Consider the following 143,332-nt stretch of genomic DNA (forward strand, 5'->3'; position numbering starts at 1 on the left):
CCACTCAACCCCTTCCATGCCTATCTTTACAAGTGCACTCTTTGACACGGCATTTATATTCATTTCCACACCCCAGGTCAAAGTCCGCTCTATCACAAATTCTGCCACAGTTTGGGCTCCTGCTGATTGTCTACTGGAATCAAGCCCTATAGGAGTGGCTATTTACCTACAGCGCTTTGCTGGTCTATTCTTGGAGTATTTGGAAGGATGTAGTCAGTCATGCAATCGGGCTGAAATTTCGCACCAACGGAAAGGTGGAGAATGTGTTTTCTCCCGACCATCAATTGTTCTCTCGGCACCATTCGTCTAGTAAAAGTGTTGGACGAAAGGTTAAGGTGAGGACATGACGAGGGAATAGGATTCACACCTAGGGATAACTCTCTGCCGTTCTGGCGAGATGCGGGGGGTTGAGGAGACAAAGAGTTGAAATCACACACACACATACTCATGGTTATCACACCATCGTCCCTGTCATCGCCACAACCATCATTGTTTTCGACAATGCTTTCATCATCGTAAACATCGTTGCCACTGACAGCCTCAGTCACGTACATCGTCATCATAAACGTCACTGTTACAGTCATTATTTTGAGGGGAAGTAGATGTAAAGGATGTACCCGTACCCAAATGGCAGTTTCAAACGATAGCATCAGATTAATCTCCGACAGCAACGATGACATGAGTAAAAGAAAGCACACCAGTCCATTACACCGGGTCCAAAATCACATACTAACATCGCGTGAACATTGGTCGGCAATGGCAAACTATCTATCAAGCTTGTTTTCGCCCCCTGCCCAAAGGTTGGGTGAAGTGCACGATTCTGTTGTTATCGAGGTCACTTACGATTCCTTGCACTAATAGGTCAGGAATTTCATGAAAAATAAAATCTATATAAATTGTCCTAAATATAATGAAAAAAAAAAGAAGAAAAAACGAAGACAAGCTGTCAGAAATAAATATGTAGAACACTTTTTTCCTGACTTGTGTGTTACAAAGACTGCATGTCTGACTTAACATTGTTCTTGGCCTGTGTGTTACAAAGACTTCGTGTGTCTGACACACAGTGTTTTGCTCTTGGCAGACAGCAACATTTACCGACAAAAAGCATGAATCCTCACAATGACATGGTGGTAAAACAAACAAACAAACAAACAAACAAGTGCAAATATGTGGATGTGGGCGTGAGAATAAGAGAACAAAAGAAAGTTTTCAGACATTCTTATTGCGACACACCGATGGAAGGAGAACGCAGGTGACATTCGGTTAAAATTCTAGTAGGAGTATTTTTTTTTAATGACCAGCTAAAGGTCAGAGCAAGATATTTCCTAACATGTGGGTGAATCTCCCACGCATCCACCCCCACACCACTATATACATGCCCACACTCATCACGATGACCAGATAGGTCAACGACACAACCGTCAGGATAGGTTGAGGCTGAAAGGTTGTATTAATGAGGCGCATGTCTGTGGACAACCGTGGGCGTCACGAGCTTGTCTTTCTGTGTCTGGTGTTTGTAGGTATCTCCAAAATGTATTTTTGATTTCCGGTTAATAGTATCTTGTTCCGAGCTTTACTCACTATTATAAAAATAAAATTGCTCACCGGTAGATTTTTATTATAACCACACATAACAACTATAAACAATGAAAAGAAAATTAAAAAAAAAATTAGCAGCATGATGGAAACATTCCTGTCAACTTACTAAAAATGTCCCTTGTGCTGGTCGAACTCCACGTGTGACAGTTTTATTAAGCACAAGGTATATTTCCTCATTTAGCAAATCCTGCAATAAGTTAGGTCTTTTTGAAATTATTGATTCAAATATGTTTCTTTGATACTTCCCAAAAGCACACTTTTTAAAGGATTAACAGCATAAATCATTCTTCACCTGTACGTTTCTAAAGATACGCTTGCTTAGAACTGAATTAGTCTGTAGTTATATCCAAAATGAGCTCCAGTGTGTGCGCACATATTCGTACAGCTACATGCTTTTACACATAAAACCCCCAGAACATAACCCCAAACATCTTATAATTACAGCAGATTATGGCGATGTTTGTGTGTGTTGTTCTTGCTGAAAATTATGCAAAAATCACACCGTTACTCCAATCATGACAAATGTGACAGGAATACTCCTTTCGTTATGTCGAGGGCCATGTTTATGTTAGGTTGCCAATAGAAAAAAATCGACTATGAGGAGCAAAATTTTGACACAACCCTGGCACACAAAGTATAAGGTCAGCTTTTAGATTGAAGACTCTGTACATGAATGTGTTACAGAAAGATGACGGGGTGGGGTGAAGGTGCGTGGAGCAAGCGCGTATGGCGGTTGGCACCATTGCGATTTTATCTTCTAATTCACGGAACACCGGCGTCTCTCTTCAAGTCCTTTGATCTGCTCCTCAAATGCACTACTCGCTAACAGCCAGTTGGGACATCACCCCTGCAATGATGGCATCACACACACACACAAATGACAAAAGCAGAGCAAACTTTCGACATCAATTTCAATTCAGACTGTCCCTTTTTAGCGGAAAATGGTCGTCGATATATTGCACCATGCCGTTTGATCTGGTCTGTCCGCGTACGATCACTGAGCGCTGACAGCCTGCCAGGGAACGGGACGTCACCCAACTACAGCACTGCAATGTTTATCTACCCTTTCACTCAAAAAGTCATGCCTTTATTGCAGAAAATGGACTGTTCACCTCAACATGGCAGGGATGGGGACATAAAGAACATAGCAATAAGCGCAAGAGTACTATTTTGTTACACTGACGCCGTGCATATTAAGTACTCAATAGAATAAACTTGGTTTAAATAAAGTAGTATATTAAAAGTTGACAATAAATCACAGTTGAGAGATTTTTGCTATAACTGGCCCAGGGCACCCTAGCTTGGTTCAGATCAAATTTTCTGTGAATTTTTGGTTAGCTGCATTTCTTCTTTTAGCTTAAGCTATTAGAAGATATGCAAAGTAAAACTTAGCCCCATTCTGACAGGATGACTTCATCTTACAACACTGTATTGTTGACCTTTCACAAGAACTAGACATATATGATAAGACCATTGAAAGACATGTAAGAAAATCACAACTTTTGGTGGCTTGCTTTGATCCCTATTAAGCTAGTGAGTGCAATAACACTACAGACAGAACAGCAAATGTTCACAGATATAGACATGGTGTGATCAGGAAGTTATTGATAGAGTAGTTTCAAATGTAAGCATTAGGAAAATATTAAAAATCCATCAGGAACAGGAAGACCATGTGATATGAGTGAACATAAATTACACAATGAAAACTGCGGACAATGATATTTCTCAGTAAGTCATCTTAAGCACAAGCAGCTGTACACATACCTTGATGGCCTTTCCTAAGACAAAAAATAGGACTCACATTTATATACTGCCCTGTCTTGTGGGCACATCCTGTTACTTCAGAACAGGAAGGAGGGAAAAGACAAAGAAAAATATGTATATATAATAAAAGACAAGGCCTGAGACTATGTAGACTCATTTTAGGCAGTTTGGCTAAAGACAAAGCTAACATAAGAAAATAATCAGTTGCACAATGCCCTAGTACTTCTATTGTTTCATGTTAATTGTATTTCAACAGTGCATATTTACAAGCAAGTCTTAAGCCACATCAATCCCTTATCTCTCTGATAAACATTCATAAAGTGCAAAGTATTTCACTCACTTGCTTTACAACAGACTAGCACACCATGTATCCATGTTATTTAGCAAAAATACAGTTTTCTATAAAATAAGGAAACATATCAAGCCATCCTTTGTAAAACTATGCAAAAAAATGTCATAGTTTCAATACATTAACTGGATGATTACAGGATGTAATCATATATGTTTATGGTAAAATATTAACCACAATGAAATACTAAAAGATCTTGTAAATTTTTATGATAGCACATTTTTACTGAGTGAGGCTAGAAAAAAGTATACAAGCTTTTACATCTTGCACAATCTTTGACAGTCTCATCCTCTGACATTGAGAGTTTATGAAGTTTACAAATAATCAGACTCTAAGGCAAGGATTGACAATGTACGGCTTTCTGTTAAACAAAAAGTTCACAACATTTCGCCATTTTTCATATGCTGTAAGCACATCACCGTGATGCTCTGGCACAAAGTAAGACTTGTAGCCATTTGATACAACAGAATACTGATACATTAACAAGCTGACACCCCAAGGGAACCCAGCACAGTTCATCAGCAGCAGGCTGAATACCCACCCATCCCTGGTCACCAGTGCTTGCAAAGCTTGGCCCCATCCATGGCCCACATACACCTGAACACAGTAGACATACACTCCCAAAACAAAGAGGCCCATGCACAGCATGCAAGTCAGGATGAACCAGACAAAAAGGGTATGGTTGCCATGTGCAATACAGTTGAGAAGGAAGAGACAGTGGTGATCCATCCCTACCATGCAGTGATCACACAGCTTGCAGTGTTTTGTCAGCTCAGGCTGTACAATCTATTGACAGAATAGCAAAGGATGAATACAGATGTTTCCATAAACCCAAAATCTATAAGAATGAATCATGGGGATCTCTCTTTCATATTAACTTTCAACATAAACTCACTTTAGTAAATGATAAGTAACGAAGTTGTCCACACTTTTACCAACAGGATTAATGAGCTAGCCCTAGATGTCTAGTTGAAAGATGAAAATAAAATCATGAAAGTTGAAAATAAAATCATGGTAGGAAACATGACACAAGGAACAAATTTAAGTTAAAATTGTTGTGATATTATGCATCTCACCTCACAATGAACACAAAAAGTTTCCCATTTTCCTGCTGGCTTGCAGATGTCAATGATTGTCAAAGGCTTACCAGATGTTGGATCTTTAGCTGAACTGTTAACAATGCCTTGAGAGAAAATAACAGAACACATGTCTAATGAAATTTAACCATTAGTGAGAAGAAGACTTTAAAAATAAACAAACAAATAGGTCACCATAAAATACCAATTATAACAATTTTATGTAAACACTGTACAATTAGTACAAAATTCAAATATGGACATGACATACACATTTCAAATAGCATTTGAAACAAATTTTAGAAACTGTTGGGGCCCATCTACAGTGCATCAAACATGATGACACAAATTAGAGACAAAAACAAACATGCATACACCCAAAAAAGAAGTGCAAATAAGCTTTTTACCAGGATCAGCAGTGATGAGTCTGATGTACATAGAGACAACAACCATTGTCAAAAGAGCTGATAGCAAAACAAGGTGCACAGAGTCAAGCAAATCTTGGATTTGTTAAGAATACACTTTCAAAGCTGTTTCCACACTAAATGCTGAAAATAGCAAGAAATGCAACATAACACTTCAAAATTCAGAAATAACTCATGATAAATGCAATATCATGTTAATCTCAGCTCTTGTTCTTGTTTTTGGTTCCTCTTTGTGTTTCTGTACTTGATTTTATTCTTCATTTAGTATGGTTGCTGATTCTTTTATAGTTCATCTGCTATTTGTTTGATTTCCTGTCCCTCGTATGCTGTCCATGTTTTGTTCTTGTTCTTAAGCGCTAAGAGCATACTCCTTAGGAGTGTAAGTATGCATGTTACAAATTTTGAATTATTATTATTATGAGAGTTTCTAAATTGTTAAGCACTTACCTTCAACTGCTATTTCTAATGATTCTTTAGAACCAAACTGGACTTTCACTTGACACAATGTTAAAATAGTTATAAAAACGTGAGACAAAACTCTTCTCACAGAAAAAAAGTATGTATATATTTATGCATGCACCCCTCAAGACACCCATACCCAAACACTTTACTGGGAATCACAAAAGGATACACGGCATGATCACAATGTAATATACAGCTATTGTGTGAGCCAATCCTGCAGCAAAAACTCCAGCATAGAAGGGGTTGGGCCACCTGCCAATAAATCCATAACCATAATTCTTTTGTACACATTTTCAAAAAAATAAAAATCAGGCATTTTTAAGTGTATATGCATAGGTGTATTACCCCAACCACCACCACCATCACCATCAGTGAGGTTATATAGCGATATACACTAGTAAAGTCTATGTTCACCATCTTTACAAAGGCTTTAACCTTAACCCTGACAAATTTGTAAAAAAAACCCAAAACAAACCAAAACCAAAACCAAAAAAAAATTTGTTACCATAACATTTAGAAATCATTATTGGCTATACCTTGAAACATGATCTAGACGATGGAAGCTTTTCTGTAATAGCCATATAGTTGGCACAACAGCAGCAAGAAAAAATACTCCATCGTAGGATGGCACCATCTTTGTCAGTATGACTGCTGATGTGTATAAGAGCATTGGCAGCACAAGGAAGAAGGACCAGAGGAGACTGGCTTTCTGAGTGACACTTGAACCAAAAGGCCTGCGCCTCAGCCATTCAAGTTCTGTTATCAGTTCTTTATGGCTGTTAAAAAAAGTACAAGTAAAAGCTATTACATATAAAAAAATAAACAAGGAAAAAAAATGTCATCATAGAAATGAACAAATTGACTAAAAAGAAAGAAAAAAAATAGCTAGGAGAAGCAGAAATAGGATGGATGACATTTCTACTTTAAACAAACGAGATTAGTACAATAATTTCTCCATTAAGTCTTTTGTCAGATTTCAAGTATTCAATGTAAAGCACAAGTTTCTATATATATATATTAAACAGTTGAAAGAGTAAAAAATATATATCAAACAGATGTTTAACTAAGAGGCAAAATCTCCCCCTATTGTGGATCTAAAATTTGTGGTATAGATTTAGTGAAACAATGATTTTGAGTAGAAGCTGTTCTTATAAATTCAAACAGTTCTTCTATTTACTGTTAACATTTAAGTGGAGTAAACATACCCTTGAGTGTCACACATAATTGCTAGTTCATAAGGAGAGCAGCCATGTCTGTTTCTTAAGTGAATTGCCTGTGCACCTAGCAGGCACAGTAGTGACCAAGCCATATGGCCGTATCCCTCTTGCGCAGCAATATGAAGTGCCCAGTTTCCATCACTGTCTGCTTTCTTCAAGTCACTTCTCTGATAAACATAACATTGTTATTTATCACAAAAAAAAGATGACGCACATGACTATAAATTGAAATCAAATCTAATTTCGAAAGGTGTTTGTTTATATCACATGGAGTTCCTTTCATTATTTACAGCCAAAAAATAAAATAGTATCTATATTTTATCTCACCCCTTTTCTAATAAGGTACTTAAAGGCATCTAACTGTGCAGACTTGCATGCAACATGAAGTGGAGTCTGGAGGTTATTATCCTGGCAAGTAAGCTGCAGTTCTGGAAACTTGCTGCAGAGCAGATGCAGCACAGGTCTGCAAATGATTGGATACTGCATTACACTTACATGCTGCATTATGCTTCGTCATGCACTGTATTATGTCACAATGTCACATGCTAAATTACACTCAGTCACACACCGCAGTACACTCACATGCAGCAAAGTACTCCCATGCTATTTCATGTGTGAACCACATTTCAATCACACACTGCATTATGCTCACACTCACATACTGCATTATACTAATTGCATGGTAGTCTGATATGGAATTCAACACAAAAAAGCTGCATGAAACTTATACACTACTTCACGGTCACAGAATCATATTCAAGTGCTGCTCACACACTGTATTACACTATGTCACATACAGCATTACTTTCATACACTGCATCATAGTATACTTACACACTGCCTGCTTCTGCTGCATGGTGCAGCACACCCTTGCCCTGTTTGTCAACAAGTGTGACATCAGCACCCTGCTCCACCAGCAACAGCACAACAGTTGGAACACCACGCTTACATGCATAATGCAATGGTGTCTCATCAAAGTTATTTCTGGCATTCGGATCTGCATTCCTCTCTAGCAAAATCTGCACAATGCCAATGCTGCCAGACAGGCATGCTCGATGCAAAGCAGTTTGTCGATGCCAACCTGGAAATGTAAAAATAACAACAAACATGTATAGATGGACTTTGTGTAAAAAACCTCTTCAGCTAAAATTATGACAGAATGTAATGAGTTTGGATGAAAATTATAAGAACTTTGAGCTGATCTTAAATTCCGAAGTTACTGAGACCAAAGAACAAAGATGCAATGTGCATGTCTATAACAGTAATTTTTATTATCCTTTAACTGAAGTACTAAATGTGTCACTGTTCATTGCACGTGCAGATTATAATTATGGTCCTCACAGTCAGTAAGAGCGAGCATATTACAATGAGTATAGTACTCGTTCTGCAGTCACATATCATGGTTTGCTGTCATACCATGTGCTCACTACATATTTTTCATTATGGGTAATAATGAAAAATTATTTGCACAATAAATTATTCTGCAGTAAAATTGTGAAGCAAAACAGTATGCAAGGTTATCTCATTTACATCGTCCAAAACCTACCCAAATATTCTCTCTCTCTCTCGCACACACACTGAATATAATATATTCTTTCTTCTTAATTTGTGCATGTGAGTGTTCGCGTACATTTATCTAACAATATGCGGTGCTTATTCTTAGTTTTACTTTCAAATTTCATACCGAAAGTATGTGCAAGTTGTGGTTCCTGGTCGAGGAGAGCGCGAACGCTGTCTGCTGCACAGCTCGAGATGGCGTTCATCACTTGATTAAAGGACACGGAAGGTGCAGATGGAGCCGTGCCATCGCTCTGACAAAGAGTCTGCGCCATAGTTCCAAGAAGTCTATATTTTGTCTTTGTTTATAACACACTGGTGCCTGCCGATCTAGCAGTCGCCGCGTTTCTTCAGGTGGTAGTAGTATCCAGGCATTGTTATGCCGATGTTAAAGTCAGAGCCAATCGTCTGCGCCGCAGTTTCGAGAATCTACTTCCGGTGCAGGAAACGCGTGCATTACGTTTTCCTAAGATGCGAGTCACAGACGCACAAGATTCGAGTTATCATTTACGATGACTAGTAGACGTCTGACGAAGGCTTATGTTTTTCAAGTTGGTCCGTGTTAATGCAAGAGAGTAAATTTGTGCAGCATCGAATTTTGTAAATAACTTTTGATATTGAACTTGAAAGTGTTGATGTCGGAGAAACTACTAAGACATGGAGAGCACTGAGCAACTACCAATGGATGATGACAATAAAACTGGATGTGGCAATGACACAGGGGAATTTGAGAAAAAGAAACATAGACATAGAATGAAGGGACTGCTGAGGAGTATCAGAAACCAGGTCAGTATCATAAGCAGGGCTTCTGCTAAGGCTAAATTCTTTGGGGTCCCAGGGACCCCTTCTTCAGATTTTTAAGGGGTCCCTGTTCTTTGCCCAAATTTGAAGGGGACCCCATTGACGGAAATTGAAGGGGTCCTCCGAACTTTTAACGCGTACTGTACGCAATTTTTTGCGTAAGCAGAAGCCCTGATCATAAGTAGAATATTGATCTTCAACTCTACGATCACTAAATATTTCCAAACTATTAAATGTATAAAGCCACCACCAATTGGTGCAAATAGCTTACCTGGCTTGCGAGTCTTGTCGATCTACAGAGCTATGTCGGCAGGAGCTTTGTGCCCCTGGCAGGTCTAACCAAGTCAAACAGTTCTGTCAGTGAAGAGGCCAGACTAAAATCTAAACTATATATGTTGCACCTTGACCCTCCAGATTAGAAGTTTTTCTTTGGGCTAACAGCCCACTCATGTCAAAAAAGGCTGTTACAGAAACTGCAACAGTACCACAACAAGGGCGCACCTCAAGGAGTAACAAGGAATAAACAAAACATAAACTAGTGAATAAATTATAATAGTACAATAATTGTATTATAATATAGCAATGTGAGCAATGACAGCATGCATTACCATTTCATGATGATGTAGCATGCATCACCATTTCATAATGATTTATAATTTGGATGTCATCAATGTAGCATATAATTGCTAATGTAGCATCACTCCAACCCCCCTCACCTTGATATAGACTCAGTTGCTGGCATGGTGTAAGCCTCAAACAGCCAACCACCCACCTCCCATCTCGTTTAAAATCACTGTAAGTGGAATTAGTTGTTTCTTCTGACATGGCTGATGTAATAAAAACATGTTTAATAATCTTAGACTTTTATAATTACAGATGGAGTTTTATTTTGGGGATGCCAATATCAACAAAGACCGGTTTATGAAACAGCATCTTGATAATGCACCAGATGGCTGTAAACTCATTTTATTTTTACCCAGTCTAGTTCTTCTGTTGCTCTCTTTATCCTTTCTTCTTCGATCTTCTCACTTCCTCCCCTTTCTTTCACATACCCCCTCCCCATGATATCTCTCTCTCATAAAGTTCCAAAGACAGTAGATGAGACAAAGGAATAACACACAATAATGCATGACTACTCCTCCCCATCTTTTTCTCTGTGGCTGGCTTATGGTCAGATTTGATTTATGTAGTCCAACTTTTGCTTCAGCCTTTTTCTAATATTGATGTCCAATATCTTTTAGGTTTATTAAGTACACTTTGCTGTGCACCTAATTTGGAAAGCATTATTTCATTGATATGAAGTATTATCCTTTTTAATTTAAAAAAGTAACAGCATTGTATCTGAGGAAGTATATTCGTAACAAAATTTTAAGCTGCTTTATCACTTTTTTTTTTTATCTGCAAATAATACAAATTGTTTGTTTCAGATCTTCCCCTTTCTCTGTTTCTAAAATTTGCCAAAATACTCAAGTTAACAAGCTCTGTGGAAATCATGGCAAAGGCACTGAGAAAATCGGATCTGCTGGAAGTATGACTGTTTAGTTACATTAAAATGTTATCTTGTAAATGTAATTTGAAATGCTCTCTTCTTGGAATCAGCAGTCTAAATTGATTATAATGACAGATATATTAAATTTTATTCTAATACTGTGGAGATGATCATGTACATTTTACAATAATTTTTTTGCATTTTCTTGTAGTACCATATTTCTCTATCTGTCCACCTGAATGTGAATGTGTGTGTACATGGGTTTTAGCAGCAAATATTCAAAAGTACTGAAAATAAAATTTGTATGTATTGTTTGACATGCCGTAACTGTTAAGTCGATGTAATCAGGTCAGTGAAGACAAAACCAAAGTCCGAAGAACTCGGCCGGTTCATTACATGACTGAGAAAGAGGTTGATGAAAGGACTGTATATGTGGTAAGTGACCACCCATATAAATATTTGTGGATTGTATTATTTTGTATCACAAAAGTCTTCCAAGATCTCTGGCTGTAAGAGATCTTAATCCTCTTCCAAACTGAGTGAAACTTTAAAATGTTATAAACTTCAAACAGAATGTATTCACCAGAGGACATTAACAAAATAAAAAGCCTTAGCTGATAAAGACCCAGTTGTATGCCTTTTGTTTTTTGTAATTACTAGATTTAACTTATATGGCATATTATGTGTCTGCAGGAAGGATTACCACCTTCTACAGACCATGATTGGGTTTCTCAGTGCTTCTCTTCTTGTGGCAAAGTTGCGTATGTCAGCCTACCTCGGTACAGAACTACTGGAGATATAAAAGGCTTTGCCTTTGTTGAATTCGAGACGCCAGCGGAGGCTGCCAAGGCTATTGAAGTAAGGATGAAAATGTTGAAAGCTTTTAATCTTAATTGTTGAAATATTTTGTAAAATGTATTAATTTTCTTGTATGTTTAAAGTTTAAAGACATTTGACAGACCAAGTGTTGTAGGAGGGGGATTGAGGCACAAAATATGGCTGTTATTTTACTTTATATCAGTGCAATAAGAATAAAAATGTCTAAGATAGATAGCAGACATTTGTCACATAGCAACAGCAAAAATTATACCATTAATGTGAAGAGAGCCAGGTAACAGTATTTTTTAAGCTTTAAATGAATTACTAAATAAAAAGGTCATTGTGGTCATTCTTGTGTTATTAAAATTTTTTTATGAAAGAGTACTTTTGGGTACATAGAAAAGTCAAGATTTTTTTTAGTAAATGCCTTTAACAGACTTGCAACCTTGAAAATGCCGAGTAATTAAACCCAAAAGATTTTAGACAAGTGTATAAGCAGATAAAGACTTGTCAGGTGCAGAAGATCAGCCCATACTTCTGATGATTCCATGCTTTTTATTCCACATGGTAGAAAATGAATTATACCCCAGAGAGAGAAGAGGAACTTCACAAGGTGGCAAACATCAAGCCAAGTAAAAACCTTAAGTACTGGAAGAAGCGAGCTCTAAAGGAAGGTATTGGTAAGTTTCACATTTTTCATGCTTAAGTGATAAACTTCATTTTCGTGCACAAACCAAAAATGGTTGGGGTGCAAGAATTGCCTGTAACATGTATGAACTGTGAAGTAAAACATTTTCATTGTTTAGGCAAGATGCTGCACATAAATTTGTCATATCATTAAAAACAAAAATTCATTTGATTTGATGGAAACCTTGCCAGAATTGCCCATTGTCACCAAACGATTACTCAGTTGATGATTACACCCCTTCTCCAAGTTAAATATTTCCATTTTCCACCAGAACAAATGCTTATTGAAAATATGATTCTGTGTAAAAATGTATTCAAAACCAAAAACCTTACGGTGTAACAGATCCAGAGAAGGAGCAAGGTGATAACAGCATGCATGCAACAAATTACAAAGACAGCAAAACAAATGCAGAAAAAGAACAGCAAAGCAAAAAGAAGAAGCGAAAACGACGGACAAATGATTCAGGAACAGAAGAAAGTGAGCAGCCCATGAAAAGAGCTAAAAGATGTGATGGGGAGAATTCAGAAAATTCTGAAAACGTGTCAGGACTGCCTTGTGATGAGAGACAGGAAGTTGGTGCTTCAGGGAGTACAACGGAACACAAAAGCTGTGAGGATGATACAGTTATTGTAAAGGATGTTACACAAGAGGCTCAGGACGAATCCAAACATGAATCAAAGGGATCTAGTGGCAGAAGCACAGAGTCATTGTCAGAGCAGTCACCTCGGAAACGGAAACGTAAGAGGGAATCACCTGCAGCAGAACTTGGATTAGAGTGTGAAACTGATTTGGTGAAGAAGACAAAGGTGATAGAAGAGACTGAGGAAAATATATTGCAAGACACAAAAAAAGGAAAAAAATCTGACGAAGAAACAGAAAAAGAGCAGAATGCAAAGAAGAAAAAGCTAAAAATAAAACAAACCACCAAGAAGTTGTCTGAGCAACCTGCATTCAAAGAAGTTGATAGCAGGAAAGGCAAACGGAAGAGTACAGACAAAAGTGAGGCAGATTGTGCTAAGAAAAGCAAAAGTGATCCATCAGACAAAATGGAAGAAATGAATGCTAAAGATGGGGAGATAAATAAACAAAAACGAAGGAAAAGGAAGAAACTGAAGAAAGAGCCACCCAGGTTGAGAGTTATATCAAAGTAAGCACACTTTAAACATTTTAAATATTTTTTTTTTATGGTATGATTGAATGCGGTTTTGTATTTACCAAAATAATTATTCTTTTTGTTTCATTTTCCTGTCCAAAATATTGTGCCCCTTACGGCACCCTGTCATTTGAAGGCATATGAGTTCCTGCTGAACTGTATATATAATCAAATTTAGCAAAGCTTATCATGTGTTGTACAACATCCATAGCTGATGTCTTTCTTTTTTGCCAGACATCACACTTAGTTACACCATTGTAACTGTTGCACCACTCTGATGTGTAACTGTAAATACACTTATTAACTTTAGTGAACCAATTAGTAGTCACGTCAACTACCATTTTACAGGAATGAATGGTCTAGACTTAAACGCCAGTATCTGGATCAGCAGCGAGCCAGTATGGCAAGTCTCAAGCAGCAGCTGCACAGCATATGCAGCAGTATTGCACAGGGTACAGAACATCAGGTGATGCGTGCAGATGCTGGTGAGTATTGTAGAAATGCTTTTAAACTGGATATTTTTCTTGATATGTTAGATCAATCTTGCGTACAGGTACATTTTTAGTTTGTACAAATAATGGCTAGTAAAGCTTTATGGGAGATGCAGGCATAAGATCACTTACCTTTAAAGGTGTCTGTTCACTCAACATTTGTTCATTCCCGGTGACACAGCATGAGGTTAAGCACATTCAGATGGATGCTTGAAACATGTAACACATATCTCAGCAGGTTTTGTGATAAATAACGACATTGCTAAATATTACTTAGCCTTTTTTAAATTGTCATGGAGTGACAGATATGGTTGATTGGTATATAAATTCACACACACAAACTTTGAGATATGCATGAGCCCTTTATTTCAAAAACAGGGGATCAAAAGTCAGGTCCAAGTCTTCGTTCAGCACCTGAGTTTCAGCCCAATGTTATTGTTGAAGTCAAGAGTGAAGACCCCATGTCACACAAACAGCTAAAGGTGAGGTTAATTTATCTGCTGGTCATGCAGTGTGTGTTTCATTCTGTAAGAGTGCTCTTTCTGCGTGTGGCACTACATCTTCTTTCCATGGGTGCTACCTTTCTAATTTATGCTGGTAATCTAGTTTTAGGGTTTAATTGATATCAGAAATGCTAAATTTTATAAACCCTGTTCAGTTACCCTAAAAAGTACAGAAGAACCACATATCGTTAGGTTTTCTTATCCATGTTTAGCTTTGGATGATTCAGCTTTGGTCTAATCCGCATTTTCCTGTTTCTATCACAGACATCATTGTCTATTTGGTGTTAAGAGGATAATTTATCGAGCCTTTTCATTTGTGTGGCCTTTTGGTTGCAATAAATTAATCTGGTGCTCTGTTTGACTGTACTATCCATTAAAGTAAAGGGTTAAATCTATGTTTGTGTTCTTTGATGCAGCAACGAATTCAGTCTGACATTAAAGTTGCATACATTGATGTAAAAGACAACATGCTTCATGGGTACATACGCTGCAAAGATGCTGAAAGTGCTCAGAAGCTTGTAGCTTCCAATCTCACTGGCTGTACGCTGCATCTTGTGCAAGGTAAGCTATTTGGTGCTTCATGTCCTAAAACTTGAGTCAGTGTTTGAATCAGAACATTTAGTTGTATTCCATCTTTGCAAGTTGTTTTAAATGTAGTCTATTTACTAAAATGTGTTTCTTTTAGTCTAAGGCTTTTTAAATTTTGCTAACTTAGAAAACATGTCAGAAAACTGATGTTTGGCACATATGCATGAATGGAAAGGAGGGTGGTTATACAGAATTGTACAAGTGCCATGTCTTTTTTGACTAGGTGAAGAAGAAATAAGATTACCGATTATTTGGCAGAGGATGTTTTCTCTATCTCTTGTAAAGTGAAGCTAATGTGAAATTGTTAACACACAAATGTATTACTTTTCACACTATCAAGGTGAAGATGGAAAGAAAGTACTGGAATCAAATGCAACTAGACAGAGAAACCAAGCGGGCCAACACCAAAAGGCCGAAGAAAAAAGGATCTGTAAAAGTAGGTAGTTTTTTTTTTCTGTTTGTTACAACTTCTTCCTATTATATAAATGGATCCTCTGACAAGCACTAGATTTTCATGCAAACTGCGATTTAGGTTTATCATACAAATCTTTGAGTGAAAAGATCATACCTTTATGATGTGCATGTTTGGTTTTTTTTTCTTCTTTATTAGTCACTGCTTTCCTTTCTAGTTATCACTATAAACAATATTACACTTACTTTTTCAGCTTTTAGAAAAAGCACAGAATGTTATGTTGGAATCCATGAAGAAGAGCCACATCTTATTTGAAGAGGACTGGTCAGAACGACAAGCCGAAAGACATGACGAGGAAAATGGTTTCAAAGCTCAGGCTTCAATTTTGTGACTGAAAAATTCGTGACAGCACAAGAAGTTTCTTTGCTTTATCGTTGCCTTCTAGAGTATTGTCAAACTTGATTGATAAGTGATTTAAGTATGAACATCTGTTGCTGCTTTTTTTTTTAACATTAGTCAGTTGAAAATAATGTTTTCACTTTATGTTGGTTTGACTTGATGTCACCAGAAAATCAACTTGCTTTTTCAATAAGGTATTTTAAAATTACCTTGAAGTTGAATTGTTACAAATTTTTGGAAAAAAAGTTACAAATATTGTTGTGGTTGTGTGAGGGAAGGAGATAAAAAAAAAAAAAGAGAGAGAGTGTGTGGACTGTTTTTAAGCCCTATATTGCAGCTAACTTCAAGCCAAGCCTACAATACTACAGAAAGCAAGTCTTGATATGATATCAACAGCACTTTATTCATTTTGGTATGCTGTAACGAGCACTCATTTAGATAGAGAACTGCATGAAATTCACAAGTACTCAGACTAACTTGTGGGTGGGAGGGGGAGGAAGCAGATATATTTAGGCAGAAACATAACAGAAAAGTGTGTCACCATACAGCACACCCACATGAAACTTTAAGTGCATAGTAAAACACAATCCACAGTGCAAACTACATCACAAGAGAGCACTTTGTATCTAGTTGTGCATATATTCTATACATTCTTAGGAGGCATTATTAAGTGCAAGTTGATATATTATACAGGGCATAATTTTTATCACTCAGTAACAGGTCTCTGGCAATTAAATAATGTATTATGGTGACTTTTAATATAATCCACATTATACAATTCTTTCCCTTTGAAATGGGGATACAAAAAGTGACCTTCATTTTCATTGTCTCCTATCTTAGCCTCAGTATGACAAATAAACCATCACCTGCTTGTAAACTGGGATATACTGACACTGATAAGTTGGCATCTTTATCAGTATAACTGAACATGTACACACATTTGCAGAAATTCTATGTATTCTTCACAGAAGGCACCACAAGTACAGCACTTGATATGTTAAGCTGATTTTAAGAGAGCAATGCAAATAAAACTCAATGATATTTTAGCATAAAATGTAGTTGTAGCGCATGCACAATTCGTGTTCATTATTTGTGCACATGCATGATCATCTACACATAGCAATTTAAGACTCTAGTGATAAACGAGAACTCCGCCTGGAAACCCCTGGGTAACCTGCTGGCCCCAAGCCCACATGAAGGAGGAGGGATAGGCATGGGGCTCGCAACCCCATCCTGTACAAAAAAAATGCTACAGAAACTGCAAATACATCAAAAGCACAAGAGCCTGGACAGGAAGACCCCTCCTATGACATGCTGTCGAAAGCCCTCGGGAAGTCAGCTAGCTGACCCATCTTCAGTGATAAATGAGAGGTTGTCTAAGACGTTTCAGCAATTAAATATTTTTGCAGTCCTTCATACCATTAGCAAAGAAATCGGGGAAAAACTACACATTTCATATTGTTTTAAAGTTCTGGATAATGGCCAACATCATTCTGTGATAATCTTGGAACACTCTGTAACTTTCAGAAGTGTACACATGGTTTTCTACACCATTTTTTTAAATCAACAAAAAAAAACTGCAAAGTTTCTTGAAAGTATAGAAATGGCTTTTGCAAAAAACAAAAGGCTGGTGTACCCTAAGTAGTTCTGGGAATGTCAGTAATTATTGTCCATTTTTCCTTTTTAAACAAACCAAACTGGTTCAGCAACTTTGTAAGACTTTATAAGGTGAATTTCACAAGTTCTCAAGAAATCACAACATATCCACATCCACCAAACGTACATATTCATGGTTCTTCTTGTTCCTATTCGTCCCCAGTGAAGCATATGATTACATATTATTATATAAGTATACGTTCATGGTAACACGCATGGCTGGTAATCGTGAGTGGCTCGCCGAGTCTATACATTGTTATGTCCATGTCGACGTTAAAATAAGAACCAATCGTCTGGTTACCAGGTCAAAGAATTCCCTTCCGGTGCACGAAACGCGTGCATTACGCTTTCCGAAGTTGCGAGTTACCTGCTAGATGTCTACTACACGGCCGATGAAGGCCCATGATTTTCAAGTTGGTCCATGTTAATGCAAGAGAGTAAATTTACTCAGAATCGAATGTTCTGAAACGGAAAGAAAACTTTAGAGACTGAATTATAAGAGTTGATGTCGGAGAAACTACTAAGAAAGTTATGGAGAACACCGAGCAGCTGCCAATGGATGGTGTCAATAAAACTGGATGGGTCAATGGGACAGGGAAATTGGAGAAAAAGAAACAGAGAAATAACACGAAGGGACTGCAGAGAAAAATAAAAAAACAGGTCAGTATCACACGTAGGGTATAGATCTTCAACCTTGTGAAACACTGCGTTAAGATTGAAGAGACTGAATGACTAAATGTTTTCAGAATATTTTTTATAAATAATAATCGTACAATAATTGTAATACACTGTATAATATAGCAATATGAGCCATGGCAGCAGTTTTATAATGATGTAGTAATTGGATCTCATCAATGTAGCATGTAAAGCAATTGCTACCACGGGCTTGTATTACAGTGCTCCAACCCCTCACAGTGGTATAGCTTTAGTTAGTGGCACTTCATAAAACTCAACCAACCAACCATCCCTACCCCTATTTAAAATCACAGCAAGTGGCTTTAGTTGTTTTTTCACACATTACTGATATATAATAAAAACATGTAAAATAATCTCAGACTTTTACATTTGCAGATGGAGTTCTATTTTCCCAAGCTCAACCAGTACAAGTTTATGAAACAGCATCTTGATAATGCACCAGATGGCTGTAAAGTCATTTTTTAAATGCAGTCTAATTATTTCTTGCATTCTTTCTTTCTCTCCCTCTATCTTAACTCTCTCCCCTTTCTTTCCTCTACCCCTTCCCTCATCCTCTTTCATAAAGTTCCAAAGACATTAGATTTGTCAGTTAAAGAAATATGCTTTTTTTCTCATCAGAATATCTTTTAATACATATCATTTAATACAGTGGTTCTTAAAGTATTTCAAACCAAGCAGCACTTTACTTAAGTTTATAAAAAAAATAAAAAGACGGACCACCAAGACCTGAAATCATTCTGTACCATGAATTTCAATTTTAAAGTTGCCATATTTGCTTCATTATAAATTCAAAGCTAATTGTAGTTTTGTGACAGTAGTATAGCAATAAGTGTACATAAAATTACATACTTTGCTAAGTACTTATTAAAAATTAAAAATAAGGAAGTGCACTGCGTTACTAAGGGATAACAGGGGTGATGCGGTTAAATAACACAATGCTCATGTTTGACATAAAGACTTAGTAAGCGAGCATTTTATGCCAGTGAGCAGTTGGGCATGGATAAAATTAAAACTCACGTGAAATCAATACTGGACTAATTAGCCTGTCTGGTGATTTAAACATCACTTTGCTGACTTATGATGACTGTCAGTTGCTGACTACCTGACTTATGCATTCGCCCACACTTTAAGAACCACTGACAATACACAATTATGCATGGACTATTCCTCCCCACCTTTTCCTCTGTTGGTGGCTTATGGTGAGATTTGATTTAAATTGTCCAGCTTTTGCTTTCAACCTTTTTCAAATATTGGTGTCCAATTTATTTTAGGTTTATTAAATACATTTTACTGTGCTTCAGATTTGGAAAGCATTATTACATTGGCATTTAGTATTATCCTTTTTAGTTTAAAATAGTAAGTATGTCAAAAAATATACTCATACAATTTTTTTTTAGCTGCTTTATGACTTTCTTTATCTGCAAATGATTAATATTTTTGTTTCAGATGTTCCCCTTTTTCCTTTTTTAAAGTTTGCCAGTATACTAAAGTTAACAAGCTCAACAGAGGCTATTGCAAAGGCACTGGAAACATCTAGTCTTCTGGAAGTATGATTGTTTATTTCATTGAAAGTGTTGTCTTAGGAATTTAATTTAAAATGCTTTTATTTCTTGGAATCAGTAGTCTGAATAAGTCATAATGGCAGGCATATTAAACATTATTCCAGTACTATGAAGATGATTATATACATTTTACATAATATTTTTTGTAACTTACAGTACCACATTTTGTGTCTGTCTACCTAAATGTATATATGTGTGCAGCATGTTCAAAAAGTATTTGAAATAAAATCAGCATGCATCATTTGACCTGTTATGAAGTAAGAATTTTACTTCACTATAATCAGATCAGCAAAGACAAAACTAAAGTCCGAAGAACTCAGCCAGTTCATCATATGGCTGAGGAAGAGGCTGATGAAAAGACTGTATACGTGGTAAGTGGCCAGTCTCATAAATCTTTGTGAATTGCATTATTTTATATCACAAAGGACTTCCAAGGTCTTTGACTGTAATAGATTCTACCTCTGTTCCCAACTGACTGAAACTGCTGGAATCTTTTATAAACTTTATATAAAATGTATTTGCTATACAGCCTTAACAGTATATAAGAAAAACCACGATTGTAAAAATCCCAGTATGTTCTTTCTGTTTTGTGACTGCTAAACGGAACTTACATGGCAATTATGTCACTGTAGGAAGGGTTACCGCCTACTGCAGACCACAATTGGATTGCTCAGTGCTTCTCATCTTGTGGCAAGGTTACATTTGTCAGTCTACCCCGTTACAAAACTACTGGAGTTATAAAGGGCTTTGCCTTTGTTGAATTTGCGACACCAGTGGAGGCAGCCAATGCTATTAAAGTAAAGAGAAAAATTTTGAAAAGCTTTTTCTTTTTAACTGTTGAATTTTTTTGTAAAATTAAGTAAATTTCCTGTATAGTTAAAGGGATTTGACAGATCAAGTCTTAAGTAAGGGGGATTAAGACACAAAATATGGCTGTTATTGTTTTTATATCAATTCAATGAGAACAAAAATGTCTAAGATAACAGCCATTTGTCACACAGCAGAAAATATAGTAAAAACCTGCAACAGCAAAATTGGTAGCATTTCTGTGAAAAGAGACAGTGAACAGTATTGTGTAAGCTTTTTAAGTGAATTACAGAAATAACAGGCATAAGAAAAGGTTATTGTGGACTTTTCGTTTTATTACATTACTTGAAGTATATTCCTACATTTTCTGTGAAAGAATGATTTTGGGTACAAATATCTTTGACAGACTTGCAGCTTAGAAACTGCCAAAGCCTAAAGATTTTAGACATATGTAGAACCAGATAAAGACTGTTGTCAGGTGCGGAATATCAGGTCATACTTGTTATCCTATGCTTTTGATTTTGCATGATAGGAAATGAATGTGTCAGGACTTCCATCGGACAAAATGAAAGAAATGAACACCAAAGATGAGGAGATGAATGAACAAAAACAAGGGAAAGGGAAGAAACTGATGAAAGAGCCACCCAGGTTGAGAGTGATGTCAAAGTAAGAACATTTTAAACACTTTAAATATTACTTGTTTATAGTATGATTGAATGTGCTTTTATGTATTTACAAAAACAATTATTCTTTTTGTTTTATTTTCCTGTCCAAAATATTGTTCCCCTTATGGCACTCTGTCACTGGAAGGCATATGAGTTCCTGCTGAACTGTATATATATCATCAAAATTAATAAAGCTCATCGTGTGTTATACAACATCCATAGCTGATGTCTTTTTTTTTTTTTTCTTATCCCAGACATCACATTTACAGTTACACCACTCTGATGTGTAACTGTAAATAGACTTATTAGCTTTAATGTACCGATTAGTATTCACGTCACTTGCCATTTTACAGGAATGAATGGTCTAGACTTAGAAGCCAGTATCTGGATCAGCAGCGAGCCAGCATGGCAAGTCACAAGCAGCTGCAGCATAGCACAGGTATTATTGATATATTTAGACTTTATGCAATTAATGATTTTTAAAGTTTTATGGGAGATGTAGGAATAAGAATACCACTCTCCTTAAAAGGTGTCTGTTCACTTAATAATGCATACCATGCAGAAAGATACTTGGAACATGTAACAGTTATATCTCAGGGAGTTTTTTTAAAAATAGAAATAAATAGCTATGAATATGATCTCTACACACCAAGATCCGCATCTTCAATGCAAACGTACAGTCAGTCCTTCTTTATGGATCTGAGACATGATGTGTAACAAACACCATCACCAACAAGATTCAGACATAGGTCACCAGATGTTTGCGTAACATCCTCAATATTAAATGGCCCGAGAAGATCTCCAGTACAGACCTGTGGGAGAGAACCAACCAAACACCTGCCAGCCAAGATATCAAGAAGCAGAAGTGGGGCTGGATCAGTCTCTCCTGTGAAGCCGGCCCACAATTTAACGAGACAAACTCTGGGCTGAAACCCACAGGGGTTGGGTGCAGGGTAAGGAGACCACAGGACAAACATGGAGGAGCGAGGCGGAGGCAGCTAGTACGACTTGGACCCAACTGGAAATGGAACCCCCACAACTGGATCCAATGGCGTGGTGTATTTGTGGCCCTACGCTCCACTGGGGGCATAAAAGAATAAGAATTTTTATAATAAATAGCTAGATAGCTTTGAATATTAGTCTGTTTTAATTGTCATGAAGTGGTATATAATGTACTTGATTGGTATATAAACACGCACATTCATAAACTTTAAAATATGAAAGTATCATTTATTTCAAAAACAGGGCATCGAAAGTCAGGTCCAAGTCTTCATTCAGCACCTAAGTTTCAGCCTAGTGTTATTGTTGAAATCAAGAGTGAGGACCCAATGTCACACAAACAGCTAAAGGTGAGGTTTATTAGTCTGGCTGGCAATGCACAGTGTGTTTCATGCTATAAGAGTTTGCTCTTCTGTTTGTGGTTCTACATCTTCTTTCCTTGGGTGTTGCCTTTCTAATTTATGCTGGAAATCTAATTTTAGGACCTAATCGAGCCAAGAAATGCTAAATTTTATAAATCATGTTCAGTTACCTTTATAGTACACTAGCATTGCAGATAATTGGTTTTCTTATTCACAGTTTCCTTTGGAGGATTCAGGTTTGGTCCACTCTGCACATTCATGTTTCTGTTACTGACATGTTTTTCTGTTTTGTGAGACAGAAGAATTCTCCGTTTATCATCAAGCTTTCGCAGTTGTGTAGCCTTTGGTTGGACGTTGCAATAAATTAGCCTAGACAGTGTTGTTTCATTCTGTAGGATTGTATAATCCATTTAGGTCTTAAAAGTTTAAAGCTATGTTTGTGTATTTTGATGCAGCAACAAATTCAGTCTGACATTAAAGTTGCGTACATTGATGTAAAAGACAACATGCTTCATGGGTACATTCGCTGCAAAGATGCTGAAAGTGCCCAGACGCTTGTAGCTTCCAATCTCACTGGCTGTACGCTGCATCTTGTGCAAGGTAAGTCATTTTACTATTTGGTGCTTCATGTCCTAAAACTTGAGTCAGCTTTGAATCAGAACTTTTTAGTTATATTTAGCTTGTTTTAAATGTCGTCTGTTTAATGAAATATTGATTCTCATTTTGCTTTCGTGGGCTTTTTAAATTGTGCAAACTTACCATGGATGTCAGGAAACTGATAAAATATTTTGCACATGTACAGGAATTGAAGAAATGGGATTATACAGTGTTGTACAGGTGCCATGTCTTTTTTAAAGTGAAGAAGAAATTTAAAAAGTTGATCATTGTGCAGAGGATTTTTTTTCTTTTACTCTTTTAAAGTGAAGCTATTGTGAAAATGTTCACACATAAATCTATCATGTTTCATGCTTATCAAGGTAAAAAGGAAAGTAAATACTGGAATAAAATACAAATGGACAGAATGAGCAAGTGGGCAAACAGCAAAAGGCCAAAGAAAAAGGGATCTTCAAAAGTAAGTGGGTTTTTTCTCTGTGACTTCTGCCTCATATATGAATGCTTTATGTCAGATTCTCTGAGGTTCTCTTGAAATGTGATTTATGTGCCTGTTCCTCAGGGATTTTTTTTTTTCTTTAAATTTACCAGATGACCTGACCATACGAGTTAAAGGGCTACAGCTGCTCTTAACCAAACAAATTCTTTGCTCCTAGCTGATAAGGGACAGCAGTCCTGATAGGTAGAGTGTTCTCCTTCTTAAGCCCAGTGCTGCCCTCAGACTACTATAAAAAGCCCATGTGGGTTAAGCAGACTTTTTATTTCGTTTTTGAGGCTACGTGTACATGATCGGCAACATCACACTCTTACCACTCACTTCAAGGACTGCAGTTTGCGGACTTCTTTTGTCAGATGATCTAATAATCAAGAAAATGGAAAGAGAAAGAAGTGAACAGGTAGAATGAAATCAGACTTACATCACCAGAGATGTCGTTTGTGCAGGTTGGACAATGTCTCAATGGGAGTAGGTGTGAAGGGATGAACTATCGGGTGGGCCACACTCGCTTTTGAATTCAAAATTAAGCTAAGTTTTACTGTCTCTACTTCACATTCCACTTGGACCTCTGCTGTGTTATACACCTTTTATCCTTTTTACTGGTGACAGCCGTTGTCACACCCTTTGTTTTTCCTCTTCCCTTGTGACTTCCCAGACTGGAGCTTGTGGTCCTTTGCCTCGGTCATTTGTCTGAGTGAGGCAGTGGAAAGAATAGTGGCTGCTAGACGGCCCTCCACTTTAATGATGTATGTGGAGAGTTTTTAACTGCTGGTGTTGGCTTCAAAATCTTGCTCTAATAGAACTCTCACCTTCCAAGATGGCTGACAATTTTCTCTCTCTCTTTTTTTTCTTATTATGAGTGGCTCTGTCCTTCAGTGTCCCACAAGGTTGAAACAGCAGGAGCATGCAGGCTATTGCCTTTTAACGGAATGCTGCTCTTGCTGATATTATAATACCTTTGAGGCATCATATCTCCGTTTCCTGTTTGCTCATCCCACCATTCTGTGCCTTGTCAGCCTGATTTTGGCTTCTCAACATGTTATGGCCTAATTCTGCAGGTTGCGGGGGATCAGTGAGGATAGTTTGCACAGCAGACCTGATTGTTATTCTCCTATGGTCAGATCATCTAGTAAAGTTAAAGAAAAAAAAACTTTTATTATAAATTGACATTCTTTTATACTTTACCAGACTACCTGACGGTAATGCCCTCCCAGCCTTCCCCACTTCTGCCTTGGAAAGACTGCTGAACCCAAGTAGAAAGTTTTTTTTTAATAGTAGTTTAAGGGCAGCACTAGGCTTAAAGGGGAGAGCTACTGTCAGGACTGCTGTTTCCCTACTGCTCAGGGACAAAGAATTTTATGGTACAGAGCAGTTGTGGCCCTTTTTGCTCCTATTGTCAGGTCATCTGGTAAGTATTCAAGGAAAAAAATCTACTATTAAAAATTTTACTGTTACATCTTCAGCTACCTTTCTTACTTAAATACTTTTCTTTCTATTTATCATTCTGAAACAATGTTATACACTTTCAAGTTATTCTAAACATTGTCACACTTCCTAGTTATTGGTAAACACAATATTATACTTTGTAGTTAGCGCTTTAAACAATACTGCACTTACCATTCCAGATTTTAGAAAAAGTAAAGAGTTTTATGCTGCAATCGATGGAGAAAAGCCACATCTTGATTGACGGGAACTTGTCAGAGCGACACGATAAAGAAAATGGCATCAAAGCTAAAGCTTCAACATTGCCTTCTAGTGTATTGTCCATCTTTTTTTCATAAATAATTTAAGTATTAACATCTGTTTTGCTTTGCTATTGTTAACATTAGTCTGTTGAAAATAATTTTTAAGCCCTATATTAGTTGCAGCTGATTTTCAGGCCAAGTCTATAGCACTACAGAAAGCAAGTCTTGATGTGATATAACAACACTTTATTCATTTTGATATGCTGTAACCAGCCAGTGCTCATTTAGAAATTCCGATATAGAACTGCATGTAATTCACAACTGCACAGACTGTCCTGTTGGTGGGATGGGGAGAAATCTGATATATTCAGGCAGAAACAAACAGAAAAAGTGTGTCACTATACAGCACACCCACATGTAAAACATTAAATGCATAGAAAAAAAAATTAACTGTCGCCAGTACAAACTACATTACTGAAAGAGCATTTCATATCTAGTCATGCACATATTCCATATATTCTCGAAGGAAGACATCACAAATATAATAATACAGGGCATAATTATATCAGTGCAATGAGAGCAAAAGTTGTCTGATATTAAGATAGCAGCCAAATATGCTAAAGATTTAGCAACAGCAAAAATGGTAGCGTTTCTTTGAAGAGAGCTAGGGAACAGTGTTGTGTAAGCTTTTTAAGTGAATTACAGAAATAGTGGTAATCATGCTTTTGATTTGGTAGAAAATGAATCATGCTCCTAAGAGTGAAGGGGATCTTCATAAGGTGGCAAATATCAAGCCAAGTAAGAAGCAAGCTCTTAAGGAGGGTATTGGTAAGTTTCACATGTTTCATGCTCAGGTGATAAGCTGCTTCATTTTCATGCACACAAAGAATGATTGGGTTGCAAGAATTAACCTGAAACTTTTGTAGACTGTAATGTCAAGCATTTCTGTTGCTCAGACAAGATGGTGCATATAAGTTTATCATACCATTTAAAAGATAAAATAATTGGAGACAGGAAATCTTCCTAGAATTGACCATTGCCAACAAATGAATGCTCAGTTGATTGTAACACCCCTTTTCCAAGTTGTAAATGTTTTCATTTTCCACTAGAGTAAATGCTTAATAAAAATGTGCTTTGGGTAAAAAATATATTCAAAACCAGAAAACGTATGTTGTAATAGATCCAGAGAAGAAGATCAAGATAATAACAGCATGCATGCAACAAATTACAAAAGCAGCAAAACAAATGCAGAAAAAGAGCATCAAAACCATTGGACAAAGAGTGAAAAGATGTGATGGGAAGAATTCAGAAAATTCTGTATGTTGGTACCAGAAACTTCTTTGAATGTTTCAGGACTGCCTTGTAATGAGAGACAGGAAGTTGGCAAATCAAGAAGCACAACGAAACAGAAAAAATCTGACAAAGAAATGATAGAGCAGAATGCTGAGAAGAAAAAGCTAGAGGTAAAAGAAGCCACCAAGAAATCATCTGAGCAGCCTGAATTGAAGGAAGCTGATATCAGAAAAGGGAAACAGAAGAGTACTGACAGAACTGAAGCAGATTGTGCCAAGAAAAGCAAAGGTGAGGCATCAGACAAAATGGAAGAAATGAACACCAAAGATGGAAAGATAAGGAAAAAACTGAAGAATGACTAACCCTAACCCTCCCACACACACACACACGTTAAGATTTATGTCAAATTAATAAAGATAATAAAGATGAAGATGTCCTAAAACTTGTCAGAGTCTGAATCAAAATGTTTAATTCTGTTCTGTTTTAGCAGGTTACTGTAAATGCCGTCTATTAGCTGAAATGTGTTTGTAGTTTGTATTTGTAAGGCTTTTTAAATTTTGTGAACATAGCAAACATAAATGTCAGAAAACTAATAAAATGTTTTGCATGTGTGCAGTAATTGAAGAAAAGGGTTGTACAGTGTTGTACAGGAGCCATGTTTTTAAGAAATTTAAAAACCTGATATTTGTGAAAAGATGTGATCGGAGGAATTCATAAAATTTTTTGAATGTTTCAGGACTGCCTTGTAATGAGAGACAGGAAGTTGGCAAATCAAGGAGCACAACGAAACAGAAAAAATCTGACAAAGAAATGAAAGAGAAAAATGCTGAGAAGAAAAAGCTAGAGGTAAAAGAAGCCACCAAGAAGTCATCTGAGCAGCCTGAATTGAAGGAAGATGATGGCAGAAACGCAAAAGGAAGAGTACAGACAGAACTGAAGCAGATTGTGCCAAGAAAAGCAAAGGTGAGGCATCAGACAAAATGGAAGAAATGACTGCCGAAGATGGGAAGATAAGGAAAAAACTAAAGAATGACTATCCCCCGCACGTTGAGAGTTATGTCAAATTAATAAAGATTTTGTGGAAGATGTCCTAAAACTTGTCAGAATCAAAGCTTTTAATTCTGTTCTGTTTTAGCAGGTTACTTTAAATGCTGTCTATTAAATGTGTTTATTAAATATTATTAAATATTAAACACATTAAATGTGTTTGTAGTTTGTATTTGTAAGGCTTTTTAATTTTGTGAACATAGCAAACATAAATGTCAGAAAACTAATAAAATGTTTTGCATGTGTGCAGTAATTGAAGAAAAGCGGGTTATACAGTGTTGTACAGGGGCTATGTCTTTTTTAAATTAAAGAAGAAATTAAAAAACCTGGTTATTGTGAAAAGATGTGATGGGAAGAATTCATAAAATTTTTTGAATGTTTCAGGAATGCCATTGTAATGAGAGACAGGAAGTTGGCAAATCAAAGATCACAACGAAACAGAAAAAATCTGACAAAGAAATGAAAGAGAAAAATGCTGAGAAGAAAAAGCTAGAGGTAAAAGAAGCCACCAAGAAATCATCTGAGCAACCTGAATTGAAGGAAGCTGATATCAGAAAAGGGAAACAGAAGAGTACTGACAGAACTGAAGCAGATTGTGCCAAGAAAAGCAAAAGTGAGGCATCAGACAAAATGGAAGAAATGACTGCCAAAGATGGAAAGACAAGAAAGAAACTGAAGAATGACCCCCACATGTTGAAGGTTATGTCAGAGTAAGCACACTTTAAATATTCCCATTTTGTAGTATGATAACTGCCCTTGTATATTTACAAAAACAATTATTCCTTTTATTTTACTTTTTGGTCTGATAGCCCCCGTGGTCCTGTCTTCTGGTGCTGGGGATGGACACCCAACTTTTCTCTGGAGTGGCCTGCCTCTTTCCTTCTCACTGTACATATTTCTGTCTCACAGGTCCTTTCACCTTTATTCATTAAATTTCTTATCTTTCCATTTTTCCTATCCTATCCTCTGCCTATCCCATTCCCTGGTCCTTCACTTTTTAAAAATTTCTCACAAATCTCAAACCTGTGTCGGGGGAAAATGGGATCCTAGAGGCTGAGATCATTGATGGGTTGTGGCCCATGATACCAACACTCCTCTTTGGCCTAAACTTTTTCTAGACAGGAGGTTGATGTCCACGCCAATCAGTCAGCTGATAATGCAATGCCCTAGCGCTGCTAGAAGGCTTGGGGATGGGTCAATCTGATCAATTTGTACTCTTTTGGGTCAGAGTAGATTTCTCATGTAGCCCTGGTGTAGCCCTGCTGGATATACCCACGAAGTGCCATTCGGCTGCATTCCATAGACGGGCTCTGTGTTGGGTGGGGAGCAGGAGAAATGAATGTTTCTTTTTCTTCATGGCAAAAAACTCTCAGACTCTGGAAAACGTTCTAGACCTTTCAATAATATTTTCTCAGACAGTGAGGAGGAACGTGATTCAACTGCTAAGCTTTTAGATGGGACATGGCCATGTTTCTTGATTGTGGAAAGTGGGGATCCTGAAAGATCCATCATGGGACTGTCCCCTTTTGCCATCCAAAAAGGATTTCAAAATATCTCTGCAAACTCTACTTCAATCGAGCATCTCAGATCTGGGCAATTTCTGATACAGTGTAAATATCAAAAAGCTTCTGAAGCACTAAGACAATGGGATGGAAAATATTTTGTAGACCGTCCCATTAAAATTTTTTAATACTCAAAACTCGAAGGTCTTCTAGAAGAGTCATCAGATATAGTGACTTGGCTACACCGTCAGAAGCAGATACACGCTCTGAACTCGATGCAAGGTGCATCCCATGTAAACAGGATCACCCTAAAAGGAGATGAAAAACCATTCTAACAAATGCATACTTTCTAACCTTCTCACTTCTGAACCCCCCAAGTTTATCCCAATTGGATATCTTTAGGTAAAAGTGGCACTTTTCATCCTCGCACCATTACTTTGTTTCCATTTGCAAAGGTGTGGACATGGGTCGGCTGCATGCCGATCAGCAGCACACTTTGTAAAGTGCAGTTTATCCAACTGTTTCACCTAATATAAAAAGACCCATTCAATTAGAAAGTTTCTTATTGTATATAACTAAGAAAAAAATAATGTATATCTTCTTCAAATAGCTGTATGTCAACCTTTAAATGTTCCTGTACTTTGCTTTCGCCATGAGATAGCCTCAGTTGCTGATATGGCTTAAAACTCCAACTAACTTTTCTGTCTGAAATGTATAAATATTGTGGCACTTATGGTATCCTGTCATTTGAAGGCATACGAGTTCCTTTCCTGCTCAACTGTATATATCATCAAATTTAACGCAGCTCATCATGTGTATTATACAACATCCATAGCTTATGTCTTTTTTCCGCCAGACATCACACTTACAGTTACACTACTCTGATGTGTAACTGTAATAAAGACTTATTATTTTGTGTACCAATTAGTAGACATTTCACCTACCATTTTACAGGCATGAATGTTCTAGACCTAAAAGCGAGTCTCTGGATCAGCAGCAAGCCAGCATGGCAAGTCATAAGCAACCACTACACAGCATATGCAATAATGTTGTACAGGGTACAAAACATGGGATGGTGTCTTCATATGCTGGTGAGTACTGTAGAAATGCACTCAACTGCTTGGGTTTTTTTTCTCTTGATATGTTGTGTCCAGCTTGTCAACAGGTACATTTGAAACATTTTCACTTTATACAAATAATGACTACTAAAGCTTTATTGAAGATGTAGGCACAAGAATATCACTCCCCTTAAAAGGTGTCTGTGCATTTAATAATGCATACCATGCAGAAGATGCTTGGAAATATAACAGTTATATCTCAGTGAGTTTCTTTTTTATATAAATACCTGGATAGCTTAAAATATTAGTCTGTTTTAATTGTCACGGAGTGACAGATGATATAGTTGATTGGTATATAAATACACGCATACATAAACTTTGAGATATGTGAGTGTTGTTTATTTCAAAAACAGGGGATCAAAAGTCGGCTCCAGGTCTTTGTTCAGCATTTAAGTTTCAGTCCAATGTTATTGTTGAAATCAAGAGTGAAGGCCCAATGTCACAGGAACAGCTAAAGGTGAGGTTATTTGTCTGGCAATGTACCAAGTGTTTCATGCGGTAAGAGCTTGCACTTCCTCTTTCTCTGAGTGTTGCCTTTTTATATTTATGCTGGAAATCTAATTTTAGAGTCTAATTGAGTCCAGAAATGCTGAATTTTATAAATCATGTTCAGTTACCTAAATAGTAGACCAGCATTTCATGTAATTGATTTTTTTTTTATCCTCATTTTCCTTTTGCATGATTCATGTTTGGTCCAATCTGTAGTTTCATGTTTCCATTACTATTTTTTGTTTTGTGATACAGGAGAATTCTCTGTTTATCATTTAGTTTTGTTTTTAATTGTATAGCCTTTGTTTTTTTTTGGTCATTTCAGTAAATTAGCCTAGACAATGTTTCATTCTGTATGATTGTACAATCCATTAATAATAAAGTCTTAACTATTACACTTTGTAGTAATCACTATAAACAATGCTGCACTTACTATTCCAGATTTTAGAACAAGTAAAGAGTTTGATGCTGCAATCCATGAAGAAAAGCCACATCTTGATTAAAGAAGACTTGTCAGAGCGACATGATGAAAAATGGCATCAAAGCTCCGGGTTCAACATTGCCTCTAGTGTATTGTCCATCTTGTTCATAAATAATTTAAGCACATGTATTAACATCTGTTTTGCTTTGCTATTGTTAACATTAGTCTGTTGAAAATATGTTTTTAAGCCCTATATTAGTTGCAGCTGATTTTCAGGCCAAGTCTATAACACTACAGAAAGCAAGTCTTGATGTGATATAACAACACTTTATTCATTTTGATATGCTGTAACCAGCGTTCATTTAGAAATTCTGATATAGAACTGCATGCAATTCACAACTGCACAGACTGTCCTGTTGGTGGGATGGGGAAAAAGCAGATATATTCAGGCAGAAACATCCAGAAAAGTGTGTCACCATACAGCACACCCATATGTCAAACATCAAATGCACAGAAAAGAAAATTGACTGTCGCCAGTACAAACTACATTACCGAAAGAGCACTTCATATCTAGCCATGCCATATTCCATATATTTTCGAAGGAAGACATCACAAAAAGTTGATGCATTGAACATAATGCAGGGCATAATTATATCAGAGCAATAAGAACAAAAATGTAAATTTAGCAACAGCAAAAATGGTAGCATTTCTTTGAAGAGAGCTAGGGAGCAGTACTGTGTAAATTTTGTAAGTGAATTACAGAAATAACAGGCATAAGAAAAGGTTCTTGTGAACATTCTTGTGTTATTTCAGTACTTGAAGTAACTGTCTCAATTTTTGTGAAAGAGTGGTTTTGGATACATGAAAAGGTCCGGATTAATTTAAATATCTTTAACAGACACTTTAAAAATTAAAAACCAAAAGATTTTAGACAAACTGTTGTCAGATGCAGAATATCAGGCCATGCTTGTGGTAATCCTATGCTTTTGATTTGGTAGAAAATGAATCATGCTCCTAAGAGTGAAGGGGAACTTCATAAGGTGGCAAACATCAAGCCAAGTAAGAAGCAAGCTCTTCAGGAGGTATTGGTAAGTTTCACATGTCATGCTTCAGTTTATCATATCATTTAAAAAAAAATAAAATAATTGGAGACAGGATATCTTCCTAGAATTGGCCTTTGCCAACAAATGAATGTTTAGTTGATTGTAACACCCCTTTTCCAAGTTGTAAATGTTTTCATTTTCTACTAGAGTAAACGCTTAATGAAAATGTGCTTTGGGTAAAAAATATATTCAAAACCAGAAAATGTATGTTGTAATAGATCCAGAGAAGAAAGATCAAGATAATAACAGCATGCATGCAACAAATTACAAAAGCAGCAAAACAAATGCAGAGAAAGAGCAACAAAACCATTGGACAAATGATTCGGAAACTGAAAAAAGTGAACAGCCCATAGAAAGAGTGAAAAGATTTGATGGGAAGAATTCAGAAAACGCTGTATATTGGTACCAGAAAATTCTTTGACTGTTTCAGGAATGCCTTGTAATGAGAGACAGGAAGTTGGCAAATCAAGGAGTAAAACGAAACACAAAAAATGTGACAAAGAAATGAAAGAGAAAAATGCTGAGAAGAAAAAGCTAGAGGTAAAAGAAGCCACCAATAAAAAGTTTATTTTTGTATTTCAGCCACCAATCTCACTTAGCAACTGTTCTTTCTAGTTATCAGCATAAAACAACATTACACTTTGTAGTTATGACTATAAACAATACTTCACTTACCTTTCCAGACGTTAGAAAAAGTAAAGAATTGTATGCTGCAATCCACGAAGAAAAGACACATCATCTTTGAAGAGGACTAGTCAGAACAACAAGCAGAAAGACATGATGAAGGAAATGGCATCAAAGCTTAGGCTTCAATATTGTGACTGAAAAATTCTGTACTTTTGTGACTGCAGAAATTTCACTGCCTTGTATCAGACTTGGTTTATAAATGATGTAAGTATGAACATCTGTTGCTGTTTTTAACATTTGTTGAAAATTTTTTAAGCCCTTTATTAGTTGCAGTTGATTTTCAGGCCAAGTCTATAACACTACAGAAAGCAAGTCTTGATGAGATATAACAGCACTTTATTCATTTTGATATGCTGTAACCAGCGCTCATTTAGAAATTCCGATATAGAACTGCATGAAATTCACAGCTGCACAGACTGTCCTGTTGGTGGATGGGGAGAAAGCTGATATATTCAGGCAGAAACATACAGAAAAGTGTGTCACCATACAGCACACCCACATGTAAAACATTAAATGCATAGTATTTCGAAATTAACTGTCCACAGCACAAACTACATTACCAAAAGAGCACTTCATATCTAATCATGTGCATATGCACATCCATATATTCTTAAAGGAAGTCATCACAAGAAAGTGCAAGTTAATGCATAATACAGGCATAATGTTCATCACCTAGTAACAGTTCTGGCAACTAACTTTAAAAAACCCCAACCAAACTATGGAATTCGTGCCCATAGGGTTACAAAAAGTGACCGGTTTTCTTGTCTACCAGTTTAAGCCTTAGTATGAAGAAGAAGCTCTATGCTGTACACTGGGATAGACTGACACATTGGTATTCTTATCAGTATAACTGAAAATACACATTTGGTGAAAAGTTTTTTGCAGAAATTGTACATCATTTTCTACATATTCTTCAGATTCTTCACAGGCAGCTCAAGTATACACACCAACAAAATACAGCACTTGCAGGGCTTCTGCTTACGCAAAAAATTGCGTACAATACGCATTAAAAGTTCAGAGGACCCCTTCAGATTTTCGTCAATGGGTCCCATTCAATTTGGGAAGAACAGGGACCCCTTAAAAACCTGAAGAAGGGGTCCCTGGGACCCCAAAGAATTTAGCCTTAGCAGAAGCCCTGCTTGATATGTAAAGCTGAGTTTAAGAGAGTAATGCCAATGAAACTCAATGATATTTCTAGCATAAAATGTTTCAGCACATGTTTACATGTATTATCTGTGCATATGCATGACGCACACACATCCATAACAGCAAATTAAGAAGACGACTACTGAGAAATAATAGGTTGTCTCCTCTGCTGCACTTAGCAAGCCCGGATGTTGGATCAAGAGTTCATTTTGACATGCCAGTGCCTATTTAATCTAAGACCTTTCAGCAATTAAGTATTTTTGCAGTCCTTCATACCATCAACCAAAAAAACCTGGGAAAGCCTACGTGTTGTTGCCATATCTACTCAAGTTTCTTAAGCTAACAGCTAGGAAAATGTATAAATGGGCTTTTGCAAGTTACAAAAGGCACGATTTGTAGAAAGCTGGTATAGCCCAAGTGGCTTTGGGAAGGTCAGTAATTTTCTTCCATTTTGAATTCCATTATGTATGAACGTACCAAACTTCATAAGACTTTATAAGGGGAATTTAACCAGTTTCCACAAGAGCCTTAGTGATGCTTATTTCTACTTATGTAATATGTGAAATAATGCTGTTCAGCTGCCCCAATTTTCAAGCAGTTTTATTGGTTGTGTGTAAGTGTATCACACCTGGGTTTGCTTAAGAATCCATGCTTGCATATAAATTACCCGTATGACACTGCATTCAATAAAGGCAAGAATATTTTGAGGTGCAAGCCTAGACATAAAACTGTACTGATAATCCTGCTTCATCCATCCCCTTTACCAGCATATTATCTTGAACTTCCTGTGTAATTTCCTTTAGGTACTGCTGAACTCAAGATTATTTTCCTTATCAAACTGAGATATTCCAGTAAAAATTCTTATCCTCAGAACAATATCCTTATCAATGTCATGCAATCATTTCTTTCTGCTTCTGATAGTCATAACAGTCCTTGAGACAGTTGTCCATTTCACTTTGCTGCAACCTTCTCAAAGTAAAAGCAAAACGATGTAGGCATATAAAAACATCTGAATATAAAAATCCATATAATTTACTCAGAACTGTCTTTCCTCACGCACTCTTTTATAAATTCATATTTTCAAGCCTTGCAATTAAGAGACATTACCTACACTTCAGTTCCGTATACTGTGTTCACATTCACATCTTTTGGTTTGATGAAGGTATACTTAGCTGCCAAGTTGATAGTTTTCTCTGCACCACTTGAAAGTCTGTTCAGGTTTTGCTTGGACACAGAACTAGCCAGAGATGTCACAGACACCCCCAGTGAGGGTCTGGACAATGCAAGGTTGTTTCTTTTGGCTGGTGCAGTTGCAAGTGTAAGCTTCTTTCGCCTACGTTTTCTAACACACAATATGCTGATGATCACAGTAGATATTAATAACAGGAAAAACGTGGCTGGAAGGATGGCAAGTAAAGGGCTGACTGATGAAGTCCGTGGAGATTCTTCATTCAAAATAATACGCTGTATGTTGGTACCATTACGCTTCATGTCATATGCCACATTAGGGTGTGGCTCCTGGTAAGAGGTAAAACCAACAGTTGTTATGCTTGTGACTGCAGCACGGCGGAATCGGAGGTAAGGAGTATCTGGTGTTATGAAGTAGACTACCTGAAGATACCACTGATGGCCTGAATCCACCTAAGAAATAAAGAACCAAATGTTCGGTATCATCCAATCAACCTTTTCTTTCAGTTGTGATGTAGTCGGGATGTGAAGTGCTCAGTGACAAGATACTGACAAAGTTTAGTTGTAATAAAGGTTAAGAGCAGGCAGATGTATGCAATGCAAACTCATCTTGGAACCAATATCTAGCCTTGGAATAAGGACATCACACCGATCATAATATTGGTTATAGTTTACATAAAAAAATTACCTTATAAAGGGGATCCACATTGAAGACAAAACCATCAACACCTGGCATGTCAAGTAAGGGAGACAATTCCTGGGATCCACTTGCAAACTGTGCAAGGAAAGGAATATCTTGAAAATCACCTTGAGCTATGTCTGGATTTTCTCGATCCTGAAAAAAAGAGAGAGATCTGATATCAGCATGTGACACAATTCCAGGCAAAATAGAGATGGTGGCACTGAGTAATTAAAGAAAACAAAACCCAACTGATTGTTGTTTTCTTATGTGCTTTGTTTTTTTAACATGCTGTTACCAGCATAAAGTTCTTTGTGCTTGTTTGGTGACTGTTGTATATATAAAATAATTGGTAGTGAGCTAAATGGGATCAAAAGAATTTTATTATGTTGAAAACTGCTGATGAAATAAAGTACAAATAGTGTTCTGCATACCAAAATTAGGAATCTGTAGAGCAATTTAGAGGATGGCTGCAGACATCCATATTGTGGGCCCTCTCTGTAGACCTCTCCAGAAGGATCATAGGTTGGAACATGCCCATTGCTTCCTGCACAAGAAATTCTTCACAATGAATGCTATTTCTAGCTATCTAGAAATAGCTATTTATACTCATTAATACACTATCAACAAAAAGTTCCAATGAACTGCTCTATTTTTATGATGTTCTTGTGGGTTTTTAATTTGAAATGGAGAAGATCTTTATTATATTAAGGTTTGCTCATCATCATGGCTGTCACTTGTCAACATAATTTTTGTGTATGATTTTGAGCAATCCTGGAGCAACACAAAAGGATGTCTGATGTGAGTGACATCTTTTTGTCATACAAGATCCATGGTCCACACCTCACCTGTGCAAAGATATACTTTTTCCACACTCAGTCTGTAAGCTGACCTGAGATCCTGGCTGGGGTTCCACAATACTCGCCCATAAAGATTTTGGCCTGGAGCACAAAATGAGATTATCCTGACAAACCCTATGAATTAATATATCTTAGGCACACTAGCACACGCTAACAATCTTTATGGTGTTTTATTGTCCTTTATTGAGTGAGCTGATTCGTACCCCTGGAAAAGGCACCATTGAAATCCCAGTCCTCAGGCAATGTTGTATCTGTGCTGGGATCCTGGAGCATCATTTCAAGGTTATTGGTCAGCTGAAGCTGCGTGTCTAAGGAATATACAACTGGAACAGGTCGGTTTGTTTGCTGGAAGGACAGCGGGACCTCAAACCTAAGACAGGTAAAATGATATTTAATAAAGTTAGATTATACAAAACCAGTCCAAACTTGGCTACTTCTCTTATGAGACACCATAATAGTGTGGATCAAATCTAAGAAACTTTAAATGGCATAAGATCGCTAGGTCAACACTATGTAACATTTGAAACAGCAGCATGCATTTTTCTTTTGATGGTGAGAAGATTTCAACAGAAGACTGGCAAAACAGTTTTTAAAATTCATTTAACAGTGGAGATGCTTCTGGCTTATTGCTTCTGTAACTAAAATGTCAGCATAAAAACAATCCCAGAATGTAATTTTTCAAGTACATCAGAAAAGAAATTAATAGCATAACAAAACGCTTGCCTCTGAGGTTGCTGTGCTGTGCAAGGCAAAGGGTAAGTGTTGACGTAGGCTTGTGTTGGAGTAACAGAACAGGGAATCATCTCTATCACATACATTCCTGTGTAATCCTATGACATGATACAGTTGACACATAATTGTTGGTATTGTTATCATACAGAGAGATTGCACAATATGCAGTAAGTTCACAAAGTCTGTAACTATCCTGTTGTCTTTCCTGTTCTTGTCCTGAGATCATATTTCCACTGAACACATTCGTTGATATTACTGATTTAATGGAGTTAAGAATCTTTACCTCTTTCATTTTTTTAATTTTTACAAAGTATGATTAGATTCATAAATAAAAATTTACACTAAAATAATCACAGATGAATCTTCAGAAAGGGAAAGTAGAAAAAGGCTATCCTAAAACATTGAAATCCTCTCTTGTCTTACTGTCAGCCAACTTATACTTACATCTCTTTCCTTTCTTTATAAAATGGCCATTCATGTTATGCTATGAGTGTTGTACATCATACTTGACGTTTTTCACAAGTAAAATGGATTTTGACGTAATTATTCTTGAGAATACACTACTGTACATTGATTGATTCCTGGGAATACCTTATTATTACAGCAGACTTATGCAGTGGCAAGAGGTAATGGTTTGTAAAACTTTTGTTCTTATATAAGATCACACTTAAAAAGATGCAGAAAAAAAGAGTGGAAAAGCCAGGCTTTGTTACATTTGATCCTAATCATTGGGTTCGACAGTTCTAGACTGGTCTTTCTTTTGACTACTTTGTATTCTGTCCTCCCTCCACCTCATCAACATCCTGACTGCTACTCCCTTCAATGCTCATGCCCTTCCCCCTTTCAAGATGGCATCTATTTGCTTTCCCTTGGCAAAATACCATTATATCAAACAGATCGTATACCACAGCCGGCACTCCGTGAGTTTCACTTGGCTAGCAGTTATGTCTGCACATAGCTAGCCGCCTATACAATATGTGGCCAACCTCAAAGTGTCTAAGTTTACGAGTGTACCTGGTACTTCTGCTGCCTGGCTACAACAGTTATAAAGTAATATGTAAGTAACATGTTAACCTTAAGATTAAAGCGACTAGTGGCCTGCCACATCTGGTGTGGGCTGTCAAATGTAGGCTGGCTCCAAATCAGCTGCAGGTCAAATGATATTGCCAATGATTTGGGGGCAATAACCCGGCTTTCATAACCTGGCATGGTCTGGTGAGAAAGCACAAACTGCCCTGCAAAAGAAAGGGAAAACAAAATAAAAAATAAGATACAACTAATTTTTTTTTTATAACTTGAGAAGATTGACATTGCAAATGGTAGGTCTGTGAGTTTTAAAGTTTACATATTTGCACAGAGCTATATGGATATAAATGTGGCAACTACATGTTCCAAACAAATAACTCAAAAAATAAAACTTCAAATCTCTTTATCAGCTAGATAGATTAAGTGGAAAATTGAGTCTTTTTTACCTCTAAATTTTGCTTGAGTGCGAAATTCAAGAACCAGTTTTCCATCCTGTCCTATCAAAACACGCCGGATTTGAAGTTTTCCTCCATGTCGTCCTTCAGTCTCTAAACCTGCTTTCCAAAGGACTGCATCATAATAGAATGCAAATTCCATATCTGTGTAATGCTCCAGGGAGCTCCAACCAATGGGCACCATAGCAAACAGATAGGAGACATGAAGAGGAACACGAACTGTCAAGTGTGTCTTTTTCTGATCCTGTTTAAAAAAAAACAACCAAAAACCATTTTTTTAAAAAGACAACTTCCCAGGTTTTTCAAGCTGTAACAGCAAGTCTTGCTTAGGTTTAGATGGCTTGAATACAATACTAAACTAAAACAATGTCTTCCAAGAATTGATAACTTTGCTTGTCACAGTAATACTTTTACATAAATGTACTTATTCAGCTAGAAATATTGATACCAAAGCACTTACTTTGAGCTTGAAATCAGATAAGACATGACCGCCACATATGTCAACCAACTCCGTCATGTGGTACCATGCATCAAATATCCAAATGCATTGCTTTAAGTTAAGATGACGATATAACAGTAGAGTTTTATCTTCTCGTAGTTCATTGTCAAACTGGTATGGAAAGTCATATCCAGGACCAAAAGGAAGTTGTTCGTCATCTGAAGCAAACTCACCTGGTTTTAAAAACAGATTAAAAATTTTACTTTATACTTAACTGCTTCTGAACTTAAAATAAAACCAAAAGCTACCAGTGAAAAATTTCAATTTTGTGCAAGTATAGATGATGGAAATGTATGCGTCTTTAAGCATCCCAAGGTAGGAAGGAAACGATCTACTCCATGTCAGAAGTATTCAAGTTGCAATACGTTGTATCACAACAAAGTTCTACATAATGCTGAACACTGTGATAACTTTTCACCACCAGATTCTCACCGAGAAACCCCTGTCCAATGATGGAGGCATGCTCTGCTGTTGTGAGGAGGTTTGAGCATACATGTTGCTGGCGATACACAGGTTCTAACAGAAGAAAACGGACATTGTGCAGAGGAAATGTGGACACTAGTGGCAGCATACCATCTTGATGGGGAATTTCAACCCTAAAATAGAGAAGTCAAATGATGTTAGAGCAGAAAAACGTGAATCATTCCATCATTTTATCAAAAGTAACATAAGTGATTTATACAATGGGCTTGATATGGTCTGCTATCTAGCACAACGTGTTAGTGTGTGACAGGTGATATTTATCAAAACCAATTAAATTTCTGATACATAGAGATCACAAACCTGATATGAATAGTGTTGGCATGTCTAGCAGCATCAGGTGGCATGTAGCTTAGAGAGGCCAGGAAGGACTGAGCATGATATCCTTGGACTTCCTCCCCAAATGATGGGGACTTGCATATAGCATTTGTGTGCTAATGACCCTAGGCTGGCTCCTCAAGGGAATGCCTGGACTGCCATTGGCATGCAGTGGTTGAGCTAAACAGCGAATCTGGAACAAAGTCATAGCAATATTATTCAGCCAAAATAACAAAACAATATGAGCAAACATCGATGATAGGACCTAGTGTCTAGAAGTGAGAAGTGAGTCAAAACTTTATCGCTTGAGGGGAAGTATGGCTAAAAGCTTTATGGATAGATATTTAACTCTCAAGTTCTTGTGCATCGATCTTATTTGAAGGCACAAAATGTCTCCTGTATGAAGAATGTCCTGATAATAATGCTGAGATTGTTTGATATATGGAGAGTTATTGACCCCATCCAGGTAATAGAGCTCATTCACTGTCTGGGATGTCTGTGTTAACTTTACCTTAGAAATCTAGGCATAAGTATCTGCCATAAAAATTTTAAAACCTCAGTGATGTTCTCAGTATTTTACACTATTTCATGAAGAATGTTGACTGCTTTAATTGGCAAACATCTTGGCTGTAAATTAGTTCCCTGCCAAAGATAAAGACAAAATTAATCTTACTCTGAAATGTGGTCGGAAGTGGATGCTGTCTAGCACCATATGTGTTGTAGAAGTGAAGAGAGTTGAGTCTGACAGAAGGACAAATGGAGATGTGGTGCCATCAGTCTCTTGTGGTGCAGCCACTTCCCACTGATAAGCAATGGCTGAGGAGTTAATCCCAGAGTCCTCACACAGGGTGTGTGTTATAGAGTAATTAGGATGGTGTACGTCACATGGCTGGCAGAATATAAAATGAAAGCAGCAATTCAAAGCAGAGCCAGAAGCTCCTCTTATAGGTTAGAAATAGGTTAATATTAAGAGTTATGACTTTTAATAAAGGATTTAGGGAAAGCAAATATTGTCTCGACCTATATGATGGAAATTAACTTAAGTGTCTTCATAAATAATTTTTGTAGTTAAATTCCATTTTATAAACCTTCTGAATACTTGAAAAAATTTGAGACATCTCACATTTATGCAGACTATTGGGTAGCCAGCAGAAAGCTCAATCTTGGTTCCTTGTTCAGCATCATCATAGTGTAGTAAAGACACAACCTGATGATGTACAAAATAATTTGTTTTTGTTATTATGGCTACAAATTAATTTTAATATAACTTTAAACACAAGTAAAATTAGATGAGAGAAAGTGAGATTAGAGAGAGATAATTTAGCAGCACCCATATGTCTAGGAGTTACTATATATTTCGGTGTGTATGAACCTATGTACTTGCACTTCATGGTATCTGAGCATTTAGTGTCCATGTAAACTGTTTGAGTTATGAAAATTTTAGTCTTACCACTGGTGGTGCTGGTAGCACTAAACTACCAGATACTTCATTGTCAAGAATGGTAATGGTTGCCATGGTGATTGAACCAAACATGGCACCTTGTGGTTTCTCTGGTCCCAACAACACAGTAAAAGTCTCATGCCATTCAACATCAGAGTTGTACAGGATGTCTACTGGAAACTCAACCTCATGAATACCTGAAAAAAATAAAGATAAGTTTCAAATGAGAATATTTAAAATTAAATTTTAAATCTTATATTTTATCATCTCGATCTTTACTTTGGTAGTCAATAAAGCACAGATTAGTGTCAGATTACCTTTGGTAAAAATTACATTTTAATGTACAATTCATTCATTTATCCCTAATCCCCCCAAAAAATGTGTGGTTTTTTTTAATCAACATGACAAGGTAGTTAAATAATCAAGTGCTAAGTTGTTCCCCCTTCTGGAGCTTTTTAGCTCTGGCCGGGATGCTTTCGATTTTTTATGGTGCATGCAAAGATTTTTGGTGAACCGACATGCAAAAAAGCTTGTCAAAAGAATCTTCTTGCAATCCAGCTTGCTAAATCTTTAGACAGTTAAAAACAGCAATATTACTGAAAATATATATTTGAATGACTGATAATTTACAACCTGGTGGGAAAGTCACAAATAGACTGCGAGCATTGTAATCCAATCCTGATAATGCTGAACCATCACGAGTACTGCAACGAACACTTGAAGTCAGATTTTCTGCCCCTGTGCGGATTATCCGGACAACTACAGTAGCAATTTGCTGTTTGATGCTAGGCTCATGTACACTGTAGGCTGGACGGTCGAACTGGAGTTTGGGAACTAAAAATGTAAAGGAAACAGTATATTTATTTTTCTGTTAGAAAAAAAATCTTAAGCTAAGCTGTCAGGAAATAATTTATTTCACTTAATTTTTTTTAACTGCAAAATGATTAATATTCAGTTCTCTCTCTCTTATCATTCACACACACACACAACCCCTCTGAAAGCATAGCAGTAAAACACATTTATTATGAAAACCTCATAAATCTGTAGTCTTAACGAAAATGAACAGAAAGATTTCCACATACAAAATACAAAAGAAAGGTGTAAGAAAGCATAATCAAATTGTTCCTCTTGAGGAAATCTTTACCATCATCATTGTTGGTGATGATAACTCTAACTGCGTCCATTTCCCCTAGCTGTGCTTCATATTTTGCTGAAGACATAGGCTCTGCTAGCTTCAGGAAAAAGTCTTCCTCAGGTTCAAATTCTGTGTCATCCTCAATCTCTACGCTGCAGTTTTTTTCCTGAAAGATTAAATACAGCTTTAATTGTGGAGATGCAAATGTTAATTATTACTCACAACTTGAATTATTCACAGACATTACATAAAAATAGAACAAAGTTATCACAAATAATGCACTAATTCCAATGATATATAATGAATAAACAGAACATGATAAACTGTTCTATATTTTAAGATTTCTTACCCTTTCTCCTGGCTTAAAGAAAATTCTGGATGAGTTGTCAAATGCCCGCTCAATATAATCCAACATGGCTTTAGCCATCTTTTGGCGTGTGTAACAGATGACAGAGGCAGATATTGTCAGATCTCCCAACCGTAGAACTGAAGCGTTGACAGTTCTATTTTTTTCATCCACCACATAAGTGTCTTGTGTGAATGTGAACCATGGCACTATAGAATGCAATAAATACTAAATAACCAATATGAAATACATCAAGAAATTGGTACGACCACTTGCAAGCAAAGCAGCTGCATAACTATGTGCCTGGACACATTAATTGAGAATAGTGTCAACTGATGACATGAACATTTGATGCTATGGAGATTTTGTGATGTCTATTTAGCTCCAAGCTAAGAACTTCAGCAAAGTGAAGACATGAGAATTTTAAAGTGAGATTTATATTTACAATGTCTTCTAAAGCTATATCTGAAAACAGTTTCAAAATATATTTGTGATAGTGAAACTTGACCAATGTTAACATTTTAACTCCATGAAACTGTATGTTTTTACATTGATTAATAAAGAGCATGTAAAATTATAACTACCTAACAAAGGAAAGCTTAATATATCTGCAGAGGCACTCATACACTAAAGAAAAAAGAACAAGAACATTAAAAAATATTAGACATTAAGACATAGTTTACTCACTGTCAAGCTTGTCATCTTCAATAAAAACAACAGAATGATAAGGTTTAGCAAGACTGCTGCCCATTCCTGAACTGAGGAATATCTCAAATGTCTCATTGCCTTCTAGACGAGGATCGAAGTCATCATCTAGAACTGTTAAGTGGCATTTCTGCAATGACATATATGTATATATCTATGTATACATAAAACTTACAGGGCTGAAGACAAAAGTAATCTTGTTTTAATAATGTAAAAAAATATTTGTTCTAAAACTTTCACTTAAAATATTTTTGTAATATTCATGATTCATAATAGCATGTATGTGAGATACTTGGTGACAAATGGCTAAGTGAGAGTAAGAACTGGGTGTCTTTGGTTCGAATCTTCATTCTGCCGTGCATCTCTCTGTGACACCCATTCACAGGGCATACAGTCGGTGGTTTTCTTCGGATGCTTTGGTTTCCTCCACCCTCTGTGTATGTGTGTGTGTGTGAGAGAGAGATTTATGATCTAAAGGATCATGACTGACTTTAAGACTCATTTGATAATGTGTAGTTAGTACCTTCAATTGTGCATGTACACTGGCCTTGAGCCATGCACCTTTGATTATAAGGTAATATTTAAATAATAATATTATTTTGCATATAATAATATTCTATGTGTGTAAAACACATTAATAGCAAAATCAATATCTATGCATATGTGCATATTCATACATATTTGCATAGATACATATATATTTTATGCACATTTATATATTGTAAAAATCGGGTGTCCTGTCACTCCTGTGCAGAGTTTCTAGCATCCCAGAGTGGTCTCTAACCTTTGACACCTGTCCAGGACTGAATATTATTTGACTGGAGCTTGGAACATAATCCACTCCTGGAGTAGCAGATGGTGGGCTGGAGAGGCGAGTAGCACACCAGACAGAAGAGACGTGACTCAGGTCTGAGCCGTCTCTCAATACCTCTACTTCTACAACTCCCTCATCCTCTGCGAAGTGGTACTCAGCGGCTGACAGGTAAACTCGAGATTCTAAGGATCAGAATTGAAAAATGGATATTGCAATTTTGGATATTGCCTACCTCTCACTACCATTAAATGTACAGGCAAAGTATATATTAAAAAAGAGAAACTGGACAAAACTTTCAGTTATGAGAAATAAGTAAACTAGGGGAAAGAGCACAATGTGACCAAACTAAATGAACAAAATGCAGCTATGTATGTGTCACATTAAATTATACAAAATACAACTATGATGCGCCACAATAAATCATATGAAATGTCTACCTATATTTATTTTTACCTTCCTTACCTTCCATTATACATTCAGCTACTAGCTCACAATTTTACTATTTTAATTTCTTATTCAGTTTTTTTGTTTTTGCTTAAAACTATTTACCATCATTTGGCCCCCTTATTACAACTATTGAAGAAGAAATGGGGCCCAAAGTGGCTGGTGGAGAAGGGTCCAATAACCGCAGCTCAAACCTCTCTTCACCTTCATAGTCACCATCATCAAGTAGCTGTTAACAGATAAGAAAAGCACTTTTCCTTATACAGGCATGCTTCATCACCTCTTAGAACTCAGATTCAAATTTAGTTGCTGAAACTACCAAGAAAGGTTACATTTTGCACAAGCATAAGTCATCCTTTTTGAAGATCTGAAAACACCCGATAAAAGACTGTCACACTACAATAATTAAAATAGCTGGAATAAATAATTGCAACTTAGTTTCTATAAATGGCTGCAAGCCATCTATGAAAATCTGTCAGTCATCTTTATGAGGACCTGCTACTTATGGCCCTCTTATGAAAAAGCCAGGCAGCTTTAACTGACCTTGACATCACAGTGAGCAGAAGCAATGCCAGGGGTAAAAACAACTCTGAACAGATCTGAGATGCCACGAGAAATGTAGTCAGAACCTGATTCCAGACCAGTGAGGCTGCTGCCTGTTGCAGTGACTGGGAATGTGGAGCACAAGACTGATACTGTGGTGCTCAGGTCTCCTAGGCAACGCACAAATGGGAGAGGTACCTTTTACTCAGAGATTTCATCAGCCTTTTTAAATTTTACTGCATTCATTCACAGATAAGATCAATGAAGCAATATTGCTCATCTTTTTTAAAAAAGAAAAAGGTGCTCAAGAGAAGGTTATACATACCTTTCCGTTTGATAGTCGCAACAACATAGTCATCCGTTTCATTCACCACTATGTGTCCATCTTCAAACTCAATCATGGTTACTGGAAGAAACAACATGACTGCTTCAACATAGCCAGTAATGTCATCAGCGTATTATTTTATATGTTTCAAAGAATAAGTTTACTAAAATATATAAGAAAAGGCAGAATTAGTCCTGTAACCTTTCAGTAATTGGGGAGTGAGGTGATGGAAATCTCACTTAATTATCTAAGGACAGATTTTTTGTGATTGTTGTATTAATCTAGCTGTTTCTCGGTTTCTCTGTTTCGCTGCCTTTATACTTCCCCAATCCTCTATGAAGTTAGATACCCATTTAACAGTTGAGTGAAGGTGGGGAATTATGCTGTGGTACTAGAGCATCAAACCAGCTACTGTGCACATCTGTGGCCTCAGATGCCAGTTCTCTAAATGCTCAGCTATCTGCTTCTCCAAATAAGCATACATAATAATCATTAGCGTTCAAAGAATTATTACTAAGATCATTACTACTAAAGACGTTTAACATCTTTAACAGACAGAGCTTACCATCTTCAACATCAATAATGGTGACCAAGGCTGCTCCGATATCTCCGAGCAATGCATAGTTGGGTGAAGATAATTCTACATAGAAACTCTCTGGTCCCTCATACACAGAGTCATCATTGATGATCATGGAACACATCTTTGCTTCTTGCCAGCTGTCAAATTGGACCTGTTTTTTGATAAAACAAGAATCACAATACTGATTTTATGTAAATAAGTAAAAGGTGCAAGACTAATTGCAAAGTCAAGGCATTTAAAGGGAGAATTTATGATGGCAGTCAGTAGATAAACTTTAAAATTCCTAATAAAAATTATGGTAGATATATGTACATTATTTAAAATTAGTTGACTTGATTAAATTTGTTTTGAAGGGATGTTAAATTTAAAGGAAATAAACGTTTGATGTATTCATCGTCCTTTTCACACCTAGCTGTAACCTAGTAATATTATTACCAGAATTGATTCAGCTTTTCACTCACTTGCCCTGAGAATTGTACAAAGTCATACATTCCTGGCTGTGCCGTTTCTGGCATTGACACAGCTGAATCGGGCTTAGTTTGGCACTGGATGATTGAGTACTGAAAAAAAGATTTAAGACATTTATGATTAAAAGTAAGGGGCTCACAAAGTCTAAGGTCTAGCATGTGGAAGTCTCTCCTGCTACTCCTATCCTGACAAATCAGGTACATGGTGTATTGTATTTGGAATTTTTTTCCAGATTGTTTTCTCACCACTGATTTTTTCTGATCTAGTGCACTAACCACCAGGCCCTCGTATTTGTCTAAATGTTAAAAAAAAGAGTAAGGAAAGGAGGAGGAGAAGAACATGTTTTATTGCATGTCTTAGTAACCCAGATTTTTAAGAACAAGCTATTTTGCACACTCTAGGTAGGTTATCATTAACAAAAATTAGAGGTTTTAAAAATAATCTTTCCAATTTGAAAAACGGGACAAGAGTTACAAATTGCTGTTCTCATGGAATGAAGTCTTTGGGAATGATGACAGATAATAACAGCAATGATTGTTGAAAATTTTGGTATTATAGTGCGATTGCAATAAGGGAAGTTAAGATGACAATTGCTGCAGGAACAAGAAAATAAGAAAATCAGATCCTGGGAGAGCGCACTTAAGTCATTATCTGTATTGGTGATGCAGCTGGCTGCAAGCGTGGATGTATGCTTCAGTTTTCTAAGAGTCTGACTTTTTCCATTCTGTCATTCAGGTAACACTTTCTGTTACGGCAGCTAGGTTTTATTTGCAGTTTAAAAATTACCAGTCCTACCCTACATTTAAGCTTTATGACTCATCTTATTGTCTTACTATCCTATGGCAGTCTCACTCTATTGAGATCATCTCTTGGTAAACTTTTGTGGGATTTTTACAATTATTATCATCTATTCAGTGGTTATATTTTGGATAGTTAGTTTTGGATTGTCAGAGGACAAACATTTTCTTTGAATCACGCACTTTGTAAAATAAATTTATTATTATCTCCTTCTGAGAGAATTCTCGCTTGAGTTGAACGGTGGAAAGGTTGTGATTAGCTTCTTTACCTGTTTCAGATTGCCCTTGCGAATAACAGGTACTTGGATCATGCCTGCAGTCTCTGTGACATTGACAGCAGATGTTTCAAAGCTAATCTCAGACCAGCGAATATGGAAGATATTGTCAGCTACAACATTGGGTTTTCTGTCCATGAGATCAAAGTGAAACATGTCTTGAAGATCAGCTGCTTTCTTTGTCAGTTTATATCTGATTTTTCCTCTGTTTATGTCCTCTGAAATAAACACCATTTGTTAAATATTCCTGTGTCTTTTTATGCTTTTGAAAGTAATGGCTATACATTTCTAAAAAGATAAGGAAATCTTAACCTTACTACAATATATTTGCAATGAATGAATTGACATTTCTTTTCTGTTGCTGTTCTTGTGGTGATGGCACCAGCAGTTATAGAAATCAAGTGACCACTGTTATGACCATTATGCTTCATATATATAATATAAAAGTAAACATTTTTGAGATAATGGATAAAGTCTGCAGCCATGAGTGGGATTATCATGTCCTTGAGGAAGGAGAGGCAGTCCCTGACCTTGTGTAAATCTAGAGATATTCTGGCCAGGGTGATCTGTGTTTTCAATGATGCCATGCTTTGGCATTTTGATGACACTGAAGATGATGTCCTGAGGCAGTGAATCTTCATCCACTGCCTTCAGATCAAATTCTGTTATATAGTTTCCAGCCTAGAAGAGAAAATGCACCATATTTCTTGTTCAGTCGATTATTTAATTCAGATACAGTCACTACTACTGGGATTTTGACTAGATTTGACAAATCTTTATATTGCTCTTTATTCCTGTTTTAAGTAATATAGCTTTTGGTGACAATGACAGATAATACTAGCAGTTATGATGGCTATTAGGACAAGCAGCAAGCAGGAAAGGGTTGAAGGGAGAGGAAAGAATAGAAAAAATGAAATAAACCAGAAAATTAAGCACTGACAGTTACAATGATGAGCACTTACTATACAGAGACACTTGCAATAGTTTCGTTAGCAATGACAAGCAGAAATTTATTGAAAGAAGACAAAGCACCTCACCACAGAGGCAAATTGTTCCAAAAACTCCAGACCATGGTTGATTTGCAATACTGGTGTTCCATCATCTACTGGTACAATCTCTATATGAAACGCCTGTAAATCAGGTCCACAAATATTTTTCATATGTACCATGGCAAATTAAAAAAACGTTATTAACAGAACAGCTGTCGCACTTTTCCCCACAGCATTCATTCAACCTATTTCTGTTGAGTCAGATGCCTAGTAAAACAATTTAACTGTTCTCACCTGTGGAGATGAAACAGGTTTGGAAGGTGTCCCAGGATCCTGTTTATTCTGGACTGTAAACAAGTGATTGGTACCATCCGTCACAGTAAAAGTGAATGCATCACTAAACATTTCATTGCCATTATGCAAGTAGCTGACACGATTTTCATAGATGTCAGCCATAGTAAATTGTGCTGTTTGAATGTAATCCTTGTTATTTCTTTGAAGATCCAGCGTCCCATGGATGGGAGCTTCTATGATAGTGAAGACGATCTTGTCTTCCTAGAGACAAAGATTATTGTCTTGTTAATATATATTGCAGATAACATTTCTTTTTTCTTTCTGTCTAATCTGTCAATGTGTAATTTGTCTATATATTTGAGTTACATATCGATGCATGTCAAAGTACTGCCCCATCACCTTTCCCAGTTCTCTCTCTCACCCTTTCAAGAGCATCAGCTCATTTATGTTACCAAAGAAGTCTGTGTTCACATACCTCAGTGTCCAAGTCCACTGCCTTAAGGTCAAATTCTGTTAGAAGTTTTCGGACACCCTCCTGCACTCGTAGCCCATTGCTGATCACTGCAGGTATTACATCATCTACTGGGATGAATGTAATGTGGAATGTCTGTACTAGCTGAAGAGAGGCATTCAGTTAACATCACAAACATTCACATTTCTTTTAAAACCCTTTATGTTTAATTTAAGGTCTGAAAAACTTGTATAAGCCTTCTATGACAAAAAGAAAATAGGTGTGGCCACAGCATAGTCTTCAAAAAGGATTGTGAGAAAGAATAGGAAAGAGAACAGAATAGAAACAGCACATAAAATAGCTTTGGAACAAAAATAGAGAGAAAAATTATAAGAAATTTATGTTTATAAAAAAGCATGCAATTATCAATACAATGAAAGTGAGTGAAATACAATGATGTTACAGATCTTATATTAAAATTTCAAATTAATGTATTATAGATATTTTATTATCATAGGCAAAAAATAGTACATTGTCCATCAGCTGGACATATTTTGGTATAAGTGAAAAAAAAACCAAAAAACTGAGCTGTCTTGCCTCATTGCTTCCATCAGTGACTGAAAAGACAAACTTATCCATGTAAACTTCATCAGAGCTTGTGTGGACATAGAACACGGACCCTGATGCAAGGTCAGCTTGAGTAAACTGTACAACAGGTACACCTGAAAGAAATGAAGGTGTGTTAAAACCACTTTCTCTGTAAAAATATATAGATATATGAAGATCTGATGCTTAAAAATATAGCACAATGTTATTAATATAGCTCTTCAAGGATTTTAATATTTGGGAATCGTTACAGATATGTTTGCCTGATTGTGATGTTCTTCTCTGTCATGTGCCATCATTACCTGGCCACTACTGCTTGTATCTAGTAAAGTGCATCAAGCTCATTTCCCTTTGTGGAAATGTGTGTAAATCTTGTTCTCAAATATTAATTAAAGGTGAAGAAGATTTTTTTAAGCTTAAACACAATCTAACAGTACTGTCAAGATATAGATCTATACACATAAATACACACACACCCACAAACATACAAGCATGCAAGTGCTAACACACATCCACTCCTCAAGGCAATAAAAATCTATGGTAATACCTGGGTGCAGATTGAGTTCTAGGTGACCTAGATGTGGGCCTTCAAGAACTTGATATAATAAAGCCCCAGGCTCTGAGTCGACATCAGTAAATGATAAGAAGTCGGTGGTTACTTTCTTCCTCTCCCCTTCCTTCAGGATGAATTCCTTATTAGCAATTTCTTTGGGAGGTAATCTGTCCTCTGCAAGCGTGCACACACACACAGACATCATATAATGAACTAAAAAAAGTAACAATCTTGTCTATTACAGAAGATAACTGAATGTCTGCTAAACCGTATCACAATGCATTTTTTAATCTTCTTGGTAACATAGTATTTACCCATAACAGTGATGAAGAAATCTTGGTCAATAAGTTCATTGCCCTCTGTGTCTGACAGCTTGAACTTGAACAACAGTGTTCCAGTCATCTCCCCAACCTCATGCATGTACTCTATATGTCCTGTCAATAAAGATATGAGTAGCATGAATATGACTTTCTAACAGTCGTGACAGAAACCAATTTGGTTTTTGCGAACACACATTACACATTATACACTTCATCTGGGTGCCTGCTTAAGAAAGGATAACTGAACTCTTTAGTGATAATGCTATAAATGCATGGAGCTACCCTTTTTATTCATCCCTATTCATAAGCAAACTCTTGGCTCACATACATTGTCCCTATATACTTATTAAATTCTGTAATACTGATGCACAAAATTATGCTGGTGACTGCATACTGTCTCTTGAATCGTCTTTTACATATTTTTCACATTATTTTTGGATCAATTCAATGTCCTCATTTATAACTTTGTCCTTTCTCTCTTACCTTTGTCTATATCTTCTTGTGTGAAAGTACTGTGTGGGCCCTCTTTGGTAATAGGATGTTTCTCTCCTGCTCTATTATGATAATGAAGGCTGCCAGCAATGGGGTTTTTTGTCAGCGTGTAAATAATAGCACTGTCTTCACTGTCTACATCTGTGGCTCTTAGGTCAGAGGAGCTGATGGTAGTTTTTGACCCTGCAACACGGATTCTCTTGAACTTTTTTTTCAGACAGAATGCACACTAAGCATAGTTTTAAATATTTTATTGAAAGCAGAAAAATAAATTCAACACTTAACATGTATGGTACTGAAATAAAAGAAAGGAATGAAGTACTTTTTAGTTTACCACAAACGCTTTTATCAATCTTTCTGCGAAAGGTCATGTTCTTGGTAATAACTGTGTGCTTATGACAGAAATTCTGTAATATAAGTTTGTTATCAAATACCTGCACGTATTCTTAGTCCCGTGTTGACTGTGACCCGAGGAGTTTCATCTTGAATGAGACCAACGATGATGTTTACCTGTCTTGTGTCATTAAAGTTCCCATCAGTAACATACAATATAAGCATGTCTGTGGTTGTTTCTTCATCATTATGTTCATAAACTATCAGTCCATTCAGAAGATCCTGCAAAGAAAAATCTTAATAAAATAATGCGCACTTTTGCCAGTCCAGACAGAAATCAGTAATCTTTTGGAAGTCACTTAATTTGATGACAAATATGATGCAAAACTTCTTTAACCACTTGCATACCTTATATGTGAAGTTGCCATTCTGCTTTATCTCCATAGCCTCCAAAATTGTGTCTTCAGCAGAACTTTTTCTCTTTAGAGTACCTGAGAAAAACATTTTTATATACAAAAAGGGAAAAGCCCATCCAATATAAAACACCTTGGGGAATAAATGAGCAAAGAGAAGTAATTATAGGAGACTGGGCTAGTGGTCGTGGAAGAAATGAATGCAGGATGACATCTTTAATACCAATGACGAGGTCATTATGACATGGGGGAGATACAAGCGTATTTACAATACAAAACAGCATGTTCAACAACAATGTATAGGTTTTAAGTTTCTATACCACCTATATTGCTTATAACAGATAAATATTTTTCTGCCTGCATGTTATCTTTAACTGAGAAGAACCAATCATATTTTGTGTCATCCTCTATTTTTGAGTGTCTGTTTTGGCTAAAACAACCGATGAGATGGTCTTTGAATTTTGATAGGAACTTAGCTGCATGCAGCTGCATTTCATTTTTTTTAACATTTCACTAATAATTTTGTCTGCACCCGCACTTTTTCTATTTTTTTTAAAATTTTTGATACCATTTTTGACTTCTTCAAGGGTTATTGGGTCATTAATTTAACCATTCTTTATTGGTCCCATCCTCCCATTTGTTCATGTATGCCTTCATCAGTTGAGAAATCAGGAGTATTAAAGACCTTGTAAAAATGAGTATACCACTGCTTTAAATAAATACCTGTAGCAAGAAAGAAAGAGAAACAGACATGATGAATAAACAGACAGGCATGGATTACACTCATAAAATCCGAAAATTATAAACATTCAAGAACCCTATGACAACAGCTTAACCTTACCTGAAGAAGGAGGTAGAATCAAGACCAGTTGCAAATCTTGTGGTTCAGTATCCAGATCCATCACATACACAGATGCATTTGTCAGTGTGACAGCTTGGCCCTCTTTCACAAAGAGTTGTTCAGTTGCCATGATAGGAGGTTCATCATTAATAAGCTTTAACAAACCAAGAACAAGTTCTATGAGTTGGAGGTATAAGGAAAAGATTGATTAAACCATTCTATGCAGAAAGTAAAGAGGAGTCCCACAGCTTATTGACAGCTGATAGGCATAGTGAACTATGTCTAGGATAAAGCATGTGGAATATAGTGGCCAAAGTCTCCTGCCACCTTTACCATCCATGATAAATCTGACTTCTGTTGAACAGTCAATTGGTGGCCAGAATTAGCAAACTTTTTCAACAAACTGAGTTCACTAACTACCAAGCTATGTACGTATAGCTTCCCCAGAAATATTTGAAGACATGAAATAAATATTTTGTAGATAGATGAATATATTCAATGCTATTGAACTAGAACAGTACCTATGGAACTGACAGGTTAGATGGCCATGATTTGGAGAGACAACTACTGAAGAAGGCCATAAACTCTGGTGCAGGGGGAAAGGTGACAGACACAAGCATGCAATAGGGTTCCTTGTAGATATGAATTTTGCCAGAGTTGTCATCAGCTGTACATCCACATGCAGCAGGCTGATCTCCATGCACATCTTTGCCAGGCCTCACAATGTCACCATTGACCACTGGCAGAGAGTGCAAGACTCTACCAGCAGCTAGGCTGACAGATGTTTGAATGCTCATGGAATGTAGAACAACATTGGCAAGAGGAAAATCATGGTCAATGGCAATGGCAAAGCCGACATCTAAATGAATAGAGTATGGCTCAAATAGGTAAGCAGTTTAAAGTATTTGGAAGCCACCCTCTCCAGCTCCATGATGAATTTCTGCATCAGGATTGCGACAGCAGTAGCGACAATGACTAGGCTGCAAAGGGTCTGCACCAAGCCCCTATTGCAACACTCATGTGGTATAAGTTAGGTCTGGTTTTGCCATGTGATACTGCACAGCACTGTCAAAAAATATCTTTTAGGGTGGTCGATGATGTGGTGACAAGAGGAAGAACTAGTTTATGAACATAAAAAGTAGTCTGAGTGGCAGGCCTTGTAAGCTGCCACATCTACCCATGTGTTCCCCTCAACAACCAGTTGCAGCCAAGGAATGAATGACTGACTAAATTACAAGCATCTGACTTTTGAAAGCTAAAAGATATAAGCAAAGTTAATTTATTTAATACCCTCTCACAGTTTACACTCCATGTTTGTGCTCACAATAACATTAAAATGTGCAAGTATTTACGTGAATTCACATACACTGATATGGATGTTGAATTTGTTCATGGGTGATTTGTTCAGCCCATCAGTGGCATAGAAGAGAAAAGAATCCTCTTTAGGTTCCTTGTCCAGATGGTCCGACTGGATGTAGAATAAATGTCCATTTACAATATCTTTCACTGTAAACTGGTAAGCTGAATCCCCAGAGCTTGCTTCACTCACTTCAGAACCTGGTTGAAATAATCATGACATGGTAAGAAATGTATCACTGTGTTCCTCAGGCTGCTTTTTTTGCAAGCTTTATGCCAGTCTGCCGGTGTTTGGCTATTTGCCTGCCTGCTTTAACACAAGCTTTGATTTCACTTTGTAAAGAGTCACCATTGATCAGAGTTAGCTGGTCATTTACCGATCACCAGAATATATAATAAAGAATTTAAACAAGTTGTCTCGGGTCTGTATGAAAGCTGATCAGCTGATTTCTACCAGTAGTGTTACACAACCTCTTAAGGCAGAGACTGCATGTAGGCTACTCATTCTAACTTCCTTTCCATTAACATGCAGGAAAAAGCTTGAAATTTTATGTAAAGATGGGTAACCCCAATAATCACATGAGCTAATCTGATTTCATCCCAGATGCATTGTTAAGACTTAGTACCACTCTGGGTTAACGCCAAGGAATGATTTTTTTACATTTTTGGTAAATGGAACTATGTATCTCATTGTACTTTTTACCTGGTTTTCTGTTGTGTAAGCTTCCAAAGTTAGGCATGGTACCAACCACTATGAATAGATCTGTTAGTGGTGTGTCCACGTCCATAACACTAAGAACAGCTGCTGTGATTTGTGCTTCTCCTCCTTCCTCAATCTGCATCACACAGTTCACAATAACACCACCAACAATATTGTACAATGTGAAAAAAAAAAACCTTCACGAAAAATGTTGCTACTGGTTCTCTTTGATCATGAGTAACATAGGTAGAATAAGACATGGATGAAATTTTGCAAAACATTTGAGGAGATTACTTTACTAGACAGATGAACAAGTGCAGTTTGACATTTTCTTGACATGTGCTCACTTCTTCATGTTCTTCATTCATTCTTCAAAAGGAATGCAGCAGATGACAGTTATTAATCCCAATGAGAAATTATAATTTTTTCAGTTACCAAAAAGTGCTAGTTACACCTGAAATTTGTATTAATGGACTGTTTGCAGACAATTTTTTCCAGTTAACTGCTAGAATGAGGCTGGTGTGCACAAAGCTATCAGTTTAGTCACATTCATGGTTTAAGCTTGCCGAGACTAATAGCAAAGAACTTCGCAAGACAATAAGCAGACAGTCAGCCATCAGTCCACCTATACATCCTATACACATCCATGGTTACACGCATCCCACACCACCATATACATATGCATATGCACAAGCGTGTGTGTACACATGTATGCACACAGGATGCAATTATGCTCTCTCGGCAAACTCACCTCAACTGCAGGTCCTATTTGCACCACTGGGGGCTGGTTGTCAACAGCAGTGATCAGAACTGAAAGAACTTGACTGGGCAGCACATTATGACTGGCATCGCTAACACTGAAGTATAGTACTTCTTTTAAAGACTTATTGCCAATCTCACCATCAGCCACATATCTAGGGATGAAAATTAAAAAAAAGCATCCATTTTTATAACAATCAACAACTTGATCTACAGTAACTTTGTAGTGCTTATTTACACAAATATATAGAAACATAAGACAGTAAAATTCTTCACATCCAAGCATGTGACATTTAAACTTTGTGATACAAAAAAATATTTAAAAGCTGTAGCTTTCTGATCTGTGTGTTATCAATTCCTGAACAAATATATTTACTGGAATCTCAGCTATGACAGTACTTCATACTTCAGGATACCTCAGATATAGATCTAGTGATTCTAAATAAAAATAGTAGGGAAACTGTCACCATTGTAAGAGTAATGATACTATATATCCTGCGACAGCATATGTACATTTTTATAATTTTATAATAGCTACAGCTCCCATTAAAAACAAATCACTGTATTCAGCTTACCTGATATGACCATCATTAATGTCAGCTTGTGTGAAATTCATTCCTATGGAAACAGGTCTATCCTGTTTTTCATTAAACAAATATCCCTGTGCAGTGTCATTGACCAAAGTAATGGCTACATCATCATCTGTGTCATCAGAGTCAAAGAAGGCCAGATGATTTCTGGTGATAGTAGATGTACCACCTGGTATAAAAAAAAACAAAAAAACCTGTCTGTTAAATGATAATCAAATCCTTCATGCCCCTCTGAAGAAATTTATGAAGAACTTGATCTTTTTCCTTTCCTTCCATTCGATCATCTTCTCACATAGTGACACATGAATTCACAAAGTGCTTCTGCACAGCAATGTTTTACTTGTTTAAGAATGAGATATTATAGTTCACTGGGCCAACAATGTTCAAGGGCTAACATTTTTTTTTTCTGCAGATTAACTATTCAATAATTATCAAAAGATACCATAGTACAGCGCATTTCTTCATGCAGGTTACATATATCTACAGTGAACAGCATACCAGTAGTGTTATTTTCATTCCTCTTTTAGCAACATCACTATAACTTCTTAGGAGTATAAGGACTTCCTTCAGAACTCAAAAGTCATAACATGTCTCCAAATCCATATATAGACCTTTGTGACAATAACCCCTAAACTACACTTCTACTATAAGTAATTAGAACATTTTACAACAAGAAACTTTCATTTAAACCACTATCATTCTGATAAAAGTTTCACTTTGGTGGAACTAATCACTGAAACTGTCACTCACCTTCACTAACATTGATTTGAAGCAGTGATGATGAAAGAAGAACTGGAGGAGATTTGTCTACCTTGATGATGTGAACAGTTATGGTTGTGGTTGCTCGAAAGACACCATCACTAGCAGAGAGCTTGATGTGATCCTTTTGAGAACCATCTTGCCCACTGTGTCTGTATTGGAATGTGCTAGTCGCAAATTCAGTATAAGGAAAAGCATCTCCTGTAAGTAGAAACTTACTGTTGCAGTAATAAGCTTAGAAAATGACAAATAATTTTTTTCCATTAAAAACCTTGTACACACAGCTTTTGTTGACTGTTCTATCCAGGCTCTCTCTCTCTCTTGAAAAGCATAGTTCATTTTCAGTTTATTCACCACATGAGCAATGTACATAAAATTTTATCCTGATACACTGTCAATTCTGCTTTCAGAATAATGATATTAGTATCAGATCTAAAACATTCCTCAGAATAGCGCAAAGTTATAATGTTGGAAATATGATAGAAACATATCTGTATTAAGAACATGTTACTGCTAAACAACTTTAATTCCTACCTGTATGAAGAGTATGTAGATTTAACTGCCAATCAACCCTCTCCAGGTTTCCAACAGCTGGCTCTTCCACAAGAGTTAGTGTAAGATTTTCTGGTTGTGTGTCTGAGTCAACCACTGCTAACAGTTCTAACCCAAGAGGAGTTATGTCCCCCTCTGCTGCAGTTATTTCGGGGTCAGGATGGAGAAAACGTGGTGGCATGTTATTCACAGGTGTGATGTGTATTGTGAACTTTTGCTCTGAAGATTGTCTGCTTTCTTTGCCATCGGACACTGAAAACCCACCATAGAATGTAGCCTCATAATTTATGTTCTACATAATATATACTTAATAAAAAGAATTAAGTGAGAAGAAATCTGATCTGGAGAGGAAGCTCATGGTGCTCAGGCATATCAAAAAACGTGCTGCTCATGCTGTTGGGATTCATTAAAATAAATGTTGACTACAGTTCTCATCCTCCTCACTACAGCCTCCCCCTCCCCCTTTGGACCAAAATAACCATGTGCCAAGCAGTGCTGCTGTCCAATCAGCCTTCAACTGCCATATAACTTAGCCCCTATCACATGTGCATATGCAAGTGTATATGGAAATGCAGATATGTATAATAATAATACAAAAATTTTTATAGCAGATTTCCCCTTCTTTAATGCAGACTTTGTGTGCAGTACAGAAAAAAACAAAGTAAAACACTATAAAACAAAGTAAAACAATATGAAAATGTTGATGCAAAATGAACAGAACACATGTACTTACACCAAAACATATCAACAAATATACAGAGACAACAAAACAACATCAAAAGGAGCAATATTCCATGGTTAAGGTGAGGTGGAGTAAGGTTAGTTTGAACAAATCATTGAAGGGTTTGCTTTAAATGAGCATCTAGGGATAATATTTCTGGGAGTAAATTCCAATCCTGGCACCAATGAAGTATTAGCAAACACAACAATAGTCTATATACTCTAGAAACATTCACATAATAAGATGCATAATGACACTGATAATCAGAAGTTCGGTCGAGAGCACATTGTTGGTAAGCACAGATTGGAAATTCTGTAGAAAATGTCATAAGAAAGCATATGGCTTGCATGAATGACTGTATTAGTTTGCATGTTCATGACTCTTCCTTTATGTACATCTGTGTCCATGTTTGTGTAAGAATGTATATTGCTTTGAATGACATCTCTCCCTACATATATATTTTGCAAGAGTATTTTAACAGTGTAAAAGTGGTCTCACGGACAAATGTGAAGCTGACGTCTTTTGCCTGAAGCCCCATTTCCTCATCTGGTGGTCTGTAGATTATACGGTTGTTGTTAATGTCTGCCTGTGTGAACCGAAGGACTGGCACATATGGATAGTCTATATGTTCTACTGCCCCTTCTTCATCACCCAGCAATGAGGTAAGTCGGTACACAAGGTCATGGTCAGATATTGCCTTATTATGAGGAGGGAGGTTGGCTCTGGTGATTGGAACAACCTGGTTCTCAAGCACCTGAAGCAAGAGAACAGAATATTTTTTAAAATATTACTAATCATGGGTAATTTACACCATTTTTCACAATTTACTGTGATAGTAGTTTTTTGTTTTGCCGATTGCTAATGTCTTCATTAAACTATAAAGCTTTAGATGGAGACTGATAGAAAAGAGTTAAACAATTTTATTATACTTTCTTCAACTCACAAATATAAATAACAATATAAGATGAAAGCTAGAAAACTTACTGTCATTCCAAACTGAGTACCAGGTGAAGCTGAATGAGCGGATAGTGCACTTGTGTCATCCTGAATTCCCTGAAGAATCCGTATATGGAAAGTCTGGTTGTGAAGCACATTGGGTGGACTGGCCATATCACTTACCTATTACATATTGAACAATTGGAGGATCAGTGAGCAACATCTTTCGGAGGCAGAAACAGAAACTGTAGAAATTAACCTTCTAGAACAGGTCACTCAAACAACAAGTAACATTTTCTGTATAAAGAATCTTAAAAACATCTAAAATCTGACTGGTCTTGACTGTAGCATAGCTCACCTCAAATGTAAAAAAGTCATTATCCTCCTGATGTAGCCCTTGGTGTTTGTAAAAGATGCGACCTTCATTTATGTCTTTCTGCATAAATCGAAAGGTTTTCACTCCCATGGTACCATCACTCATGAGTTCCCATCTTCTGTGCACTCCTTCCTCAGGCACCGGCACAACCATCATGATTTCTCCTGTTGTCATATTGTAATAAAAGCCTTTATATGGTATCTGTAATGCCATTGCCACTTGTATGTAAGCCACAAAAATAGCAGCATGGAGATTATTGTAAGTTTTAAAGATATTAATATATAAATGTGATACCTTTCTTTGGATTGTTCACTGTAGGATTAAGTGTGTACACAATAGCTGAAGATTTAGGATCCATGGCCTTGACCTCGAGGATATCACGGGAGATCAACATTTTCTCACCTGGCCAAACTTGACCGCCTGCATTTGCCAGAACCACAGGCATTAGACTGTTCTGAAATAAGTTGATTGACATTGAACAGATGTGTTGATTGTTGTATCAAGATCTATTATCTTCTCATTCTAAAATTCACACTAAATGCATGCAAATGTCTTACAAATCCTTATCGAATATGTGGAATGATAATTTGATGATGATTTCATGAAGGAGTGGACTAGCTGTCCATTGAAGAGCTTCTCAGATGAGCTCCTGACCATTCTGGTTGGTATGAGTTTACAAAAGGGTTGCTCCATTAGCTCTCCCTACAACTGGTACTAGCTGCTGAGTTATGGGATGACATGATCGATTCATGGAATGATTCTAAAATAAAATAGATGGAAAATTTCAGCATAATGCAGTCTGACTTCCTACACTTACTTTGTGCTGCAGCTTGATTGATAAAATGATGCTGATCTGTTGAAAGCTGCTTGAAACGATAAGAACAGCCATGTCAGTAAGCCTGCTGCTGCTGCTATGGTGACTATACATAACTTCTTCCATATGCAAGTCACTGAGATGAAACACTGACACTTGCTTCCTTTTGCCATAATGCCAAATGCTGCCATACATTGGACCTGAGAACAATAATACAGGTTACCTTACACTTTTAATGCACATACTGTCACAAAATATTATATTTTCTTCTATAGCTCTACAGTTTTGTCCCCTTAACCAAGTGTTTTAGTGTTCTGTAGCATTTTATTGCTCACCATGATTTAAACTGTTACTTGCTGCATTTTACCATTTCATTGCATATTGCTGCTTCCTTTGAACATGTCACCATTAGGTATTAACTTAATTAACTGTTTGTAGCCAATCAGACGGTTTCATTTTTGTTTTGCTGATATAAGTTACAAGAAAAATGAACTCACCACTAACCACACGTATCTCAATGGGTCCCTGAATGTTACTGCGGATGTCCAGTGTGTCACGAGAAAGTGTTGTTCTACTCCCAATCACTGCATGAAATGGCTTGTTGACCGTCACCGTGAGAGATGAAGAAGGAAGTATTCTGACAGGAAGGTGCACCTTGTCACTCAATAGATCTCCATCACTCACACGGAACACAATGTCATCTGTTGAATGCATGATGTACTATGGGTAATTTCTTGAAAAAAGATACTCAAGTACAACACATCTAGACATAAAAATTTTAAACCACCACTTCAACTCATTTGATTCGTTTAAATATACACATACATATGGAATCAATAAATGAAAAATTAGTAACTGAAAATATTTGGCATGACCTCTTTAAGTCTTTTCCCACAGTTTGTAATTCAGTTTGTAATGGCATAAATAAGAAATTTTTGGAAGAAGTCATACATTTTGCAAATTTGGTCTTGTGGCAAATTTTTTATGAATCTTTTTGATGAAGGACATCCACGTAAGTGTAATCAGCTTGCTTTAAAATAACAATTATTGTCATATTAAAATGAAAATTGCTTGCCTCTTTGCCCAAGGCTACCATGATGAACAAACCAAATCCTGCCTTCTGCCAAGTTCTTCAATGTAAACATGTCACCTTCTCCAAGCAATGTGTCCTGACTCTCAGACACCTTCATAATTTCACCACTTGTGGACAGCTTTTCAAGCTGAACAGTGAATCTGTCTACCAGTGTGTCATTGTCAATGTTCTCCACCTGTATGAGCCAGGCTGGGAGGACAACTGACTGTTTCTCGGGTACGTCCAGCTGACCTCTTACCACCACAATAGGAGCATAGGGTTTGGCTGAAATCAGAATATCATCGTCATTCAAGGTGTAGAAGAAGCATGGTATTTCTCCTCCATCAATTAATTACTGTTGTCAGTAAAACAAGAAATACTTCAAAGCTCTCATGCAGTTAGGGTACTGTTAGTGCTCTGTAAAGAGCTGATGTCACTATGTTTATAGAGGATGAAGACCTTAAAGATGGTGGTTGTAATGCTAATATATTAATGCTGTCTTATCCTTGTACATTATCAATCTTCCCTTAAAACATTAGTTTACTACTAGTTTGGCATTTAAAATAGTCTGCCAAGACACCTTGAAATAACAATATAATGTTTACCATGACATTTACGATGTTGAATGCTGTGTGTCTGACCAGCTCTACATGATAAGACACATGTTCCATCAGACAGGAATGTGCTGTTGTCACAGGCTGTGCAAGTTTGTTCACTGACACAGTCTAAACAGTGGTTGCTGCAGGCTATGAAACACAAATGAGAAAGGATTTTGATGCTACAGAATATTATTGATACACAACTGAGAGGTAAGGACAATACAGAATATCATTATTATGTAGTAGTCTCATTTGTGTATCACAATACTATCCTGTAACGTCATCCTGTTTCATCTGTGTATTATACCATTACAGAGCGTTATTGATACACAAATGAGAGTACTTTGAGACTGGATGACATTACACAATATTATTGTGATCTACAAACAGATGGATAGATAAATAGGGTATTTTTGCAAATGGATGAATGGATGAATTATAAAAGGCGGGGAATTGGGTAGAACCAGATTCTTTAAAAAAAAATCTATCAATTGTTTTTTCAATTTTCCACAAAGTGTTGTGTATGTTTCTCATATTATTATGATGTAACTATTTATGTAATAACTGCTGTTCACTCACGCTGACAGACATTGTAGAAGTCAACAAAGCTCTGCTGTTCACAGTCTTTGGTACAGTGACCTTTGTCCAGCAGAAAGGGCAGGAAGCACTTGTCACATTGCCCAGGACCTTGGCAAACCTCACATCCAGAGTCACAAGCTGTTGTTACAGGAAGGCAAGAGTCATAACTACTAACAACTACTGCTGGACTGCAACAAGCACTGATGTTGCAAAGAGAAAGACTAGAAAACAAAATATTAACTGATAGAAAGTTAGAGGAAGCAATTACTTTCTAGAAACATAAAAGAAACAAAGAACAAAGTTTAGGAAACCTTAAGTTTGTATAATGTCTTATGCATGGCACTCACCGTAGCAGATCCCATTTCTCAGATACATTCCTTGTGCACAGGATTCTTGGCACATGACTCCCTGAGCCACATGCAGGATATTTTCACAATCGGTACATACAGGTGATGCCTCACCATTCACAGTGACACATGCAGCACATCCTGGCTCACAGTCTGTAGCAAAAACAAAAAAGTCTTCATTAATTGGTGTCATACTAATGTATCTTTTATGCTTACACATCTGTTTCACAGATAATGTATGTTGTCACTTATGGTTCTAAAGCCATGCACATTAATCATAGATTAAAACACCAACAAATGTATGAATTAAAAAAAAAATATATATATATATATTATTAGAAAACATGATCAACAACCACGTGGTTAACTATACATGATGAGATTAGTTTCAGCATGCCAGCCCACTTAAAAAAACAGGAAGATAATATAAAATAAAAACAGAAATCTCAACTGGTTTTCCATGAAAATTGTACACTTTTTATCAATCTGTCAGGACTTCACAACTTCTGGTCTAGTTAGGACTTTAATACTGCGCTATACAAAATGTTCAGGTATTCCTCCTGTCACAGTCAAGGATACACACATCAGGCTACAAAAATCACTCTTTTCCACCCCTCCCCACCTTTACCCCGATGACGCCTTTGCATCAAAGAAAAAGCGGCCGTCATGAGACGCTCACACTCACCCAAAGCACTCGCCCATCCGTCCACGCTTTCTGTTCTCATTCAGCAAAATAAAAAAGTAAAAAAGCTAAAACATGTACTGAATAAGTGGATGTCGGGTTTTGCTCATGAAGGTAATATTGGTTGAGCTCTAATGTTTAACCTTCAACAACTATTTTTATTTATATCTCTTACTGTGGCAGGTCCCTTCGTTTGTAAGAAAGTTTCCTGGTGGACAAGGAGACACACAACGGCCCTTGATGAGAGAAACACCCTCTGAGCAAGCAGTACAAGAGGAGGCAGCTTCCCCACTGCATACAGCACACGAAGGATGACAAGCTGCATCGGAAAAGTACGGGTGATCGTTTGGAAAGTCATCTGCTAAATCACTAATAACTGGCTAGCTGGACCTTTTCTCTTATGATGTAATATTTTCACACATATGGTTTCACTATGATAGAAGCTGTTATAGTGCTGCCATTCACAATACGTCTACAGTTTTTATTTTTGATGATGTTTATGGAACATTGATTTCGTATTTATTTAAATTTTATCTTCTTCATCTATTGTAGGTCTAAATAAAATTTTGACAATAGAGACAGCCAGTAGATGCTGTAAGCCTGACAACATAAGTTGGGGATTTCATAGCTTGAGGAAAGAAGCTGGTTGCTGACCTTGGCAACGAGAATTCACGTCAGAGTAGTAGCCCTTGGGACAAGAAAGAAGACATTGGCCTTTGTGAAGATGTGCCCCTTCGTGGCAAGAAGAACAGGCTGGTCCACCAGGCACACATTTTTTACACAATGATGGACATTCTGTAAATTAAAAAATACTTTTAGAATTAGAGACTGAATTCAATCCATGTCTACTGATGCAAGACAGCTGACTGATGGCAGGCTGTAACCTCTTCCTGATATAATTGAACTATTCTATGCAGCCAGCCTTATTTTGCATTCTAAAGTTTTTCTCTCTTTACATTACCTGTTAACCAAACACTAAGATGACATTAACGAAGGAGAAAGTAGCTTCTGGACACACTTTTTTTTTAGCGATATTCTGCCGTCATAACGAAGAAGAGAGTTCTGTCCCTTGGCCTAACAGGCTGAGAACATCGTCTCCTTAATTTTGTTTCTGTCTTGTGGTCGTGCTTCGATTTGGAGAAAAGTGTTGGACCTACACATGTTTCTGCTGCATTTTCTTCCTCTTCTGGTTTGCAACAGGGCTGTATACAATGTTATTTTGAAGTACAAACTGTTTAGGTCTAAAGGCTGGATTCCACGCCGCCATGTTTCACTCAGTGACCTTGAGCTGCATTGGGATTAAAATTGCGTGAGAAGGTAATTAATCCCGTTGACGTCTTCGACGACTTCATCCATTGTCTTCGACCCAGAGAACCAAAGATTGCAGAAAACAATGGTCTAATATATTTACCAAGACAGTAGCGTCCCTGAACAAAGTGTCTGTCGTCGCAAACGTCAACGCAGCGGCCGTTTAGCAGCAGACGATAAGGCAATGCGCATGTCAGGCACTGCGTCACTGCAGGTCCAGAGCAGAAGCCACAGGAATGATGGCAGCCTACACAAGTGTTCATAGCGAAGAATACAAAGTACGCATGCAGTGAATGAAGATTACTGTGATTTAAAAGAAAAATAGCTTCCTCCCCCAATTAAATTTAATTAAGGAATAGAGGTTATAATGTTGAAGAAATCCAGACAAGAGCCTCTCGGGATCAGCTTCAAGCGTTCCCAACAACCGGATAACAAAGTCTGAATGTTTTGACACTGCATTTGCCGATAAACTTTCTTGTTAAGTAAACACTTATACCAAGGTAGGATAGTAGGAAATGATGAAAAATACGGAAAAAGGTCATTTATTGTCCACTCACGGAGACAGCGGTTCCCTTCCTTGTAGAATCCAAGATCACAGCTGGAAACACATTGTCCGTCCTTCAGTAGAAGCCCCAAAGGGCAGGTGAGGCAGTGGAATGGTGTGCCGTTACGGCAGGTCTTACAGGTGCTGTGGCAGACTGAAAGTTTTAAACTTTTGTAGAAAAAGACTCTAAGAAACATGTACAACATTAATCTTTGATTTATGAGGGACTATATGTATAAGTGTGTGTGCATGTGCGCGCACGTGCGTTTGTTTTCGAAATAAAGAACATTAGCAGAACCTAAATTGAAAGACGCACTGTGAACCAGATACGGTATTTTATAATTAGATAATATGCCCAGTCGGATTGCTACGTACGTCAGCAATAAAACATGTTTTTACCTCAGCGCAGGCCTTTTCCGTATCTTCTCACATCTCCTTTTCTTTTACTTTGTTCACAGTTTCAAACACCCACACCTGCATCTCTGTCCTCAGGTTCTCTGTCAGTCCTATGTATGCATTCAAGAGCGTACATACCTAACAGGTATTATTGACCTACCTATACAGGTATTGTTTACAGCAGGAAAGAAGCCATCCTCGCACTTGTCCTTGCACAGACCATTCTGTAACAGGCGTTCCACCTCTCGACAACTCAAACAGTAGTTTGGATCGGACAGCAAACACTCTCCACAGGCTGGGGAACACTGGACTGAAACAAACCAAGACGTGTGTTATTGGTTTTTGACCTTCTGTGGTCATTGATGGCGTATGTCTGCATTACACACTTAGCACAACATTTACAGGTAAGATGCCACTTTCAGAAACTTATGTATATACTATGTTTAAGTGTACATACATTGGAGACGAGAAATTTAAGGTAGCCTACGTGTCTCATAAAAATTCCAGTAAGAGCTTTCCTGCACCATTACTCTGATCTCAGAAGGGCTCTACACGGTGGAGCAGCACCATCTTAGAATCACATTATTGTCCCTGTCCGTCAAAGCTTTCTAGTGTATTTCATGAAGGTCAGTTATTTTCGTGTTTTGCATACCTGGCTTACATTCACCGCAGCAACGTCCTCTGTGAACCTCAGATACGGAACCTTTGGGGCAAGCTGAGCAGATAGTCTGGTAGCAAATGGTCTTCCCTTTCCTGCAAGTGCAGATAGTGCAGGGGTTCGGGTCCCAGGTATCGCTATCCTGCACATCAAAGTCTTCATAGCTGACAATAGAGTGCAAGACCAATCACCACACAGTAGGGATACTAGGAGAACACAGTGGTCAGAGACTGTACGGGTAGTTACCTCCATCTGGTACAATGGCGTCAGATTAGCAGCCTTCAAGTAAGGGGAACAGCCAGAGACTGTTCGGCCAAGTACTTTCAATTGTTTGCAATGGCCACATATTGAAAGGACAAGTATAGTCGATCATTTTGTTCCTAAACCTGAGTTAGGAACACATTATCGTTACTCGCCCAACAGATCGCATCTGAATCTGCAGGGGATTGCATTTGTCGGGTCAATTGACAATGTCCGACAGGTCTGTCGATGGAACAAATGTAATCATTTTTTGCTTCATTTGTCTCAGTCGAGATAATTCATAAATTTATCAGCCAAACGCTAAAGTACATATTCACTATCTTTTGGAGAAAGAATTTATGAACAATGCTAATTTATAAACCAAGCTCCTTTTTAAGCTCCTTTGATCATCTCCTACTCACAGAAAATGGATATTGCCTTTATCTAGCAATTTGCCAGCTATTAGAAACATAACATCCCTTTTCCCTTTTGAAAAAGAAAATATAAAATACCCAAATTAAACTTTCATAAATTCCAGATTCTAGGTCCCACTGGCTCACCTGAAAGATGATTCCATTGTATTCACAAACTGAAACTGTAAGGCATTCGTCACAACATTTACCGTTTGAAGCAGTCAGCCTTTCTCCCTGTGGAAAGACAGCTTGGTTTGCGTTATCATCATTGATGGTACAAAAGACGATACATCTTGTCATAAATTCTGCATTAAGATATTAGCAGGTAATCTGGTACAATTGTTAAAATACTGAGACCAATGTGAATGTAAACATTTGCATACGCCATACATACACGGAGGCAAACAGTGCGCCCCTCTGTACCTTTTGGAGATTACACTCTCCGATGTACAAGTGAGTCAGGCGCACTGGCAAAACAAATTAGGTTTATTTTATAGAAAAAATATTGTCGAACTCATGTAAATCTTGTTTTTTCATGCATTATTTCCATTTTCTGTATGTCGTTTTCGCTCTTCTTTCAGATTTTTCTGTGTTCTCTTTCCTGTTTTAATTTTGTGGTTTTATTTTTATAGTTTATTTCAGTCGATATTTTAAATCGTTAGTATAAATTTTTATAATACTCTTTTTATTTTTGTAATAGTCGTCTGCAGTCTGTCATTTTTTTTTTTGCTTTAAAAAGTTTAATTTTCTGCCTCTTTTTGAATATTTTTTAAGGTCGTCACTTAAAAAGTAAAGCGATCGAGTGCGCATGTGTGTTCATATGTAAGGGGGGTGTAAGTTTTATTTATTTTATTTTCAGTCTTTTTTTTTTGTAAAGAAATTTTGTCAATAACATCTTAAAGTCCTAGAAGTATTACCTGTTTGCATTGCTGCAATCTGCAAGCCAGAGTGCGACACTGAACCTCCCCACCGCTGCACATGCAGAACTCACAGTCACTGATGTTCCACATGTCACCATGGTAACGCCTGGGAGTTTCCAGTTCACAAGCACCTGTTCTTAGAAATGTAAGGAGTTTGCTGGATATTTGCCACATATCTGCAGTTTACTCAACGCGATTTTACCCTCTAATAACCACCCCTCTCTATTCTGGGTGCTGAAGTGAAATGGTGCTTAATGCATAAGTGTCTAAAGCTTTTTTTCAAACTGCATATGAATGCCAGTTTCCATGGATACACAGGCAGTAGAGCTGTTATGATATTAACCACTTTGGTCACTCCTTTGTAATGCCCTTTTAACTTTTTAGTCCATGGTCAATATGGGAAAATGTCGCTAGTTGTTGTAAGGTTAAGAGACAAAACATGGTGGGATTTAAACTGATGTTTCAGTACAACTATTGTGAGAAGTTATGCGTTATCTTTAAATATTGTTTTCTGTTTAATACTTCAGTTTTATTTATTCGTATTCCGACTTAAGCCTGTCTGGTATGTTTTCGTAAATGGTTGCAGTTTATTGAAGTCATCAATTTTCTAAAGGGGGATATCGGAGATGGAAATTAACCATCCTGTCATCTGAAAGCATGATAGTCTACTTGAAAAAACACCAAGAAATGATTTTAATTAACAAAAAAATTTACTAACCTGATGACGGAGCGCATGTAGGACAGCACTGCCCAGGCAAAGTCACCGATCTTTCACCCTGAAAACATACCCAGCATTCAGCTGCTATCCTCCATCACAGTGGCTATCAAGCTCACTGTTACTGAAATATACTTCAATCAAGTCCTGAGTTCGAATGCATATTCATTTTTAGAGATTTTTTTCTGATTTGAATATTATGTACAATAACTCACTGACTTTCACAGTCATTTACAGTTTAATATTTGTCTTGAACATATTACAGTAGTCAGGCAGTTCGTGGTGGTGATGCTGGGATTGTGTCTTTTGTATAAATGAAAATGAGGGTTTGCACGAATCAGAGTGTGGCAAATGTTGGATAAAATCCAGGTAATAAATGCTAAAACTGTAGTTTCTGTCAGCTGTGCTGAATGATTGAATATGAATACCGACGCGCTTGTTTCAACAGCAGACAGTGTTTCTGGTCTGGTAAGACTTAGGCTCAGACCGAAAGTTGTGAAAAAGGCAAGAAGATTAGAAAAATAACTTTGGATGATATGACAGCGAAGCAGTTTGAGGGGCAGGCACTGTTGCCAAGAACAACAAAGTTTGGGGTATGATATTTCCGCCCACATGCCCAAGTGAGGCCACATGAACCTAGTAATGCGCTTTTTTCATGCTCGAATTATTGTGGATTTAGAAGTTTTTGGAGATCCACGAAAACACATTCAGATAACTACTGAACAATAGGAAGGGCTCCATAGACTCAACGTTCCTGTCTTACCTGATATATATATATGCATAAATCAACTTTTATTTATTTATTGTTAAGTGAAAGCCTGCTGCATAGCTTCTTCCAATAAAAAGTTGAAGAAGAAATGCGCTGCACTTTTGTCTTTTTCGTACAGCTTTGTTGTTCGAAGAGACAGCACTATTTTGCCAAGATCTTTCTTCATCTTTCGCGTCTGACTCACAAATAACCTCTTTCAACACATTTTCTAAAAAAAAAACCTTAGCTCTTAAACTGCATCTCGACAGAGAAAAATATCCGCCATGCAGTCATGCACGCAGCAAACCTGCAGCGCAGGTAACGCATCATCTGTTAGACACGTTTAAACAGTTACCTGGAAGGTGGCAAAACTAAGCACAAGGATCATAGACGCTTCACCAAAAGCATCGGTGAGACGCACCCCTGCCACAAAAAATGCCACCGACACCTTGCTCTTTAGCTGAGCTCACTGTTGTGGATTAGGGCACGATGACATGCAAACTGTGATCCGAGTCGGAGTACGTCTTCAGCTTTAGTGGAGCTAAAAAAATATCAATATCTATCTCAGCTTAGCTGGAATCTTGGCGAAGCGATGTGCCAAAAGCAAGTGCCAATTCTCCAGACTGCGGGCAGAAAAGCTGCTGCATGAAAATCGCAAACAAGGTTTGTCTGTGAGCAGATTTCGAAGTTTACACAGGCAGTAAAACATGACACGTACTTAGTGGAGGTAAAAATTGCACATTTTTTTGGAACTGAAGAGGTGGACGTACCAGGCCGCATTCGATGTCAGGGCCGCAGTCCTTCTGACGACATTGCGTTATACCTTGGGTACACACACAGGTTGTGCAGGAGTCTGGGGTCCACCTGTCTCCCTCCTGCGATAAAAATAAATAACTTTTTTATACACTTGCATGATTTGAAGTTTTTGAAGTCAGAATTTTTCTTAGTTTTTTAATGCTTTGGTCTTCAATAGACTTTAGGTAGTTTTTAACCTTTGTCATTTTTCTGTATCTCTACCGTCCTGTTTTTGTCTAAGCTTGCTGTTAGCTGGCCACTTGTATGCAAATGTGTTCCTGTTTCTTTCAATTTTTTTTCTTGATAAAGCAAACGAGGAAATAAATCTGTTTCTTTTAAAAGGATGACTAGTAAAGAGAAGAACTTAGCTGAAAGAATGAATGGATATATTTTTTTCTTGAAAGGATACATGGTCAATAAAAAAAAAATGAAAACTCTTACTTCGAAAAATATGAATTAACTCTGTTAGTGCAAAACTGACAAACTGACGAAACTTCGAGATAGCAATGTAATCTGTTTAGTTCAAAAATAAAATAGAAGTAAATCTCCTTTCTGATATGTTGTTTTGAAACTGTTGACGATAAAATGCAGAGAGAAACCCATTATAATAACTTTATAAGAGACTGCATAGAAGGAATGGCAACGGGAGAATCTTGTTACACTAAAACATGGATCAGTGTGTGTAAAAGAAATTACAGGCTTACACTGTTTACACTTCAGCAGCTTTATTTTTGCTTCCTTTATTACTTTCCTTTCTTAAGGACATTTTTCGATCAACAAAGCAGAAACATCCTAATCCTTAAAATTTCGTCACTTGGCTTACATGCAAATAAGTTTACTTATGATTCTCAGCACCAGAAAAACAAGGAGGTCTTCTAAATGTGTTCAAGGATTTCTCTTTTCACTCCAAAATTCCAGGTACAAGCAACCAAACTTGAGTGGAAAAGAAGCTGACGCAAGCCAATGGAGACCAGTTTCCTTCCTCCCTCCTCCTTTCCCCAACTCCTGCACTCTCGCCACTCCTACACATGTTTGCACCCGAGTGAACTGACGCACCTATTAGTTGCCATTACGCCGGGCTTCTGGAACTATCGCAGGAGGCACAGCACGATAGAGAGAAGACGGCCTCGTCTTGTAGAGATCAAAACCGCTCTGTTCAACTTGCTTTGGACCAGAAAGGGTTGAGGAAGCCAAGAGGCATTACAACTTGCGGAAGTTACATGCACTTAACTTTAAAGAATACGCCAACTGTTTTCCTCCTTTTATTTGACTTTTCTGAGCATTTTGCTTGCGTTGCGTATTAATATCATTCATCTTGATATATATATACACACACCATTAAAGCGTTTGTATGTCTCATCGTAGTAAATTGTCAGTTGAAATATTTATATGTGGACTTATTTTGGGTAGATGTAAAAAAAATTCTGGTCGTACTTAAAGCAAAGTATGCGTTGGTAGGACGCTCATCCTCGCTCTCTGATCGTGTCCGGTGAGAAAAGGAGAAAACTCTCGTCGGTTCACACGACTGACCACTTTAGAGAGTTGCGAGAGAAATATCAAATTGTTTTTCATTGCAGAACCTTGGAAGAGATATGAAGAAAGAAAGAAAAGAGGAGGCTTGTGTAAATATTGATGGAACCTGGGGAGGGTGCGGGTCTTTGTTGCGTCTTCATCTCAATGTCAATATGTCGTGGAGCGACGTCTGCTTTGTAAGAGGATGTGAAATACGATAAGGCATCAAGAGAGAGTAGGTCTGGTAGGCCTAGTGAGGAAAAGGACAAAGCAGTTCTTTTTGCAATCCATTTTTTCTTTATTAACGATGTATTTTTATTTTTCAGTCATTTTTGTCATCGTCAACGTATCAGCATCATATTATAAATAATTTATGTCACATTTAAAGGGCATCGCTGTATGTGTAGATGGATAAGTGTGTGTGCGTGTGTGTATGTGCGCAGGCAAACATATAGATACGAATAGAGTGATGGAATAGCAAAAAAGTTATGTTCGCAATGGAATGTTAAAAACTCTAAATCACTGCCTCTCCTCATGCGACGAATGGAAGACTTTTTGTAGATAGAATGCTTCTAAGGAATAACTTGACTGGCATTTCCTAAGTAACCAATACTGTTGTGTATTGTTTTATTTTCGGATGTACGTGGTACAAATTTTATTAAAGTAATAGAACACTTGGCTTATTCAACTAGCATTCATGACAAACAAATAACAGTATTTTATGCAGTACTGAGAAGCTACATCTTGACTGAGAAAGCGCTGCGATCACAAATATATAAGGGTATGACGTTTGCATATAAACTGTAATGCCTTCGCTAAAATCGAGTAAGGAGGAAAAAGAATGGAGAGGGAGAAAGCAAAACAAAACAACCAAAAGGAAAAAAAAGTGAAAATGGAGGTACACCCTAAACCTACACCAGCTGTTTGTATACTTGTCTCCCACACCTCCTGGCGGTTAGGCTTCCATTTTAGGCCACGTTGGTTCTTTTACTTACTCCTGACATTGGTGCTAGCACCTGTGTTTGTAGCTGTGTAATTTGTTGGCCGTTAGGCTGCCTTTACACTGCCTTATCTTTGTTTAGAGCTAGAGATAAATGTACATTTATTGGCATAAGACTTTTAACGAATGCCAGAAACATTTTGCCCATTGTTGTATATCTGGTGATTTTTTTTAGGACAAACACACCATCTCATCTTTTAGAAATATTTATCGTAAAAGAACAAAAAGGGAGAAGTATACAGGGAGAGGTATTTCATGTCAAGAACTGGGTTGGTCGTAAGCATGCGTATTGCCTTTCCATATATATATATATATTTTAAGTACCCGCACGCTCTGCTATACCATTTATTTACGGTTATCTGTATAAACTGAAAGAAGATAGAAATGCTGAAGAAACCAGCGCAAAGTGGCGTTAGCACTTTAGATACTTCATCACTTTAGATACTAGTGAGAAGAAACACCCGGGGGAACTGACAGTCTGCTAAGTAAACAATCGAGTCAATGACATAGCAAACAGGAAGGAGTGTGGACAGCAAAAATAGACCAGATGGAACAGAGTGATAAAACTACTGTCAAAACAGAAGAGATGGACAAGATAGACCAGACTCATCGAAGCAAGAGAAAGGACATAACGTATAGAGCAAACTGGAGAAACAGGACAGAATAACCTCACAAACGACTGAGGAGAAAAATTAGCTTGGGAGACAAAGGGATGAAATATCTATTGGATTGGTCAGGGGGAGAGAGGCATTTGTCTTCCCTGTGGAAAGGGTAAGCAAAAGCCATAGAGTAAGTTTACCTGATAAACATGTTGATGGTCCAGACAAGTCTGTCTCTTGCATGTCATACAACACTCTCCTGGGGAAGGTGGAAGGAAATCTTCCTGCAATCGAAAAAATCCGACAAACAGTTCAACATTCTTGATACTGAAGGTCAATGTAACTGCATCGTCTATCGGTTATGACAATGAATCGAATGGAAGGAGACAAGACATGAAGCATTCTGCAATAATGAGCTTTATTCTCTAATTGTTTGAAAAATCTAGATGGAGCTGACAAGTGGACGGGTGACAAAGAGAAAAACAAACACAACCCAAAATTTTTTTACACATGTAAATAGAGATATCTTATTGATATATCTTTTTATATATATGTAGACAGATGTATTGATTGATAGAGAGTTAAGATGGAGCAGACTAGGCATAGAATCTTATTTCAAAATAATATTCGAACTTTAAAAAATCCCACAATTCCAAACCTATTCATAGTCAGTCTCTCTTGCAAAGATCAATTCACAGGTGCATATGTTCTCACACAAGCACACAAAGAACTCACTGGGATAGGTCTTCTTGGAAACACAACACTTACACAAACCTGTCCTTCCACACACACACACACAGAGACACGCGCACGCGTAAGTACAGAAACAGAGCACGTGCACGTATTACCAGAGCACAGTCAAGTTGAGGACATTGCTGGGGCAGACATTTTGTATGACCGTTGCGACACACGCACAAGACGCACGGCAAGGGTGACCACTCGGAGCCGTCGGGGTGCCGGACGCCATCTTGGTCTGTGCACGAAGCTGAAAGTGTATCATGGTGTAAGATTTGTGCGCGAAAGAAACATTTACTTGAACAAGTTTGTCGTGAATGTCGGGAACAAAATGGCTTACTCGAGGTAGCTTTACCTGCCAGAAGCAGGGCATATCTCACAAAGTAACGGGTGGTTTGGTCATCACCATTACCTTTTGGACAATTCTATAACTATGCACCGTAATAGTTTATACCTAGGCTTGTCATAAAATAAATGTAGTATATATACACACAGTCACACAAAACGTTTAATTTTTTTACTACTTTCATTGGCCCACGGAAAATGTTCCTGTCAGTGAAATTATAATTGCTACAACTTCCAAACGTTCCAGTTTTAAATGTTCCAGTTTTAGCTAAGAGCAGCTGTTAACAACACACATTGAAAATTTAGTTGCTGTACAAGCTGTCGACATTGTAGCAAGTCACAAATTATTCCAATGTAAATTACATCCCTACAAACTGTTTTAACAGATGTTTGTCCGTTTTTAGTTACTAAGATTCTGCTTTTATTCTTTCACTTTGACCGTGAACAGACACAGAGAGAGTTATTACACTGATTATACCTCAGCAGACATTTAAAGCTGTCGGTAAAATTAAGTTTCGCTTCAAACTTTCTGCTTCGTTGCTTCAACTCACGTCCCACAGGAATGCAGCGTGGACAACATTGACCAGGTAGACTCTGCAGCACCTGTCCAGGTTTGCACCGCTGCGGCGGGCAGGTAACGTTCCAGCACTTGACTTCTCCGTTATCACACACACAGGTGACGCAGGGCGTGGTAGACCAGGTAGTGCTGTCCTAAAAAAAATTAATAATAATAATTAATGCAATGTCAAGAAATAGATGTTGAAATAAAATTTAAATCTTTAAAAGGTAAATTTACGGCTAAGAACGGGTTTTGAGTTAGAATTCACCTCCTAAAGTAGGTCTTTTCTTAAAAGTCAAGAAGACGGTAGCTTTTATTATGACTGAGTAAAGATTCCCAAAATCTATGTGAATAAATACTTCCGTTGTCAATTTAACAGCGTATCGGAACTAGATGGTGGACTTAAGCACACCAAGTTTCTAACCAGCTGTACTAATAGACTTAAAATATATTCTTTATCGACATATTGTAGGCAAATCTCAGACGCAAGCGAAGTGAACCAGCAAGTCGAGGCAAGAGCACGTGTGGCTAGGTAATGAAGACAACGCCAGAACTCACCAGTATACCGGAACTGGACAATGGTACATATGGAAGATAGAGGAACTCACCGGAACAGGCTGGCCGTGCAGTTGACATGGTTGGCGACGAAGTCGACATTCTGGGCAACAAGTATTTTCCACAAGCTCTAGTTGCTGACCCTGTGCACAAAAGAAACAGTCAAAAACAACCTAATAGAGCAGAACAGGAATAGTATTTTCGGTAATGAATCAATTTCTTTTACACTACAAATACTATTTGCATTTTCTTTAAAACGATGCTCAAGATATTAACCAAAAATAGTAATAATAAACTGATGCAAAAAATCAGGAGTAAGAAATCGAACAATAATCTGTCAAAATTCTAGAGAATGCAAGAAACGATTGCCAAAGTGTACCAAACAATTCTATTCGATATACATATCAAGCAGGGTACCTATATAATTCTTGATAATAAACAGATGGATAATTCCACCCCATCGTAGCCCACAGACCAAAAAGCTTTTAGAGCACGGGATTCACAAACTACAGGGGGTAGGTGAGACTGTTTTCTTTCAATCATTTGGTAGCTAAATGCAGCGCGAATGGCAGGAAAACAAATTCTGGTGAGTCTGGTTTCCGGTGTGAAGTAAATTGAACTCTGTAGCGTTTTGCAAAAAAACAAACTGATGAGATGTGCTCCCATAATGAGAGGAGTTGGGGTCGACAGAAGTCAGAACACTCTACGCAGAAATGTGTAATAATTTAAAGTAATTAGGAAACAAGATGGTGCGGCAGTGTCCCAGACAGACTTAATTAAGATTTAGAACGCGTGACTCGCAAATACTGTAAAGGCGTTAGACTAATAGAAACTTCCGCTGAAAACATAAAAGACATATTTTTAACGAAGGATCACCAAGTACTAGCTTTCGGTTGCCTTCTGTGACAGACTGATGGCAAACAGACACTTTTGCCTTGCATTTTAAAGTTAGAGCTTGGATAAGTGTATAAAGTCAACTGTCTACCAACGTACCTCAGTAAACAGCATCAAACCTATACTGTATCATTAAGCATTTATTGTATATATTTCCTTTATCCTTTAGTTCCTGCGTTGGAGGTTTTTTTAAAATTTCTTTCGCAGCTTAAAGTTTTCCGGGTGGGGTGTAAAGGGAAAGAAAAGTAACAGAACAAAAGAATGAGAGGAAGAAAGGAGAAGTGAAGGGGGAGAGAAGTTAATGAGAAAGTTGGGAAGGGAAGAAAAAAGGACAGCGGGCGAGAGAAAAGGGGATTCAAAGAAAAGGGGACAGGAGATAAAAAGGATGTTCACAGAAAAGAGAGACAGAAAAAGAGGAAAACAGAGAGATAAAGAAGAAGAGGGAGAGTTGAAAAAGAGTGAGGAAGGAGAAACACCTGCAAATTCTTTCGCAATGACGTTTGCAGCTGCATCTTTTCAACGGCTGTACCACATAAACTCATGATGTCTAATAGTGAGGCCGGATCTGTATCGAGGCCGCTTCTATCCAGGAAGCTAACGTTTAAGACTTTCTTTCTTTCGATTTTTTTAAAGGCAGCACGCAACCCTCGCCGCCATCATCACTCTTGCTCGCAATGCCACATAACTCCTGGCAAGTGTTCCTCTACGGCAGAGGACCGGTGCAGTGCCGACCCTAAACCATACGCCAAGATATATTTAGAGCAATGCTGACGCGAGCCATGCACACTTTTTTTGAGAGGATTCTTCAACATAGAAGTTTTTGCTGGAAGAATAAGAAGCCGGTGCCAGTGGGTCCATTACATAAAAAAGTATTTTGAGTCATCATTATAAAAGGCAGATACCATTCAAATTCATTAAACCTGGATTTGAAGAATTGTTTTTTTTTTGTTGGTTTTTTTTTTGGTGTTAATTACCACATTACATAGAAGCAACTTTTGACCCATCTTTGAAAGCAAGTTCTATTAAAATCCATGAAACTTGGTTTTAAATAACAATTCTTTGGTAATTTTATTAAAACCCTTCGGCTTAGAGAGTAATCGATGGTGGGTTTTTTTTTCATTCGTTCACAACACACAACACACTGCTATCAAAATATTTCACTTATATCTAACTGACGATGAAATAGTTCAGTGATAGAAGCATAGTGATAAAAATGTATGAGGTATAAAAACTCATTGATAGCCCAATATTTACACATTCAGCAATGCTACTACAACTGTCACAACTACACTATTGTTGCTTTAGTTAGAAATGACATCATTAGGTCAGGATAAAAATAATAACTACTACTCCTTGCACCATGTAAGCTTAAACAACAATCCCTCAAATGTCGTCGTGTAATATCAACTCACTGCAGCGTAGTCACAGTGGGGGTCCTTGCAGACGATGTCTTCACAGACGGCTACAGGGTCCTCACACAAACACACGGTGCAGGGTGTAGGACGCCATACGCTGCCATTCTGAAATAGGAACACCATGAATCGGAGCTAAAATTGAAAGTAACGATATATATATACACACACACATAACAAGTTTTACGAAATAACAGATTTATGATTTATAAAGAAAACAGCTTTAGGATTTACATATATCACAAAACCCAGACTATCTCTCAAACCCATAGTTTATTTTTTTTTAAGTTGATGACTTACATCAAAGTAAAATTTGGACAGTGTGCAACGAACAAAATTACAAATATACTCTACTGTTGCACGGTAACAGAGTGTTGACACAAAATTTGACGCAAACATTGGTGCTTAATGTTGTCTTCTTTTTCGACAGAGACAGCCCGGTGGTATTACCGAAAGGTGGACAAAATAAGAGTTGAAGCTGTTGTGGCCGAGGAAAACCAAATGCCTTCGTCTTTTTTTTTTTTATTAAACAATGGGAGGTTTAAAGCACAGAAACTAAGACAGGGAATTATCTGCTAATCTTAAGCGTAACATGGCGGCGTCGAGTCATTAAGGAAAGCTCTGAACAGCAAGTAGCATAATTTCTGTTCTTTAAATAGTCATGGCTAGACTGGATGCCTTTTGAACTCTTGATGAAAGATCCTTCAATCTTTAGAACATTTGAATTCTTGTTTCTTTTTCAAGTGGTGTCTAAACAGCAACTAAATCTCATGGCAGGGACGATCGAGAGTATTCGAGGATCTTCCTAGGTACACGTGATAGCTAATTCATTTTGTCGGAGAAACGGACAACACCGAGTGCTCTGGATTTGATTCTGTACCATTCCTGCGTGATCTTTTTTATCTTAAAAGTTTTCCTCGAGCTTCGTCCAGATGTTTTCGATACCATGAATACTGGTGGTGCTGTTTTAACAGCGTACATGTCCCCACCCTGGTTATGTGGGTATGTTACTGTTATTCCACAGATGGTTTGTTGGCATTCCTGGCAGGGTAAGGACACAGTTCCTGTCAGCCCCAAGGTTTTTTCTCTTTGTCATTCTCCTCGCTTCGTACACAGTCCTCCTTCTTTTCCTTCTTCTCTCTCCCCCCAAATCTTTTCCGTATTCTTTTTTATCCTTTCCTCTCTTTATCTTTATGTATTTCCGTTTTACTGCCTTCCTTTCGTTAAACAGTCCTTTGTGGCATGTAATTTGCTATGTAGATATAGGAAAGATCATTTACAGCTAGAATAGAATTACCATCTACAATTATGACTATCCACGGTGAGGAAACTTTGCTATGCACAGCTAGAATATCCTACAAGCCATCTACAGCTGGGACACTACCGTCGACAAGCAGGACAAAATACCATCTACAGCTACCACTCGTTAGCATCTACAACTAAGAAGCTTCGCCATCTCTCACTAGGAAACATTGATTGTTACAACTCATATTCTTGATTGTCAGATTGCTTTTTGCAAAGAGAATTGAAATCACGTTCATTTTCAAGACACTGAATCAGAAAATTCAAGAGTTAATGCTGGGTGGCATAATCTAACCGAGTGTTCTTCGACTTAAAACCGTGTCAAAAAGGTTGTCTTTCCACACCTGTCTGCCTGCCAAAGACCTGCTTGAACATTACACCGGCTCACACCTGCCTATCCCTCATGTTATGTTACGGTTTCTTGATCATTAAGTCAAAGAGTTTTCCAAAGCATCGTGTTTTACTGGCGCAGCCACAGACATGCTCGTCTCCTAGCAACATCCTTCAAGTTCCACGCCTGAGGGAAAAAAACCCCCTAAACCATCTACTTCCACCTCCACTGAATCAGAACTTTCTATCAACCTTCAAGGGAAGACATTTCTAAACTTAGCTAACACTATATTTTGCTAACCACGTAGTCTAGCCATACCACTTGTGAGAAATACTAAAACGCCATCCGCTAGATAAATAGCTCTTACATTCAATCATGACACATACTGAGATTCTTATAACTGCATTACATAATTGCATTACAAACCGACCAATAATATGATATCTTTGCTCGAGAACAGGTATGAGAGAAGCAGCTTTCTATCCGCTTAGTCAACTCATGCCAGACAGAAGTCTGAACACGTTAACTGAGATCTGAAGAGTGGCTGGCATAGCTGATGAATGTAGCCCCGCTATCCTCTCCTGTCTCAAGTGATACCAGCATAAACTGATATAACTGTAGATATTATGCAAGTTGTTTATTTTAAGTCGAGCAAGCGGCATGATTCTAATATGGTCTGATATAAAATCCAGCCTCCCTGGCCGATGTAGCGTCTTCGTGTTTTAATTTTACACTGTGCAACATCTCAGCCTGTATTTTATATATTTTATTCAACAGGAAAAACAACATTGCTCACCATATAATGTTGTCCTTCGTAAGGGCAGTCACCTGCAACGACAAACATGGCATTGTAAGGACGAGAGACTCTTACTCTCGACGTTTTTTACAAACCAAAGAGTACTCTGTCCCTAATCAGTGAAATTTCTCGCCTCTTCAAGATATAATTGTCGAAATGTAGAAGAAAACTAAAAGAGAGATTATTTTCGGAATCCAATGGGATGAAAGCTGCACGAATGAAAAATTGCGCCGCTGAATCTACAATCTCAGCTAACATTAATGCACTCCGTTCTTAATGTCCATATTCTTTTTTGACTCTGTGTACATTTAAAAAAATCGCATTCTATGTTACATTGTTGAAAGGTCGTTAACTGTTTTAGGTTGTGTTTTATTCTTCTCTTGAAAATGGACCTTCTTGTTTATCCTTATCTATTCCAAACACTTTTTTGTGAAGATACTCCATTATTCTTACATCCTCTGGTCTCACTCACATAGATACGAATTTTTAGGAACACAGAGGTAAACAAACAAAGATTAAGCAAAATTCAACTCTAATCTTTCCTAACCTTGACCTTCTTAAGGTCGATATCTATTTCCATCTCTACATTACTAGACCTCTGTAGATAAACACAATATGATACTGTTTCATTCCGTATAAATCTACCCTTATTCGTTTATTTTATCCGAGTAAGCGTGGGTTAAGCATATACTAACAGTAAAGACATTAACATCTGTTGTTATTACCTGTTACAAGCTTGAAATAGAACCAGCAGGTGAGAAGGATTTGTGTCACTCTGGTGCAACCCAGGTGGGAAATTGGACCGCGTAGCCTCATTTCCTCTTTTGCTGTTCTTCATAGTCTCCGTCACCGTTGTTCATTGTCTCAGTTCTTTCATCACAAATGCAGGCCCTTTGGCCTTCACTTGCACAGCGCTTAGAACCTTCTTCAATGAAGGCAACACTCCTATGAATAGCGATTACGATAATCTCCAGTGAAGGGACAAAGTTACATCATCTGCTGATGTTCTGCTGTGATATTTAACATTTTTCCTTTAACTGACACATTTCTGACACTCGATTTTCTCTTTGATGAAGAACAGGTCCCTCGAATCGTATCTTTCTCTTTCTCTTTACTTAAAATACATGGGAAAGCTTCAAGCTTATATGTTCTTTAACTTTGTCTCCTTTCTCTATCTCGCACGCGCTCTGATTTAGTTATTTCACCGCTCAAGACAAAATAGTCCGCCAGGTGTGAGTAGTCTAGCAGACGACAACGGACAGACCTGTATAATCTCGGCCTATCTCGCGTCAAGCTGCGTGAGTCTGCATTACTCCACGCGCTGCATTCCTCTTATCGGAACTCCAGCTTGCCTTCTTTGTCCTCGGTGAAAATGTGTTCGAGCATATCTTGCATTTAGAGCTTGTCGCCGACAATAAAATATCAAATGGCAAAATCTAATAATTTACAAAAAACATCCACAGAGGTCGTAAAATACTGTAGCACTAACGCAGTCTCAGCACATTAATAGCTTTCTGGACAGGGCTAAAAAACTGTAGGCGAGTCTTTTAGTGGAATTCTGTCACATCCGGTAGATTTCTCCAAACGCAATGTGTTTCCTGTTTCACAGAATCGTGGAGTTTCGGAATGGGGCGTTCACATGGCCTTGCAATCACAGATAAGAGGGAAGAGAAACACAAGCATGAAGACCTTGTAATATCAACACTTCTGTGTTGAAAGGTATCTCGTACTTTCCATCCTCATCACAAATAAACGATCACTTTTAAAATAAAGTGACAGAAAGCCCACGTAGTTCTCTTGCTCATTCGGAGGAAACGAGAGACAGATAAATAAACAATTCCTTGGGAACCGTCATCAACCAAACGTGAACTCGTCTAGGAAAAGACAACTCTCACGCGGTGCTTTCTGTTGCTTAGAGTTACTTGTCCTGATCGACTCTGTCTCCAGCCTGAAAAAGGAAAATACGGAAAAATACAGGTTGTCAAATATCCTTTATTGGACAAAATTATGACTATTAAGAGATGGGAGAAAGCTGTGTAAATGGAAATCTCTCTTTGGTAAGAGGCATGTGAAATCTGAAGAAGTAACTCCATAATGGATCAAAATAGTAATATGGAAGCAACGGAAAGCCCGAGTTTTCGTAGATGATATGGTGTTAGACATACGACATAACTGCGATGTCTTCTCTTTACAAGGCAGTTAATGACTAAAATACTCGTAATGTTATAAAAGGATGTTATGATTTTTCCTCAGCTGAAAATTCTAAGTGATCTTTGAGTTCTTCTTCCGACCCAAAACTCATCACGATAAGATCACACATGATTTGTTAATTACACAATGGTCATGAAGTATCATAAGGCAAATGAGGTATTATGTAACTGAAAAATAATAAAGCAATAGTAAAGCTTGCAGATTAAGTGTTACATAGAATGAAAAGATTGGAGAAATATATTGAGGAAATTTGTTTCACTCGTTGACTTTGCACCTTTATATTAGCATTAACTTTCATCTTTCATCTTCGCAGTCCTACAGCGCAGTTTTTTGTTTGATCAGCATTTTCCAAATTTTACTTTGATTTTTACTTTAACTATTTATTAGATTTTTTCGAGCTATCGTACATCATATTAGTAAGGAAGTTTTCTATTTCAGTCATCTGGTAGTGCAAACTGCCACCGCGCCTGGTCCTTTTGATGATCTTCATAGTGCCTAGTTATCAATGTTTTGTGTTGGTCAACCACTGACTGACCAACACTAGTCTTTAGCAAGCAAACAAAACATAGCTACAGTTTCTATCGTTTAATAGCCATGAAACTGTTTGCCGACAATCTGTCTTCATTCAGCTGAAGCTGTAAGTTAACAATGAGCTAAGAAGTACTTGTGTGGAAGTAAGACAGAGACAATGTCAAGCAGTTCCTTACTGTTAAGACAGCCTTGTCCTCCCGCAAGGTCCCGTCGCCTGCCCTTGGTAGCAGTCAGTGGTGCTCCATGCTACCGGCAAACAACCGGTCGCTTGCCTGTAGTAGGTACAGCTAGGTGTCGGAAGGTGCGGCCTGGAACGCTGGCACACGGCGCGAGATGTACCTGTCGCACACGTATACAAGAAATGCAGTTCTTCACCGCCTATCGCTTGCGGAAAGGAAGGTGGGAAAGGAGGTGGGGGTAACTGCTGCAAAGAGCTTCTCATCAGTTTTTTTCCCTTCCTCCATCATTCTTCAACCTCACTTCCTCCCTTTTCGCTCACTCACGCGAACTCATCTCCGTACCAAGTGGCTGAGCGTTTTTACTGAAAGCGTCCTGAGTCGTGTGTTGGTTTCTTCCCACTGAGAAAGCATGTAAGGCTTTCATAGACTTGGGGTGGGAAAGGGGTAGGCAGAGGGTTGCAGACAAAAGAGTGCGGATGATGCAGGATGAGTTGATGATGGGGCTTAAGAAGAGGTGGGGGAAGAACTTGCTTTGATGTGAGACCGTGTCCATCAGTGAAGAAGGGTGGAGATCACAAGGAAGTCAGGTAACATTTAGCTTGATCCAGTGCATGCGCAAAAAAGACTATCAATGGAGAAAGACGGGTTGGTACAAAGTACATTCTTCCGCAAATAAACCGTAGTGCTAGATGCTGAGAGTGTTGATGCGATGTGAGGTTGTAGCTGAGTTTTGCTGAAGGTTGGTGCCAGTTTCTCTGTTGGTCGACGTGTGGACTGCATATCCGAAGCAGATACAGCATGGACTGAAGTCTTTCTACAGGTCAGAATAAAATCACGTTTTTGACTTCAAAGGACTTCAAAGTGCCCGGTGTTTGTGCAAGTATAGCAGGAAAAATTCTCATCAGATTTTTGCCTTTCCCGCTTACCCGTCTTCAACTAGCTTGCTTCATGCAGCTAAAGCTCACTTCACAATGGCCTGCTGCAAATAAACCTGAGGCTCATTTACAGAAGTATGGCCTCAACATTTTCAGTCCTACCTTCTTTGTAATACTAATCATTTATTCTAAGCTTTGTCAATTAACAGTAAGCTGTACCTAATCATGTGTCTTGATCCCTTACTTGGTGTTCTCAGCATATGAATGCTTACAGGTCATTTGATTATACGTTTACAGATCAGTTACGAAAGAAAAACTGAAAATTAAAACAACAACAACGTGTAAAGTAGTTTTAAAACGAATGAAAGGATTTTTGGAAACATCAACAGAAATGCTCTTGTCGTTGGACCTTTTTACAATCAGTTTCAAAAACTATCCAGAGTCCGAAATGACATGAACTGACATATTAACATAAACATAGACATAAACCTCTCACTTGTACAAAATGCGTAGTCCGCTTTAAGTAATGTTTAGAAAATCTTACTTGGATTAACCTGAATTTGTATTTCTGGTGTCACAGTAGGCCGCGGAAATAAGAAAATATTTGTTGGATTCTTCATAACACTGGGTTCATATCCATTAGTTTTTATGTGCTTAATAATATCTTCCCTTCCCAGACATCTTGGCTATTTTTGGCTTGTTTTGCATCACATATCTTTGCACACCAGTCTAAACTATGTAATTCTCTCTCTCCCTCTTTTTTTTTTTTTTTTTTTTGGCCTTCTTGTATTCTTAGCTATTCTGTTTTCGGAGAAGCCATGTCTTCTTTTATCTTGACAGCTTTCCTAGTCTGTTAACGTCATCTTCGCATTTCACTTTTGATCTTTTATTTGGGAATCGGTGGTTAACCACCGCTGTTTGCAAAATCCTGGCACAGGCAATGAACTGCTTAGGGACGATGATAACTTTGTTGGCACCGACTGATGTTAACTCCATCTACACATGGCATCTGACATCTCTGCCGACTCCAACAGGCTTTTGTTCTCTTTCTCGACGTATGTTCCTTGCGTAGCGTATTTTTCTTTTACCTAAAGTTCTGAAGAACTTGATGAAATAACTGTAATCGAAGAAGAAATATTTATATTTCGTGTACCAAACTTTCTGACGATATCAACCTTGCCAACGGTCAGCGTTCGAGAAGAGGCAATGATTTCAAGTCACAAACGTGAACTATCTACTTAGAAGTAAAACCCTTGCTTATTAATTACATTTATTCACATTAAATATATTTTGTTTTAAAAACAAAACATAAAATAGGCATTTTTCTGAAAACACGTTGATTACCGAAAATTGTTTTTTTTTAAGTCGTAGCATGACATGGAACAGCTGGAAAAGACTTCCTCTTGTTGTGAATGCTTTTGTAATCTGCAAAAGCCGAGAGTAGGGAATGACTAAAACTGTAACTTTGGATCTTACTGTACTAAAAAAAAGAGAACCTTCAAGAGGAGCCTCATTAATAGAAATAATGAAGACAAAGAAAAATGGTAGGAGGTTCTTGCCAGCACCTGTCGGCATGTGTCCCAGTCCAGGAAATTCACTCTGCTGTTGTAGGTGCGAGCTTGTGCCAGGCTAACGATGGCTTTATCATTACGTCCACACATAAACATACAGGACGAGGGGAACACAAGTGGAAACAGAAAGAAAGAAGGGAAAGAAACAACAAAGATGTCAATGAGTGAGCGAACAGATGATCATAATAAATTAATCCACAACAATAACACAGACTTATCTGTCTACTCCACTTTGTTTCTAGCAAGAAGCGTGAGCTTTTATTAACCCCCTACCTTAAAATTTTCAATTTTTTTTTATCCACTGGGGCTTGAATCGCTTCTCCTTTCTTAGCAGGCTTTGTATGGATGATTTTTAGTTTTGTAGATACGGTTGTATGCCCCATTGGAGGGTTGTACAAGCTATTTACTTTAAAAGAAAGATTTTTATTTTGCCATCGTGCGTATGACTGGCTGGCCCACCTACACGCAAGGCAGGGGCATAACTAATAATTTATAGCAACTAATATGGCAGACTTTTTAATTAACTTTGTCCGCATTTGCGCACTGAGTGATCCGCACATGTGGTGAACGTGACTCGTCAGTCTTTTTTCTGTGTTCAGTTGTCTATCGGAAAGACAATTTCGTGACGATCGAAGACTTAAATATCTTTTTATTTGGAAAAAAATGATATAATAAAATATATTTTCGGTATAGAATATGTAGTTTTTTTAAAAAGTGGACGAGGGTGCGCGTACCAGTCTTTAAAAAACCCTGAGAACATTGCGTGGGTACCTCAACAGAGCGGAAGCTGGAATGGAAATACATTTTTTTACCTTCTCCTTGAACATAATTAATGCTTCCGCTACACATGCTGGTAGCGGATGCTCACGAAGCAAAAGAAGCTTCTGGGGTGAACGATCTCGACCGCCATCTGCTGAAAACTGGTACAGAGCGATTTAGCGTAGGGCTGGTACTTACACCATCTTCACCTGGAAGTTCGCGCTTTTGGCAGAAGAAAATGTTTACAATTTTTCACACACGTGTGTGTGTGTGTGTGCTTGTAAATTTGCGCTCCTGTGTGTCTTTGCAATACAGTTTTTCCAAAGTTAACAGGCGGACAGAGAACACTCACGTATGAGACCAAAAGAGCACAGTAGCTGCTTCGAAACCCTCTTGCCGCAAGCGTTCCAGCTGTTGAATGGGTACTGAACTCCTCTAAGGGTTGGGTTGGAGCAATAAAGGCGTCACGAGAGAGAGAGAGGATATGCACCGCCATCACTATTAATCTGTCCATGGTACTTGCACGATCTTTAACACATCACTATTCATTGTCCGACAGGTTTTACCTTTTACCTTTCTTTTCCCAAAGTAGGATTGCTCGTGAATCTTTCAATAGCTTAAATGATTTCTTTTTGAACACTTTTCCTACAGTCTCTTGAGAGAACAATATTTTTGAGATATTTACAATTTCGATTGTTGATGGTTCTTTAAATCGGCGTGCACATGAGGTAAAATCCATCTGGTGATGTCCAGCATTGTATTCTCGATGTCTACATTCGAGAACCCCAGCAGTTTTTCACAGACACTTAGAGGTAGTATCTTGACAGCACGTCAGATGAAGTTTCCTTCAGAATGCATGTACCAACACATCCTGTACTCTAGAACAAAGCAGAATCTGTTGTTACTGAAAACAATCCGGCGTCTAGGACCATGTTGCCGTTCACAAGGAGCTCGTTAATGATGAAAACACATCAAACAGGCGTCTACTAAGGCTGTATGTGAATCAAGTTGTCTTATGTTACTTCTTTTGTCATAACAGTATGGCAATTCTAAAGACTGAAGCACGACGAAAGATGGACGAGAAAGGAAAACAGAAAGAACATGAATAATAAGAAAAAAATAGACAAAAAAGGAATACGACAATAAAATGAAATTAAAAATCGTAAAACAGCATAAAAAAACTCTTAATTGAAAACAAAGCAAAAATAACATCAATCAACACAAAATAAGAATTACAAGAATAACAATCAAATAAAGAACAAGAATAACAAGCTTAACAAACAAACAAACAAAAAATACAGAAAAAATAACAAAAACCAATAAACCAAAAACATAAGAATTACAAGACTATCAAACATAAAAGGCCAAGAACATCACATCAGTAAATAACCAGCCAGCAGTCATTACCTGTGTTATTTACAAGACCTCCTGTCAGTGGGATTGGCTCCACTTCGTTTGCTTTCTTCCAGTGAAGCCCGCAAAACGCAAAGAGTTTTTGTTCTCTGGTCCCAGCAATTTGCAGAGAGTATAAAGAAAAGGTGCAGCGAGTGAATGAATCAGTCAGTGAGTCAGTTCCTTCTAGATAAAACAGTTATAAAACAATTACATGAATTACTACTGTTAATATATACACAGATGCCGGTAGAACATTTTCCACACGCACGCAGTCGTAAACTGTTTCTCATAAACACACACATGCACGTGCACGCAAGCAAGAATTCCCAAGTTGGGGGAAGTAGTTCAGTTTATTTGACTGATACAGACCAAAAAAAAAAAATTAAGAGTTTCAGTGCGTTAAGACACTGACATTGAAAATCAGTTGGTTCATAGTTTCTCTCGGCTTATCAGCAACAAATTGCTCCTAGAATAAAACAGTAGACACCTGGACTAGCAGTCTCTTTGCTTAAAAACAATGATCCGCGTGGAAAGACATCAGTGGTGTGCAAGGTTTCTCCATTCTGTCTGCATGAAGACCACCCGTTTACAACAGATGCCAGCCCCAGGGAGAGTTGCTTCGCTTAACAAGGTGCACAGGTATGAAGACAGAAGGTTGCCCAAAGTCAGTGCCATGGCTGGAATGTAAATTACCCGTTTCCAAAGTGTTTAGGCGAAGAGGCTAAGCTCTGTTTCACTGAGAGTTTCTAGCAGTCGGTTTGCCAACGGATGACTCCGAAGCCTTTGTGGGATGGAGAGGGTATTTAAAAAAAATTCTTTTAGCTCAGAAAGAGGGAGGGAGAGAGAGAGAGGAGGAAGGAAAAAGATAGATGGAGGGAGGGAGAAGGATAAAGAGCTTGCACGATGATGAACATCATAGACCTACATTGCTAAAACCATCAAAGAGAAATCGAACAAAAATTCTTGAAAAAAGGATTGAAGAAAAAAAAGAAAGAGAAGAGAAGAAGGAGAAGAAGGAAGAAATGATGATGATGATGATGATGATGATGATTACGAATAAAGAGCAGTTGTACACTCGTATCTACAGAAGTGCTTTGAAATTTGGTACATGAACCCTCCCTCCCGCAAAAAACAAGATTTTTGTCTTTCAGACACTTATTGGGGGACCATTTGTGTCTTCAGCCGCCATCTTGCAGTAGTTGCACGTGCAGTGCGGATGAGCTCAAGCACTCAAGGACACAAGCACGCGCGTTCGACACTGACGTGCGCGCGCATTCCTTCAGCTGGGAGCCAGCCAGCAGCAAAGCTGGATGGCAGAGGTGGTTGTAGATGGAAAGGTGGAGAAAGAAGCGAAAGAAAAATTTCCCCACTGCACTGCCAAAAGTGCAGCTTGGCATGGCTAGTTTATCGTTGCTTACATGTCTGTGTGTGTGTGTGGTCATTAGAGTAAAGTGGCTGAGATCTCACACTCGTTTGTCACCCAATTACTGTCCCCGTCTGGTCCTGTATAAGAAATAAGAGCCTCGAGGCAGTCACATATTTTGTAGTAATTATTATTTCACTTTTGATGGAAATCGTTTCAATTTATTATCGTGTATACACCAGCAAGTGACAGCCCACCAAGTTATATATACACACATGTAAAATTGAAGCAAAATTGTTATTTCTAGTAAAATTGTATCTAATTACGAAGCTGCAATTAGATGAAAGGCTAAAGTTCTGGTAATAGGCTTAAATAATTGAAAATTGTTTAAGAAAGGTGAATGGACGTTGAAGAAATATGGCATGTGTTGAGTTGTTTCTCTGTTATATTTATCTAAACTTAAACGTAAACGTTATTCCATGCCAATATGTAAAAGTAAGAGACATCTGAAATCGTTTGTGCCATCTGCGGTCCAGCTGCTCAACCTCAGATGAAGTGTCAGTGGTGCGTGTGTGATGTTGTAGGTGCGCACATTGTTATTCTTGATGCAAGTTTGTTGTTTGTTTTATAGCATATATAATATTGTTACTTGCCTTCCCCATGTCAAATTGCCCACTGGAACAAATAAAGCTGATCATTTCATTGTCATCAACTAATCATACCTCGTCGTGTCCTAGTTCCTGTGTAGTTATGTACAAAAGCAAATATTTTTAGCGTTTTCATAACCCACTTTACATGAAGTCATGATGCCCCTATCCACAGGATGTCATGATGCCCCTCTTTACAGGAAGAAGACTTTCCCACATCACAGAAAGGCTGACTGCCCCTGTGAGTGCTGAGGAACTCTGCGACTAGGCGTGGTTACAATTCCACACGAGACACGAAAAAGTTGCCTGTCCTCTACACGCTGATGCTTAGAACTGTTTACATTCGCAGCTCTTTCATTTTTGTTATTTATTTATTTTTTTTTAATCTCCCATTTTCTTGCCTTTTTATACAGATATCATCAGTATTCACGTTAGATTGATGGAAGTATTCCTGTCTGGCTGGTTACTTTGACTAAACTTATTTTTGGTATTTGCGTTTAAATGTGCGATGTTATTTATTGTTTTGTGTAAATGCATTATTGCAATCGATTTTCATCCTCTCTTTCGCTCTCAGTTCTAAGTGTGTGTGTGTGCCCGTGCGTGTGTGCTTGCGTATGTTTGATATATGTGCGTATATCATCATTCTATAAAACTGTATGTCCATGTCTCCGTTGGAATTTACGTTCACTTCTCCATGCCTACTTCATGCTTGATTCGTGTTCATCATATTTCTAAAATTCGCTTCCATATCCCACCAAGTCACTTCTTTTCGCTCTCCACCCATATTTTCTTAACCTTTCTTAAGCCCTTTTACCCAGTTTTCGTTTTCTTATTAATGCTGATATTTATTTAAGTCCTTCAAGCTTTCCCCAGTCGTGTACGTCCACCTCAAGTATCCCAAAGACTTCCCGTTATCCAAATAGTTGTTACTGTTTGCAATTTTCTCTATTTATTCTAACAACATTTTGAAGGCAAGCAATATTTGTACCAGTCGTGTGTGAGGTCTAATGAAGTTCAGGCATACTAAGTAAAAATTAACAGTGATAAATTGGAGACGACAACACACTTGCCCTTCTCTTCCTCAAAGCTCTTCCGTTTTCTCTCTCTCCTCCCGACAAACAAAAACCTAACCAAAACAAAAGAACAAAAAAGCAACTAAAATGTGTCTACCATCACTTGAGTAGGTATAATTGATGCCTGAGGGAAATGAAACAGCTGCTTACAGTAACAAAAGCAGCTTGCACTTGATAATACGTCAGCAGACAGCTTCCATCACGCGGGGCGCAGTCTTTAACAGGCTTTTGACGGAACTGGTGTCTGGTGGGGCTGACAGCTTGAGGCTGAGGCTGTTGTAGTGCCAAGAATCTGAAGTGTGTAGATATGGCTTCAGCTTAAGTTTGTTTACTATTATCTACAGAAATATTTCTCGTTTTAATTAAGGCCTGGATAATGTCCAACTACATTTTAGCTGTCGGCGAATCTTATGCTCTTGTACCACCATGCATGCACGTGCAAACGTGGAACATGTAAAGGTACTGACACGCGCGCACACACACACACACTGAAGTTTCATCTTGCTGTTAATAATTAACGATTTATTCTTTAATCACCAGGGCAACGCCTAGCGGGGTTGACAGATTCACATTGTGTTAGTCGCCGAAAGTAATTAGTCATGGCATGTGGTCTACCGCTGAAATGTAATCGGAGAAGGAGAATGTCGGCTCCTGCTAATATCTCCTGAGATACCGTGAGATTTTATGTCTGCCACGCAGCCAAAAGGACCGTACAATGGCAAGTGCCAAATTCCAAAGTGAGCGTACATTAAAACGAAGTTATAAAATGAACTTTGTCTTGATCAACAGGCACAACTTTCAAGAATGTATTGCTTTTGAAGTAATGGTCCCCCGAGGATGTCCTTTATCTGAGCTTGATACTGTAGGCAGATGATAGATAACTTTTAAAATCCTAGTTCTCCATATAACTGTACTTTTACACTTTTTTTAAAGAATGTTTAAGATTTATAAGACAGAGAAACTACATTAAGAGATTGGATAGTTAAGTGAATCATAAGTAATGTTTAAGCAAGTACAATTATGGAGCTCGTCAGGTTACTGATTCTTTACATAATGTATGCAGCAAAGGGCGTGCAAGCAATTGACCTTCTGACCTTTATGACTTTTGTCATTTGGTTAAAAAAAACAACTAAAAAATGCATCACCGACATGTACTAGATATTAGCTGTTTAAAAGAGTGGACCTCAAAATGTAATCGCTAAAACTTAAATCAATAGATAAGAAACCGAGAGCATGGGACTGCAAATAAAGGGATACAACACTCTCTGGTAGAGAACATGTCTTTACAAGATTCTCTCCCCTCATCCTTATTTTATTTTATGTTTTATTTATTTTTATTATTATTATTTTTTTTTTTTGGCAAGTCGAAGAATTTAATTGAAGCAACGTACTTGGAGTATCTTAACAATGAATTATAAACTTATTAATTATCCTAAGTGGTATACTAAAAGTATTAATATTATGTTGCATTGTTACTCTTTAAGTAACTCTATGCTCCTTTGTGCTTTTATTATGATGTCACTGTCTAATGATAAGAATGTCTTGTTCAGTTGACATATTTTTATCACTGCAGTTGCAAAATGTAATGAATATATATAGGATTGCTTTTATGTGATCTATCTCTGCTTTGCGTTTTACTGTTTATGGCTGCAAATGCCCCCCTTGGCTTATAGCTAGTGAAGAGTAAAGAATGAAAAGCAGAAGGAGGAAGGAAGAAAAACTTTGCTCGTCACAGTGTTTAAGAAGACTGTATGAAGTAGAGCCAAAAAAAAAGACAAAAACAAAAGAACTAAAAACGATCACGTGATATTTGAGATAAGACACAAGATACACAGTGTCAGTCTTTCCTTCTGCTTGTATTTCAGTACACCTGGTCACTGATTCAAGATACGGTCTAAAAATGAAAGTCGTCGCCATTTTGCTTCTAGTGTCTATTGTGACAGGTGGGTTGATGAAACAAAAGAGTTTTAAAACAACACGGCATTCATTTTTTTTTAGGAATCTCACTTATTAAAGTCATCGTGGTTTAGTTCGGTATTACCTCTGTTTTTAGAAGTAGTGTTGGGGCTTTTTAACATGCTGAGTTCCAAACGTAAATGGCCTTTGCAAACTAAGCGACGAAGCAAACCGAATTTGATGAAAAAAAATGTGTATGAATCTTTTACTCGCATAACTATTTTACAGGTGCACCTACTGGAGAAAAGAGAGGTAAGTATTCAGCTTTATTATCTCATGGGGTAGCTACTATGACTGGAGGTAGCTATAGGCCAGAAAAAAATGAGAGGGATGGCCCTTGTAGTGGTCGTATTCATGAAGAGAGTGTAAGCCGATTCCCGAATAAATGAAAGGCCAAGCGTCTTCTCTCCGTAGGTACAGAGCGGCCTCAAGACCTGTATATTTATATAACAACCACAATCGCATCCTCAACGAATATATGTGCGTGGGCGCAGGTGCACAGTTAATCATTTTGTTTAATTAATGAAGTTCATCTTATGTTGTTAGCGTTCTTGCCAGACTGCAGTTTGGGGGGGACATGTCAAATGGACCCGTGCATGTACACGCGATGCACGGCAACCACTCGATGTGTGTATGTATCTTGCAGTCTTCTTTCTTATTTCTGTCCTTGATATGTTTTTGGTTTCCTTACAATCCTTAAGTAACAAATGTTGATAAGCGTTGTTGTGACTGTTGAAGCTGTTAAACACGTAAGACAAAGCACTTATAATGGTCATGTCTGAATAAGAGAGTTTATTTTTGTAGGAGCTGTCATTGCCAGTGGAGTTGTGTCCCATTGGAACTGTTAACTCCAGATCCCACAGAGTAAGGTCGTACAAGCCAGCTCCTGATCCTGTCAAATGTAACCAACCAAGTAAGAGAAAATAAAAAAGATGATGATCTGCTCAATCTCTGAGCAAAAGTTTCCGTTGCTGTCGATGTTTGATTAATGTGAAGTGCGTGTGAAGCAGAAACAACAAAGTAAAACACAAAGACACACGCAAAAATGCCTGCATGCTTATTGTATATGCATGCTCACTTTTTTCAATGTTTAGAGACTCATATGCGGAGGTAATATCCTGGACTGTTTCTCGATTTAAACATAACAGGGTATTAGAGCTGGCATGCAGAAATAACACGTGAAGTAAGCAGCTTTTGCAGACCTTGGTTTGACACACTTCTAGGCAACATGTCTAAGACATATCATTAGAAATAGACTGATAAACATTTACAGAGCACACACATTTAAAAACAATTTCTGTCACTGTTTTGCACATGAAATACAACAATCGCCATTTAGTCTTTATTAATCAGTCCATTGTTGATGTAACTTACTAAGATAAGATGATGTGTTTATAACATTAATTAAACCGCGTGTAAAATTTGCATAAAACAATCCACCAAACGTGTTCTTCCATTTATGAAATATATATTAAAGTACAGAATTACACCTAATTATGTACATTATTTTATGACATAATAGTCACACATACTTAAGAAGTTGTAAATTTAACTGAAAGAGCCGAAGGTTGTGTACCGCGAAAATCGTTCAAGAAACACGAATGGCGCAATGCGTCCTGACCTGCATTGTTGTCTTATCTTGAGGATTCATACCCCCTCTCACCTATCTTTCTCTCTTCTCCACACACACAACGGTCTTTGATTCCCGAAAATGGTTTTAACATTGCACAATCGCTGCACATAGTTATCCTGAAGTTGTTGCTAAATAAGACAAGTAATACAGCCATACAAAAGGGTGGAGCTGTGTTTTAAACAGAGGACATGTGACGTAGAGGAGAGATAAGGAAGAGTGTTCAGCATTTATTGAGCAACAGGTTCATTTAATCTCCCGCAGTTTGGAGAAAACACTGTCCTGGACATGAAGGTCGCTGCTGTCTTTATTCTCACCTGCTTGCTCGCTCTTTCCGCAGGTAACTTTGAAATCTTAGGTAAAGTAGGAAACCACAGATGAGCACCGAAGGAGCTGTTCAAAGACAAAAAAGTATGCTTGATACCTTGTAATCTTTTGACCATAATAGTTTGCACAAAAATGAAAAGTCCTCTATGGATCTTCTCCATCATGGTCTGGGCATACAAGTTATCATACCACAAATTTCATATCGAGCCTTTTATTAAATAAAATTGTTGCATTTGATATTTTTGTATAGATTATAAGAACATGTTTGTAACGCATAACTCTTCACTAAAACTGTTTTTTCAAAGCATTTTACACTGAGAGCAAGCTTATGTTTTCTATGAAGATATGCGTGTAAATACTTTTAGTGAGTAAAGTATTGAACACTTTTTGACAGGGGCACATGTAGAAGAAAAGAGAGGTAAGTATCTTGTTTTACGCATTCTGTTGCCTCGAGTTATCTTGATATATCCGATTTTTGATGTAATTGCGAAAGAAAAAGATGAGGAAAGAAATTTAAAAACAAAAAAAGTAAATATTCACACGTGGATGCATTTAATGCTATGTGTATATATGCACAATTTCAACCTAAATACAAAGTTACATTTTTTTGATAGGTGTTTTGCCACTTTGCATCACCACGAGGTTGTGTTTCATGAACCCATGTCTGGCAGCTCTTTGTGCTCCAAATACAGTTTGCTTGTATGTTATCCTTCGGTTTTTGTTTCAAAGCTTGGCGTTAAAAATAGAGCAAAATTTGATTGAGCCAATGATTTCAAAAACTTTTTTATTTTCTAATCAATTGTGCCACTCTTCCGATAATTTAATTTTTAACAACCGGTTACTTTTTGTCTTGCTAGTTCATATTTAAATAAGATCTTACGGAAAAGACGTTTTTCTAAAGGAAATGTAGGCTCAGAAAGAAGAGTTAGAAACACACAAACGTCAAACACAAAGTAGTAAGATAATAACTAGTAATACATGATTTACAAATAGCTATTTAAATAATGCTCCAAACTACTCTGTACACTTTTTTTTTTCTACTCTTTATTGTTCTTAAAGAAACTGCAACTGCCAAGCCACTTGCGTGCCCGTGACTGAGAGTGAGGTCACTCCATGAAGCAAACAGAAAACCTCTGTCAATGCCAACGTAAAATTTTGTTTCACGGGTCGAAGCAAAACAAAAGTTTTGAAAATAAAAGAAGTGTGGTTGCTTGATTCTTATTTTCGCAATTACCGATTTGTTTTCTTTTAAAACAGCGTTGACCATTACCTTAGTAAATTCGCGAACCTTTTGTCGCCGATTTAATCTTTATATGAGTCTGTGTTGGAAGTCTTGTAGTTTGTAAACGTGAGTTCAATGCCCCTACACTCATGTAGACTATGGGACTTTTATTGTTATTATTTTAAACGATGAGGAATTATTTGCAACTACATCTTTGGATTTAGTATTCTAAAGAAAAAAATTCAGTTGACAGAAAATTTACTCCAGTAGGTCTTTAACTTACAAAAGAACATTGCGACAAAAGAAAAACAAATGATAAGAGACGGAAGTCATGCTACAAACAGTGGGTGTGACGTGGCAGATAAGGAACAAGATTGTAGCCAGTGAGGTAGACAGCAGGTTTATTTTGTTGTCAATCGCTCGGAGAAAACCATCATCGACATGAAAGTTTTGCCGTAATTATACTCGCCTGCCTCCTTGTCATTTCCACAGGTAAGTCGGAAAACGTATTGAAGAAAATTTAGTTTGTGTTTTTGTTGAAAATCTTGCATGTTTCCTGAATTTTTAAGGCCGATAAGCACCTTGAATTTAACAGCATTATAATCCGGTGTACTTATTACACATCAAAACTTGCACGGGGTTTCTAGAATGTTTATAAAAACAATTTTTTCAAACTTTAATATCGAATACTTTAATAACCTTACTTCTTTCATTAAAGATTAGAGATGAACAAAGGCTCTTTTAGAAACGGTCGTGCTTTTGTACCTAATGTTCTGACATCTTGAACAAAAAGTTCTTTTTTGAAAGATAAAGACCAAACCAGACGTTCTTGATTGATAGATGGGTGGCCCACATCTTGCAACGGTGCATAAAAATATTTTTCCATCAGTTTTTTTTATTTGCTTAGCAGAATCTCCTTTAATGATAAGAGAACCACTGAAATGATTGTGCAATAATGTTTTTACACACTCCCTTTGCACACCTATGCTTGATGATTCAGTGCTACATACATAAAAGACGATGAATAAAACTCATTACTAAAATAATTAATGTAACATAATTGAGTATTAAATAGTTCTAATACATAAAATGTGACTATGTAAGCTATGGACACAAATAAATTGTAGCTTTAAGTGAGTAAAACGTCGATTTATTGATGCATTTATTTTACAGGAGGCACCTACCGAAGAGAGGAGAGGTATGTATTGTTTATGTTTACCATGTCGTCTTGAGCATGTTTGTTTTTAGATATAGCAGCAAGGCATCAAGATGTATACACATTGAAAAAGGAGAAAAAAAATTCTTTGATTGTATTTGTTCAAATTGTTACAAAACTAAATAGTACTTAGTAGTCGAAAGTTTGGTTTGTATGAAGTGTACGTGCGGATCACAGAGGAAAACATCTATTTGTTACCAAGATTATAAAGACAATAAGAAAAATCTTTGCCATGGGCATGCAGGTTCTTTTAGCTGTCATAGCAAATATAACTGTGGGGATAGGATGATATATAGCAAAAGAAACATCGACTGTATCATTGTGGTGAGTCAAGTGAAAATTAATGAGTTGTCTTTCCTGTCTTTTTGCAGCGTTTGTTGCCCCTTTGTAACCTGGTGGAATGTTTTGTTGATCCTTGCATGCTCGCTCTGTGTGCTGCGAACACGGTGTGCACGTATGTCACCATTTTATTCACTATTCAGAGTAAAATTGTTAAAAATTCAAACAGGATTATTTTCAGCTACAGTAATAAAATTGTCATACTAAAGACGTTTACCACTGGGTGTATGTAGGATTCCTGTGACTAATTTTTCAAAATACCGACGTTGTCAAACTGATGAAAGCTATGTCCTCATCTGTCGATGACATAGATGTGTAGTTCTTACCCAAGCAAGCAGTTTTCACAAGTTACTCTTTGCTGTTTTGAAGTTTCAATCACGGGTCTTAAGAATTGAAAAATTCGACAGATTCGTTACCTGTGACTTATCACACGATTAACTCATCATGCAGAAAGAAAGAAAGAAAGAAAAAAAGAAAGAAAGAAAGAAAAAAGAAAGAAAGAAGAAAGAAAGAAAGAAAGAAAGAAAGAAAGAAACCATACTATCTTTGTCCTCGATCTGTTTTTCTTTTGTACAAAGGAGCTGCAACTGCCAGGCCAGGTGCTTGCCTGTAGGAACACTAGGTACTCTCTGATGAAGACAAGAATTATTCAACTGTCCTGCCCTGCTGACATCTTGTTTTCCAGGCAAAGATCGACTATATTAAAAAAGAATCCAGCAAATAAAATGCACACTGTGGCTTGGGCTTTGTAATCCTACTCTGGTTTCATTGATACTTCTGATAAAAGTAGTTGAAAGAGAGCGCAGCAAAGAAGTAGACAGAAAACAGAGGCTGGGTTGTAAGTGAGATCTTAAAAATAAGTCTTTAAGTCTTCGGTCTCCAGTGCAAGTCGACTTAACTAAGTTTAGTCTGAAGAGCTGAAGTTACTTTCGAGACCAGCGGACGACGAGTTTTGGACGTTAATTGAAAATCTTAGTCTGAACATCAAGATTAACTTAATTAAGACTTGCAACTCTGCCATGGAGCTTAGAACAAATATTTTGGTATCAACTACACTTCAAACTCTTCGCAAAAATCTAGCCTTCGTTATTGGTCTTTTGGAGTTGATTAGTTTTATCAAAAATAATAAGGGAAAAAATGTCGATTTCTCAAAAAGAAACGATAACGATCGTCGTGGTGACATATGTGAAAGTCATATTTGCTATTATATTCAGCTAACTGAAAAAAGATGTTACAAAAAATTTAAATCATGAGAAAAACTGAAAGGATGGAAACAGTCATTAAAATATCTAAAATTGCTGGTCATAAGCTCTTGCTTTTATTAAATAGTGAACTCAAAAGATTAAAGCAATGATTTTTAACTTGAGAAAAGGTATTTCATAAAAAAACCATTTATTTCCACTATTTAATCATCGAGTTTAAGCGAGGCAGAGAGACAGGCGTTGAAAACAACTAAATTTCAATGTGAAGACTACAATGATTGACACTTACAGGTATGCGTCAACACTGAAGATTTATTACACAGGTAGCAAAGTCGTGTTGTCACATTAAATGTAAAATGTTTAAAGTGAGGTTCTGGACTTCCCATGTCACAGACCGACTCCAAGTTGTGGAAGCAAGGTTTCACCCGAACAAGAGGCCACACAGTTACAGCTCCTGGACAAACATTTCGACTTTATTTGGTTTATTAGCATCTTAATAAATAAACCAGGACTATTGGTAAAAGCATCAATAGTTTTGTCATTTGCACTCCTTTCTATTGCGAATATACATGTAAGAATTTTTCTTTAATAGTAAAAACCAGCTGTGAGACGGAGAAAAAGATAAAAAGAGATACTAAGTAAAAACAGAAAAAGTCCTAAAGAAGGGAGAAAAGGAAGATGAGAAGAATAAAAAGAAGAAAGACGACGATGAAGAAAACTTAAATCAGAATGTACGAATGAACATGCTAGATAGACGTATGAAGGTTTCAAACTTTTATGTCACAGACCAACTTTTTGACCGTAAAAAAAAAAAAACGTACGTGCAGACAGCGCCATCTGGACATTGGTGGTACCTGCAGGGGTCGACGAAGCACAGTACCAGTGAGCATATGTTTGACACCAGCGCTAATACAGAAAAAATCTTTGAGTCCATAAACGAACAAAACCCTTCATATAAAATACTTTTATTAAAAGCACAGGGCGAACACTACAAAAGAAAAATAAATCCCGAAAAAAATAGAAGATATGAAAATCAAACACGATATGTAATTCGTTTAACTAAAAGAGAACGCCAAGAGGTCACAGCGGCTTTTACGGTCAGATAAGCTGCGACATGTTGATCTCACTGATTAGAATATAATAATACCAAACAGCTTTACGTCCATTACAAATGCTGGTTCCTGAGATAAAGTTTCACTGTCTCGCAAGCTATTTTAGTGCTTTTGTAAACGACTAATTATTATTACTCTCACCTCTTTTTTCATGAGCAGGGGCACCTGTTGACATTAAAGATATTTTTATTTATCAATACAAAGCATGAAATCGAGTTTAAATTAAGTTTAAGTCGAGAAATTATATTCAAAATTTATGATATATATTTTAAAATGTCATAGAATGAAGACAGGTGCTACTGCGATTTCGGATTATAGGATTATGCAAGAGTATTACGAAAGGGAAAACATTAATCTAACAAATAATACTCAATAATTTCAAAGATATAGGATGTATCTGTTAGTTCAAATACCTAGCATTGCCTCGGTGATTTTCTGGAGAGATTTAACATTGCGAAAAATGAAGTAAGAATTTGGCTTAATTTTTTTTTCTCTTTATCTTTGAGTCTGTTTCTCTCTTCGTGTCCCTGATTGTCTGTCTTACCCATAGAGAAAGCGATGAAAACGGAGAGCATCAAGATGGTGACCGCCTTCATTCTGGTAGTGACTTCTTGTCTTGTGTACGGTTCAGACCAAACTGAGGCTTCTGTTTCCGTTCTCTCAACAGCTTTCTTATCTATCCCACCACGTGATGACCCTTTGTCAGCCTGTACCTTCTGTTATCCATTGCTCTGACAAACTAAATGCACATCTGTCTTCTTCTTGTTCCCAATCACCCCAGTGGAGCATAGGTGCCGCAACTACATCCCGCGATGCACTTCTGTTGTTCGTCTTAAAGGTTGCCGAGAGGACTGGTCAAACGATTGCCCACAAAACTGAATGTGGCACGAATTGTAGTTTTGCTTAGGTTAAGATCAAAGGTCAGTTTGATTGCGCATGTACAAAGCAGATGTACACTTGTGGCTGTTGGCTGTTGCTGTTTAACACCGTGTCAGCAGCAGAGGTCAAATCGCAGCGAGAAATGCTCTTTGAATGCTTCCACATGTGGGTGAGCAGAGAAATGAGTGAATGAGTGAACTAGTTTTATTTATGTATTTATAAATTTCTTAGTGATAGGTGTGTATATTTGCATACACGTACATGAAGAACAAACACACACACACACACAGTAACTGAAATCAACACGCTTTCTGGGATACTGTTCACGTGATTTAGTAGGGGCATGAAGATAAATTGGAGCATTATATCAGCACATGAAAAAAAACAAAACAAAAACACGAAACTACTTAATTTTCTTTAAAACAAATCTGATTAGCATGAAGCTTATAGTCATCAAGTGTGTAATCCTGAAGATTAGTCCATGAAGATGACAAAAGACATCACAACTCTCATTGAACTTGCATACAGAAATGAGGAAATGGATGGTCTTTTTTTTTTCCTTTTTTAAAGCTCAATTCGCGCAAAAAAAAAGTCTGCGAAAATGTTGATTGTGACGACGGAATAATACCACGTACAATATGTACTAATAGGCCAACAGAAGAATACTGTCAAATCATAACAATTTCCATCTGTCATAAAAGCATGTGATTACTACAAAGTCTTCTGAGGTAATAAAATGTACAATGTGTTTATTTTGATTGCTACATAATTTTACACAGACATGAAAAAGTCAGACATTTTTTTTTGAGCTATGAATTACAAAAATATTGAAGACCACGGGAGACAAATCAAAAATTTCTGAAATGAACACACAATAACGACAAGAAATAACGATTTTTTTTTTCTTAAGTATGTAAGAACCATCAATAAGTAAACAAACATGTATCAAACCTTAAGTTGTGCGTCATATAAAGATAATTTTTTTTATGATTCACTTTTTTTAGTAACCAACACTTTAAAAAAAATAAACATAATAATCAAATTGTAATGTAGTAAAAAAAGAATTAGTATTAGCTCAATTTTTTTTGGCCTTCTTGAGCAGACGCTGACGATATAGTGTCCACTGTGACATCTTTGGTCGCTTGGCGGCGCTGTCGGTATCCCGGCATGCCTTGCAGCATATCTGCCGGAAGCGCTCCGCCTGACACTTCACGTTCAAGTTAATGGTTTTTGGACAGAAGGCGTACTTGTCACTGCATGCCCCGTCACTGACAGGTTCTGCAATACAACACCGTTGTTAGCAACAACGACTTGCCCCCACCAGCACGAACGTCCTCCATCTGTCACGAGGAGGTCAAGACTTTCTGACCCTTTTGGGTGAGGGGAACATTTAGACAACAAAATTTGCTCACCAGCTTTTTTTCTTATTTCTCAAAGGCAGGGGGACAGGTATGTGGTCTCGTATTATCTAGAACGTCCAGTGCCACCTACCGTCGCACGCTTTCATTTTGCACGGTCTGGTCAAATTTGGTGGAGATTCCTTGCACCACATGTCATCTGCGTCTGTATCCGGGTCACCGCAGTACACAGTACGCCATTGTCTCCCTTTTCCGCATGTGACGGAGCACTATAAGGGAAAGAGAACTCCAAACATTACAAGACAAAATGATTTAATAAAAAAAATTTACTAGTACTTTCTGATTTGTCACTATGGAGTCTTTCGGAAATTAAAAAAAAAGTGTTACGTACTTGCGACCAGTTCCCTGCCGTCCAGTTCAAGTTGCAGGTGGGCCTGTGCAGGTTCGAGTCACTATTGGGCCGTTTGGATGTCGCAGAGGTCCATGTCAGCTTGCTCGTAAGTGTCATTATTCATGTAGTACAGCTCGCACTTGTAGCCCTGTGTTTCTTCGCCTTTTCCTCCACACTCGCTAGCATTACACAAACTCCAGTCGTTGGTCATTGCCCACGTGTATCTGAAAATTAAAAAAAAAACACCTCAGCAAGTGCACCAGGAACAGACATGGCTTTCTGAAAACACTTGGTCATGCGTGTCATATCTTTACGCCATGTCTATCTCTAAAGCTTTATTAGGTTCCGGTCTAGCTATGACCGCAGTTTTGTAGCGCAGTTGGTAAAACGTTTTCTTGTCTCCACTGCAGTAAGGATTCTAATTTCTGGTTCAAATCTCGTCTAAGTCCATGAATATTTTGCTGAATAACACCTGTTCCTGCCAACGGATGATTTCTCCGGACACGCTAGTTCTTTCCCCCTTACTCGTTACCTATTTCCATAATTACTCCCTAATTACCACTAGGTGAGAGCAATTCTCTATTAAATAAATAAACCAGCCACTGACATACGTGGGACCCAGTTCCTCGTCCAAGGGAAACAATTCGGTAATTACAAAAATGTGCTTAGAGTTAACGTTTTAGAAAATGCCTGTTCTTGATTGTTACCTGGTCATGGTACAGGACCCAGCATGACAAGGCACTTCATTTCGCCTCGGGGGCTCCAAGTACTGGCAACTGTCCTTACTCACTTCCAGCCCGGAGTCTTTGTCGAAACAGGCGTGTTCGATGTTCATCACACCTTAGAGTAGCATAGATATAGTCTACCGATGATGAGATTATTATTGCAATTAATTTTGCCAAAGATAATGATAATAGAAAATACTGAAGAGGTACAAGGATGAAAATAATTATGAAGTACTCAATAATCAACAAAATTTTAAAGGCAAAGATGCATAGATGTATGTGCGTGTGTATTTATGATTTTCGTATGCCAGTAGGGGATAGGTAAGAATATAGTTAGAACAATAGAGAAAACACTGACGATGGAGACAGGTGCCAATGGCCAACCAGCAGATGCCAGCTTACCATCACCGCATGTCACGGAGCAGGCGGTCCAGTTGTGGAATTTCCACTGGTACTTGCGCTTCTCTAGGGTCATGTCCTGGCGGTTCACCGTGTACTCGTACGTCACCGACGCATCGGTGTTGTCTTTGTTGGGATACAGCTTCACGCAAGAGTGAACAGCGTTGTCAAGTGAACATACTGTCTACATTTTCATCATCAAATACAATGCGCTTGTTGATGCGTTTGAAGAGGCATATCATAAATGTATTTTTTTTTCCTTCTTGTACATCATCCGACGCTTTCCCGTTACTGTCAATATTAAACGATTTTACAGACATAGATAAACGTGTGACTTACAGCCAGTCACTTCAGAGCATTTCATATTCGAATTTAGACGCATCTAACCCTTCAACTAAAATTATACAAGTGTGGAATGATTTTGTTTTCAGCAAGTCAGATGCACGGAACGGCCAGATTCAAGATTCCAACACGAAAAAAAAAAAGAGAAAAGAGATGAATTAGCAGCGCAGTCTTACCATGACTTCCAACTCGTTGTAAAGTGGTCCACTGGATTTAATGCTTTCGATGAAATTTACAGTCTTGTATACAAACCTCGCACCTCCGAATATAAAGTCGCGAGAGCTACCTCGCCTTTTGTCTCCATTCAAGGGGAATGTACCGTATCTTGGATCACGCAATGCTGTAGGATGAACGAGAAATGTGTACAGAATGTGAATGTGAGGTGTAACAGAGTACAAACAGATATAGATAGATGGAATATATATCATTTGGTCAATGAATACAGAGTCGAATTGAACATATGGAAATAATGAAAACGTCTTCCGCTACAAAATTATGCAGATTTATATATTTACGGTAGACAATAATATGCACATCTACCACCCACATATAAAACACACAATACACATACAGAGAAACGCATGAAAACGCACAAATAACTATGACGAGGTACTGTTGAAATAGACATTGAGTAACATATTCACATCAATACTCATTCACTTATAAATATCCGAATGAACAACATAAGACATACACTTGATTGTTTAAGAATTCAACCAACTTGGATTGAAAGATCAAAATGTTAAAGGGTAGTTATACATGTCAGTTGATTTCTTAAATACCTCTGTACTAGTGACTTACCTACAAAATGCTTATTAATACCCCTTTTTACTATTTCTATATTGCGACACCCTTTTGGTAATAAAACCACACTCTCGTACTCTTCTCCTGAAACAAGAAAGAGTTTATTTTTGTTAAAAACACATCATTGCTAGTCACAGTCTCAGAGAACACATTTGAACAAACACTGCAAAACATTTATCAAAACATCAGTCAGTCTGAGATTTTCCTTTTATAATGTTAGTGTTTTTAAGTTATATTTCTTCTCACAACCTTTGCTGATTGTAATGTCTCCATGAATCGTTGCACCTTACACAGCGTATGAAACGGATTTTACATACTCTCTTTAATTTTCTATGTTGAATCTTGCCACAGCTCATCAACCAGTCTTATTTATTACCTTCTTTTTCCTATTCTGATTATTGCACAAATAATTAACCCGACTTACTGGACGAAGGAGCGCGATTGAAGTGACCTGATACTGTTTTGCATTCCGAGTTATTTCCCCCGCATACTCCACACGAGTCGTATTCCATGGTGGAGTTCCGCAAGCCATCACAGCCAACTTTCTGTGGGAAAATGTCGAGCAGACGGTAAAAGAAAGGTTGTAAAACGAAGTCCAAAGAATGCCATCATATCGGCACATACGAATATTAGTTTGCCCGACTTAAATCTTTTAGGTAGCTATCCAAATACCGAACAAAAGTTTTTACAGTAAAATGTAGCAAATTCATTCAATAAATTTATGAGTATTTATTAAGCAATAAAATTTATAATATAAGCCGTTTATATCGTTTAGGTGTGGGTTTGTGTCTGTGCGACTACACTGCTGAGAAGAGAAGAAAAGAAAAACTAAAGAGAGGGTGCTGTAAAGACGACGGTTACACACCAAACACGAGCCAAGATAGCAGATGTTGGTAGGGCTCCTCATATGTACACGATGTCCCGTCAGAAATTTCGATGTCGATGGTGACGATCACCTCCCCTGTCTGATTGGACACGCAGGTCTGCTTACACCGGTCGCTTTCTTTATGTACAACATATATCATTCTGTATACATGTATCTATACATGCATTCTTGATATATGTATACGTCAGCAGAGTTTTCAATAGGTTACAACAAATGTTATTTCTTTTGGACTTCATGATACTCGCTTGGGATTTAGAGCACCACAGGGATACATTCTTTACTGTACTTTACACTCTTATCTATTCCCCCACGATAACGCATTCATACAGGGAATATTATATTTCAAGAAGTTATCAAGGTGACAAGAATTTCACTGGCTGACTTCATCAGTTGAAATAGCAGATGTACATAAAGTCTGAGAGTCCACTTTGCTTAGGCGAGCAACTCACAGCGATGGTGCGAGAGTACAGGAAAAAAATCTGTTTCCTTTTTCCGCATGCATTCATGCATGTTTGAATGTGTGTATATGTGTGTGTGTGTGTGCGTGACAGATCTGTCTTCAGTAGCGAGTACTATACACGTATTCCTTTCAGAAATGTCTTCCAGAAGTGAAATGTTCTTTTTTTTCTATTATTTGATGTAGAAATAAATAAGGGACAAATTTGTCTGAGTCTTTTGTGCAAAAGAATGAATGATGGATCAGTCAGTTTTCTGTGTACAATGTGGTAGAAATATAAATAAAACCATTCCTATGCATTCATACCTTTGCTAGACTGGTAAGGCAGCCAGACGTGGTATCCAGAACGAATGTTGAGGTCATTCCACACGGCACAATGAGCTTCTCTCGAGTCTTGGTACTGGCTGCAGTCCTGTCAAAGTATCACGTGACAAACTGTTACTTTATCTGGGTCCAGTGTCACAAGTTTTGAGATCATCATCGTCATAATCGTCGTCAATCATCAATCATCAATCATCATCATCATCATCGTTGCTTGGGAATTTATTTGTTTATATCTGAACTAACCCGAAAATAAGTAAAAAAACCCACCTGTGTTTAAAGATTATTATGATATTTAACTTCATTTTGAATAGAAAAGATGTGTATTATTACAAAACTACTGCTCTAGGTACCTTATTCATGCACGTGTCCCAGTCTTCAGCGTTTCCATCGCAATCTTTTCCACCGTATGCCGGCCTGAAAGTAGAAAAAAATAAGATATTTCATGAAGCAATAGATAGGGATCTTTGAAAAAAAAGTTTTACAGCAGTTGACAAGGTGTGAAGACCAGGAGTGGGTGAATTTTGCTTTAATTTGCTTTATTTTTTTAGCTGAAATTTTTTTCAAAATAGGCTATTGAATGGGACAAGAAACTACGAAATAATCAGCAGTCTAGTGATTAATTAAGATGCCGGAGACAGAAAGAGTCTCATTTCACGATGGTCTGACTCATTCTGTAGATAAAAGAGCTAAGAGTTATTCTGAAAGGTTAACTAATGTAATATTATAAACACATACTGTGGCTTCGTGCAGGAGCGGCGCCGCCGTCGGATGCCCACCCCGCAGTCGACACTACAGGAGCCCCACTCCTCCCAGTCGCTCCAGCCCCCGTGAACGGGTTTCTCGTTACCCACGTAGATGCACTGGCTGTTTCGACATTGCTGCCAGAAAAGCCAGTAATGAGAGATGCATTCCAAGAAACAGGGCAGGAGGAACTCCGAAACCGATAGCAAACATTGTTCTAAGGAAAAATTACAATGGCATGCTGGTAAATGACAAAAAGTGCTCCACAACTATGTAAACAGCTGTATGTAGAAAGATGCATACTCAGCTCAGACTTTAAGCAAATTGTCCTTGAGAAATTTGATATCCAGTACAAATGAAGTCAGAAAGATTTATTAACCGCATGTACCGATTTTACGTTGTGAGATTATGTAGACATTACAAAAATAGAGGCAGAAAATAAAGCATGGTGCCAAACGTGCCATATTAATACTTATTCACAATAACAGGAAGAAAAATTTTAAAAATATTATTGTGCTTCAGAAATTCAATTGATTTAGTTACAATGCAAGACTGGAAAATTGCTATTAATAAGTAGAACTTTTACTTATAATACAACTTGACAAATCTGGCATTTAGGGAAATAATCTGTTGTCCCTGTCGTCACTAAATGATTCGATCAACAGGTCCAAGACGAATACTCTGCATAATAAAATAATAATATGCAAAGAAATAATTACTAATAGTCATAAATAATAATAAATGTGAATTTACACAGACAACAATATATAATGCGTTGACAAACAAGCAAATCCTAAGATGTATGTAATTTCCAAAGAGGAGTGTGAACAGCATGAAAATATAGAATTTGAAGAGAAATGGGAAATTTTGAAAAAGGAACAGAACGGCCTAAAAATAATGGATTTTTTTCGAAAGGAAAAAAGTAAGGAATATACAGTAGGGAAGAGCATATATTAACAAGTAAGAGAAATGTAGTCGTATTACCAACCCTGTAGTGGCCGCAGCTCGAGCCCGGGAGAGGAGGTCCTCGCTTGGTGCGACACATGTGAGGCGTCTTGCGTTCGCTGCACCACAGCATGTTGCAGGAATCCTGCTCAAACTGCACAAAAAACACTTGCCTTGAGCTGAGAGAAATTTCTTAAAGAAGCAGAAAAAGACAAAAACATCAGCTGCAAGATATTTATGTGTTTATTAACATGCATATTTCCCTGTATGGTTCTTGTGTTCTTGTCTTCAAGTGTTCTTTCACAAGCTGCCTTTGCATCACTGCAAAAGGAAATTCTGTTGCAATATTTTAATGGATATTATTCTTGCTATTAACATTTTGCGTGTTTTTTCAAAGATTTTTTAAAATCTGATCTTGATTTCTGCCTCATTCCTTATTGATGTCGTCCTGTGTGCTACATAACATCCTGAAGATACTACCTGTCCGAAAGTGTCACCAGCAGTGTCAAGGTAAACTAAACACTAAAAAACTAAACTACACACGCTGGCTGACTCTCTTCCTTTCTCCTGTCACCCATGGTACTAACCGCTGCGCAGAGAATGAAGTCGTGGCCGAACTCCAGTCGACACTGGAACTGCAGGCTGTAGTCCTTGCCGATGTCGTCCCTCAGCGACGAGCCGGAGTCCAGATCGTAGTGGGTGGTGCCAGTCACCATGTTGGGCTCATCGTTCAGGCAGTAGAGGTAGCTGGCAACATCAACGACTACGGTAATTGCGCATGACACTGCTCACAATTGGCAGAAGGTAGCTTATCACATGATGTACAATACGAGTGGGTATGATTTAACAGATAGGGAAAGTCTGCTTGGATGGACATATAAAGTTGTAGAGTATTTGGTGTAGGACCTAGGACAAGACAAACTTCATGACATCATATAGAATACGACGGATTGAACACTCGGTAAGATGGCATGGAAGTGCGCCTGAGTGCTACTCACTTGATAACTTCGTGCATTCTCTGCTTGCTGCACTCGGACCACCAGTAATGGTTCAGCTTGGCCTCGACCAGTGGCGCCATCACAGCTGTAGTGTAGCGCCGCCCAGTACAAGAATTCCCGTGTCCATCGTGGAAAAGTCCGAAGCTGCACACACACACGAGGCACCTCATGAGGTATAGGATGCTATTTAAAGGAGGCTGCTCGGGGGCCAAGTACAGGCTACGCATGCTGACGCTGTACGACATCACGTGACGCAAACGTACATGTGGGCCGTCTCGTGGGCGATGATGAAGCCGGTCGTGAAGCCCTCATCTGTGATGGCTGGCACAGCTTCTGCTTGGATCACACAGACCGGTTATAGGAGCATAGCCTGGTTGCAACAGAAGAATTGTTTAAAAAATTTAGACGTTGTGTTATATCGTTTTTGCAGATGCATGCTGTCTTTTTTTAAAAAAAGAAAGAAACCTTTCAGGTAGAGACAAGAGATAATTAGAAAAAAAGAAAATAAAAAAGATAAGAACACAAATAAAGATAGAAGAAAAAGAGAATAAAAATGAACTAGAGAAAGATGATGGAAAAAAATGAAGAACAGATTTAAACAGATAAAAGGAAGGATAAGGAAGAAAATGAAAGATACAAGAAGGTAAAAAAATATAAACAAATTTTTTAGCACATCAATAATTAAGTGAATTAATACGAGAGTGTGTAAGGCAAACCTTGTCTACCACCCACAATTATTATATGCTAACTGATCAAACGACTGAACTGAATGCAAATTTATTTATCAGGTGTTGTTTTCTTTGTCTTTATTTTATCTCTCCCAGAGGTCTCATAGGTACCCGGAGCCGTTGGTGCGTACCTGCCGGCCCAAGGCTTTCCCTGGTCAGCAAGATGGCGACGTCGTGCTTGGCCGCGTACATTGGCGACAAGCGGTGCATGGACCACTGACAGAACTGTTGGACAGTGCGGTAGGCGTCCTTCTTGGTCAGTACTCGCTTTTGCTGTTAAAAACGGCCGAAAAAGATCTCTGAGTTTCGGTTCTTGATCATTTTAGTGCACATTGATGGCAATCAGAGTATTCTCCTGACTCTTCACGAGAATGAAAGCTGGTACATGAAGAAGAGATCAATAATAGTTTTTCCCTTTGAAGATTTGACAGGGTGTTAAAAGAGGTAAATAAATAAAAATCTAGACAAAACTTACATCGTCCTTGTCCAGGAGAACGATTTCCGTAACGACGACCCGGATGTTGAGCCCCAGCGTGTGGTGCTGATACACGGAGTTTGCCTGCATGAAGTCATGTGATCACGCCGTCAGAAAGCAAGCGGATTGGTGCAAATTCTTCTCTAATGCTCTCTCTATTTTTTTTTTCCTCTTTCATTCGAATGTGCTCGTCTTTATCTGCCACACATTCATGCAGGTTCCACACGCGAAGGCACTAGCGCACATCTACCACTAGCTCATGAAAATCATTCTGCTGACAGACACATTACTGCAACAGGTTTCTAATTATCAGAGCATGTATTATTGTAAAAGTTGTTGCTCACAATGTTCATGAGTGTCATGATGTAGTTCTTCACTCTGTCCTTGCCATGCATGGCTGTGATCGTATGGTCCGCCACCACCAACACCTCCAGGTATTTCTTCTTGTCCCCCGCTGCTCTCTTTCTGCGCCTCGTCTGCTAGTTGGCCTTCTGTGCTCCAGCTCCTCTTCGCCTAAACATTGTACGACAAAGAACCTTTCATTAGCCTTTCAAAGTCTATGAACACACTCTTGTCAGTGTGTTCATTCTGTATCTGAGTAGGGCTAGAACATGAAAACTGTGTACAGTATATTGGTAGTTCTCGATGTTGAAAACGTGGTCGTACAGTATCTGGGTAGTGGTAGACACTCAAAAACTGTAATCATATAGTATTTGGGTAGTGATAGACACGGAAAATTGTAGTCATGCAATATAGCAAGTCATAATGCTAGTTCTAGACACTGACAATCTGTTCATACAGTATTCTGGATAGTGATAGACATAGAAAACTGTAGTAATACAGTATTTGGGTATAAACACAAAAAACTAATCATTTAGTCCTGGGGTAGTGTGAGAACTCTGACAACACGCCTTTTCCTCCACCCAGAAAAGAAGATGCACTTAATTAAAAGATTTTAGCTATGAGAATATAACGGCTGAGCCACTACTAGTCGGTTTCCTTCTGCCAAACGTGCTTTCACTTATTTTATTTTGTTTGGGTTCCAGGCCAGGAACTGAATCTTTCCAGACTTGTTCTGCTCTGCTCAGTGTGAAAACACAGCCAGCTGTGTCCACAGTTGTCGAGACGCAGTCTGTGTTTTCTGTCCTACATACTCGTGTCAAAAGTAGACATAACATTTTCTGCTGCACAACCTGAAAAGCTTGAACTTTTTCAGGAGAACCGACACCCACTAACAACATCTCTGGTAATTTCCTTTCTTTTACGTTTTCCAGTCTCCGTTTCCTTAGTTCCTTTCAAACTTTCTGCTTCGTTTACATTCTCCAACAAGTCGCAAAGATATATTGCTATGCTTGACATGAGACTTATCAAGGTTAGGATGACCCTATTAGAAAGGCGAAGAAGGGATGGGAAGAACATAATGTCTGTTATAAGCATGGCGCACCGCGGGACCCTGCAGGATGAATGCCGACAGAGCGCATGTTAGATAGACATTAGTGTCAGTCACCTGCTGATATTGCAGCTGTGTGTCACTGGGCAACATAGTAATTAATGACCAGTCACATGCATTTAAAAAATAAGCTAAGCTTTCAGTTTTATCTTTTGTAACTATTTTTTTAGCATCATAGCTGGGAATGTAAGTAACTTGAAACATCTAATACAGGATGAAGTTAAGGAAAGAGATTCATCTTCAAAGCTAAGACATATTCTACTATCCGAACAAATGCAATGAGGTTTAATTATCCTCTAAGAATTATCTCAGTCTCATCTGTTTGATACACCTATTTGTCCTTATCGCCAAGACTGTTCAGGTGCTTTGACAGTCATAACTGTCTTTCCTTGCCGCTGTCTTACCCCATCCATCCATACCTCTCAGTGTTGTGTGGTGTATGTATATTATAAATATTAAATAAAAGTAGCAAATTTTAATTTACTTTCCTGAACTGCATCTCTTCCAGTTCAGAAAAAAGTAGTAAGTAGACCATACGAACAGAAAATTACCTCATTAGATCAGGGTAAACTTGTTTCTTGGATTAACAGTAACCGCCCAAAGCTGTTATCAAGACCGGACATTGTCAAACACAGTTCGATGAAAGGAAAATCATGTTGTGAAGACGTAATCACATGAAAATGAATTATTTAGTACTGGGGTAGTGTAAGAAAATTGACAAAAATCCCTTTTGCCCATCCGGGTAAGGGTCAGAGACAATTTGGGAGAAACATACCATTCCTATTTTCTGTGTAAGAAAACTTCGTGCAGTACACAAGTCGAGGATGGAAAGTAAGTAAACTCATTTATCTCGTCTGTCTCATCTCATTCACTTCATTGCACCATCCTCCACTCTAACCTCTCGTTTTTCGTATAGCAACAAGTTGCCATGGAAATATTGCCGACTCAGGGGAACCTTACTGCTAGGGAAAAATCCTCTGAGGTCGGTAAGAAAGCTGTTTGTCAGGTCACAGTGTTCCAACAGTGTTGTCAAATTTGTTTTCTTGATGTTTGTTGAAAACATTTTAAAGATTGTACAGTTGGGTTTGTTCATTTGTATGAAATATTTCATGAATTCAGGTCACTAAGAAAAAAATCACATTAAAGACATTTGGAAAAAGCATTTCAGAAAATTGGAAAATCCGTACGAATAGACGATTGAAATTATGTGGCACTGCTTAGACCAGGGGTGGGCAATTAATTTTCCCACCGCATGAGATTGGGAGGGCCGGACTAATATAGTTAACTCAGTTTTACCCATACTGTATATATACAGCGGGCCAGCGGCGGGCCGGTCAGGCTCTTCTGACCCAACATTATTAAAAAAAACTATTTGTGAGTTTTTGTGAGATCTTCATTTTAAAGGAGTTATTTTTTGAAGCGCACAAATACACATGATCTAACAAGCACGCATGCGCACAAACACACAGTCCAAACAAAGCAGGCTGAGCAGTTTTCATCACACGGCCCCTGCATTCATCGTAGACTAACATTGCATATAAGTGTCAGCAGTGAGAAAACAGGAAGTGTAGCTTGCTATAGAAAATGGCATCACAGGAAAGCTCCCCCGGGACCAAAAGACTGTCTCTGATAATGGTGACAAACACATACTGTTATCATTTCCGTTGGCTGTTGACTCGTTGCGTTCGTTGCAGGTGTAGAGCACGTGCGGCCGCTGTCCCCAAACCTTGCCGTCCTCCCCCCACGGCACGACGAAGAGCAGCTCCTCATCTGTTTGTATGTAACCTGCCTGTTGCCAAGGAGACGACAAGAGTGGCAAGGTGTGAGAGCAAGCTCAGGTGCGTTGTCTGCGATTCTGGATCATTGTTGGATTATATCTATAAACAATTATCTTTTTGTCGTCTCGGAATTAAAGACTTTGTCACTCGTCAATTGTCTGTGATTTCGATTCTATCTTCTATCACTTTTATTCTCTCTTCTGCTATAAAAACCAACAGGTATGGACTAAACCGGAAGTTTTTTACACACCTATCTAGTTTTAGTAGTTAACAAGAAAAAATCGTCTGCCAGAAGTCTAGTAAAGTTCAAGAAAAAAATACGTAGACAGCGAATATATTAACACAGCCACGCACCAGACCCGTGCATGTCGAGACTGCAGCGTAACGACGCTGGCTCCCCCTTCACAAACCCGACGTGAAAGCAGTTGTCGCCCGTTCCTATCTCCGCCACGGTGTCGTTGCGGTTGCGGTCATTGTAGACGACCACCATCTCTTTGACTGCAACATCGTTGTGGAAGAGGCGGAGGAGTCGCTGGCGGCCACGCCAAGTGAACATCACTCGTGCAGATGCCGGCAGCGGGGTGTCGATGGTCCAGTTGCCAAATGGTCTCCCTTTGATGTCCACCACACTGGGGAAGGCGAACTCCATCCGGGAAATATCGCATGGCGCTCGAAGCGGCAGTTCTGCTCAAAGAGGGAACAGAAGCAATTCACGTTAATTTAAACCGGGACATTCGTAAGAAAACAAAATACACAAGCAAAGAAAAAAAGAGAAACAGGATGAGGATGATTAAGAGTTACGCAGTTCACTTAATGTCACTGTTTTGAAAGGAGAAAAACTGAAAGGAGAGAAAATATACATTCTGCCAGAGCGAGGCAGAGATTGCACACGCTGACATAAGGATGTATATCCGTGTGGTGAGATCAAGTGACAGACTGGGAAATGGGTGGAAGAAATTAAAAGGTAGATAACATATCTAAATCTTCGCAGTTAGGCAATATTTATAATGTAGCAGTGACACATTTAAAAAAAGACCTATGAAACTTATTGTTATTTATGAGAATGTGAGAGACGATAAAAAGGAAAGGGACAGAGAACAGACGAGTAAACAAGAGAAGTCATCGTCAAGAGCAGCGTTTTCTACTAGCTTTTGTCCCATTTCAGAGCATGTGAAGCAGCAAACATCACGAGGGGAACCAGGAGGTAAATAAAACACAACCCTCGCGCAAAAGTAGGGGCCAAACACGTCAACGGAGGCGACAACACTCAAGCGTGCGCTCCCTTTACGACCGTCTGCCCCTTACCCCATTTCCGTGAAATCTGCAGACCCAGCAAAAATTTCAGCCGACATGTCGACCTTCCTCTTTCTTCTTTTTCTCTTTCCACTTTGAGCACAGCTCGTATGTCTTTATCGCACAAGTGCAAGCTTTTACATGACGGAACAGTTACCGACTTTATTTTCGCAAACTTTGCCAACTTGCCAACAAGATGCTGGGGGTGGACATGGGGGTGGAAACGAAGTCTTGTGATCATCAAGAGCATCTAGTGATAATTGCTATTGGGTCTTCCACCTGAGACAGCTTAGTGCATCTACTCTTTCTTCTTATCACGCGAGGCCAGAAAGGGTCTGCATTTTTCATCCTCGTACATTCTCTCCCCTCTTCTCTTTCTATCTCAATCTATGCGTATTAGATGGTTAGGAGAGATGGGAGGAGGAACAAAATAGCACAACCTTTGTTGATGTTGCAATTCATGTACATACATGCCTATGTTAAAGCAGATGACAGATGGCGCGGTTTTATGCAAGATATGTTTGACTTTTGGTCTGTAAAAAATACTAGGATTAACAAAGTTTTCGTGCTGTTTACACTTTATACAGAAAAAAGTAAGGAACCTCATTTAAGATATTTCAGGCGGAACACTGATATCTTTTCAAAAATAATCAACACATTTTTTAAAAGCTGTACTTCCAGCTGCGAAGAAAACCTAAAAAAGGTCAAAGTCCTCCTCCTAACTTGTTTCTTTTTGGGAGATGAAGTGCTAGAGACCAAACTTTACTCAAGGCAGCGTTTTGTGAGGTTGATGCCTTTATACTTTCATTTTGTTAATTTATCCTTCCTTCCTTTTTATGGCTTGAGGTATCCAATCTTGAAAGGGGAAGTTCGTCTATGCCACACAAAGTATCGAACCGGTGCTTCTGTTGATTAAGACGCCAGTGTTTAACCTTCCCCTACAACTGGTGGATACCAAGGATTCCAGTTAGGGGACAAACTGTTCCAACCATCTGGCTATCCGCTTCACCCAAACTCTACTTATCGTGGGAATCAGGAAACGAAAATAAAGATTTTAGCCAATTGTGGAAGGTATGACTCCGCATAGGAACTAAAAGGTCAGCGTTGGGGTCATTTAAAAAATCCGTAAGTGATAAAGATGCATTTTTACTTACATGAACCCTGCCATGTCAACTACCTCTTGTATATTTTGTAAACCACAGCACCGTTTGCACGTGCATCATGCTGCACGTGTGTCTGTGAGCAACTGTTAGCTGACGTCAGCATCTCGCACCGGGTCGTTTGATTCGTTTGACTTCTTGGAGGGGTCAGGGTAAGGCACTGGGGAAGTCAACTGCTGCAAAAACAGCCTAGATATAAAACAAGTTCATCCAGTTACCGAGATACACCTAGTGACACATGAGGATGGGGTGGCGGGAGAGAGAGGAAGGCCTTCCTCTTCCAGACTTCTTATCCACCAGTCTCAGCAGTGGTTTGCGGAGTGAGAGTGAGTCGTCTCTCCGGAGCAAAAGAAAAATCGTCTTGTGTTCGTAGTTGCAATGTGTTACCTAGATCCTGAACACTACATCCTGTTTTTTTTTTTTTTTCACCCCTTGTTCGTGGTGTCCTACGAGTGTGGCAGTCTTGTTTCGTACAAAGTCGTTTGTTCTGCGTTATCTGTATGAAGATCCGGAGCAGCATCCTCAGGCACTTGTTCTCGAATTCCACATACCAATAGATGTTGTTTGTCTAAATTTTGTGTCTGCTTTGGTTCCAGTAGAAATGTTGTTGATCAGGACCTTAACCAATGATGTTTCTTTTGTGTCGAATATCCATGGTCCTGTCTTTAAGTTTGTACATCTGGGTACACCAATCCTCCTTTCCAAGTGAACCATAACTGATGTGTCGGCGGGATCGCCAACATGTAAACATGGGCTCTAGCTGGCACTTTCGTCCTTTAGTCTTTATCTTACCCAAGATTGTCCACTCCCTCCACGTAGAACTGAAGACACACAATGTGCCTTGAGAATATTTTTCGATGCTACTGTCTTCTGCATCCTAGCCCAGAGAAGCACGCAAGCACATGCTCTTTCTGTTCCTTCGTCGCAGTTCTGAAAAATCATCTTTTCTTTCTCCACATTTCTTATCAAAAGACATCATAAATGATTTTGTAGACAAAATATACAGCCCAGTTGTTTAAAAACCAAAATTCCAACCTCAGATTAATGAGTCTGCGCAGAGTTCCAAGTAGGTTCCCACCAGCCTGAAGCATTTTCAGACTACAGATGTTTTCCGCATTAACACGTAATAGGTAATATTCAGCTCGCCACGAAGAGAGAGAGAGAAAGAAAAAAAACCACTTGAATTTCCCAAGCTTTTATCTCGGCTTACTGTCTGAGACCTTTTTTACGAACTCGATCATAATGAGTACTAACATCACTACTTCACAAAAATAGTTAAATATTTAAGATGAAGGTACATTTATATTTTAATTTTGTTAAAGCTAATCTCAGTTAAAGTTCGTCCATCTGTCTTTAAATAACATACTTCTGGGAGTGAAACGAGTCTTTTTTTAAAAACAGATATTTAAATGGATGTTCCATGTTTCTTGAACAATTTAGAATTTATTATTTAGAACCTAAATTCCTCTAAAATGACAGAATTCGCGTCTTCGAAAAAATTCTAATAAATGTGGATGTGCATAATAAGTGTACAACGGTAGAAAAGCTGTTGCAGAGGATACACATACTTCCTTCATATTCTAACAAGATTAGAACTTACCAGCGCAGTAGATTTTCTGTCCTACAAGTAGAACCTGCAACGAAACATGTTTGGATATAAGCTGGATGTAGGACTTCTCGAGTCTTGTAACACAGAAACCAAAGTAAATGTAATTGATGAAATTGCAGTCAGTGTCGGGGAGGAGCGTGGAGATAAAGACTTATCACCTTCCGTCCTATTAAGCAGAGGAAGGTATATTGTTGAAAGAGAGAGAGAGAAAGAAAGAAAGAAGAAGATATAGAAACAGAAAATTTCATTTCCTTCTCTTTTGTTGTGGGGTGGAACGGCACTTGCTAAGTTTGAGAGAGGGGGCCATTCAGAACCTGCCATCTACTCTCACATATGGCAACAATTTCTTTGACTGTATGTACTCAAAAATACAGTTTAACTAACAGTCCACGATCGTGTTCTTGTCCTTCTGGCCACTCTTTTGTGTCTAGAGAATAATAAAATACATGGCGCGCATGACCGGAACATATTCTCTGTCTTTCCTTCCTGTGAACTTTGACTCCTTGCACTGAACAGAAGAAGATCCAGTGCAAGACCATAGCTTTCTTTTGTATCTCATCGTTGATTAGACAATCTTCAATTATTGTGAGTACTGACAGAAGTTGTTTTGTTGGTGTCGCTCCCAACTCTTTGCCACGCATGACTGATTCACCAGAGCTTGAGCACTTAGAGCAGCAGGAGCGGCCGACATGTCTGGCACCAGTAACATCAGAATGCTCTCAGCCGAGGCAAAGTCAGTCAAACGTGACGCGAAGGTTCAACAGGTGCAAGATGATTACAGAGACATCACAGTTACTTAACTCTCCTGGCCTCAGTTCTTTCACCTTTAAGCACCTGTATCGTAATTATCGCGTGCACCTGAAGCTACCCTCACCTTCCTATCAGCTACCCGTGCAGCGTTTATCTGCAAGTCGGTCTCTATCAAAGGTTTATCTAAAGGGTTTCTTGATGGACTTCATCCATCTGCCAACAACATTTATAAGAATTCAATGTTTAGAAGCTTAAAGTCAATAACAAAATAATGTGAATAAAAATCGTAATAAAGGAGATGCTAGAGTAGGCACGGACTTACCATTGTTAATATTTCGATCCGAAGAAAGACCATGTGCAGAGAGCATCCTTTGGCAGCCATGCCTCAGACCTACGTGTTAAAGTTCTCAGGGGCTTGTGAGGGAAAAACGCGCGGGGCTACAAAGTGAACGAGGGAAGAGAAGTTGGGGAAGGGGGGAAAGGAAGGCATACATGAGGGGAGGAGTGGGGGTCGTGGGGGTGGAACACAGAAAGGGGCAGTAACCCATCTACTCTCGTTCCGCTAGGTTTCCACTCAAGCCTTCCGCGTAAAAATGGGGGTATGGGGATGGAAATGGTTCTAGGCCTCGCTGATTGAGAGGTATAACTCTTGACACAAAACTGCAGAAAAGACCATGTCGGCTCTCTATTTGTGTTCAGCTGGAGCTTTACACACAGACAAGTATTATGACGACAGCACTGTATGGCGCCATTAACAGTACAATGAGTAGAGCAGCACATGTCGCCGTAACTAAGTCGTGACTAAGTCTTAACTAAGTCGTGACTAAGTCTTAACTAAGTCGTGACTAGGTTGTTATTAAGTCGTTACTAAGTCGTGACTAGTTGTTACTAAGTAGTAACTAAGACCTGACTGTGTTTAAACCTGCGCACAAGTCACTCACCCTCTTCCACAGCGACCTGTCTTGCCTGCCTTACCAAAGCCTCGATGCCAGACCATCCAATGCTATGGTTTTGTCTGCATTTTTGTCTGAGAACAGGCCAGTGGAGACTTTACAGAAGACCACCAGTTTCATATTTAGAGCTGGTCTCCAAGTGTAATCAGGCGAACGAGAAGAAAGAAGTCTGAGAACAGACACAGCTGAACCCTTTTGTTTTTCTCGTTACCTCCTGCTCCTGTGTTTTGTTTTGTTTTTTTTAACTCGTTTCATGTAACAGCCATACTTTTTACTACGCAGCTGCAGTTTACGGAAACTCACGTAAAACGCTTTCAACCAACGTTTCAGTGTAGAGCATAGAGGAGCATGCTGACAACAAACTACTTAATTATGTCCATATGTTCACGAGCTTTAATTGGCTGCAGCTCTTTCTGGGTGAGTGTACAACATACAGTATCAGCTGCCTCAGAATTCTAGATAACTTTGAATTTAATGTCTTATAAGGCGAGAAAAAACTTATTTCATTTTTATTATGTCTGGCGCAAGGAGAGGTGTAAGTACGAAATGGAAGGAAGAAAGATGAAAAAGAAATAAATAGAAATTCACCTGTGTGCTATATTGTCAGCATCTATAATAAAAACGTAGTAATAAAGTGCCAGATTTAAATAAACACGTTTAAATATCTTGATTTATAATTTTTATCTAATTATGCATAATTTAAAGTTTTTCGCGGTTGTGATGGTTCTGTTTTTTAAACTTTCTTTAGAATAACAAACAAGTACTTAATTGGATGAAATGTCTTCCTGCTGGATCCATGTCCTACTACATGCTGACGAGTTCATTGAGAGAACCTGCAGGACAAACACAATTAACTACATCAGGTTTTAAAAGTCGTTGAGATGCTGTGATCCAACATTCCCTATGACCAGCTCCTCCCAGTCTGACTTCATTTTCAGGATGAAAGATGAAGGAGTTTGACTCGCTTCACGTGTGTCTGTGGTTTGGTTTGAAGAAGATAAGAGGAGACTTTATAGGCAGCACGTGCAAGATTACACCGCAAAGTTCTGTCGTTGATACACTTTTGGCAAAAGTTTTAAGAGACGTTATTTGCAAGAAAATAGCTGAGTGTGCTGAAATTTCCAAAAAATTCTTTGTCACCTGCCTAGCATATCGTATTGATGCCGCTTAGTTTTGCTGTTGTGTAAACAGCTTACTTGGCTTTCGGAAACGCTGGGTGGTTTGTCCTTGCGTGTATTTTGGTAACCGGGTCAGTGGTTGGGGGTAGGCCTCTGTCTCTCAGAGATTCTAGCATGTATGTGGTATATTTCTGACATCAAGCAGTATATTGAAGTAGTTAAATGAACAATATTTTTATAATTAGCTTATTCATCATAAGACGTTCATTTCCGGTCATTTCGGAAACGTCTGAAGTTCTCTCCCCCTCCTCACTCCCACAAACGCACACACTCTTTCTCTCACACACACACACTCTCCTCCACACACACACACTTTCTCTCTCTCTCTCTCACACACACACTTTCTCTCTGTTTTTCGCTTGTTCTGTTACCGTAATAAGCAAGAGAAGTCATGCACTGTTCATTCTTCATACACAACTGCCATATTTGTCTAAAAAAGGTATTTGTCAACTGATGGTATCATGAAAGCAGAAATACTTCTCAACAAGTCGATCTTATCTGACTTTACATCAGTCTGCGAGACACTCATTCTATATTCTATATTCTATATTTAGATGCTTTTTTGTTTTTTATTTTTCACTTTTTTATCCTTTCTCCAACCTACAATATGTTTCAAAGTTTTCACAAGGCCCAAGGACTTCAACGCAACATTTCCTTCTTTCTTCCATTAAGGATGCTCATACTCTCTCTCACTCATTCACACACACACAAGCACAGAAAGAACGAGAGAAAGCGAGATTTCTCTTTTATGACACACTTGAAAGCGGAGAATGGTGGAGGGAGAGAAAAAACTCCATTCCCGCCCTGCTTCTGTGCTAATCTTTTTGTTCCAGCACTGACCTCTTTCCCATGTAAGTCCCCGGCAATGTTCGGGCCCAAGAAATGTCAGCAAAGGATATAAACCTTCGTAGGATCATATTCTCTTTGTTTGCTGCTGTGATTGGCAAGTCTCAACCATCTCAAAATACACTCCCACCGAGTTTCCACACTTGTAAAAACTCAGTCGTCATAGAAACAAATTTTGAATTGAGTGTGGTAGACTATCAGCTTATTTCCAGAAAGTTTAAGCCATCTTAAAACGAAAGATAAGAAAACTAGTGTATTTTAATTAACGTTGAGTAAATGTGTTAAGAAAGGAATTAAATGGTTGCTTGTTAATGTTTTCTTATTGAAAACAGGAAATTAAGTGTAAAATTTAAGAGTGTTAGAGAAGACGAAGGTTGGAAGAGAGAAACAGAGGAAGAGAGAGAAGAGAGAAACTGAGACAGAGCGACGTAGACAGAGAGACAGAAAGAGATTGAGATAGACGAACACAACAGAGACAGAGTGTGCTTGCAGACATGGAGAAAGGCTGGCAGACATGCTTGACCGATCGACAAGACGACAGGAAGACAGAATGGAGAGATTGAAAGAGTGAGAAAAGGATATATAAAAAAAATTCCCAGACAGCTCTCACAACTCTCCATGAAGTTGGTTTCATTTAAGATCTTAAGCAGGACATTAAGCACAAGTTCTAAGGCTTACGGATCCCTGGATGGTGTGAATGTAGGAGCTTGCAACGAAGTCTTAAGACTTAAGACTTATTTTGAAGCCGTTACAAGTAACAAACACATATAGTCTGACCCAAAATGCATCAGGCTTACGTCGTTCCAGATTTAATCATCAATTCGTCCACACATAATTTGCTGAGAATATATCTTTTGTCTCACTCATAGTAAGCCTGCATATGTCTTTACTTGCTTCCTTATTATCTAGACATAACTCGCAAGTCCGTCAGTGTTGACATGTCTCAAGTTTTGTTTTATTTCCTGAACAATTACACAATCATTAGCAACACACCTCGCCACACTGCAAACACATAATCCACTGTATTGTTGTTTTCTGTTTGCAGTGTTGAGAACATTTAATATTTCTTCTGTCCCTTCGTTGACTTGAAAGCGGCGGAGAGTGATGCTTTGAAACACAAACAGGAATTTTTGTAGAGACCTCTCTACACGTCTGGTAATGCGAAACCAGTAAACATTTTCTTCTGCACGACAACTTTATCAAATTTGTAAGTTATACAAAAACATACCAGCACTCTTTGACGAAACAAAAACCATTTTATAAGATATGAAATAACATAGATAAATGCATTTAAAAAATACTGCGATGAAATATTAAACAGAAAAAAAAAAAAAGACTACCTCTGAAAATAATTGGAATAAATGCCTCGTGACTGACATTATCTGTTTGTCTTTAAATGCTATATATATATACAGCTGTATATATATATATAATGTATTTAACTCTTACACACAATTGGTATCACAAAAAGGGAAGTTTTCATGCTTCACTCACAGGAGGGACCGCTCTTAGCACTGTGTATCCCACAATGCAGGGGAAACAACCTCGTTCTGTTTAAAGAAGCCACCAGACTCCTTACAAGAAGAATTAAGTAAAGATATATGTAAAGTGTGACGAGTCCCAAGAAGAAACCTTTCTGTGGTGCTTTCCTCGAAGGCTATGTATATATTTCCTGTATGGATAAAAAAAAAACCCGTAAAATATATATATAGTTTTAATTTTATTACTGTCTTCATTTACTTTTGTCTGCCCCTGCCTCTCATATTAATTGCAGCCAGTGTTTGTTAGTTTGATAGATTTTGTAGGTCAACATTCACAGGTATCAGAACTAATTATAAAAGTTTGTCCTTTATAGAAAAAAAAACCCCAACAACTCAAGAATACGTGGATAAACATTCTTTGGCAGGTTTATTTCTTTGGATACATTCTCGAGGATGCACAAGAGGACGAAGCTATCAATGCAGTAAAATCTAGTTGCTATCTCGCCTTCACTTTAATTATCGGCTTTTTGTGAACAATAATTCACTATATTTTTAAAGGAAGGTAATTACTTGGTTATCTAGCCGCAGGCAAGTTCTATTTATATCCCCACAGCCGTTGCCACATTTTCTAGGCAGAGGTGAAAATACTTCGCCGGGCCAGATTTTCCCTCCTGCACTTTACTGGAAACTCGCTTCGAAGACATTGCTATAGGAACATCCCAGCACAAACTCAAAATGCAAGTAAGGGATTTTATGGAAGTCACATAAAGTCCTATTTTTTTTTTTTTTTGTTGTTGTTGTTTTCCATAACCCCTACACCTACTGGCATATCCGTATGACCTTATTACCATCGATCGTTATCTAATCCTCGTCATTTTCTTCAAACACTTGCCAGCACTTTATGTTGTTCTTTCTTTAATTGTAATTATCTGATAACAGAAAACGATGACTGGCAGATGATAACTGACTGATGCTAGACGTTAATGTGGATAACAGAGGCTGATCCTTTTCGTGACATGTTAATCTTTGGCCAAACACTTGAAATAAAAGAGTGAGAGATATTTGCTGACAGAAACAGCCAAGGGATAAAGCATAAAAAGCACAATTTTGTTTTTTTTTTTTTGTTTGACATCTCGGCACAGCAGCCAGGGTCAAGATGACACTGCTGTTAACGACAGTATAAAATGTCGTTGTATGGGTTATTTCAGGGCGGCACGCGATACTCACTTGGCAAGCCAGGACTCGGACGATGATAAGCAACTGGAGAGACAACGGAGGAAAATTCTTTGAGCTTTCGTCTGTGTAATGCTCCACTGAAATTTTGTTAACTGGGGAGTCAGGTTTACGGCACCATTACGGCCCATGCCAAGCATTAACTCTTGCTTTCCCTCCTTATGTGTTTGTACGCGCGCACGATGGGATATAAAATTCACATTCATTTTCCACATTCCACATTCGCACAGCTTTTTTAAAGCGTTCACAGCAAATCATAAAAAGCTCATGTTCGTACAAATTAATTATGCATGCTTCAGTTCAGCTCAGAAGTCGGTAAGCAGGTTTTCCACTGCTGCGACCCTGTCGGGGGGTGCAGAATGTTAAATCAGTCTTCACTGCACATAGTTTATGAAAAGAACAGAGATGAATGTCACATACCGAAGAAGACCTGCACGGTATGACTGTGTATCAGAGGTTGAGCTAAAATCTCCAGGTCTTAAGTCGGACTTGCTGTTAAGTCAACTTCCCTAATTCTCCGTTGATTTTGAGTCTTAAGACTTAATTTAAGGACCTCACATGCAACCCATCCATGGATCAGGAGAGATCCACTGTCTTGGGAATTTTTTTAAGTGAACTTAAGAGATAAGGTCAATGTTGCATCTTTCTCAGCTACCAGACAGTTCAAGCTGCAGATTTTAGTGCAAAGATATCTAAATATGTCTGCCTTAGTTCTTGCGGGCAACAAGAAACATTGGTGGTCGTGAGGCTGGTCGTTCAAAGGGAAGAGACAGACACAACATTCCAACACAGTTACCGTAAAGAAAAGCACTCCACTGATCTGACCTGGGCTACACAAGCATTCTCATCTCTTTTGTGGTCCATAATGCATGTTCCCACTCTGCACTTTACAAATATGTCTGTATGTGTTATAGCCAATTCGAATCTTCGCGTTTGGGATGCAAAGACCACCTCATCAGCAGTCTATCAGCAACCACTGTCAGGTACAAATATTCACTATAAAATAAACATCGCTAGCTTCATTTTCAGGGTAAGCTGCTTCGGAGCAAGAATGAATATGTAGCCCTATTGATTACTCAGTTTTTTAAAACAATTTCAGATTTAACACACTGTCTCCATCACCCTCAGGACATTAGTCAGTGGCTCGAGGCTGCTGAGTATAAGTCAACACTGAAGCTTCTGTCATCCAGGAGGATGTCACAATACTTTTGGCGGGTACAGCAGCAGTAGCAGCAGCTTCAGAATTCCCTGGTCTTCCTGAATAGACAACTGACAGATTTCAAGTATATAAAGCTGTTTAGTCACTCCTTGGATTTGTTTATGTCATTTGTTTCTTTTGGGTTTCTTTTCCTTGAAAGGCGTAGGGGTGCGAGGATTTTCTTCCGTTTTACGCCCTTATTACAATAACTTGGATATTCCTGAATTCCGAGAAAAACATTTTTGTGAAGCCACCCGTAGACCAGTCAGAAGCACCACTTGTTTTCTAATCGTAAGCACCATCAAACATAATCAAACCTGGAACCCATTCGGAACTACCCGTAACTGTCATAAACATGTCAGAAACAGGGATGTCGGGTATCTTGTTTTTCTACTCCATGAGCATTTCACAAACCAAGGTATCGGGTATCTTGTGACAGTACTGTCGACGTGGGATCCAAAGGTGAGACTGTGTTGCAGTTTTTTTTTTGCGAACAGCCAGCCAAAGTCGGGTGGAGTGGTTCGACGAGCCAATCAAAGTTGGACAAACGGTGTATTAGGCAGCTGCTAGGACACTTGAGGTTCGGATCTGCTAGAAATGTTGTTACTTGTGGAGTTCAAAGGTTCCAACTCCATCATCTCAACACACGTACTGCCGTTTTCAGTCAGGTATTCTTCTTGTTCAGCCTTCCTTGCTTGTGGCACCTGAAAACCCACAATACTTAATAATATTACTTCATATTTTGATGTGTGATTTTTCATGTATACGCTGCATGCTGCTGTTTAAAAAGATTGTAAAAATAGAAGACTGATATGATGCAACATTTTATTTACTGTAAAGTTTTTTTATGAATTATTTCCTACATTTCGGCCACAGAGTATTTAATGCATCGGTTTACCACATGACGCTACCCGCCGCTCTGTCCGTCACAAGTCACGTGTAAACTTTGCCCGGGTGCTACCCACCCTTACCTTGAGCTGGGTTGGAGGGAGAGAAACACTGAGAGGTCGAGCCCTCTTCTGGGATCTGGGTTCTTCATCTCCTGCAGTCTCTGTCGTTTTCTCCTGCACACGAACAAAGGGAACCAATAACCACGTGTGCTCTGTCAAAGGTCACAGTGCTTGCTCTTTGAAGCACATTTGCCGTCTGTGCAGGGTAGACAAAGGGTGTGAGCGCGTATGTAAACGTGTGTGTGTGTGTGTGCGTGAGAGTAAAGGGTATGTGCATGAGAGGAAAAAGAAAGAACGTGTGTGTATGTGTGTGGTTTCCTGCCTTTTACATCTGTTCTTAATCACTCACATCTCAAGGCAAGCTTTTGCCGAGAGTGTTTTTTTTTTTTTAAAGGAAAACAAAGGAGCTTTTGGTATACTTCAAGCTGTTAAAACAAGGTTCTAGCTCTCATTAAGCTCGTTTAAACAACGGAGCGTTTTATACACACGAGGGTCGCAAGTGAAACTTATTGCTGACGTCATAGGCACCTTGCTCACCTTGAAGTAGTAACTTTGACTTCGCCATATTACCTTTGCGATCCTGTCTTCCCCGACCCTCCTCACCTATCTCGAACCTTTAAAACTCGACTATTCCTCTGTTGGCTTACCAGTCATTACTACTGTGTCAAGTCCTTCTAAAGCGCCTGTCAAAGATCTATCAAACTTAGTCTGACCCACTTAGGGTCAAACCAGTTTTCAGACTCGCTGTCACTCAAGTCTCAGACTTTGTGTCAAGTCCTTTGTGTGTACCGAGGACCTCAGCTGTTGTCATATTAATGTACTGTTATATTATTGTATTATATTATTATTGCATCGGGTTATGGGAGAGGGACGATAGAGCTAATTAATAGTAAGCAAGTTACAACAATAACTAAACTTCGCAAATATAAACTGACTTTTTCCACTTGTGGCAGCACACGCTGATAATGATGATAATGATGAGCAGAATGAAGAAGACGCCACCGATGATCAAACCCTTGACCATGCTCGAAGAGGACATAAAGATCACTGCAACACAAGTTATGATGGCAGCTTAATGAGTCATTATGTAAAATACAGCCTAATGAGTTGCTATGTAAATACAGCCTAATGAGTTGCTATGTAAATACAGCCTAATGACTCATGATGTCAAACTAGTTACAGTAAGACAGGAAGGAGTAGGTCATTCTTTAGACTGACAACTGTCATATTAACGGGAAAAATATAGTCTCGTGGACAAAAATAAAATAGATAAAAATACTGAAACGTTTATTTATCATGCTAGACTTCGGCAAAATATTTATTTTCATATCTTATTAGTCTTCGTGAGTATGAACAGTAGTATATGCTTGTCACCATGGCAAGTGTTGTAACTATATAACAGCCGTTATGTTAGCACAGCCATCATTGACAGCTGTTGTGAGTAAACACCGATGGCCTGGTCACATATCGACAAACAGATAAGGCCAGGTTTAAATTTCTACAGATTTAAAATTTGTAAATGTAAGCTGAAGACAAATAGCAATGTCTAATTAGCACCTTTTAACTTAGATTGCCTTTGTTTTCTTTCTCCGTACAGAAATTATCGAAACTTATATTACTTCACTTCCTACTATGTCAAATTTACCTAAACAGACTGTGTAGAAACATCTTCATGCAAATAGTGATAAAAGGTCGGTATACCGTCTATGTTCACTGAGCATCGGTGCGTGCAAATATCGCAGACATCGGTGAAAATAGGTAAATATAGGTTATCAGTGGTTTGTGCAAACAGTGGCGAAATGTGTGAAAATAAGCGAAAATATGTTTTAGGACTATAAATAGAACATTGTCAGCAATTCAGCTGTTCATGAATGAACTCTAGTAGATGAATATTGAAGAAAATGTAATCAAGAAAAAGACTCAGTTTTCATAACACGTCAGTTGAAAAGGTGTCTTGCAGCTGGAACAAGTACAGTCGACATTAAATTGTTTATTAATTAGTGTCGGGAGACAACATGTGACCAGCTATGATACGTACAATAGTAGTCCAGAGACAGCTGTTCACACCTGGCGCCCTCGTACTTCTCTGGACACCTGAAACAGCAAGAAACATGAAAGTATTAGGCATCTTTTCATCTTTATTAACTAAACTTCCTTTTTCCATTCTAGTCCACACCCCACCCACACGCCTCCACGTGCACAAACACACAACACAACTCATTCAGGGTTTGCCGATTGTATTAGGTTACTCAATGTACCAGTAAAGGGCCCAATGATTCATGAAGCAAAATATTAAAATAACCTCCCCAGAACATCCGTTCATCTACAAGCTTACAGTTTGTGTATCAATAGCAATAATAAACACCACTGCCAAGAATAAGAAGAAACGAATGAACGAACATTTCTACAGCGAATCATTTGTTCGCAGTATTGCCGTTTATGCGAATTGACATCTCATTCTCAACACTTTCCTTCTTTTACTGAAAGAATATACAATCATATAAATCTGTTGAAAATGTTTGCCAAGCGAAAAGAGGCAACATTTTAATCCGTGTCATTCTGAGGACAAATAAAATCGGCGCCGACCATTTCATACACTCAAACAAAATATTCTCTGTTTGATAAAGCCAGCGTGGCGAAGATCATGTATACTTTCTTTATCTCCAGGGCTTTTATAGTTAGGTGTAGCCTGAATAGTCTGAATTCCACTCCATTGTGCAGATCAGTGCGGGACAGGATCCAAGTCATTGTTTACAACGGCGCAGTACTATAGACGTGTTGACAGGTACTTCCAGCAGGGGTGTATTTCTTTTTTTTTCTTTCTCTTTTTTTTTTTTTTTTTGATGTACTCACACTTGTGCTGTGTGTGGAAAGTTATTTTGTATGTAGGAAAATGTTTGTTGATAAAAGCCGTGCACAGGTTTAGGAAGTGCACACAAACGCTAGAAAGTTGCCCCGGCCATTAATTCTTGTCCTCCATTTGATGGAGGGAGGTACCTTGCCCCGTGCCATCTCATTATTTTCTGTGGCTAAATTCATTTCTTTAAAATAGTCTTGTCACCATTTCCTGTTGTTGTGCCTGTGATGTATGAAAATCGTTATTCATTGTCAAGTAGGGTTTCAATGACAGGGGTGGGGAAGTGTACAGCGGGGGAGGAAAGGAAGAACGTGGACTCCTGCATGTAGTCGGTGAGAGCGTTGTAAACTCTCCTAAGTACACATTGTTTTGAGTCCTGAACAAATAATGCAGCTACATCCGTGGCAATAGATGTCATCTTATGTCTACTCGAACACTGTTACAGTTCGGAAAGCTGTTGTTAATGTGCGTGCACAGGTGCGAAAAGGTGAAACAAGAAAAGCACACACACGCAAACACATCATAGTACGCACAGACACCTATCTCACCCCCCAGAACGCGCGTTTACTTACTCGCAGAAGGGAATGCGCATGTAGGCGAGTGACAGAGAGTAGCAGACACCATTCAGACACGCCGCCTTCTTTGTCTCCGCCGGGTGCACGCGCTTCGGTGACCGCGCATCTGTAGAATCACAAACTGGTTGGCCGAGCGCAGTGTCCGGCTCCTGGTCCTCCCTTGGACATCTGCATGGGCACAGGATCCTGCCGGGAAAAATAAACACTGACTGAGGACAGGACGATTATGACTGGGAGGAGAACAAATGAGATAATAAGGATAACAAACGGAAAGGATGGCAGTGGTTATATGGATAGCAGTGACTGCAAGCATCATGTGACTGTGTGATTATCAGGATAGCTATGACTGTGTGGTTATCAGGATAGCTATGACTGTGTGGTTATCAGGATAGCTGTGACTGTTATTATCAGTGACTGTATTGTTAAGAAACAGTGACAGTAGAGAAACTAAACAGTGACTGCGGGAGGAAGGACAGCACGTTCACTGCCTTTGGTCGTTTCATCTTTCCGCCGGTTCGTTCGTTGATTAGTTGTTGTTGGTTTTATTGGTTATTTTCCTCAGTGTAACTCCTTCTTTAGAACACTTTACAGTCATTTAGAAGTTTACAGTCATTTGAAAGAGTGTTCTATATCCGGTAGTTGTGGAGTCGTGCAGTGCGCACCCTCTCCCTCCTGCCTTCAGACAGTTGGATTCTTGTTTGTTGGTGGATGTCAGTGGGTGGCTCTGTTCAAGAATTAGAACAACTCTCGTGTATAGTAACTTAACCCTTCTGTGAGCTGATTATTTTGCGACTCATTCGCTGCCGGCTTAGTGAGGTAGGAAGATGCTCGACTTTTGGGGGAAAGGTGAGGGGCAAACTCCCTGCTGACAGTGATGTTCACATTTTTGCCTTCTCAGTTTCTTTTTCGAGGGGGCTGCTCCCCTCTTCTCCCACCCCTCCCCCGGTTTCTGGGCCACGGTTAATGCAACTACCTTGCAGTCAACCGCACAAACAAACAATTTAGTGAACAGCATGGAAAAGCAGGAAATGGCAGAGGTACGGCGAGCTGTCTGACTGAGAAAGAAGAAAAATAAATCTCATGGCAAAGCAGCTGAACAACTTGATAAACATTGTTATTACGACCCTCTTGGCTTGCTCCTCATTTATCATCTCCTATCTTTACCCTCAATGATTTCAATTCATTCTCTGATATGGAGCTTTCTATGATTATGATATATTGCGTTTATTACTTTTCGGGCTGCATTTGGTGACGACTCAAAACGGCAATTATCATCTCTGGTGTAAATTTATCAATGTTTATCTGATAAAGTTATCATAGTTAGACTATCGTTAATGTTTACAAGTAGGTAACACATTTATTTCATTCTTTCCGCACTGATCGTTTTCTCGATCAAGCAGTGCACGTGTATCTGAAGCCAATCAAAGAAGAAGAAAAACACTAACATTTAAAAATTAGGCAAAATTGGACTTTTCCTTACTGTCGTGTTAGGGTGTTTTTCAATATGATATACATATTTCGATGTTGATTTCCATGTATATGATAATTTTTTTTCAGATGGAATTTATGTGAGTTGCCTCCGTTATTGCTATTCACGTCTACAGAGCGTGCTCGCGAGCAGTTACACGCATGAATGATGCTCCATGGGGAGATCTTCTTCCAGGTAAGCCACGTCTGATTATACAGGTGTGTAGAATGCGGGTGGGGATGTAAGATGGCGTGGGCGAAGGTAGAATTTCTAACACTGTGGGGCAAAGTAAAGCGATGCCCTTCTATAGAATATTATTGTCACTGGCCGTGCTGTATCCACAAACACAAACATTCTATTTCAACTACACTTCATTCATGTCCTCGTTTTTCATCCGGCCTGAACTTATCTTGACCTACAAGGTCATGGTCAAGGTAAAAATAACGATATCAAGACAAATCCATGCACAAGCACTTTTAAGTTTTCACATACCTTCTGTACACGACAGGTATCCCTTCCCTTCTCTGTCCGTGGGGGTTGCCATAACAGTCGCAAACAACAGTAGGCAACATAATTGAAAATGCCGAGCCATGGTGGAAAACTTGAAGCTAGGTTTCTGTGTATCCCTGTCGTAGCTCGAAGAAAAACACGCAGCTGACAAACATAGGTAGCCACACACGTGTGAGAGACCGGAGAACAAGAGAACTCGCACCTACTTACTGTGTTCCCTCCAGGGCTTGACCTATAAGGTGCTGTGGAGGGGAACGCCTTGTTCTTTCTCACCTCAGTTTTTTAACCTAAGCACGAGTGTACACCACACATGATCCACACAAAGATTACTGATATATTTTTTTGGTAGTACTCCGTGCAATGAAAAGATGTAGAGGTTGTAGTATATAGTCCGAATGTACTCGACTGGCGCACGCTCTGTACAGCGTGAAACCTTTTATAGAAAAACAGATCTCCCACCTTTCCTTTCAACCACTCTGATATCAACTTTCAGGTCGGATACCCAGCAGGGAGGTATGAAGCGCATGCAGACAGCGTTGTTGATTCTGTTCCTGGTGTAGCCGGCGAGATTATTTCAACCACCAAACACTTGTGGAGCATGTCCACGCTCACAAAAATAAATCCCACATGTTCAGGAGGACAAGTTGCCGGTCCTGGAAAGTTGCACAGGGAGATATCATGTACGAGTTTTGTTTGCACCTTAATGCCGACAGACTGGGCTGGACGAACTGGTGGCCTGAACCCCAGCGGTGCACGCCTTCCACACGCGCACACAGACACGTACACGCACGAACACGTGTGCTTCACGCAGGCAGGTGAATCAGCGATACCGCGAACCTGGCGAATCTATTGCGCAGGGTATGGGGTTGGGGGTCTGGGGGGGAGAGGGGAGAGGGGTCAGGTAGCGACATACCTTCTCACACGGTCCATCGACCCGTTGTCTAGCAAAGGTGGGTGGGGAAGGAGAGGTGTGTGTATACCGGAAGTGGTACATCGTCCATTCAGATATTCATACGCCCACGAACTTGTATTACGTCGATGCATACACCGATATCACGTCGCTGTTTCACATGTTAGACAGGTGTTAGGACACGGGAATGTGCGGCTCCAGTAATATTCGCTGAATCTCGAGTGTAAATCCGCTCTGTAGGAGGCCGAAAGGTGGGTGTAGGGATGGTGGGGAGATCGTGTGACGAGTGGGATTGTCGGGTGGGGAGAGGGAAGACCAATAACAAGGACAGCCAGTCGTTTCAAGCCCTGTCCCCAACCTCCAACCTCCAGCCACGCATGTGACCTACAATGGCCACGGTAAAGGTGTCAACGACATTGCTGACAGGTTCGACACACATTCCAAGTGTCGAGCTCGTGCAGACAACACACAGCCACGCGCTGCGTTCGATTGCCACCCGCCACCTGTGTGTTACCTGCCGCGGTCCATCAGACTGTCGTTAGTTAATTGTGCGCAGTATCCGCTCCACACCTTACTCCTCCCATCAACCTGCTCAAACAGCGTGTAAATATGATCAACGTGTTCACAGTCCTCCCCAGACTCACCACACCGTGACAAGAGTATCCTTTCGGTCAAACTACACCCTCTTTGGTCGAGCATTGTCATTCAATCCTGCGCCACCCTGAAGCTCTCATTCCTTCCTTTTCAGACTGAAAAAAAACATCTTTTCATGGCCTACAGAGGCTGACAACAAAGTGATTATTTATCTTAAAGTCCTGCTGAGCTTGTCTCTCCTGCAAGGATGGTCTCGACCAAGGAAGAAAGGAAAACTTTTGTGCTGGAGAAATGCAACCGTCTTCCCTACTTGTGGACGTAATCTAAATATTATCATGAAAACGAAAATTCTGCTTTCTTCTGGCCGAAGCTCCATGCTTTCCGCCCTTTACATCGTTTATGTGCTGATGTAAACGTTATTGTAATCTGCCCGAGAAATCTCATGCAGTTGTAGAGTGTTAAAAGACATTTCCCAGTGTCCTCTTTACAGAAGAGATGTGTGCGAATGGGACACACGATATTATAGCCATCTGCTGCGCATTAACTCCACATGAAGATTGACATTATTCAGTGAAACACTCCTGGAGGTATGAAGCGGAAATCCCGGGCTTTCTTGTGGACGAAGAGGTATACGTTCGTAAAATAAATAAATAGGAAAACATGCAAGCTGATTGACAGAGGAGTTAGGGCAGCTGGCAGGGTCCTTCTCCTGGAACCGTAGTTATGAAGCGAGAGTAAGTCGTGTCCCAAGGTAAAGTCGGGACCTCTAGAAAGAGCGTGTTTCCGAAGTTTTAAAGCGGTGCCCACTTCATGTTTCTCTACCTCCAGGATACCATGTTGCTCCAGGGCAACGACTCACCCTCGCTTCATACCTACAGGCCCGATACTGTAGCGAAAGGCTTGAGTCGTAACAGTCACGTGTCTGTATGTGTTTTTGAGTTGTGACAGTCACGTGTCTGTATGTGTTTCCAAATGTTGGTGCAGGGTGAGTAGCGACCCTCATCATAGTGCTGTTCGGCTTTGACATGTCTTGACAAGTCTTGACAGGCCCTCTCATTTTTTCTCATTTCTCCATCTCTCTCTTTCACTCTCGCACACACACAGACAGTCACGCACACCAAGCACGCACACTCAAAAAGTAATCCCATGGCCTTACGATTGGGGATGTGTCAGGTTTGAGAGATATCACTTATCTCAGTGCCAGCATATGCATAGATAAGAGAGAGTGTGTGTGGAAGGTCCCCTTACATTCTCAACTCTACGTGGTTCAAACGTGACTATAGTCTTCCACTGCGTCCAGAGTGCACAGGTCTTGGTGGACGTAAATCACTTCCAAGCAGAAGTTCATCCAGTCAGCATCGTGTGGCTCTGGAGGAATAACGTATTAATTTTGTCCTGTCTGTTTCTGGTGTTCTTTGAAAAGAAATCATTGAACGTTCTTTCATTTTTGAACACTTATTTAAAGAGGTACCCAAATCATTCGTAGGTATTCATGTCTCATCGCATTTCGTTTATGAATTGCTGGAGCAGGACTGAGGATACCAATACTTGTGCCAAGTCGGCACTAACTGGGCCTGGAAGACAGACTTGGGAGAAAGTTGGGATGCAGAAACGGCAGAACTCACAGATTACGTTAATAAGCATCAGAGGGTCCCCCCAACACCCACAACAACACCCCTGCTACAAGTCCTGCTGTTTGCAGAGAGTGTTCCAGACAGTTTGTCGGGTGATGACTTTGCTCATCACATTACGGTCTGCTCGTTAAGGAGAAATCTTTCATCAAAGCGGTTTTAATTAACTGAGCTGCTGGATGCCCATGCACATATGGAGTCTGTTGGTCTGTTGTTCATGCGATTTCCTGCTGTACTTTATGCAGATGGCGTATCTAACAGGCAAGCACATCATTAATAAAAGACACTAGATAGCATGTTAATTGGAAGAAATGATTGCAGTTACATTTTTGTTTGGGGGGAGGGGGATCATTTGCACGCAAACACACACGCGTGCATGCAAACAGGTTAACACAAAGATTTGCCGTGTTTCCGCATAAAAATACCAGACGATCAAGGAAGACAGATTACAGAGAACATTACAGGACTAAGCCAATAAAAACAAACGCTATGTATTTATTAAAAATATAAAGAATAATCAAATGTTAAAGAGTAAAAATGCATTTGAGATGCATTTACTTAAAATAAAATTACATTAAATATTCTTATTTGCTTTTTTCTATTTGGTACTAGTGTTTTGAAAAGGTCATCACAAATGTAATTACTGTTGAAAAATAGATGAAATTATGAATACCTTCCTAGAAACCTTAAATCTGAACAAAACTCAACAGTGAAACTAGTGAAAGCGTTACAAACTGTCTTCACTCAAACCCGAAGGTTATCTTACTGATAAAAACATCTTTGTACATGAAAATGTAATTAAATATTATGAGACAACACTCCTCGGGTATGTTGAGGTTAATTTGAAACTTTTCTGAGTCATCATTTATCAAAGCATAATTAAGGAATGAATTTCTTCTTTATTTTCCCATAGAGCACAACAGAGAAACCGGAAGTTTCTTGTCCACGGATGAAAATTTTCACACAACAGACGAGAGTCATCTCATCTCTATTCGACTGCGCACGCGCGTGGAGTCATCTGATTTTATAGTCTCTAAAGTGTGTGGACTGTTTAAACCATAAATCTTGTGTTTAAAAAAAATTCTGCTGTAGAAAAACAGTGTTCGACTGCAATTCTTGGCTTAGTTACAGGTAGGCACAGAGGCCGCCTCGGTAGGCGGCAAAGCTCGATCTCGACGCGGAACAAGATGAGATAGAGAGAAAAAAAGTTGAGATTGCAGGTGAGCTTTTCTTTGAACCCGTGAGAGGCAGCAAACACGCACTCACAGTGATGGAAATGACAGATGAAAAGTAGAAGGAAGTGGTAAAAATGGAGATATTTCATGTGAAATTATTTCTAGGGTATTGCAATACCCTGTAACTCTCTGTAAGATTAGAGAAAGCTAGAGATGGAGAGGGAAGAATGAAGGGGGAGAACTTCTGTTCGACTCAATCATCAGTTATCTCCCTTGGCCATCAAGTCGTAATCGCGGCTGTTCATTGCGTTCATTGCTAGATTATTTTACTTCTACTTGCTACACACCTAAGTGAACAGGCTGACAATGTTGTCATTAGACTCAGATGACATGAGTTTTTATATTTTACCGCGCTAGTAAACCTTTGCTGGAATTTTAAAAACTATGAAATGTGTAGGGAAAGAAGGAAGACTGGTGCCCTCTAACTGCAATGCAAGCAACTCATTTCTCTCCACCCACTCGAGCTACAGTCAATTTAGTGTTCACTCGGTGTTCAGTCAACGTTCACTTCTCATGCGCATCCAAATACATTCATTTCAAACAAAAAACATAAAAAAAGTAAAAGACACAGTAAATAAAAGAAGTAGATATTTTTGTACAAATATTTACTGAAGATCCATTCAGTTGCAAGAGAGGAATTGAACACATCATAAATGTAAGTAGCATAGAGTCTTAGAACAACCAATGAACAGTTTAAGTAACTCACAACCATTTTGCAACATAACAACAATGTAACCCAAACTAAAACAACCAATGTTTTCTTTAATGTCTTCGTTTTCAGATACAATGTTTCCTATTTGTATTTTGGGATTATTTTCATAAGGAATTTAAGAATGAACGCACCAGCAATGAGATAACTAGCACGCATATATATATATGGAAAATTTGATTAACATAAGCTACATTATCAGTGTTATTCCCTCATTTAATAACCTAACCTTACATCTATCTCCCCTTTCCGCTTTGACACTGAAAATATCTAATTTGTTTAGAATATATCTCTTAAGAACCACAATGAAACAAACTGTTATAACATATCATAATGCTTGTAAAAATATTTTTTTCTGCTTCCGAAATACTTTTAGTGAAAGCATTAAAAACATAAATAATAAATACTTCTAGAGGTTTAGGTAGTCTTATATTTAAAAGCAGATGTTAGTCGTCCTGATGTCACCATACCGACAGCGTGGCTTCCAGAAACTTTGGTCAGTTTGCAATCAGCCCGTTAGCTCATCCTCCCAGAGTAATTGTAGCAATAAAAACCGAGCTTCAGCCATTTGCATCAACGATCAGAAACACTAGATTTTGCAGTGCATAGAATTCTAGAAATAAATCTCATCTGTGTACTGTGCTTTGCTGACTATAAGCAGTCCTAAAACCAAGATTCCAGACAGCTACACGAATTCACTTACATAATACCACAAATTAAAACAGAAACATACATCTATCCCGGAATAAATCTTTCAAAAATTATTAAAATATTCTGCGACTACATAAAGCGAGAATCGAAGAATTACCGGGTAAAACAACGTGCAATAAATAAACTTCAAAGACAATGAGATTTGCACTGGAATTGGTGTCTTCCATGTCTTAGTTTCCTTTCGTGAAAATGTTCATGCTAGTTGTAATTATTTATTGAAGAATGGTACTGTCATCTTGATGTTTTCAGAAGACGACCAGTTGAAGGAAGCTAAATTTTGCAGCCAATCCAGAATCGGCTGATGTCGCAAAGGCAGTTATTATTTTTGTAATTACTACTTCATTATGTGTGCACATGAAAATTTCATAGACTACAGAACTTTTTAGAATTGATGCCACTGTTTCCTGTTTCGCTTTTTGAAGATTTTTCTTTGGTTTCGTCACATGCTGTATGCCAGTCCAGCAGTGGGAATGATAGAGGACTTGTTGTCATTATGATATGACCACTGCAAGCATTGTTAGATTGTGTCAGAGACACAGATAGCCTCTCATATTGTTTAAATATTTTTTCTTCGTTATTAATGTACTTGCCTATCTTTTTGTGTCAATGTGTGCTTTGCATACCAATAACAAAACGATAACAACTTTATCTACATCACTACATCTAAATAAAATAACTAAACTTAAATACTCGCAAAAGTTAAGCCATCGGATTCCTTGCTATCAAGATTCATCCATTTGACATTTGTTTTCCTTTAAATTTTTTTTCGCTTGATTCGCAATATAACACACAATATCTTCACGCTGGTTAAAAATTACTAAATTACGATATTATTACAGCTTGAACAAAATATACAAAGCATTCCAAAAAAGTATCTATCATCTGTTTTTCAGTCTTCAGATATGTTGTCGGCAAATAAACTTACAAATAAACATAAAAATAGTGGATGATAGGGTACACTGTGATTGTTCATGCAGAGTTTGAAATGCCCACGCGCGTGTACACACAATCTCTCTCTCTCACACACACACACAAACACACACTTACAAGCAGGCACACTGGCATACACACTTACATCTACATATGCTAGTGTATGTCAATTAGAAATGGTCGATAGTATCACATAGCTTGATGAAACGCAGCTGACAGTGAACACATGCGAGTACGTGATGCATACATAACAACCAGTTAATATTCTACACTTTAAAAAGCACGTAACATACTTAACATAGGAGTTGTAGAAGCCAATCCCAAATGTAGACGAAACCTAAACGGTCTCCTGTCCTGCTACGTGACCATTACGTCAAATGACGTAGACTGGAGCAATATGAAAAAGCGATTGATCTCGGAGTCCTTTCATTTACTTGTTACGTATATTGCATTGCAATGGCGAGAATACGTTCAGTGCGGCCTGTGACGTAGCAGTCATGGAAATACTACGCAGTCACCGTGTTCGTCATGCACGCACGAACAGGTACACAAAAGTCAGCCATGAGACCAACGGACTATTTCAAGCGACCATACACCCGGGATTACAACCAGACAAGGAAAGGAGGTGTGTTTACGATGGAGAAACAGTATGTCTGACGTCACGGAGAGAGAGAACGCTCACTTGGTGATCACTAAGTCACTCACACACCCCCAAAACGATGAGATATCCATGTTCATAGTCACGTTTACACGACCACACACATGTGTTCACACTCTAACGGCTGCAGTAATTGTCTACATATCCAAACCGCTGTGGGGCCCTGTTCACACCGTCGTGTCTGTGGTCACATGTGAACACATATGCAAGGGAGAAGATCGAGTATTCTAAACATTTGTATGGACACATACTCCCTGTGTTGTCCAGTTCACTCCATTGTCTAACGCCACAAAATCCACCCACCCAATTATTTAAGTATTTTAGCATCATGCAAAACAAAAAAATTAACATATACATCGACAAGTTGGTGCGCACCACTAACCTTAATAACTAATAAACTTATGAAAATAAACTGAAATTATTTCATTTCAGTCAAGCGAAAAAAGCATTGCATTGACATCAACAAAGCTTTCGTGTACATTTAAATTCTTGTTCATTCAGAACATGTACAAAATACCCTAAGATAAAATCAGTTCACTGGGCTTGTAATAACATTCACCAAAAACAACAACAAAATTTTTTTTTAAAGAAAAACACACGCGGCAAGAGAAGGCTGCGCATAAATAAATAGCCTCCAGTGACGTGTGTCTACAATTCTGATCAGTAAACTTGTGCCCAGAAACAGGGCCACAAGGTAAATCCCTGAAGAGTAAGCAGCGGCATGAATGATAATGCACAAGTGTGCGAATGTGTCGGGGTGCTAGGGGTGCCGGGTGCCGTATGGTGCAGTGTCTGAAGGCGAGCATTCGCGCCAAGATCGAAACTCACGAGTTGCACGCGCCAACGCGCTTTTTTAATGCGTCAAAATGCGTCTAGTCTGCGTAAATGTGTTTTTCTTGCGTCAAAACGCGTTTAGTATGCGTAACTGTGTTTTCCTTGTGTCAAAACGCGTTTAGCATGCGTAATATGCGTAAATATGTTTTCCTTACGTCGAAATGTGTTTAGCATGCGTAAATATGCGTAAATACGGCAACCTACAAGAGCTTCTCTCTTTGTGCAAATGCTTGTCTTAGCGCAACTGTAGCAGTTGTGAAATCCATGATGTCTAGTGTCTGGGTGAATAAAATTAGCAGTGTTCTAGAATATTCCATAGCTAGATTACACAAAACGCCAATTAAAAAAATATTCCTGAGCCTCGTCCGTTACGTTTAAACCGCTTTCTAGAAGTAGAGCAGGGCGCATGGCAGGGCTGAGGGCAAAGGACATGATGCAAGCCAATGGTCACAGCTGAAAGAGCACAAGATGAAGAATCTTGCTGGTATGAAGGGGTCTTGAGACACCTTGCCATGCTGTTATGGTACCAGGGGTATACTTGAACCAACGCCCTGTTGTTCCCTTTACTTCGTAGGCAGAATAAATGACGAGCAAATATTTTGTGCGATAAAAATTAAAATCATTAAAGAAATACAACTATTTCAATAGCAACTTCATGAAACGTTATCATTGCTCTTAAACATTCGAGCCAAATGCTCTATTCCTGATTTGAAGCAAAGCAGTAAGACCTTGGTTACAAAAAAAGGTTACCAACAAAAGTTTAAAACATTTGATAGCAACAAAGCGACAATGAGATGACTTGCACTAAAGCTCAAATAGGCTGGTTAGGCTTAGTAGTTTAGTAAGCCTTGTGAGACTCTTAGACATTTCCACTGGAACTGACAAAAAAAAAAAAAAAAAGAATGGAGGAGAAAGGTTTTCAACAGAACAAAAATGTCTTTTCGAGCCAAAATATATATTTTGATTGCGACGTGTTTAAAAACGATGGTCTCTCTTTACTTTGAAAATGTACTGGAAGATATACAGAAGGCTTTACAAACATAATCAATCCAATTTGATAGCATGTCACAAAATATCTCTCTCACACACACACACACACGAACACATCGCACGAAGGCAATTTCACGATTTTCAAATTTTTACCTTACCCCAAGTAAGATTTTTGTCATGTCGCGTGATTAACAGAGTTTTCTTCTTTGATGTTATCACCACTTTGATAAAATAAATATAGACATCTGCTGCATTGCCAGGATCATCGTGACTATGCAGAAATAATTACAGAAAATTACCTTCACTCTCGTGGTGTTGGGGAGATCTCAGGTAAAGAACATACAGTGCACAGCGGGACTAAGCCAAAATAAAAGTTCTAACATTTCAGCGTTATCTTTACAAGATAAAAACAGCATTCCCAGATATTTGGGGGACAGAAATAAAACATTAAGGCAGTTATCAGATTTCTCCCGAACAGACGTTGCGAAGTCATTTTGAAGTGCTAACGACAAGCTTGTGTTCGGACTAGTTCAAACGTGTATGAAAATAACTTAATTGCGTATTTAACTATTAATTACATGTCTGCCTGAGTTTAACACTTTGTGGACGCCTTCACTGGCGCTGCCTCTAATAAAAAAAAAAATAATAATTTTTAGGTGGTGAAAGCACACGAAGACTGCTGATCGTTGATCGGTTCAGACGGAAAGAAGGTAAAGTTTTTGAACGTAGAAGCGGAATGCCCCAGAAAAAACTTAATTAACAACTCTTAGGCTATTTTAATAAAATTTCAGCTTCAAAGGACAAACAAATTAATATTGTAAAATATCTACAACTCAAATAATTTATAAATTCCGTCTCAATCAAATGGGGCAGTTTATAATTTTCATTGGCTACCATGCGCAATCTCTGGGCGTACCTTATCGTAGATCAAGAAGCAGGTTACCGTCTTCTTGTTTTAAAATATTTCCCATTACATATGCCAAATAAAATATGTTGCATTTGTTCCTGTTTTCGGAGAGATCATTGCTGCAAAACAGGAACTGGCTGTAGAGTACATGCACGACTGTGCTGTACTGTTTAAAATACAAACACGACTTCGAGCAGACAAATATGTTACAAGACATCACTTCCTCTTTGAAAAGGGACTTCTGTAAATTCTCAGAACACTTTACACACTAAATCGCGCAACTCGGACACATTTAGAGGCACTTACCGTCCTGCTAGTCCCCGGTCTTGACTGTTCTCCTGGGGTCGTATTCATGAAGCAAAGATAACTTTACCCCAGGATTAGCTATGCACCTGAAGCATTGCCCACAGTTCAGAGCTATGGTTACATAGGCTTTTCCTATGGTTGTAGGTGTTAAGCAGAGAGAAACTCTGGAATAAGAAATACCTCTGGAACACAAATGCGATCCCTGGCTTGTCCTCGCTCTTCTTTGTGGACATCGCTCGTATTCAAAAGACCTTAGATGAAATGCTATACGGTACACTCAAAATCGCCCCAAAAACAAAAAAAACGTGTGTAAGTCTCAGTCTTCCTTCCATACCCACACTAACACAGTGATAATGCACATCCGCAAACAGACTCGCACAAATAACGAATACTCACCACATAATGAATA

The 143,332-nt window shown here is 38.4% G+C and overlaps 8 protein-coding genes and 3 long non-coding RNA genes across 16 annotated transcripts in view; 4 read left to right on the top strand and 7 right to left on the bottom strand.

Annotated features, from left to right (window-relative positions):
- Positions 1-2,493: 2,493 nt before the first annotated feature.
- Positions 2,494-8,759, bottom strand: LOC112560069 (putative ZDHHC-type palmitoyltransferase 6). The gene is made up of 9 exons (XM_025231644.1): positions 8,577-8,759; positions 7,727-7,973; positions 7,220-7,355; positions 6,881-7,059; positions 6,212-6,451; positions 5,845-5,927; positions 5,196-5,288; positions 4,789-4,895; positions 2,494-4,498 (listed from the first exon to the last, which is right to left on the bottom strand). Exons 1-9 carry the CDS (start codon positions 8,722-8,724, stop codon positions 4,037-4,039), a joined length of 1,695 nt encoding a protein of 564 aa, XP_025087429.1. The 5' UTR covers positions 8,725-8,759; the 3' UTR covers positions 2,494-4,036.
- A 164-nt stretch (positions 8,760-8,923) lies between these two features.
- LOC112560059 (la-related protein 7-like) lies at positions 8,924-16,049 on the top strand. The gene is made up of 12 exons (XM_025231634.1): positions 8,924-9,235; positions 10,127-10,205; positions 10,678-10,778; positions 11,088-11,174; positions 11,433-11,597; positions 12,130-12,238; positions 12,589-13,393; positions 13,748-13,884; positions 14,269-14,372; positions 14,810-14,954; positions 15,322-15,417; positions 15,647-16,049. The coding sequence occupies exons 1-12, from the start codon at positions 9,107-9,109 to the stop codon at positions 15,706-15,708; spliced, it is 2,019 nt and encodes a 672-aa protein (XP_025087419.1). The 5' UTR covers positions 8,924-9,106; the 3' UTR covers positions 15,709-16,049.
- On the bottom strand, positions 15,892-17,650 carry LOC112560079. Its single transcript, XR_003098472.1, has 2 exons — positions 17,576-17,650; positions 15,892-17,025 (listed from the first exon to the last, which is right to left on the bottom strand). It is a non-coding gene; the product is annotated as an uncharacterized LOC112560079 (long non-coding RNA).
- Positions 17,651-17,778: 128 nt separating this feature from the next.
- LOC112560040 (la-related protein 7-like) lies at positions 17,779-33,869 on the top strand. 3 transcript variants are annotated; one of them, XM_025231607.1, is made up of 21 exons: positions 17,782-18,108; positions 18,520-18,592; positions 19,591-19,691; positions 19,991-20,077; positions 20,339-20,503; positions 21,046-21,179; positions 21,532-21,617; positions 22,424-22,527; positions 22,995-23,139; positions 23,517-23,611; positions 25,273-25,404; positions 26,070-26,160; positions 26,686-26,913; positions 27,362-27,588; positions 28,057-28,382; positions 30,129-30,265; positions 30,646-30,749; positions 31,223-31,351; positions 32,201-32,290; positions 32,736-32,845; positions 32,989-33,869. In XM_025231607.1, exons 1-20 carry the CDS (start codon positions 17,980-17,982, stop codon positions 32,811-32,813), a joined length of 2,661 nt encoding a protein of 886 aa, XP_025087392.1. In that variant the 5' UTR covers positions 17,782-17,979; the 3' UTR covers positions 32,814-32,845; positions 32,989-33,869. The 3 variants fall into 3 exon arrangements, with proteins under 3 accessions (XP_025087398.1, XP_025087392.1, XP_025087406.1); XM_025231613.1 differs by lacking the exon at positions 26,686-26,913 and having other exon boundaries at positions 17,779-18,108; XM_025231621.1 differs by lacking the exons at positions 17,782-18,108; positions 18,520-18,592 and having other exon boundaries at positions 19,598-19,691; positions 19,908-20,077.
- A 6,162-nt stretch (positions 33,870-40,031) lies between these two features.
- Positions 40,032-82,076, bottom strand: LOC112560027 (extracellular matrix protein FRAS1-like). 2 transcript variants are annotated; one of them, XM_025231587.1, is made up of 60 exons: positions 81,885-82,076; positions 81,160-81,191; positions 78,731-78,838; positions 76,478-76,567; positions 75,862-76,021; positions 75,079-75,215; positions 74,431-74,514; positions 71,095-71,199; positions 69,580-69,637; positions 68,859-68,992; positions 68,089-68,175; positions 67,283-67,430; positions 66,791-66,940; positions 66,248-66,388; positions 65,794-65,937; positions 65,037-65,177; positions 64,558-64,701; positions 63,701-63,853; positions 63,354-63,491; positions 62,781-62,921; positions 62,179-62,460; positions 61,601-61,804; positions 61,107-61,303; positions 60,584-60,743; positions 60,272-60,453; positions 59,962-60,096; positions 59,476-59,731; positions 58,239-58,508; positions 57,696-57,905; positions 56,931-57,114; positions 56,348-56,510; positions 55,600-55,732; positions 54,907-55,097; positions 53,541-53,694; positions 52,695-52,777; positions 52,388-52,568; positions 51,945-52,136; positions 51,456-51,575; positions 51,136-51,315; positions 50,580-50,704; positions 50,007-50,147; positions 49,532-49,792; positions 49,286-49,378; positions 48,779-48,929; positions 48,243-48,466; positions 47,170-47,268; positions 46,694-46,859; positions 46,129-46,209; positions 45,804-45,973; positions 45,366-45,489; positions 44,787-44,998; positions 43,985-44,132; positions 43,301-43,506; positions 42,961-43,117; positions 42,450-42,650; positions 41,826-42,013; positions 41,499-41,582; positions 41,049-41,264; positions 40,361-40,568; positions 40,032-40,173 (listed from the first exon to the last, which is right to left on the bottom strand). In XM_025231587.1, exons 1-59 carry the CDS (start codon positions 81,973-81,975, stop codon positions 40,410-40,412), a joined length of 9,069 nt encoding a protein of 3,022 aa, XP_025087372.1. In that variant the 5' UTR covers positions 81,976-82,076; the 3' UTR covers positions 40,032-40,173; positions 40,361-40,409. The 2 variants fall into 2 exon arrangements, with proteins under 2 accessions (XP_025087372.1, XP_025087380.1); XM_025231595.1 differs by lacking the exons at positions 74,431-74,514; positions 75,079-75,215; positions 75,862-76,021; ... (2 more) ...; positions 81,160-81,191; positions 81,885-82,076 and having other exon boundaries at positions 68,859-68,997.
- Positions 82,077-95,547: 13,471 nt separating this feature from the next.
- On the top strand, positions 95,548-96,896 carry LOC112576191. Its single transcript, XR_003101780.1, has 4 exons — positions 95,548-95,689; positions 96,071-96,094; positions 96,291-96,375; positions 96,736-96,896. It is a non-coding gene; the product is annotated as an uncharacterized LOC112576191 (long non-coding RNA).
- A 1,171-nt stretch (positions 96,897-98,067) lies between these two features.
- Positions 98,068-99,155, top strand: LOC112576197. Its single transcript, XR_003101781.1, has 3 exons — positions 98,068-98,096; positions 98,486-98,568; positions 99,032-99,155. It is a non-coding gene; the product is annotated as an uncharacterized LOC112576197 (long non-coding RNA).
- A 2,808-nt stretch (positions 99,156-101,963) lies between these two features.
- Positions 101,964-113,082, bottom strand: LOC112561091 (A disintegrin and metalloproteinase with thrombospondin motifs 3-like). Its single transcript, XM_025233320.1, is given in 22 exon segments — positions 101,964-102,924; positions 103,138-103,273; positions 103,396-103,619; positions 104,103-104,235; positions 104,523-104,661; positions 105,038-105,201; positions 105,663-105,749; positions 106,090-106,201; positions 106,203-106,210; positions 106,531-106,668; positions 107,315-107,420; positions 107,683-107,746; positions 108,068-108,210; positions 109,062-109,172; positions 109,606-109,765; positions 110,017-110,160; positions 110,280-110,338; positions 110,340-110,386; positions 110,876-111,017; positions 111,220-111,303; positions 111,564-111,698; positions 113,074-113,082. Coding segments are annotated over 20 exon segments (2,148 nt in total). The 3' UTR covers positions 101,964-102,924; positions 103,138-103,273; positions 103,396-103,456.
- Positions 113,083-114,317: 1,235 nt separating this feature from the next.
- LOC112573987 lies at positions 114,318-119,719 on the bottom strand. Its single transcript, XM_025254753.1, has 4 exons — positions 119,582-119,719; positions 118,501-118,534; positions 114,802-115,131; positions 114,318-114,458 (listed from the first exon to the last, which is right to left on the bottom strand). Exons 1-4 carry the CDS (start codon positions 119,639-119,641, stop codon positions 114,436-114,438), a joined length of 447 nt encoding a protein of 148 aa, XP_025110538.1. The 5' UTR covers positions 119,642-119,719; the 3' UTR covers positions 114,318-114,435.
- Positions 119,720-126,456: 6,737 nt separating this feature from the next.
- On the bottom strand, positions 126,457-133,072 carry LOC112576018 (probetacellulin-like). Its single transcript, XM_025258215.1, has 6 exons — positions 132,491-133,072; positions 130,528-130,716; positions 129,137-129,192; positions 128,034-128,145; positions 127,120-127,212; positions 126,457-126,852 (listed from the first exon to the last, which is right to left on the bottom strand). The coding sequence occupies exons 1-6, from the start codon at positions 132,568-132,570 to the stop codon at positions 126,813-126,815; spliced, it is 570 nt and encodes a 189-aa protein (XP_025114000.1). The 5' UTR covers positions 132,571-133,072; the 3' UTR covers positions 126,457-126,812.
- Positions 133,073-143,083: 10,011 nt separating this feature from the next.
- Positions 143,084-143,332, bottom strand: part of LOC112570909 (pro-neuregulin-4, membrane-bound isoform-like) — a 23,088-nt gene continuing 22,839 nt past the window's right edge. For all 3 annotated transcript variants that reach the window (XM_025249626.1, XM_025249634.1, XM_025249642.1), the window contains exon 7: positions 143,084-143,332. This exon is cut by the window's right edge and continues 1,061 nt beyond it. The gene's annotated coding sequence lies outside the window, so the exon portion shown is untranslated.

The sequence above is a fragment of the Pomacea canaliculata genome, linkage group LG1 (assembly GCF_003073045.1).
Source record: "Pomacea canaliculata isolate SZHN2017 linkage group LG1, ASM307304v1, whole genome shotgun sequence".
In the NCBI taxonomy this organism is placed as follows: domain Eukaryota; kingdom Metazoa; phylum Mollusca; class Gastropoda; order Architaenioglossa; family Ampullariidae; genus Pomacea; species Pomacea canaliculata.

Excerpts from the sequence above, each read along its gene's own strand:
- LOC112573987 (XM_025254753.1), bottom strand. The coding sequence starts at position 119,641 with ATGGCTGCCAAAGGATGCTCTCTGCACATGGTCTTTCTTCGGATCGAA. Across the intron at positions 118,535-119,581 it reads GGATCGAAATATTAACAATG|GTTCTACTTGTAGGACAGAA; the intron begins GTAAGTCCGTGC and ends GTTTCGTTGCAG. Across the intron at positions 115,132-118,500 it reads ACAGAAAATCTACTGCGCTG|AACTGCCGCTTCGAGCGCCA; the intron begins GTAAGTTCTAAT and ends CTCTTTGAGCAG.
- LOC112560040 (XM_025231607.1), top strand. The coding sequence starts at position 17,980 with ATGGAGAACACCGAGCAGCTGCCAATGGATGGTGTCAATAAAACTGGA. Across the intron at positions 20,078-20,338 it reads ATGAAAAGACTGTATACGTG|GAAGGGTTACCGCCTACTGC; the intron begins GTAAGTGGCCAG and ends ATGTCACTGTAG. Across the intron at positions 21,618-22,423 it reads GCAGCTGCAGCATAGCACAG|GGCATCGAAAGTCAGGTCCA; the intron begins GTATTATTGATA and ends TTTCAAAAACAG.
- LOC112576018 (XM_025258215.1), bottom strand. The coding sequence starts at position 132,570 with ATGTTGCCTACTGTTGTTTGCGACTGTTATGGCAACCCCCACGGACAG. Across the intron at positions 130,717-132,490 it reads ATACCTGTCGTGTACAGAAG|GATCCTGTGCCCATGCAGAT; the intron begins GTATGTGAAAAC and ends TTTTCCCGGCAG. Across the intron at positions 128,146-129,136 it reads GCTGTCTCTGGACTACTATT|TGATCTTTATGTCCTCTTCG; the intron begins GTACGTATCATA and ends CTTGTGTTGCAG.
- LOC112560059 (XM_025231634.1), top strand. The coding sequence starts at position 9,107 with ATGGAGAGCACTGAGCAACTACCAATGGATGATGACAATAAAACTGGA. Across the intron at positions 10,206-10,677 it reads TGATAATGCACCAGATGGCT|ATCTTCCCCTTTCTCTGTTT; the intron begins GTAAACTCATTT and ends TGTTTGTTTCAG. Across the intron at positions 10,779-11,087 it reads GAAAATCGGATCTGCTGGAA|GTCAGTGAAGACAAAACCAA; the intron begins GTATGACTGTTT and ends CGATGTAATCAG.
- LOC112560027 (XM_025231587.1), bottom strand. The coding sequence starts at position 81,975 with ATGAGGCTACGCGGTCCAATTTCCCACCTGGGTTGCACCAGAGTGACA. Across the intron at positions 60,097-60,271 it reads ATGACTTTTTTACATTTGAG|GTAAGTGATATGGCCAGTCC; the intron begins GTGAGCTATGCT and ends AATATGTAATAG. Across the intron at positions 51,576-51,944 it reads ACAAGAAGATATAGACAAAG|GACATATAGAGTACATGCAT; the intron begins GTAAGAGAGAAA and ends CTTTATTGACAG.
- LOC112560069 (XM_025231644.1), bottom strand. The coding sequence starts at position 8,724 with ATGGCGCAGACTCTTTGTCAGAGCGATGGCACGGCTCCATCTGCACCT. Across the intron at positions 7,060-7,219 it reads AGTACCTTATTAGAAAAGGG|AGAAGTGACTTGAAGAAAGC; the intron begins GTGAGATAAAAT and ends TATGTTTATCAG. Across the intron at positions 4,499-4,788 it reads CTTTTTGTGTTCATTGTGAG|ATTGTACAGCCTGAGCTGAC; the intron begins GTGAGATGCATA and ends TTCTGTCAATAG.